Genomic DNA, 144,179 nt, shown 5'->3' on the forward strand with positions numbered 1-144,179 from the left:
GAAAAAAGTGAGGCTTATATTCAGGTCAATATGGTAAGTGTTCTGTTTTCCGAACATTTTTTGGAAGCTGAATGTCCGACGCAGCTTCCGATTGAGTGCAGGAAGCTCCTGCAGCCAATCAAAGCTGCGCCTTGGTTTTCGAACGTTTCAGAAGTCGAACGGACTTCTGGAACAGATTACGTTTGAGAACCAAGACACGACTGTGATTGTACAACTCTTTTTGCTCTTTAGGGGCCTGAGCCAATAGTCTTAAGTTCTTGGATCACTAGCTTAGAGATAGGGACTCTCAGGCCTGGAGGCCAAATGTGGTTGCTGACTCTCAGGGTTCTCCTCAGCCACAACCTCTTTCCCAAGGCCAGATTCCTCACCAGCCCCTTCAACTCTGATAATGAAGATGGGTGTGAGAGCATGTGCAGAAACTAGCCTAATGGACAGATTTCTGGCTTTGCCCACTTTTGGCTTTGATCTCACCAATCACAGGCCGGTGGCCCCCAGGAGGTTACTTGGAAGGGAAAGTGGCCCCCCGGGCTGAAAAAGCTCCTCCTATAGGTGGACAACTCAGTCAGCAGAGCATGAGACTCTTAATCTCAGGATTGTGGGTTCAAGTCCTCCATTGGGCAAAATATTTCTGCATTGCAGGGGGTCGGAATAGATGACCCTCGTGGTCTCTTCCAACTCTATGATTCTGCGAACAGCACATGATTCCACAAGACAAGCACAGAGTGCATTAAATAAATATAAATTTTATTAAAAACACCCATATTTCAGCATTATCAGGAATGATATAATAAAACAGCTTTTCAAATAACCTGCATTCATTACATTACAATACTTACAGTATTTATAACCATTCTCAGATTTTAATGGACAAAAAAAAAAGCCCCTTTGAAAAATGAGGGAAAGTTTCTTTAAAAATAAAAACAAAAACAACTCAAACAGTAGAACATAAGCTTAGAAAATGCACGTTTTTTTTAAAAAAGGTCATTATCTTAGTGTCAAACTGTTAAAGTTTCCTACACAAAAGTTAACCACTAGCTTTAAAAGTGAACTTTTAACGCCACTGTGCGTCAATCAAGATGAAGGGAACAAATCATTCAAGTAAAGTTGACACCACTCAGAAGTATCTTCAAGTATGGCTATAGTCAACCTGATAATCCTATACAAGCAATGTTATGTCTGCTCCCCCCTCCCCCCAGTTCACTGAGGCAGGGTTCTGTACATCAAAATTACAACTTTTATTTACAATACATATTTCTCCTCCCAGCCCCACTCCCCCTTCCCAAATTCCCAAACTAAGTTTTCTTCTGCCTGCAAGCAATTTGGCAAATGACGGGGGTTGGATACAAGCCCCCCCTTCGGCATGTGGATGGGGTTTTCCACTCACAGAAGGGTTGCCTGACACTTTGTGTCTGAAGTACCACAAGAGAAAACGGGAACTGAGCAATGTTCCTGCAACATCTTGCAGAATTAGCAGCACCCTAGCTGATCTAGAACCGAGCATGGCGCAGTGTTGAACTCTCCTGCATAAACATGTGCAGAACAGCTCTACCCAAAATGTGCATGTTGCTCATGGTTCTTTGGCAGGGCCGGATTTAGGTTTGATGAGGCCCTAAGCTATTGAAGGTAATGGGGCCCTTTATATGTCCAGCTGTCCTTTGTCAATAACAAATTGTCGCTGTTTTTTGTGTTGATATATGGTAATTTATGGACCCAATAGTTATCTAAAGCCATTTGCACATAACAAAATACGTATTTTATCAAAGTAATTGATATAGAAATGAGCAAACCAGTGATATTTTAGGGAGCAGGCTAGCAGGCGGGGCCCATTACGTACATCATAGGAGCCTACACAACACAAAACACTGTTGCTGTATGTAGGTTTTATTTTATTTGTTTTTTTACCTTATATTTTGGAAATGTACATCCAGTTTTTTTCTTTTACATTTTTTGGGGCCCCCCAAGAGAGTGGGGCCCTAAGCTATAGCTTGTTTAGCTTATACATAAATCCGACACTGTTCTTTGGAATCCAACCTAAAACCTGTTTTTAAATCGGCACTTCTCACCTTAAGTCAGCAAAGAAATGGTAAATGGAAAAACATGATATTACTGGAAGATGGTTTGATTAAGTGGAATCAGCAGCTCCCATGTGGAGCTCCACACAAGCAGAGGCTGTTTGGTTTGGGTTCAATGCAATGTTGAGAATCATCACTGACGAGGTTTTTCTCAACATGCAGCAAAGCAGAGCAGCCTTGGCTTGTACTGAGGTCTCCGAGATTCACCCAGCTTTGGGTGATTGCAAAGATGCTCATTAATTAAAGTTGCAAAGGTTAAATATTTGTTTCCAAGTTAAATATTCAAAGGACTTGTATTTACAGTGTGGTGTTGGCAGTAGAATGAGGAGTGGATGTCTCTAACTGCAGTTCTCCAACATCCAACGGTGATTATAATGCCGCTTTTAAAAGGCCAAATTCAGGCACTGGTCCTGTAATGGTCAATATTTACGTTGCCCAATTACACACAGTGCTATTGGTGGGACAATTCAATGTATAGAGCGAAGCAGCAACTTGTTTCATGGGTCAGGGTCTTTGCCTCATAATATATTCCCCAGCCAAACACTGAGGCATTAGGTCTGCATTTTTAAAAAGCAAGAAGTCCTAAGAAGAACATTGCTTGATCAGACCAACATTAGCCAATCGGATGCCTCTGGGAATCCTAAAAACAGGACATGACTGCAAAAGCCCTTTCTGCCTGGAGGCAGCATAGAGTCACCTTGACTAGAAGTAGCCGCTTATTCTTCATAAAATTGTCTAATCTCCCTACTCGCAGCTCCTGCTCCCGCCAATTAACTTTTAATCTCCTTGGAAACACACAACCCTCCAGCAAATGGTCAGTTGCCAAATCCTTGACTTCACAACAGGAACGAGGAGTCTGTGGCCAGCTCCTATCTTCCTTAGCCCACATGGGAGTTGTAGTCCTGCGACAGGTGGGGAACCAAGTTCCCCCCTTCCCCTGCTTTACAGTTTCCCTTTTGACCGCTCAGTGCATTCTACTTTCCATTTTGTGACTGGACCATACAACCCCTCCCAGAAGAAAACAGAGTTTAAAACGTTAAAACACTCTCATCACTGTATAAAGGAGCGGATGAATTTACACAAAATATAGCTTTAATCGCCATCAGTACATTTACAAGTATTAGAGAAAGAGAAAGATTGAATCCTCAAACAATAGAATAGAATAGAATAAAAACCCTCAAGGATAATATTTTGATCAACATTCACAACACATTCACACACCCTCGCACAATATTCTCTCTCTTGCACAGACCCTCTCTCACACACTCACTCTCACCCCTACTCTCTCACACACTTGGATGATATGTTGGCTTACAAAGGAGATCATGAGCTGATATATCCCTGAATTTTTAGAACAAAAACATTAAAAAGTTGAAGTTCAAGTTATACTTGCTATAATATCAAGTAGCGAGTGTGAGAGAAAAAATATCTTATTTTTCAAAGAATCAGGGGGGAAGAGAGGGAGGGGAAGGTGATATAACAACGTTATAAGCTTCCGCTCCCAATTTAACATCCTATTGCCAACTAGTGTTGAGGTATATGACAAGTAGGAACATCATTCAAACATTTTAATGTATTTTTAGATCACATTATATTTTAATAGCAGGCTGAGTAGCACCGTGATGTGAATTCAGCTCCAAACCCATATATATATATATATCTATGTATATATATATATCTAGATATATAATAGATTTATATTTATATATTTGTACAGTATTAAAATACTAAAGCATTAAAAAAAATTGTTTACAAGTTAAGTTACTTACTATACATCTCTTTTGCTTGCATTTTGTTTAATACAAATCACCAGTTTAAAAAACCGCCACAGCAAGCCAGCTGCCTGTTCTGTATCCTTTTTCCCGCCACCGACAGAATCGCACAGAATAACCCTGTATCTCGTGTCTTCATTCTACTCAAACCTTCCTAGCGAAGATGGGCACCTTACACTGAGCAGTGTGACGTATACTGTAACATAAATAATCCATGGAACACCTCAGTCTGCCCAGCTATTTGGAGAACTTTTATGGATCCTTAAAAGGAAAAAAAAAGTAGACTAAACTACACAATTATCAAGTCTAACCCATGCTGTTAATTATCTGAAGCTAATATTAAACAAAAACAAAATGTATATACGGTTTGAGGGATAACACGCGTCATCGTAATGGTAAAGAAAAACATGTTCACAGTACAGCTGTGTAAGATGAGCACCAAGGAATTGGAAGATTGGGGGGGGGCAGAGTGTGTTGTAAAGGCAATGCCTTGCATCCATTCAACCCAAGTGGGATTCTGCCTTTAAAAGCGGATGTTCCTCTTGTACACCAGTAGATGTTTAAGTAAGAGGCTTATCTACATAGTCTCAACCCCCTATTTTTAGTGGGGTGGGGGAGAGGAAAAGGATGCTGCAGGGAAAGGGATAACCACTCTCCTCTGCTACTTCTCAAGACTGAAATTGCCCCTCCCATTTTTAGTTTTGAAAAAGCATAGTATCGGGGCTCTTTTACATGGATTTGCCCCAAAGATAAAATAAGCTTCTAACATGTTTTAGTACCCCAGTGTTGTTTGCCAATGCTTCAGGCAGACAAAGTACTTTTCAAGCACCATTAAATAAAACAAAACAACCCCACACATTTCTGTTATTTTTTCTCCTTAATCAGGCCTTGACTTGATGGATGCATTCAAATGAGATCCAACAGAGCTTATATGGGCATGCAGCCTAAGGGCTTTCGGGCTGAGGGGTCTTTCTAGATGACCCAAACCCTTGATTTTTGCCTTTATCACTCAATTTAGCAGTATGCTATTCTGTCTCTGCACAATAGATTGTAAGGCTCCTTGCTGAAGCATGGAGCCACCAAGAAAATATTTTTAAAACCCAATATTTCCAGCAGAAATATAGCAAGCCAGAGGAAGGGATGGGATAGGAATTAAAAGTAAGAACTAAGAACACAGAAACATAAGAAGAGACTGTTAAATCAAGCCAATGGGCCATATTTTTCAGCATCCTATTCTCATGGTGTCTGAGGGAGCAACATGGCATGTTCCAGCGCTGTGGTAGTGCATTGATAACATAACCCTACCCATATAGCATCTAACCTAGCCTTAGTGAATTGCTCACAATGACTTTTTCTAGGGAAACGCTCGCCAGGGAGGGAGATAGTGGCACCTCAGTGAGCATTTCAATTTCAAATATTCTGATTCTTTCTACTTTGAGTTAAGTATTATTTACAGTCATACCTTGGTTGTGAAACGCCTTGGTACTCAGACATTTTGGCTCCCAAACGCCGCAAACCCGGAAGCGAGTGTTGCAGTTTGTGAACGTTTTTTGGAAGCCAAACGTCCGAAGGGCTTCCACAGCTTCCGGTTGAGTGCAGGAAGCTCCTTCAGCTGATCGGAAGCCACACCTTGGTTTCTGAACCATTCTGGGAGTCAAAGGGACTCCCAGAACAGATTAAGTTTGACAACCAAGGTACCACTGTACTTGACTTGGGGTGGGTGGGTGGGCAGGGGCTCCACTGGTTACACCCATGGAGAAGAGCATGCAAACCCAAGGCTTGATTCTGCTCATTCATGTACAGTAAACAATGTCTTAGTGTTATGTCCCAAAGAGGCTGCTGTCTGGATGCTGTCTTTGAACAGCAGTCTGCCTTTTCAGCAATGGAAGTTTCAGCTTAAAATGTTGCTTTTGCTTCTCTGCCCATGCAACCAACTATAACGAAAAGCTCCAGAGAGCTTCACACAATGTCACACTACTGCTCATATATAAGCTTTGCTGGATCTTGGTCCTGCCTGACCACAATTCCCATATTTTAAAAACTGGGTGTTATTTTCTTTTAAGCACCAGATTACAAACAAATACAATTTGGATACAAACACAAAAATTAAAAAGGTCCTGTTTGCCGTTTAAGGAGAGCACAGCATACTTTTTAACGTTTTCATGGTTATAAAAGGCATTAAAACTGTTCAGCTGCTGCATTAGACACCATTCTTATACATAGCACCATGTTTTAGAATAGCCAAACAAATTCAGTGTTTTGCTTCGTATTCTTTATGTAATATATGTCGCTATCCTGATTAATAAAAATCAAGTCAAGATTAAGATTACAGCAACAAACAAACCCCTGCATGTTAAAAAGCTGCATTTCCAGTATTTCAGCACATCATAGATTCAGCACCAGTTGGTAATTTAAAATTTTTGCTACTGAAATACTACAGTATTTTTACTTTAAAAACAAACTTCTCTTAATTAACTTGCTTTCATTTAAATGGTCACAGATGTAAAAATTTTAAAGGTTATGCATACAGATTCTCTGTCTTCCAGTAAGTAGTCAAGCCAGTATTTCAACGTTAAATTTGCATAGGGTGCTTTGGTTTTTAGTTGTTAACGTGTTACCTGTGACCAGTTACCAAATGAATGTGGTGGCAATGTTACCTCTTTTGCTGGTACAAGGAGGTTTTCCCATTGACAAGCTAAAAAGAAAAGGAAAAAAAAATACTGTCTCTTGCCCTTTTCCCTTGTCTCCAGCCTAAAAAGAACGACTACCTACCAACATAAAAAACAAACAAAAAACAGATGAGGTAATGAATGAAGCTCTGATGTTTATATATATCTGTTGTAAGGCCCTGTAACCCGTGTAAAGGCATATGGAGATGTGGTAACCGTGGAGTTTGTGGTGAGAGACATGGTCCTTTGTGCAAGAGACCTGATGAAACGCATGTAGGTTGGCTCCAAATTCTCATTCAGTTCAGCCGGCTCCCGCTTCACTTTTTTGCCATGCACTTTCTGAGGCACATAATCCGGACCGTACTTTTCGCAGTCCTCCTCTTTCTCCCTCGCCTTCTCCGCCATCTTTGCCTCCCACAAAGCTAGGCCGTGCTTTGGCTCGTTCATGCTTTTGTGCTGGTAGAAGACGAGCGATATCCTTGTGGGGTGGTTCCTGTTTGGGTTCTTCAGCGGGGTTGTCGCGTGGAGCTCACGTTTCGCGCACTCTATGAGAATTGACCCGTGCGAGGGGGCGACCGCCACGCCACCTATATCTGGATCCAGAAAGCTCTGCTCATTGTCTGACCAGACGTCATCGGGATCTTCTGGCGGGAGCACCTCAGTTTTATTTGCGCCTTCTTGGGAAGCAGTCTGATTGTGGTTAAGACCTGGAAGCATGTTTGACAACCCATTTTGGTTATTCTTGTTCTGGAGGTGGAGTGGATGAGCAGGGCCACTGAACACGCCTGCGGCAGGGTGGTAGTCATGTGTTAAGTGCGGAGGGGGGTAGAGATGGTCACCATTTTTATTCATGTAGTCCACACTTGGATTATTTAGATTTGATTTCAGTCTAGAGGCGATGTCCATAAAAGGACCATCAGCCTCATGTGTGGGGTAAGGAGGGAAGGAACCTGCATGCTGAATATTTGGTCTAATTGTGCAACTGTTGAGCGCATCTACCTGCACATTTTGGTTTCCATAGTTCAAGTACCTGGGCCCATAGTTCTGGTTGTTTCCAAACCTATGCTGATATAATGTATGAATTGGAGGTAGACTTAGCTTAGATAGAGAGTCTTGGCTCTGATACCTAAACAAGTCCATATGCTGAGGCTGAGACGAATAGGAGTTGTAGTAGGAGGAACAGTTCTCCAGAGGCAAGTTTCCGTTGCATTGATAATGGGGATATTGGTTATTTTGACCCAAGTGTACAGAATAGGGATTCATGAGACCAGGAGAATTCAAATAGGCTCCTGCAGGTTGCGAAGACGTTGGGTAGATATTCATGGGGCTGGACCCACCATAAGGATCTGAGGCATGTGAAGAGTTTGGATATGGGTTGGCTGGATTTGGCAAACCCATGTAGAGGTTTGTGGGACCTGAAGCAGTGTATGAGTTGATGTGGTTTGACTGAGGTTTAGTAGGGAGGGCATGATGTGGATGTTGGTAGAGCTTCTGCTGTGACATGGCTGGTCCTGAAAGACGTAACAGATCTGTGGAAGGGGAAAGAGAGAGAGGAAGAAATAGCTTTAAGAGGTAAGAACACCAATTATCACAGGTGCAGGAATCATTTTCTGGCTTCTTGTGTATTAGGAGAGGCACTGCTACTCCAACCCCTCAAAGATGTTGGTGCAGCTCAGCACAGGAGAGTTCTCCCCTACTATTAAGAACATAAATAATACCACCACGGGTCAGTCCAAAGGCCCATCTGCTCCAATATTTTGTTCTCACGGTGGCCAATGAGATGCCCGTGGAAATCCCACAAGCAGAATAAGGAGACAATAGCATTCTCCTACTTGTGCTCTTCGGTGACTGTTATTCAAGAGGCGCATGCTGTCTTGGATACTGGAGATAACATTTCACCATCGTGACCAGGAGCAACTGATAGCCTTATCAGTGTATCTAAGGCTGTGCACGCATTGCCAGCTAGGCTGCTCTCGCTCTCTCTTTTTAAAAAAACAATTTTCATTAAAGATTTTCTTCGTTTACAAAAGTGTGTGCATTGTCTCTTTTCAGGTTGTGTTTTCTACATTTCAATTATATTTGTTGTGAGACATTGGTGTTATATGCAGTATAAAGTTGGGGAAGAAAAGGGGGAGGGGAGAAAAAGATGACCTTTTTCTCAATTATGATCGAAGCTGATTTAGAGAGAATGCATGAATATGCAGAATTTCATAACAAACAGCAGGATAGCTATGGATTATGGCTAATGTCATGCACATACCGCTTCCCAAATCAGCAATGAGAGCACACTGGTTATAAAGAGCAGTAGAGCAGTGTGTACACAGCCTAATTCCCCCTTTTAAACCTGCTGGTGATTGCAATCACCAAATCTTACAGTCGTTAATTCCATAACTCAAGCCATATGCTATGTCAGTGGTTCCCAATTAACTAAGTAGTGTGGACCCCTTGTTTTTCAAAAGCCAAACCGTGGACCTCCTACTTTTGAGATCTTCAAAGATATTTTGAGATATCTATGGCAGTTTTTGATATGTGAATGGTGCCATTGACCCCCTAAGTGGGTTCTGTGGACCCCCTGGGGTCTGTGGACCACCAATTGGGAACCATTGTGCTATGTGAATAAGTACATTCTTTTGTTTGTTTTGAAGATCCCAACATTCAGCCTCTGGATTCTAGCATTATGAGAGTGGAAGAAGATCTCCCTAGTCATTCTCTCCACACCACTTATAATCTTGACTTTCTTTCCTTGCTTTCTTTCTAAGCCCAAACTTCCCCCAAATGAGCAACCTTTTCTCATAGGTGTTCCAGACCCTTGATAATTTTGGCTGCCCCTTTCTGTGCCTTTTCCATCTATTGAAGAGAAAGCAGGGATGCTGCCTCTTCCCAGCACAGCCCTAAGAATGTATCATAAGATCACCCCTTGCCAGGTCACACCATCTATCCCAGGGGTCAGCAACCTTTTTCAGCCGTGGGCCGGTCCACCATCTCTCAGACCATGTGGTGGGCCAGACTATATTGGGGGGGGGGATGAACGAATTCCTATGTCCCACAAATAACCCAGAGATGCATTTTAAATAAAAGCACACATTCTACACATGTAAAAACACCAGGCAGGCCCCACAAATAACCCAGAGATGCATTTTAATTAAAAGGACACATTCTACTCATGTAAAAACAAGCTGATTCCTGGACCGTCTGCCGGCTGGATTGAGAAGACGATTGGGCTGCATCCGGCGCACGGGCCTTAGGTTGCCTGCCCCTGATCTATGCCAACATCCTGTTCCCACAATGGCCAACAGGATGCTTATATAAAGCCTGCAGGTAGTCCATCTCCCAGTTCTCAGAGGTGGTTTTCAAGGACTCAAGGAGGCTGCAGGAGAGAAAGAAAGCCCCACTGCTTGCTTTTCTCTGGAATGAACTGTCTGTGACCTCCACAACGTAAGTGCAACACAACCACCCCAAACCCTTCTGCCTAGCAAGTTGTTAAGTACGGTTTGTCTTGTGAGAGTAAGAAAGTAAGCAAGGAAAAGTTAAAGAAGAGGAACCCCACTGTTTGTATTTCTCCGTGCTTGACATGGCTAGGGAAAGAACATCCTTAGGAGATTGTATACACACAGCTTTTTGCAGCTTATGTCTTGTTTGCCCACAGAAAAAAAATAGGAACCCTGAAGGCTGTAAGGGCATTTCTGCGCACTAAGAGGTTGTTCAGTCTTCATACTTATTCAAGAGGCCCATTCGGATAGAAACCTAAGGGCCAAAATGTATATGTTAAATGCATTATTGCTATTCTCCCCCAGGGTAGCTGTAATAGGTGGGGAAGGACAACATAAACCTTAAAAGCTCCCCTCTCAAATGACGCTACTTACACTGGAATGAAAGCTCCCACTAGATGCATTTTTAAATATATATATATATGTTTAAGATCACAGTAAGATTGGCCCTAAATAACCTCTTGAATTATTTACTTCTAACATACTTTTCACATGCTTTATCAAGGAAAAGGCAATGGAATTGCTGGGTGGCCCATCGGCTGCCTCCATCTGCACATCAGGTGAATGCTTCAGGAAAGCTGCTGCCAGTCAAAATAGGCGTTATTAGGCGATGGAGAAGAACACATTTCCTGAATTGGTATAAGCAAGTATGTTTAAACAACTATGGGTTGAGGTCTATAGCTTGAATCAAACACCACTTTGGTGTAAGGAAAGGCAGTATACGAATACCTTAAATAACTGAAACGTCGTCTACATATATTTTGAGGTTGTTCACTGAACTATAGAAGACACTAAAAGCTGAACACATGCACTGCCTGCCACCTAACCTGCCTCACCCTTATCTTGAGTGTAAATAATACAAGCGGCACAGGAAATAGAACCATGAACCATGGTGCGTACTCATTACAAACCATACCTGCTAACTGCTTTGCATGACCCGATGCTTCTGAGATGGCCTGCTTTTGGCGTGCTGCGGTTGACTTCTCTCTCTCGTGTTTGCTTGACCCATTATCCATAGCAGCAAGCTTCTCAGTGGCTGCTTTCTTAGCTTCCAACTTTTTTTGCCGGCAAGTCTTAACTGGCTCAGAAAGCATCCTTACTTTTCTCCGGAAGGAGCTAAGGACCTGGATGCTGCCGTTCCGTTTTTTCTCTTCCTGACCTTCTGCACTTCCGAACTCGTCCACGTTGGAGATTTTGTACAAAGGGAGCACATGCAATTGCTCATCTTCGGGCGTCTGGCCAATTTCACGATTGTCTTCTCTGGTGAGCGTACAGACCTGTTAAAAGAAGGAATGTCCTCTTAGCATGACAAGAACACAAAGGTCTGTCGTATGGTATGTGCTTCTAATGGGCTTATTTGCTTTATTATCCCATCTTTTCTGCAACAAGGGCAAGGTGGCATTCTCTCAACAGCTCTGTGAAGCAGGTTAGACTGAGAGAGTGGGGGCCACAACAGCAGTGGTGAAATATGACCGATCTTCAGGTGAGTCAGAAAGCAAAGTGATGTCCAAGAAAGGGGAGGAGCTCACATCCAGTCAAGGGTGACATATCTGCCTCTTCAAATGACTGAAGCATAGCAACACCCACCTAGTGCCATTCCGGCGCCCACTCGAGAACTATTGATGGATTTATTTACTACATTTATATCCCACCTTTCCTCCAAGGAGCTGAAGATGGCATTCATGGTTCTCCCCCTCTTCATTTTAAGCTCACAACAACCCTGTGAGGTAGGACAGGCTGAAAATTTGTGACTGGCCCAAAGTCACCCAGTGGGGATTTGAACCCTGGTCTCTTGGGTCTTAGTCCAACACTCTAACCATTACACCACCCTGGCTGTCTTTAGAAGGTTTACTGAGGACCCGTAGTGATAAAGGGAGAGAAGGGACACTGGATTAGTTGGCATACCCAAAACATGCTGTTGGGAGTTGAAGCACACGACTTTCTGAGAAAGTCCTTTGGTTTTCTCAGCTTTAAAGGAATGTGCTTCCCTCTGCCTCCAGCTGGGAACTTTAAGAGTCTCAGGATTCAAATGAAGATGTCAGATTCTGCACTTTTTGCAAGTTAAACGTCCCATTCAGGAGCTGATTATAACCACATAGCTCTTGAGCTTTCCTAGTCTTATATTGTTTCACTGTGTATAATAAAAGCAAGGCTAGGAGCAAGGATTTTAAGAATGAACCCTGGGAATCTCCATCATCTTTTAATTAAAAGTCTGGAGGGCTTCACATTCCTCTTCATATAAGCATTTTGTCGTTCTCTCTCCCTATCCCCACCCCCCCAACAGCCATCATGTGCCAATTTAATAGAAATACAGATTATGAAAAAATAATGAACTTAATAGAGGAAATTAGTTCTGCATGAGTACGGCTGCATGCACCACTGACTTACCAGTGTGCTGCCATTCTGCATATTATGCAAGTCCCTGTGAGCATGAGCACAGAAATCCAGGCAGGCAGTGACCCCTGAGAACGGACGGCCTTCTTTTAAACCCAGACGGCACTCGGGTGCTCTGTGTTCATATTCAATCTGAAACAAAACAAGCGCACACACGCATTACTGAAACAGTCTAATTTATCTGCTGTATTATCCCAGAGGAAATCATAGTCTCAGCTGTGTTGAATTTTTTTTGACCTAGCTGGATTATTTTGATTTGTCATGTGGAGTGCAGGGGCCAAGTAAGCTCTCTGGGGGTATATCCATTACAGCGTTGAAGTCAAAACCTTGTAGGGCAAAGACAGTGACGGAAGACCACCAGACTCCCTGAAGTCAGCACTGCTAATGAACTACCAAGTATAAGACCTCAGGGATGGCCCAATGAGGAGGCAGAATGAGACAATGATGTCAGGCATATGGAAGTGGCAAACTGGCTCCCTTAGACCTCCTCCTTAACTCATTACTGGTCAGGTAGGCTTGGCAATGCATTCTGGGTAAGGTGACCTGGAGAATGCCAGTGGCACTGCTTTCTGTAGCAGCTAGGAAGCCTGCTTAAACTTTTTTTTAAAAAAGGTGCTTGTTGCAGCTTACAAGAAACTGTAATTTTGTTAGTGGGCTTTCTACATGCCATGTCAAGCCTGAGGAATCTTTCCCTCCCCTCCCGGTGGTTCAAGAAGCCAGGAGAAAACAAGAAAGTATGATTTATTTGGTCACTGCAGTAACAGATGAAGAATTCCCCGTTCGCATCCCGAACGGAATGCAAGACACGACGGCGCATCCGCGGGTTGCGTTTTGCCACTACCGCACATGTGCGTAACGTCATTTTGAGCGTCTGCGCATGCACAAGTGGCAAAACCCAGAAGTAATGCGCTCCGGTACTTCCGGGTTGCTCCGGAGTGCAACTCGAACGTGCTCAACCTGAAGCGCATTCAACTCGAGGTATGACTATACAGGAGGAAAGAATCAGCAGCATTAAAGAACCCCAGTCTTTGGGTTCCCACATTGCAGGGGTGCCAACTTGAATAAAATATTGAGGGGCCCAGGTAAGCCCTGCCTCACATAATTGAACACAGGATGTGGTGCATGCACACCACTTGAATGGCAATGCACATCAACTCTGGGGCAGGGGCCTCGGGCCCTTCAAATATTTTAGGGAGGGACGAAGGGACCTCGGCCCCTAGGAAGTGGCTCCTATGCCACTTTTGTGCAGAATTTGATGGATTTTAAAAAATATCTATTTAATAGAGATTATGGGATAGTATTAGATGTGTGTTGTAATCAATGTATTGGGGCAGTTCAAAGTATATAAGGAGCATCTCATGGAGTGACGTACGGTGTGAAATGAAAAAATCCCAACCTAAGTTTACTAGCAGAGTTAATTTTTTGGACCACTGCAATCAGTGCCATGAAGAACACGCAAGGCAAACTGCTGCCAGAAGCTGAGGAATTCTGGTGTGGGAAAGATCTGAACCTTGGGAAGTCCTGGGGAAGTCTTTCTTGGGGATTTGGCCATTACTTTCAATACAAGATCAGAAGAGGTCCCAAATAACTCCTTAAGATGTTTCATCCATTGTTCGGCTTCACATAATTAGAAGTAATTTTTATCCCACTTTCCTCCATTATCATAAGTACATTTACAACAATTCTAATTTGCATTAGTCACAGCACACAGTGATCTTAGGAGTAGTAGCTATTTCTAACTAATTACTCTAAAATAAGAAGCATGGGGTGTTTAAATGCACTCTAAAGATGTCTTTCAAGCTTTTTTTAAACTTCAGATTCCCAAGGTCTCTGCCAAAGACTTATTATTATAATGAAACTTAATGTGATTGCAAAATAAATCAGGTTGTTTTAGTGTTGATAACTAGCACCCCATCCATTTTTTAGCCTACCTGGTTGTTATACGCATCAGGTGCCAGTTTCTTGTAAGTGGGTGCCATCAGAGTCGAGAGAGTTTGCAAATTGGACTCCAGCTTTTCTTCCTGTTTTTCAGTAAAGGAGAGATTTTGCGTGTTAACATTCAACTGTATTAAGTTTACATTGTAGTCCTAATTATCCATTACAAGCCAAAAAAAGGGGAGATGGAACAGAGATATTGCAATAAAGTTATTGCAGATACAATACAGTGGTGCCCCGCAAGACGAATGCCCCACAAGACGAAAAACTCGCTAGACGAAAGTGTTTTGCGGTTTTTGAGCTGCTTCGCAAGACGAATTTCCCTATGGGCTTGCTTCGCAAGACGAAAACGTCTTGCGTTTTTTGCAAGTTTGTTTCCTTTTTCTTAACACCGTTAATACAGTTGCGACTTGACTTCGAGGAGCAACTCATAGAACGTGGTGTGGTAGCCTTTTTTGAGGTTTTTGGTGATTTTTGAAGCTTTTCCAAAACTTTTCCAACACTGTGCTTCGCAAGACGAAAAATTCGCTAGACGAAAAAACTCGTGGAACGAATTAATTTCGTCTTGCGAGGCACCACTGTATTCAATGCTAGTAAATTGGGGAAACACAGAGGAAAGTTAAGGTTATAAAACAGAGGAATTTTGAATTTGCAAATGAACCAGGGAAACTGCTGGCTTGGCAGCTTAAAAAATGAATGAAGGGGGAATGGAGAAAAGATGAAAAGTGTGTTTCTGTGCATGAGAAGGGGAAGGAGGGAGGGAAAGGGTATTCCGCTCACTTCTGACTTTGAGTCCACCCATTAGCTGCATTCAGGCCCTGACCACTTCCCCCTAAAGGAACGCAGCCCCTGACTTCAGAAAGGTTCCTCGCCTTCCTGCGTCAGACAGAAGAGGTAGATGGAAACACTTAGAAATAAATGCCATTCTAGGGTGGAATGTTGTACTTAAGACCATCATCTGACACTGTGAGTCATTTTAAAAAATTGAGTCTCATCTTATCATTCATTCATTCATTCCCAACCCTTTTTCCTGACAAAGACTCAAGGCAGCTTACTGATAAAAACAAAAACAGCTAAAATCATAGGGGGGGGGACCAATAATTTAAAAACAATTAAACATGGATAGGATTAACATAATAGATAGATAATTTAAGGATCTTTACAATTTTATAATATGCAGAGAATAATACATGTTGAAATACCAGAGAGAGGAGCTGAGGGAAGTCTGGGGGGGGGGTGGTTTTATCTTGGGGAGGGAAAAATGGGGGGGGGATGAAGATGATATGTTTTTGATAATTTGTTATGTTGAAATTCCTAATAAAAACTATAAAAAACTCTATATAATCTATTGAAACCATGCAAAGGATTACAATAAGAAAGCACCAGCCTTTATATTCAAAGCAGTCAGTTCCAACAAGAACACCTGCACCTGCTGGCAGAAGGACAACAACGAGGGAGCCCGTCTTAACACCTCTAGGGTGGGGGTTCTAAAGTCTGGGAGCAGCTACCTCAACTAGAATAGAAATGCTTGAGAGAGTGCCACACATGCCACCTATTTAGTCCCTACCTCTCTTGGATCATCCCCCAATAGTTTAAACTTCCTTGGGATCTTGCTTCTGGCAAACTTGCACCCATTGTAGTACATACTCCACGAGCAGCCGAAGGAAAACGATGCGCCACAACTCTCGGGGTCCAGGCCTTGGCATGCGCAAGTTCGCCTAAGAAAGGAAAGAACTGCATTTGTAGCAACCTAAAAGCATAGTGTGGACACCTGCAAAGAAGCCCTGCCTGGAATTTTTTTTGCACATCATAATGTTTTTGCAGCTATATGCACTAAGCCCAACTTCTGCACTCCCTGAAGAAAGAACCCTTCAACAGGCCTTTAATAAAAGTTTGTAGGAAAGGAGAGCCGCCCTTTGTCCATGTGTCTAAGGAAGTCTTGGCCATGATATTGTTGCAACCAGAGCTAACAGCAGCCAACTGATCACCTTCTATGAAAAGCCTTTAGTAATACCAAGAGTGGCTGTAAGTGAAGTCAATTGCTTGTGTTCTACCTTCATCTATAGATATTTGATACAGAAGCAAAACAACAACCTTCTACGTGTGTGTGTGTGTGTGTGTGTGTGTGTGTGTGTGTGAAAGTGGTTTTCTTACAAGCTTCTGAAAACCAGCAGTTCACATTAAGGTTGCAATTCCATACATACTGTGAAGAAGTACCGCTCAACTCAATGGGACTTGTTTCTGTGTATTCATACATAGTATTGCACTGTAAACAATTACTTTATTAAAAAATGGAAACCAAAGGAAGGCACCTTAGCTCTGAATTATATTGAATAGGTCCAGAGATCCCATGAGTGGTGGGACACTCATGAAATGCTTCAGCTGATAGAAGGAGGTAAGGTGATCACGGACGCGGACTTATAAAAAATATTGGGGGGGGCCTGGGAAAGCTCATGAATAATAAATAAGCTCATGAATATGCAAATAAAGTGGCGCCGCCTCCTCGTGAGCGAATAGGGGAGAGCGTGCTGCGCCTATTAATCAGCTCCGGAGCGGAAATTGGGTGGAGCTTTTGCTCGGGAGGGAGGGCAGGAGGCATGCAGCCCGATCCTGTGCATTTTGGGCTGGGGGAGGGGCGGCGATGGCGCTCTGCTGGAGGGGCGCCGGAGATTATTGGGGGGCAGAGCCCCCCCAAACGAATTTTTGAGGGGGCTCGGGCCCCCTCAAGCCCCATGGAGTCGGCACCTATGAAGGTGATGTCTACTGACTCTCTTCCTGCAACACCTCCACTTCCCAAATTTTATCCCAGTGGTTTTGCGAGACACCCAGAACATTATGGGCACAAGCCTGCTGGGGGGCTGCAGAGGGAAAGGAGAATGGTCCCAAATCACCTCCATCTCTTTCCATCTGTAGGAGGACCTGCAGATCAAAAAACCCTTCTGCAAACAGAAGGACCTCACCTGTTTGTGGAAAGGCCATGCTGGAGCCAATCCTACATATTCACAAAATTCTAATACAACTGGGCCAGTCGTGCAAACCCAGTACACCATTTTTACCATGCCTTGGAAAGAGGTACCTTGCTGTAGGGTATTCTTATTGGTCTTCTATGGTCCTGTCTTTGTTGGTATTGCAATGGGTCTTGTTAAAAGCCACCAAAGCACATGGCCAGTTGAGCCATACAACAATCCCACCTGTCTCACTAAAACTGTGTAGCTATTCAGGGCACTGAAGATGTATAATAAACACATAGTAAGGGCTAATTTGGAAAGACAGTTTATGTCTTAGGGAAGCTTTTAATGTTTAATAGATTATTGTATTTTAATATTATGTTGGAAGCCGCCCAGAGTGGCTGGGGAAACCCAGCCAGATGGGTGGGGTATAAATAATAAATTATTATTATTATGTCTATTGGAATACATTTCCATGAAACCATATGAGTTCCTTAGGAAAAGTGGGAGGGGAACACCCAACAGGAAGTTGTCTTCATAATATGACTGGGGCTGCTAAAAATACATTCTCCTCCCACTAAGAATCCTGGGAAGTGTAGTCTACCCTTCCCAGAGCTGCAGTTCCCAGCACCCCAACAAACTTCCCAATATCCTTTTTTGTGTAGAGGGGGAAATGTGTTTTAAATGTATGGCAGGTATGCAGACTGGGTAACTTCATTGAGCTAGGCACCACAAATGAAGCTTGCTCCCTATATGGTACTCTGTGTACTGGGCAGAATTTGTTGCAAGAACTTTGCTGCAGCAAGGAACATTAAAAGAATCATGGTAGACATGGAACTAGACTCCAACCACTCATGCATATTGTCATGGCATAGTCCCAAAAGGGGTGTGCTACAGAACTGAACGTGATGGGAACTGTGGCAATGATAGAAGGGAGGTGAAATGGGCTCTCTTTTAAACAAAGACAACTTTCTTGGTTACTGACAACATAAGGACAATAACCTCAGTGAGACCAATGACTGATGTCAGCTAAAAAAATGAAAAGAAGAACATAGGATGCATGACTTTAGTCGGAATTATTGTTCCTTAAATCTAGGCATTCAAGTTATAGCAAGATCACATTTTGAGAGAAACAAGTACATACTTCACTTACTCTTCATTTAGAGCACAGCGACGGTTTGTTAGCGTGCCATACTTCCTTAAAGTTTCGGAGAGTTCGGAATACAGCTTGTCTGCTAGGCTTCGAGAAATTCCTTCCCACACCAAGATAAGCACTACTATCACTGCCGTTTCACAGCTGTGGCCTGCACGTTCCCGTACCAAACAAAGGAGTTTTTCTTCAGTGCTACTTCTACGAATCACCTGCAAATACACCCCCCAAAGAAGTTTTCTGGTTTTTAGTGAGATGCAAAATATGATAGAATGTCTGTTTAAGGAAAACATTTATGCTCATATCCAGTCTGCCTGTAGCACAGTTTACTGCAGTGTTGTGCGCAGAAGGTTTTAGGTTCAATCCCTGTGATCTCAAAGTACGGCTGGGAAAGACCCCTGCCTGAGATATTAGATAGATGTCAATCAGAACAGACAAGACTGGGTTAGATGGATCAGCACCCTAAATAAATACAAGGCATTTCCCAACTTTGGGAGGCCTTTAATTGGAGGTACATTTTCAAAATACTAGACTTTCCTTAGCTCAGTCCAGTACTATTACTAGGTTACATTTCATCTTTGTATACATTTTGTTTTGCAAATTTTGCAGTCTGTGTTTGGTATTTTTTTATATATATAAACTCATTTCAAAGTTATAATACCTCTTTTGACATCTATCCTAGGTCAGAGGCTTAAAAAAATATCAAAATGGTAATATTCTCTTTTAAAATGATCTGCATATTTACAGCAAACAAATACTAGTATTCTTTCTTAAACTTAAAAAATATATTTTATATGATCAAGTGGGGAAAAGGCTTACCCATTTAGCTATAGGACATCCTTGGGCACTTTTGCCTTCTTTCCCCGTATAGACAATCCTCTCTATCCTTATGGCTTTGCCTTTCTGTCCATACCTTTAAAAATCCAGACAAATGAATTAAAGTAAGTATTAACATTTGATCTGAGCAACAGAGATTCACATGCAGTGTGTGTGTATATATATAGAGAGAGAGACAGAGAGTCGAGTCAGTCTTGTGCCATTATTTGTCCATTCTACATCTGATAATCTAGTGTTTTATCATATCCAACGTATATGGAAATGTAAGTATGCAGAGGAAAAGGAGGCAACGTCTTGAAAAAAGGTGGACTATGCTTTAAATTTGCCGCTAGGTGAACAAAGGCCTTCTTAAATTGGTGTTGAAGAGAAACAAGACCTAGAGTCCAGAATTTAGCTAATTTCAATTATATGTGTCTTACATATAATGAAATATCATCCGCATATAGCATTTGTTTGGCTGCCACTTGATTCTAACAACACAGAACAGGGGGGAAAACTCACCCCGGCATAAAAAAGGGTACTATGCTGTAGAAATAATGACCAAGTTTCCAAGCCAAAGCTGGTCATTTATTCCTTTATTGCAGGCATCTCCAACCTTTGGCCCTCCAGATGTTTTGGACTACAATTCCCATCATCCCTGACCACAGGTCCTGTTAGCTAGGGATCATGGGAGTTGTAGGCCAAAACATCTGGAGGGCCGCAGGTTGGGGATCCCTGCTTTATGGAATTCAATGGATGGTACTAGATTCCTTAGTGTAAATAAGCAGAAGGAAGATGAACTCTTAATTGTGTTGTGGTTTTTGTTTTGTTTTGGTGGAGTAGCCTGCTTGAGGTTTTCTTTCCTTGAGCTGCATATGCCTTTTGCCATCTCCCCTATGTACCTTGGCATGTGTAGTGGCCCGACTGGGAATGCTAGGTCCTTTCCTGCTTTTACAGTCAATGCCAATTCGCTAATTTGGCAGGCTGGCCCTGTTGCTGGCATCTGCCTCAGAGCAGGAAGATCAGGACAGCAAGCCAGCCGAACTGTCAAATGTTGTCGTCCTCCAGTGAATAGCACAGTGCCCTGTGTTGGCAAAGCAGGAATAGCCAGCCTACCAAATAATTACTTGGGAGTCTGCAATTGTGGTCTTCTTTGTGTGCAAAGACCGAGGGTGTGTGTGTGTGTGTGTGTGTGTGTGTGTGTGTGTGTGTGAGAGAGAGAGAGAGAGAGAGAGAGAGAGAGAGAGAGTGTAAATCCTGACATGCACAATAGATAAATTTTAATCTGCCGTGTGCCTTAGCAAATTCATTACCGTTCTTCCATTATTTCTCTAATAGCAGCCACATTAGGGCCGGCTCCTAGATGGGTGTAGAAAGGGCCTTCGTCTTTTTCGATAATCTGTTCTGTTTAAAAACAAACAAACAAACAAAAAGGTTAACGCTGTATGCTTTTGAAGATGTCTTTAAAAGATATTACATAGTAAAGCATAGGTTCACCTTATACACATATTTTGCTCACTTCAGGAAAAAATTCTAAATGAAATCTGTAACAAGACCTGTTTGCACTACACATATGAGTAACACCAACCCCAAAGACTCTTGGCAGGTCATCTGTGCACCAGATCATTCATGGACTGATAGTAGGGCTAGGGGAAGAGTTACTATTTTCACTTGGGAATCGTTTTTTTTAAAAAAAACTTTAAAAATGCAAATAGGGAATTATTGTACCAAACAAGAGAGTGAGCAATATTTGGGGCAGTTCTAATGCATAATGCCAGATGAATGATTATATATATATATATATATATATATATATATATATATATATATATATATGCAGGTTTTGGTGTCTTCGGGTGTCTTCCCGTGTAAGAGTTGGGGTGTCTAGGCGACGTTTCGACGAGGTCTCACTCGTCATCTTCAGGCTGGTGCTTTCGGCTTCTTGTTACTGGAACAGAGCAGGATCTCAGTGTTTGAGTTCCTATAAATACTGTTGAGGGGGTGTGGTGTATAGCCTCCAACGTTCTGGGCAGAGAGGAAGTTTCCAGGTTAGTGTGCCTTTTCTTCTTTTGTTCATTAATTACTTGAGGGATATCTTGAGTGATTTCTTGAGTGATATTCTGAGTACCACTTAGGAGGGTCATTAGGTGTGGATTAGTTGCTAAAGCTTTCGTGTCTTGACCTCTTGAGCTTGTGAAGAGTTTTTTCTGAGAAGATGGCTGTACTGCACTTAGTTGTGCTCTGGCTTGGCTTCGTGTATAGGGGCGAGCTGTGGTTTTGTGCCCTGTGCCAGCCAGATCTGTGTAGGGATTGCAGGGGGGTGCAGCATCCGGAGGTGCCACTATGGTTTGGCTACTGGATGGTGTCTGTAATTTATCTGTGGAGAGGGTCTGGGTTTGGGTCTGGTGTGGTTGATTGGAGATGGCGTTCTGTGTGCCTCTGGTTCTGGTGTCGGTTTTTGTGGGGAGGGCTAATTTCCAGATGTCTGGCAGGCGGGACGTGTCGTCACGCTTGTTCATGTTGTGAGGGTGTTTCTCTATCTCGATGGCTTCCATGATTATTCTCTTGTGGTGATGTTCCATGTTAAAGAGCAATTTGGAATCTGCAAAATTAATTTCGTGTCCTGTTTCTTTCATGTGTTGGTAAAGAGAGGAAGTTTTTTCTTCTTTTTTGACGGCATTCTTGTGTTCTGCGATACGTGCATTTATTCGTCTGTTTGTTTGTCCAATGTATGTGGCTGGGCAGACTTTGCAGGGTATTTCATAGACCCCTTGGTTTTCTAATTGGATTTTATCTTTGGGGTTTCTGAGGATATTGGCTATTTTTTGGTTGGTGCAAAAGGCTGTTTTGATATTGTGTTTATGGAGGATTTTGCTAATTTTATCTGTAGTGCCCTTGATATAAGGAAGGAGGGCCATGCCATTGTTTTCTTCTGTGTCTTGGTTTTTGGGGGGTGTTTCTTTTTGGATTAGCTTCGTAACCCTGTTTTGCTGGTATCCGTTGGCGATTAACACATTTGAGAGATTCTGTAACTCAGTTGTCAAGTGGTCTTTGTCAGCCAGGCGTTTGGTTCTGGAGATGAGAGTCTTGGCTACGGAGTTTATTTGTGCAGGGTGGTGGTGTGATTGTGCATGTAAGTAGCGGTTGGTGTGTGTTTTTTTCCGGTAGATAGTGTCTTCCTCTCTTTACCAACACATGAAAGAAACAGGACACGAAATTAATTTTGCAGATTCCAAATTGCTCTTTAACATGGAACATCACCACAAGAGAATAATCATGGAAGCCATCGAGATAGAGAAACACCCTCACAACATGAACAAGCGTGACGACACGTCCCGCCTGCCAGACATCTGGAAATTAGCCCTCCCCACAAAAACCGACACCAGAACCAGAGGCACACAGAACGCCATCTCCAATCAACCACACCAGACCCAAACCCAGACCCTCTCCACAGATAAATTACAGACACCATCCAGTAGCCAAACCATAGTGGCACCTCCGGATGCTGCACCCCCCTGCAATCCCTACACAGATCTGGCTGGCACAGGGCACAAAACCACAGCTCGCCCCTATACACGAAGCCAAGCCAGAGCACAACTAAGTGCAGTACAGCCATCTTCTCAGAAAAAACTCTTCACAAGCTCAAGAGGTCAAGACACGAAAGCTTTAGCAACTAATCCACACCTAATGACCCTCCTAAGTGGTACTCAGAATATCACTCAAGAAATCACTCAAGATATCCCTCAAGTAATTAATGAACAAAAGAAGAAAAGGCACACTAACCTGGAAACTTCCTCTCTGCCCAGAACGTTGGAGGCTATACACCACACCCCCTCAACAGTATTTATAGGAACTCAAACACTGAGATCCTGCTCTGTTCCAGTAACAAGAAGCCGAAAGCACCAGCCTGAAGATGACGAGTGAGACCTCGTCGAAACGTCGCCTAGACACCCCAACTCTTACACGGGAAGACACCCGAAGACACCAAAACCTGCATTCCTGTACCCGTGAAAATCTACGAAAGCAAATATATATATATATATATATATGGCATGGTTAATACAGTTACTGTAATAGGGGTCAATTAGGATTTTCTCTGTTCCCGTTACCATCAGGAATCAATAAAAGTTATTGCTGTGGAATAGCTAATGGAAGAAAATCAGATAGGGCATCTTCTCGACTTTTGATATGTCAGCACCTCTGCTTATTGCTTTTTTGGTGCATAAATATTGGAAGGTAAAATCCCTTTATTACATAGGCAAGAAACCTATGACCCTCCATATGTTGCTGTACTACAAGTCCCATTTTCCCTGATCACTGGCCACACCGCCTCGGGCTAATGGGAGCTCAAGTCCAAGAAGAACATCTGGAGAGCCACAAGTTCCCCATTCCTGCTTTATTACATCTGGTTCGACCATAAATAAAGGTTGGAAATGAGTCTAGATTTTCATTGATAGTATTAGCCTTTTAGCTTTGCAGCAGTTCCTGCTATCTATATATGCACCCCAAGGCTCAGTTATTAAATTTTTTAAAAAGGTAAATTGGGGTTCAGATAAATTCCTTTAAAACCATCTGTTGAAAATGCAAATGCCTCAGTGTGACCGGTTCTATAAAGGCATAGCAAAGTTTAGTACTATGCGTTGAAAGATTCTCATGCATCTGTGTCCATTATTCTCATTGTGGTGCATACATGGAGGACGACTGTTCAGGCCCAAATTGCATGCATCTTGAAATGTTTCAAATAAAATGGGGCATGGGGATATACCAAAGGGGTGTACAGTAGAAGAGGATGCTAAATGTCCTGCTGCTCTTCTCTACTCCATAGCCAGATGCCAATACAGAGAGAGAGAGAGCCCACCTTGAGAAAAGGGCAGCGGCTGTAGAGGGAAGGACCACAAATGGAGGATTCAGAACCCTCAGACCATACATTAAATCACACCTCTATTCCTTTGTGGCGCTAGGCCAAAGGTCTTTTATGAAGACGTTATCTTTATTATGTGCAATTTGGTCTTAAGTCATTCTGCAACAACACTTTTCCAGTGTCCTAATTCACCATGACAAAACTAGATGCAATTTCCTCATTTTACTTGCACGGGTTATTTCAAAGAGACAGTTTTCCATTCTGTTTGCCTAGGAAATCATCTTGCATTTCTGGCCTTGCTCAGGCGATACCTTCAGAGGAGAAATCATACCTGCAAGAATCTCAACTCCACATTTGCCTTCACCTTGTCCAATCACACCCATATAATGTGCTCAGAATGTAACAAACCAGCCATCTTTTTATGCCCATATTTGATTGTGGGGAAATCTAGACACCATAAACCACTCCCAAAGCAAAGTGGAGAGTGGAGTCAGGATAAATCCATAGCCAATTCAACTCACAGTATTTTCCATGAAGGAAACTGAAGGACAGAGTGGCTGGAACTGCAAGAGCCTGAGATACTTATAATTTTATGGATAAGAAATTCCAGCCTGCGAACTGAGAAATGCAGTTTGGGACATTTATTTGAGAAGACAAGGGAAGTCTTCCCTATAGGAGAAAGGGGAGGAGGGTGACGTGAGGAAGGGAGGTGGCTGGGCTTGGAAAATTATAGTAGAATGGTATTATTGTATTCATTTAAAAACAAACTCTGAAACATCAAACTCAACTCACCAACGCAGCTACAAGATGGGAAATCGTACTGAGTTTTGACAGGTGTGTCCAGTAGGTTTTTCACAGGAGTATCTAATAACTTGGAAGGTGACTCTAAAAAATGATTGAGAGCTGTTCCAGCAGCCGTTCTTTTGGTTGGTGTTTTTTCAATGGAATGAATGGGCTGTTGATCTAAAGAGGCTGCGTGGCTGTTGAAATCTGCAGCGGCGGAATTCCTTGACAGAATAGTGATGGGTCCCACAGTTTCAACTTTCACATGTTTCGGTGATTTGATAGTAAGGGACTTGTGATCAAAGGGTGTTCTGACCTGAAACTGTTTCAGCTGCTGCTCCATGGTTTCGATTATACTCTTTTGTTGCATGTTCTCACAACCAAAGTGCTGACTCTCTTGTTTAATTGTTTTTTCCCACGCTTTGTTCTCCATCTGCCCAGCTGATGGAGGGGTGCAGACATTCAACTTGGAGCCAGCTTCCGCTTTAATAGGCTTGTGTCCCACACCGTGACAGGTGTCAGATTTGTTTTGTTGTTCTTGCCTGTTTAAGATGTGACACCTGAGAGCAGCATGCTTCTGAAAATCCCTTTGAGGTTGAGTTGGAAGATGGCAGCCTCTCTGATCAACTCCTGCATGGGACGCCGATTGCTGACTGTAGGGTACGTACCTTTGCTGAATCTGGGCAGGTTGTGGGCTACACATGTTGCTGGTCAAATTAGAATATCCCTGTGTTTGCTGGAAGGGTAGTTGTCCAGCTGAAGTTGGTGGAGACTGGGAAGCTTCTTCCTGAAAGCGATGGGGCACATCTTGTTTGGGGGCCATACTATGTGTGTAATATTGCATATGCTGTAAGTCATGAGTTACATTTTCTGCAAAGAGCTCAGTGTTCATAGGGTTTTCTTTTTTCTCAGAGACTAAGTGCATGTTGTTCAAGTAGGAATGCTGCATAACAGTATTTGCTTTGAAAGCATGATTGTAAAGGGAATCTTTACTGTTCATATCGGACACCGGTCCTGGCCTGACCTGGGAGTTTTGCATTGGGAAGTCAGTTGATTTGAAGTAATTGTTTGCAGTTTCAAAACATTCTTCCAATTTAAGCTGACTGAAAGATGCCCCCTCTAGCTGCTGCTCTTGTCTGCTTTGGGAATGAGGAAAGGTCTGAGGAAGTTCTCTGCTCTTCATGTGCAATGATTGCTGCTGGGAGCCCATGGTTAGCTGTGGACTGTGTGGCAACTGTGTTGGCTGGGTCTGGAGCATCTGTTGCAATATATGTGAACGGAGGAACTGCTCATTTTCCAATGGTGGAAGATTTAAGTGCTGTGGCTTCATCTGTGACTCCAGGGACTGTTCATTGTGGTATTCAGCTTGCGGCTGAAAGTGGAAGTGCTTTGCATTTTGCTGCTGTTCGTGGGATTTGAGCATAGTATCCATCTTTGTAGGCTGTGGTGAGTGCTTTTGGAATTGCTTTTGCTTCTCAGCTGTAAGATGAGGTGGCAGCTGTGTTGCCTCACCCTTGTACAGTGCTGGTATCTGCTCACATTGTGTGATGTTCTGGAAGCAAGTTTGCCCTGTAACCTCCTTTGATGCATTGGGGCTCCCAGGATATTGTTTTGGATGGGCCTGATCGGCTGAATTTGACTGAAGCTGAAGCATTGTCCTTAAGAGCACCTCATTTGATTTTTGGGGAGACTCACTGGGGCGAAAGTGAGGGGAAGATATTCCTGTCCAAGATGTCTGCAAGTGAGGGTGTGACTGATGAACCTGATTTTTCACCAAGTCTTTTTCATTGCTAGTTATGCTCTCCTGGTTAATTTGGCCCATGAGATGTTGATAATGTTGTTGCAACTCTTTACTGCTTCCTACTATTTCTGTGTCTTGAACCTGTGGCTCTAGTTTTGACTGCAGTTCATCAGGATATTGTTGCCTGATGCCTGATGCCATTGCAGAAAGCATCAGATCTCTTGTTTCGTTGCCAGTCTGTTGTGAAACCTGAACCTCTTGTTGAAGACCCTGTTGAGAACTAAGTGCTTGCTGGCAAAGGCCAGGAATTTGTGCTGCAAGCTCCCCCTGCTGCTGCTGCTGCTGCTCTCCATTCTTCTCTTTCTTCAAATGAGTCTCTTGACTTTGGGTCTCATAATGGTTATGCACTTCTGAAACACTCATGGAAAGAATGCTGTTTATTTCTGGAAGAGGAGAAGAAGCTGCAACAGGAGGTGGGCTGAAATAACTCTTCTTGAACATGGGGTCTTGTTGGAACAAAGCACCATTTTCCTCTGCTGGCTCTGCTGGTCTCTCTGAGCTATTGTTATGAGCTTTCATATTGCTGTTGGGATTTAGTGAGAAATCTTGACTGGGCAGTGAGAAATCTTGACTGGGAACCTGCCCCATGTTTCCTGGAACATCAGTATTCTCTGTAGGGGACTGGCATGCATTTTCGGATTTTTGCTGCTCCAATTGCAGTTCTGGTTTCTGAAAAGTGTAGCAGGCTGGCAATGTGGATATCTTACTGCCGTCTTCTGTGCTGTGGACTTCAGTGGCCACAGAATCTAGCACCTGAGGCAGCTCAGAGTTTGAGGTTTGTGGGGAGTTGATCTGCCCTGAGGTATGGGATGAATGTGGTGTGCCACAAGTCGATTCATTAGTAGCCTGTGTGTTTATGGCATTTGTAAGAGATGTGGTTTTCTGCATTGCAATGGACACATGATCTGGATTATACTGAGACAGCGTTTTCTCAAGGAGTTCACCATGCATGTTTTCCATAGAAGAGGCAGAAACTATAGCACCATTAGGCATTGACACCGCCTTGCTCTTGTAGAGCAAGGCAATGTCCCTGTTGTGGCAATTCATGTTTTCGCTCTCCTGTTCATTCTGAACCTGGGGAGCAGGAGGAGTTTCTGAAGCACCACGATTGTTTTTGGAGGACTGTATGAGAACTGAAGCTGCATCTTCTTCCATTCTAAAACCCACCAAGTCCTCCTCGCTGCATGAATTGGGAACACTCGGTTGATCACTGCCATCCAAAGAGGTTTCTTTCCCTCCTTTTTCTTCTTCATCTTGTCTAAGCTTTTTGTTCTGGTGAAGCCCGTACAGAGAAGGCTCGCTGAAAGTGCGTTTTATCCCACCATTTTGCATATACCTGCCACAGTCTCTCTTTTCTTGCAGAAGGTCTGGGCTTATTCTGTTATTTGCATTTCCTCTGACAGTGTGCTTCATTCCATAGTTGGCCTTGAAATGCAGCCACGTGTGGTCGCCATTGACTTCAACCTGGCCCTTCTCTGCTGGTGGGCTCCCATTCTGTAGCTTCACTGACAAAGGCTCTCCCTGGCAAACATGAGAAGGATGTGGTATTAGAAATGGGCTCAAACTACTGCCTTCAACATGGCTGGTTCTATCCTGTTCCATCTGGCCTACTCTGGGGCCATCCACAAGGCTGCCCTCCTATTGTATCTGAAAGAGAGAATGGGGAAGGGGGGAAAATCCATGTTTATTTGATGCACGCTACACAAACCCAGATGGCAATTAAGCACTTCATCTAATGCACTTTCCTTCCTAGATCAAGAGCCTCATGGAAATTGTGACAGTCTAAAAGTGCTGGGATATACTGTATTTTTCGCGTCATAAGACACACCCGACCATAAGACGCACCTAGTTTTTAGAGGAGGAAAACAAGAAAAAAAATATTCTGAACAAAACAGTGGATGTGTGATTTTTGTGGTGCAGGCTATGTGATTTGATGGTGAATTTGGGATGACCCAATGCAAAAATCCTGAGGATCCATGTGGATCCATGCTTTGTAACCACATTTTTGCGCCATTGAGGCCCACCAAAACAGTGGATGTGTGATTTTTTGGTGCAGGCTATAGCCATGGACATGCTATGCGATCTGATGGTGAATTTGGGGTGACCCAATGCAAAAATCCAGGGCCCACGCATTTGCTCCATAAGACGCACAGACATTTCCCATTACTTTTTAGGAAGAAAAAGGTGTGCATATACAGCTGTGCATCTTTCTTGGAGAATAGCAACTTGTATGGGAAGACTCTAGAAGCGGTCTAAGAATCGCAAGCTCTCTTTCCAAAAGAGATATATTACAATCAATGCTATAATGGAACTCAGCAGCTCTGAGACTGAACAGATGATTTATTTTTTAAAAAAAATACATATACACTCTCAAAAGCAATGAACACAGCTGGACAGATGTTCACTCTTTCATCAGGGGAGAAGACAGCACTAAACAGCTTTGAGCATTCTGAGGTTCCAACATCAAAGCTTACAAGAGCACCCACAGAGAATTCAAAGTCCCAAGTATGTCTCTGAATACAAGTTGATGAATCACAGCTGATGTTGAGGTGGAGCACTGCTACACTCAGGTCCTGTGTGTGGGCTTCCCATAGGCATTGGACTGGCCACTGTGAGAACAGGATCCTGGACTAGTGAACCTTTGGCCTGATCCAAGAGAGCTCTTCTTCTATTTGGAGGTCTGTGAGCTCCATCCTGGGACAAGCCGAGTTTCAAATCATGTGAAGTTTGTCATTAAAAACACTGCTGCTAGTGAAATGGGATGTGAACGCTTCAGTATGATTAATTAACACCTGCTTGAATTATTAAAACAGGATATTTGCATGCAATGATTGCAGCAGCAAAGCCACTCTTTGAAAATGTCACCTATTACACAGACTGCAGCAGTAGAACAAGATTGCTTGCTCCCTTTTCTGTGTGATGTTTGAATGCTGTGCTCCACTTTCCATGGTTATTTCTGACTTGTAATGTAAAAAGTAGAAGAAAACAGAAATTCAAATTTTTTGCAGTTATCTAAAATGACCACATGTGAAGAAAAAACCAAAACGTCTTAGAAAGTCCTCTGTATTAGATCTCTGCATTTAATAAGTGAGCTGGGGTGAGACATTCCACACCCCCAAAAAAATCCCATTAATTTTTTCCACTTGTGCCCTTTATCTAATATTGGGCCATAAAGACAAACCATAGGTGGAGGTGGAACTGTAAATATCGAAGTATGTCCCTCTGCAAGTGCAAGCTTTCATTCCAACAATTCCCACACAAGCTCAAAATTCTGAATTGCATTCATACAGTGCACATCTGTATGGTATGGTAAGCATGGCGATACAAAATAATCCTAAATAGATCCCCACTTTACTGTCCTTCATGGGACAAGAAAGCAGCTGGAGGAAGAGAAGTGGGCAGAGGCCAGAGAAAGAACAGAGTGGAGGGATGTTATTTTCGCATCCTTGGGACCCTGTGGGAAACTCACTAGACCTGCAGGACCCAGGTATGGAAAGTGTTATGTACTGAAGTTCTCACCCAGAGCAAGCAGGGGGATGCTGTAGATAGTTATGCAAAGGAAGGATCAAAAGTGACGTTAAGTGATTGGATAGTTTGTATGCAAATGAAGGATCGAAAGTGACGTTCGGTGATTGGCTAGTTACAGAAAATGGTTACTGTTGCATTCTAGTGGAGCTCTATATAAGCAGGCTGACTGAGCTCCTCAGTTTAGTTCTGTTCCAGCTTACAAATAAAGAGCTGCTTTGGAAGAATTGCTGTGTCATCTGATATGTTCGCCCACAACTTAACAGAAAGTGTAGCTGACTGCTGAATAGGACACAGCTGTATAGGAAGCCCCATCCACCCCAAACACCAAGGCTAGAGTTAGAGACTAGGGGCGATGTTAACAGTTTCCAGGCACCCTTTGTGAGATTTTTGTGGGTGAACTATGGGTTTGTTTGGGCCCTGGGTGGGTGGGTAGAAACCAGGCGGCCGAGAAGGGTGTAAAATTGATTTTGGTTCATATTTATTAATACTTTAATATTTTTATTAATGCAACTGTATTTTTGTAGTATTTAAGTTGTCTCATGTTTTTGTTGTCTATAAACTACTTATAGTGCATGCATATGCGTGTCTGTGTGTGTGTGTGTGTTTACACACATGCGTGCATGTGCACACACACAAGTAAATAATAAATAAAATTCAGGGGTTGAGAAGGGGAAGGATTGTGCCAGTTCTATATCAGCATCTGCCCACCATTCATGGTAGAACAACTGAGAGAGAAATTAGCCAATGTGAAAGTCAATTCGCTTATTCAACTGAGTTTGGGACATGGATAATATGTCCTTTAGTAAGGAAGAAATCCCAGCCAACTTGAAGGTCATCTAGGGATTTCTGCTGGAGTTGGGTCACTACCAATATATTGAGCAGTTGGGTCATTGCTCAATATATTTATTTTCTTTCCAAAATGGGGAATTAGCAATCCGCAAATAGCTGGACAAATCCCTTCCCCCTTTTGTATGAAGTAAATTGTACCTCTTCCAAAGCAGAGTCTTTCCCCAAGTATAGAAATTTGTATTTCCTGCCCCCTTCAGTTACTGAACTCCAGCCAATATACTTATCAGCTTTACTTACACACACACACACACACACACACACACACACACACACACACACACGGCCAGCCATAGTTTATTAGAAATTCATGGCACATCAGTAGCATCTGCGAAACAATGATTACATCTAGGACCAATTCTGCTGTCTAATCCATCATAATTATGACTGGCCTCTTTGAAGATGTCACGATGCATGACTTAGAACAGCACATTAGCGTGCAAAAGGGATAGGGATCGTATTTGTCCAATATGAATTTTAAATAATTCCACCCACACCAATTGATACTTTGTGAAACATGGAAATGTTGATATATTACTTTTCTCATATGGGGCATAAACTATTGCCAATTTAGACGAATGCTGCTACTGTTGCTTTTTAAAAGATGCCCAACATCTCTTTTCATGTGCCTTCAAGTGCACCACATTGAGAAAAATGCCAGACACTACTTTTCAAGGAGGGGGCCGGGACCCCTCAAAACTATGTGGTGGCTGTGTGCACATGCCATGTGATGTGCTCACCTCACTCACACACTTGCTAAATCACGGGAGCAAGCTGGCACGCTTGCCCAAGACAGACAGATGTAAACAACCCTGACATTTTACTTCTATGCATCTACCACAATTCTCAGTCCAGCTGCTCATCTAATGAAGTAGGCTGTTGCCTGTCAAAGTGTATAGAATGGTGTGTCATGAAGTTGCTATGGTGACAGGGGCCCTTTTGGTTTTCCTACTGTTACAGACTAGTGTGTCTATTTGTCTGGAGTGTCTTACACATTATTCGTTTTCTATATTTATATATTGCCATTCAACAGATGGTTTTACAAGAGGACTGCATAGCAAAATTGGTCCATACCCTAGAACATCTTAACTGTAAGATCCTTCACTACATTTCCCCCCCTCTCTTTTTTAAAAAAACTGGATATTCCTTACACCATGTAGGTGCAGTTGGGAAGGTGGTATCGGTGGGTTTTGGTAAAGTGGTTACCTGAAGGCCTGCAATGGCCACAGGGAGAAAAAGGTCTCCCTGGAAATATACTGAACTCTCTTCTCCTCAGGAACATTCCAGAAAGGTTGGCGAAACCAAGACAGCATTGAATGGCATAAGCTGCTTGCTCAAAACACACTTGGGAATACATATCGGAGGGAACAGGTGCCTAATCTTTTTATGGAAACATTGTCACAGCAGCATACCAAGCATGGCTTCCGCAGATAGAGAAACCATTCAAAAGTGTGATCTTAAATCTAAGTCCAGCAACAGATGCACAGAGCTGCATAGAAACTCAACACTGTACTAAAGAAGCAATGAACCGGAATACCATAGCCAGTTGATGTTCTAGTCCGTCTCCCCTTTCCTTCCAAAAGGCCTGTATCTGCAAATGCATACACTTTCAGTGCTTATCACAGTGGTGATGATGATGATGATGATAATAATAACAACAACAATAATAATAATAATAATAATAATAATAATAATAATAATAATAATAGTATTTTTTAAAAAAATATTTATACCCCACCCTCCCCAGCCAAGACCGGGCTCAGGGCGGCTAACACCAGGTATAAAACCAATTGATTAAAATATTATACTTTCCATTTTATTCATCCACTCTCTTTAAGGTCTCATTATATTAAAATGGTATGGGGGGCAGGGAACCCTCCCTACATCTGTACATGGGCATCCATGTGAATTTTTTGGTGGGAGTGGGTAAAGCACTGAAAAGGATGGAAAAGGCTAGATTCCTTCACACACACACACACACACACACACACACAAATGAGAAGAACAGTACCTGTACATTTTGACTCCTATCTCACATTCAACATATGCTAGAAACTTTTTCTTTAAAGAAATGAAAGCTGGGAATTATTATTCATCCGGGGTGGGAGCATCCCCCCCCACCCCGATACGCATTCATCTGAAATAAATCAATCACCCACATTTCACTGCTGGTTAGTTCTAGTCTTCACCAGCTAAGGCTTGGAACTACAATTCCAAGCAGTTCCACAGGGGCCTTTTGTACCCCTCTCCCTCACTTTCCTTTTAAAATGTTTTCAAAGCTTTGAGAATGGCACGTTTGACTTTGTTCTGGCAGTTTGCCATCTACTGCCAATTCAGTTTCAGCTCCTAATCTTCCAAAGTACCTAGAAACCCAATTAGATTCAGTATAATTTTAGATGGCTGAAGGAGTACTGAGTTACTTCCTATATTTTCAGATATTAAGGGAGACATACGAAAGGTTAATGAAAAAATGACCCTCTGTCGATTTTTCCACAGAGTTCCCCTTCATAGTCTGCCAAAAGCCAGTCACAAGATGTTATTTCACAGATTGGTAATTGTTTCCCCAAAGCATGGATGTAACCATTGGTTCACAAAAGCATCAGTGTGGCTAAAATGGATTATTTCTAAAACAGGAGGGTTTTCCTGACTTCGGTTTGGGTGCTGAATGAAGCTTTTATGGTCTATCCTGATAGCAATGCTCCTCCCCACCATTTTTTAGCAGGTCACCAAGGAGCTTCATAAAGGATGTTAGGATGAATAGAAGCATTAATCTTATACCTTTGCTCAACCATGGGAGTGAGGAAAAGATGTTGCTTCTCTGAAAGCAGTGAAATACTCTCGATGCTTTGAGACCCTGCAGATAAATGCCTGAATTATAAGGGGTCAGGCCTCTATGGTGACACATTTATAGAATATTGGTAGATAGGCTATGATTTGGCTAAAAACTAAGGGGAGTCAGGAGGTAGAGTTCATCAAGGAACTCTGTACCTTTCACCCAATAATCTGAACGCTGCTTTGGGATACTTCCAGTTTATAGTTCACAACCAACAGGCATTTCTAGGAATAGCACTTTGCAAGCATACCATTTACTTAACCTGGGGTAAGGTAAAGGTAAAGGGACCCCTGACCATTAGGTCCAGTCGTGGCTGACTCTGGGGTTGCGGCGCTCATCTTGCTTTACTGGCCGAGGGAGCCGGCGTACAGCTTCCAGATCATGTGGCCAGCATGACTAAGCCGCTTCTGGCGAACCAGAGCAGCGCACGGAAACACCGTTTACCTTCCCGCCGGAGCGGTACCTATTTATCTACTTTGCACTTTGACGTGCTTTTGAACTGCTAGGTTGGCAGAAGCTGGGACCGAACAAAGGGAGCTCACCCCGTCACGGGGATTCGAACCGCCGACCTTTTGATCAGCAAGTCCTAGGGTCTGTGGTTTAACCCACAGCACCACCCGTGTCCCTGACCTAGGGTAGGGTTAGGCAAATAAGTCTACCTTGGTTTCTCATGTTTCCAATCCTGTTTTCAGCGCATCCCATTTCCACATACACCTACAATTCTTTTTCAAATGTCTACATGAATATTTGAATGCACTTTCATGCAATCTCTTCCAATAGACACATTTTTGTATGCAGTGTTGCCTAGTATATGCATTTGTGCAGGCAAGTTACCCATAACAGAACGTATTTTAGCATGCACTTTACGCTAACATACACGTTTTTGAGTGCATTTTTTGGCTGGGAAAAAAACCCCTGTATTGCAAAATTCAGAGAAACGTGAATATGTCTCCTAATATCAAAAGCAAACAAATGGCTGCTTCACCCCTCCTCTGGAGTACTTGCATGAAATGCTACCATAGATTGTGGTGGTAGCTATGGCCTAAGAATGTACCAGTGTGGGATTTCATGAGTCTGATGAAGCCGAGGAAATATGTCAAGATTAAGAAATCTTGGTCAAGTTCCACAGGTATATGTTCAGTTTGAAATCTTTTAAGGCTGCAGTCCTGAAAGAAATGTAGCAGCAGCTGTTACAAAATAAATAAATAAATAAATGGATGCTGCATTTGGTAGCAAAGAGCCTTTGGAAAAATGAACAGCTGTGGATGGAAAAACATGAGATAGCCACAGAGACCAATTATTAATCAAATCTAAAAAGCCACTCCTTTAAATTGAAATGCATTGCTTTCAAAAGCATGTAGGGATTTGAAGCTGGGTTTCCTAAGGCCCAACTCATTACAGCAGTGTTCACAAATAATTTTTTTTTTTTTTAGGTGGGGGAGGAAGAGAAAAGAAACACCATTAGTACACATTATAAAGCAGACTTACAAAGTGAATGGTATTTTTTTTTTAAAAAGGTTACTAAAACATCTTGTAGTGCCTCCTGTGTCCTTCCACCAATTGGCCCCTGCACCCCAACATTTCCCATTATTTCCTTCTTAATGTCTGATTTCTCTTTCAAAGGGAATTTCCATGCTCCCATTTTGTGCGTTGGTCCAACTGGTGTCCCTCAGTTCCCCTATGAAGCAGTTCCCCTATGAGGAAACATTGGGGGCTTCCTTAGTTTGGGAAATGGTGAATAAAGGAGAACATGTTAGAGGTGTATGTTATGTATCTCATAATACTATACAGTGGTACCTCTGGTTGCGAACGGGATCCGTTCCGGAGCCCTGTTCGCAACCTGAATGGAACACAACCCGCGTCTGTGCATGTGCGGGTCGTGATTCGCTGCTTCTGCACATGTGCATGGCATCATTTTGCACATCTGTGCATGCGCGAGCTGCGAAACCTGGAAGTAACCCTTTCTGGTACTTCCGGGTTGCCGCAGGACGCAACCTGAAAAGACATAACCTGTAGTGTTTGCAGCATGAGGTATGACTGTACCTCAGTGTCATCTTGTAGAAGGTTCAGAAAAGACAAAATATTTCTCCACAGTGTATAGTAAAACGATGGAATTTGCTCCCAAAGGATGGGTGCTAGCTTGGATGGGTTTAAAAGAAGATTAGACTGTTTCATGAAGGATAAAGTCATCAGCAGCAACTAGCCACAATAGCTATGCTTTGGCCCTTCCGTTGGAGGAAGTATGTCTCTGAATATAAGTGGCTGGGAATCACAACTGGAGAGAACTGTTACACCCATATCCTGGTTGTGGACTTCTCGTTGGCATTTGGTTGGCCACTGTGAGAACAGGATGCTGATACTTTAGACTGATCCACCAGGGCTCTTATTATTTTGTTATAGAAGCGTATAAGAACCCTTCCCCTGCCACACTACAAAATGCTCAGAGATTCATTGCTTTGTGTTGTTCAACTCAATTATTAAGTTCTCCCAATTTACTTTAAACTGCCCACTGCATGAAGATGTATGTGCCTTCAAAACAGCGGTGTTCTTATGATGAGAAACACCCACAGAGGCTATCTTCATTTCTAAATTAATGCTTTAAAGTGCAGTAATTCAACCATGCCGCAGGCACTGGAAGCTGCTGTACGGAGCAGGTATTTGGACAAAACATTAAATGAGACTGATCACATCCAGGCTGCATTAGGAAAGCACAAAGTAGAAGTAAACACATCATAATGATAAAGGGCTTCAGTTATAATCAATCTATTGGAATTATGGGCAAAGAGAGAGAGAGAGAGATATCTATCCCTGGAATATGACCAACTCTTTTCTGCTAGAGGTGTTAAGCAGAGGTTGCTGTGAGCAGTGGTACAGACATGCAGAGCAGGTTTGTATCATAAGTAAGGCACTCAGATTTTAACTCTGGCCCTAGTTTTTAACGTTCTACGTTATGCTGCAGATGAACTCAGCAATAAAACAAACATTTGTGAGGGCTCATGACTGAGCCTACCTGGTGACAGTGAAGGCACCATAGAAGGCACACTATGCTGCCTCCATTGTCTGGTCCAAAGGAGGTGGTAGAACCAACAGTAGCTCACTGTGACTTGTTTGCAAAGCACTCCCTCTGAAGGCACAGGTACATAGCTTACAGGTACTTCTGGATACTTTGCTGTCACTTGAGGTACAGAGTGCCTTCCATCAGCCTTGGTTGTTGGCCCAGCTGCACCCCTATCTGGACAGCGGTAGCCTAACTATTGTTCTCTATTCTCTGGTAACCTCTAGGTTAGATTACTGCAACCTATTATACATAGGACTGCCTCTGAAGATGGTTTGGAAACTTCAGCTTGTGCAGAATTTGGTGGCCAAGTTGCTCACCAGGGCAAGACTGTTTGAGCACATTACACCGATTCTGGCCTGACTGCACTGGCTGCCAATTAGTTTCTGGGCCCAATGCAAAGTGCTATGTTTGGACCTATAAAGCCTTAAGTAGCTCAGGACTGCAATGCCTCAAGGACTACCTCTCGCCATATGAACCAACCTGGATGCTGCAATAATCATCTGAGGCTCTTCTTCGTGGGCCTCTTCTATGAGAGGTCCATATGAGAATGGGCCTTTTCTGTGGTGGCTCCCCATTTGTGAAATACTCTCCCCAAGGAGGCTTGCCTGGTGCCTTCGTTACATGTATTTAGGCACCAGGTGAAAACGTTTCTCATTAGCCAGGCCTTTGGCTGATTAACATCCTATGGCTTTTAAAATGTGTGTGTGTCAGGGGGAGTTATTGGTTTGTGTTTGTGTTATTGTATATTTTGTACTGTAATTTTGTATTTTTCTGTTGTGAACCACACTGAGATCATCGGATGAAAGGCAGCATACAAATGATTATTAATAATGATACTAAAACTTGCCATGAAACCCAGACCAACATGTGACAAGCACACTGTCTGCTTACCACATGTCAGTGGACGACAGAAAATTGTACAACTCTGAAGAGGTTATACTGTGGCCATAAACAAGTATGCTGCTGTAGTGTTTTTTTAGCAGACAAAGAGTATCATTTAGCTGTAGAAGAAAAGGAAATTTATCAAGAAAGGAGATGGCACTTTCCAATATAATAATGCCCACTTCAGAGCTCATAACCCACCTACTCTCAGCAGCCAGAAACATCTTAGCCAGACACTGGAAAGACCTTTCAGGAGTAAGCATGGACCAATGGTATCAAACAGTATGGAAAACAGCCTTATTAGAAAAACTAACCAATAAACTGTAACTGACATGGGGACAAATAGAAGAAGACGCCTTCACCCCGGTATGGCTCCCCTTTATCACATACACAGCCCAACAAGACAACGACAAGAATCCACTAACAGCATATGAATCAATCTGGCTAACTTGATAAAAAAAAACCCCCACTCACACATGAAAACAAAGTTCACCACAGCTAATCACAAACAAACAACCATACCCTAGGCCAGCGGTTCTCAACTTGTGGGTTCCCAGATGTTGTTGGACTACAACTCCCATCATCCCTGAGCTCTGGCCTTGCTAGCTGGGGGTGATGGGAGTTGTAGTTCAACAACATCTGGGGACCCACAGGTTGAGAAAGGCTGAACTAGGCCAACCCCAACCTGTCTCGTCACCAAAGGAATACAAGAGAATAGTAAAGAGAACCCGCACAAGCGATGCAGACACAAAACCCCACACATACATTACAGTGGTGCCCCGCAAGACGAATGCCTCACAAGACGGAAAACCCGCTAGATGAAAGGGTTTTCCGTTTTGGAGGTGCTTCGCAAAATGAATCTCCTATGGGCTTGCTTCGCAAGACGACAATGTCTTGCGAGTTCCTGCTGTTTTTTCCCCCCTTTCCCCCCTTTTTCTAAGCCGCTAAGCCGCTTATCAGCTGATCCGATCAGCAGATAAGCCGCTAAAAGCCGCTAATAGCGCTAATAGCGCTAATCTGCTAATCCGTCAATAGGCTTGCTTCGCAAGACGAAAAAACCGCTAGACGAAGAGAATCACAGAACGGATTCTTTTCGTCTTGCGAGGCACCACTGTAAGTAGAACAGAAGCATTGCCACCCCACCCTACCCCCACTCACCATGGCCCCCTCCACCTCTCCCCCTTTTCTTCCTAATTGTAACACTAATGTCTCAACAAATGAAACTGATTTATAGAAAATGTAACTTGAAAAAAGCACATACTTTTGTAAACCAAGAAATCTTTAATAAAAAATGTTGAAAAAAGAAAAAAGATGATACTTATCAATATTCTGATGAAATAAATAAATAAATAAATAAAATAAGGACGTATTTCAGATACAACAACAACTGCTGTACTTTAGGCTGCAAACACACTAATCAAGTTATAACACAAAAATACAGTTTTCCCCCAATCTGGAATAATTCATGCTCATCGACAGCCTGCTGCTTTCAATCTAGTTTCCAGCACCTGCTACCGAGAAGGGTGGGTGCAGTTGCAAAATATGCATTTGACAACCTTCCCCTTGATTAGGTCATGCATGTTTTCTGCTCTCTGTTCATGCCCTGTACATGAAGAAGGAAGAGAAGTTTGTGATGCTAGTAGCTGAGACCACCTACATCTATTTTCAAATGGACACACTGAAGTAATCAATCTACAACACATTTTAATTTCTGTAATGAAACCAGTCTCTTAAGCACGTTTCAGGGGCAAAAAAATATGCAATAGATATAGTTTGTGTGTGGACTACATAGAAAGTCTCCATTTTACACAACCTTACTATTAGTATTAGAGCTGACTGCATAACATTGCACCTGTTTGCTTATCGGCTACCAAATGGGTTACCTACTGAGATGAAGTCACCTGGAACTGGACCAAAATGCCCTTGCAGAAAGAGACCACTATGGGGTAAAAATCTGCTATTTTGGAAGAAGTGGGCAAAGTCTGGCTGAATGTGCAGTGTGCACAGCAAGGTTTGGGCATAATTATTTATGTTTGGAAAGATGAATTTTCACATAACAAGCAGGCAGATAGCGGGACCTGTGTGTATCATGAATGGGTACATTACGAGGAATCAGATTTGGGTTGCGTGAACAGATCCTACTTTTCTGCAACCTGTAAATGATGTGTTGGGTCTGTTCACACAACCAGCTATGGGACCACATCAAGGGCAAGGCAAACCTCTCTCCTCAACACATTCATTGTACCTAGATTGCATTTATGAACTGGGCTATTGCTGTCTACACTGGAGGGGGGATATTCAGGATTTTATTTTATATATATTCTCACACACACACACACACACACACACACACACACACACACACATCCACACATGAGAGCCAGTGTGGTATAGTGGTAAAGAGCGATAGACTTGCAATCTGGTGAACCAGGTTCGCGTCTCCGCTCCTCCACATGCAGCTGCTGGGTGACCTTGGGCTAGTCACACTTGCCTGAAGTCTCTCAGCCCCACTCACCTCACAGAGTGTTTGTTGTGGGGGAGGAGGGGAAAGGAGAGTGTTAGCCGCTTTGAGACTCCTTCGGGTGGTGATAAAACGGGATATCAAATCCAAACACATATACGCCACTGTACCACAAAAAAGATATCGAAAGTGGCTTACGACAATTGGAACATAAAATCAATCAGTAAAGACATAAAAAGGTGAAAAACAAGTTAAAAACAAAAATCAGAATGAGGGCATTTGGTTTTGGATGGGATCACCCTAGGAAGCAGTCCTTAACAAACAAACAAACAAACAAACAAACCCACAGACACAGCAGTGAGAATAGTGACCGAAAGCACCCAAAAGCACCATTTCCCCACCCTTTGAACATGTTAATGGATGAACAGTTAGTGCAGCTCTAATTTACAGATAGCTTTTTCCAAAAATGAAGAGGGGAGGGATGACTTTCAGTATTTTTATTATGCCTCCAGGCTGACCTAGTGAACCTAATATTTTTCAGTTGCTCAACAGTTTCATAAAATCAGGCAGGTGGTACCCCTTACAAGAGGGCTGATGTGAAACTCAAGCACTGCCCGTAATGAAGACAGAAACGAGAAAGTGTGCACTCATAGACCAGGAAAAGAACAAAGATGCAGATTGTTTCATTGGTCTCTTCTCATTTTAATTAGGGTCTTCTTGGTGGGGAAGATTGAGATTTTTCCAAGGAAGTCCCTGTTTTTTTACACATTCTCAGTCGCTCCCCACAGAATGAATAATCACCCTCCTGCTTTTTTGCTCCATGCTTTTTTTTTTTGACAGAAGACACCCACAAAAATCTAAATTCTGCATTGTTTTGCAATTAACATGCTGAGTAAATGCAGCTGCATCCCCAAAGGATTTTGAGCGATGCAAAATGTCCTTTCACTGTGAGATACAAAAGCTGAAGCTTGTTAATGTTAAAGAAACCTGTGCTCTTTGAAGTCTGGAAACACTGAATCTGTTTTCAGTGACGGACTATTCTTCCCAAGGCTCTCTTGTTAAAGGAACAAAAGGAGAGAAAAGCGCTTCCCCCTTCCTCAATGCGCTTCGGAGAATCTATTAGCTTTTGTGCAGAAGCATCAGCGACTGGCAGAAATCGCCTGCCATTTTGATTGGGCTGCATTAAGATACATTAATTGGTTGCCCACCGTCTCAAACCTCCCCTGTTTTGCTCCCTTTTCCAATCATCCTCTCACTCCCGTAACTCAGCTGTCAGAGATGCTTCCAGCACTTCTGCTGTTGTTGCATCTCGCAGACAGACCCCCATGCCTAGAAGAAAATAAATCCTTGTACATAATACACCAGAGATGTGAACCGGATATGGAAGACATTAAAATGGAGGGTATTGTTGTCCAGGCTGCGCTGAACTCAAATTTTAAGAAGAAAAACGATGGCCCTGAGTCAGCTTTATGGCTTTCGTGAAAAGGAAATAGCTTACACTTCCTCTGGTTTGTTTGCTTGTTCTTTCACCACTCAGGAAAGGGAGTGGGGAATCGAAGAATCATCGCATTGTAGAGTTGGAAGGGCCCTTGAGGGCTATTTAGTCCAACCCCCTGCAATGCAGGAATCTAAGCTAGATAATATATGACAGATGGCCATCCAATCTCTGCTTATAAACCTCCAAGGAAGTAGAGTCTACCACCTCTCTTGGGAGTCTTCCAATGTCAAACAGCTCTCACTGGGTGGACTGCGTGGACCCCACCCATTTACCTCTCAAAGCTTTCACTCTCTCTTGAACTCTCTCTTCAAAGTCCCTTTCAACTTTCCCTTGTGGTACCTGATGACTATCAGTCTTGCGAAGGAGTTAAAAGAAACTCTCATGTTTGGGGAAATGAAACATTTATTTCACCCGCCTGTAAGTGTTTGCCAGCCAACCCTTATGATGAAGACCTATGAATCAGGAAACTTAAAAAAGCAGCTAACTCTGAATAGTCTACTATCGGTTCCGATAGGTGGTAACTGTACAATTTCCATCCCTTGTGCAATAGACTTTCTTCACAGAGCGACTGTTGCATTGGAGAAATGGCCCTATCCCAACCCCTTAACTACAAGGCCTGCTACTGCGGCTTCTTAGAAAACTTTATCCTCCCTTCTCCTGTTCTCCTGCTGTCGCTGTGGAAATTCCAGCTGCCTTCCTGCTTGAGCCCTGGCTACCATCATTGCTCCAGGTGCAGGAGAATATGGGATTTTTTCTCTCTCCCAAAGGGCAGATATATTAGACAGAAGCAGGGCACATTTTTGCAAAGTGAAACCGAGAAGACTTTCCCCCACCATTACTGCAGCAAGTCCAGCTGCTTGTCGAAGGGGGGGGGGATGAGGTGAAATTGACAAATGGTTTCTCTCCATGAATCCATAGAACAGAATAGCTGTGTGAAAGGCTGCCCACACCTGGGGAAATGGTACAGCTGTTAAATTTCACTAAAAAGTTAGATTATCTGAGGATGTGGGTGAAGGAAGCTGAACATGGGAAATCTGCAAGGTGTGTGACATCAGCCAAGCACCCCTTAAAGGTGAGCGAATAGTGTCAATATGCAGATAAATCCCAGATCTATTTCTCCATGTCACCTGAGACAGGTGAGAGCATGCAGGCCCCCAGAGGAGTGTCTGGATGCAGTGATGGACTGGTTGTTAGGCAATATTGAAACCAAATGACAACAAGATGTAAGTCCTTTGGGATGGTGTTCCCAGGTCTGAGAATTAGGTAATTTTCAGTCAGCACCTTTTAGCAACACATATTCCCCCCTGCCTGGCAATCTGTTAATTAGTGCCAACACTTAGCCCACTTCTTAAAGAAGTTATTGTAATCATGGAGCATGGCCTAAATAAAAAGTGCTTTACCACAAATTAGAAAATGCTCTAGGAGAAATTGTACACACACACACACATACAGTGGTACCTCTGGTTGCGAATGGGATCCGTTCCGGAGGCCCGTTCGCAACATGAAAAGAACTCAACCTGCAGCGGTGCGTCTATGCGCACACTGGTTGTGATTCGCCACTTCTGCGCATGCACATGATGTCATTTTGCATGTCTGCGCATGCACGAGCAGCAAAACCCGGAAGTAACCCTTTCCGGTACTTCCGGGTCGCCGCGGGACGTAACCTGAAAGAATGTAACATGAAGCGGACGTAACATGAGGTATGACTGTATATATATAAACTGACTGGAGGAAAATAGATGAAAGCAATGGAATATTCAGGTGAAGTGTCCCTTCCCAGACTGCATGGCCATACCATAACTGCTTATATGGACAGGAGACAGAGGGATATACAAACTGAGAAGATCCCCAAAGAGCGAAGAGTCAGTTGCAATTCCACACACAGCAACAGCACCATAGAAATTATTAGCATTGCTAGGAACTGCCAGTGTGAAAGCTATCGTGTGCCCAAGTACTTGAGAGAAGCAACATGATAGAAGCGCGTGCAGTTATTCAGGACTTAGAAAAAGTGCACAGAGAAAAGTTTTCCTCCTCCCTCATAACTCTAGGACTCGTGGAGGTGCAATGAAGTAGAATGTTGAGGGATTCAGGAAAGACAAAAACACCTCCTCGGGACATAGTTAAAATTATGGAGCAGTGATGGGCACCAATTTGGATTAGAAGTAGATTAGACAAATTCATGGAGGTAAAGGCTATGAATGGCTACTAAACATGACCACAGTGCTCTGGCTCCATGCCTGAGGCAGTATGCTTACGAATTCCAGGTGTTGGGAATCTCAAGAGGGACATGTGCTGCTGTGCCCACGTCCTCCTTTGGGGCTTCCACAGGTTGGCCACTGTGAGAACAGGATGCTGGACTAGATGTGCCATTGGCCTGATCCTGCAGGCTCTTCTTATATTCTTATAAATTTGACAGTAATCCCTACTGAATAACCAATGGGATTAAGAGTAAATATCCCTAGGATTGTTACTTAGGACCACCTACAACTGGATACATTACTGTGAAAGATAAGGCATAAACGTACTGCAGTTTGCATGTGCAAGTGAAATGTGTTCTTGAAAAAGTTTGTGTATACATGCTGCGCATTTATGTGCCCACTATTATCAGATCAAGTCGTTTCTGAACTTTATTTTTTTTTAATGCAGAAATCGCCAGATAACAATTGCTGGTTTAAAAGCAGCCTGTAAGTATTATCTTAAAGGTAAAGGTAAAGGGACCCCTGACCATTAGGTCCAGTCGTGGTTGACTCTGGGGTTGCGGCGCTCATCTCGCTTTATTGGCCGAGGGAGCCGGCGTACAGCTTCCATTATCTTACTCGGCACCAAACCCTGTGTTCTTGATCGCAGAGTAAATGAACCAGACAGTTGAAACTGGAGGGGGAATTCAGCCATAATATTGTGGGGGTGGGAGTAAAGAAACAGTGTTTTGTTTGACTCACGTCTGTGTGATCATCTTCCTTCTCTGAGCTAACTTTCAACCAACTGCATGACAAAGTGAGAATGTGGTTTTGCATTTCCTGTGGTTTGCTTTCTGAGCAAGATCTAAATCAAGAGGCAATGGATGCTGTGGTCGTTAATGCTCTAAAAAGCATGTGGATACAGCAAGGAGGCTGGAAAATAAATATCATAAGGATGGCTTGCCCATCACTTCTTGTGTCACCTGCCCCTTTCACCGCCATTCGATACAAATGGCTGCTTTCCCTCTCTGTCCGCTCACAGTGTGTGCTCATCTGACAGTCAAATACGGGAGAGCTCTGTGGCTACCTCAGTTCTGGCACTTTCATTTTTCTCTCTCACTGTTGAAGACAGAAATGGGAAGGGCGGGGAGGCAGACCACAGAGGCAGCAGCTGTAACACATTGCTGTGTTTCTCCCAGGCAAAGAATTCTCCAAAGCGTGGTTTGGCTAAACTTAGGTGGAATCTAGACACATATGGAAGTGAGAGCTGGACCATAAAGAAGGCTGATCACCGAAGAATTGGTGCTTTTGAATTACGGTGCTGGAGGAGACTCTTGAGAGTCCCATGGACTGCAAGAAGATCAAACCGATCCATTCTGAAGGAAATCAGCCCTGAGTGCTCACTGGAAGCACAGATCCTGAAGCTGAAGCTCCAATACTTTGGCCACCTCATGAGAAGAGAAGACTCCCTGGAAAAGACCCTGATGCTGGGAAAGAGGAAGGCACAAGGAGAAGGGGATGACAGAGGGTGAGATGGTTGGACAGTGTTCTCGAAGCTACCAGCATGAGTTTGACCAAACTGCGGGAGGCAGTGGAAGACAGAAGTGCCTGGCATTCTCTGGTCCATGGGGTCACGAAGAGTTGGACAGGACTAAATTACTAAATAACAACAAACACATATAAAAACCACTCTGAAAATACATTGAATTTTCCATAAGGCTCATCACCGCCATCTAGTGTCACATTGCATATTGCACTTAAAACACACTTTAAACATTTTATTTGCAGCTGCATAGCTGAGTCCTTAGACTCAGTGTTCTCTGCATACAGAAACCAACAGAGGTGCCATCCTATCCTCAGCCGTCTGGATCTGCCCTGCCTCTGGTTAGCTTAGCATGGGTCTTTTTCTCTGCTTTTCGTTATTTAAAAAAAAAAAAAAGTGGACTAGCACAGCTTCACCTGCACAAGCAGAATCTGAATGTGGTGTCATTTCTAAAAGGTCATCTAGGAGACAAACCTGGGATTATCAAGGGAGGCTCTTCTGTCAATGCCACCCTCACAGGCACATTTGGTGGGGATGCGGGAAACGGCTGTCTTGGGAGCTGCTCCCAGGTTCTGGAACTCTCTCCCTGGAGAAGCTAGATTGGCTTCTTCTTTGTTGTCCTGGTGAAGACGTTCTTGCTGTGACAGGCTTAGGGGAACTGACTGCTTTCAATGAAAGGACTGGTGCCATGCTGGTGCCATTTTTATTTAATTACAGTGGCCCCTCGGGTAATGTAACTTTTGGGTTGTGAACGCAGCAAACCCAGAAGTGTATTCTTTTGGGTTTTGCTGCGCGCGCATGCGCAGAAATGCTCTATCATGTCACGGACGTGCACAGAAGCGGCACCTCTACTTGCTGAATTTTCGGGGTATGTACGGTCCCCTGGAATGAATGACATTTGTATCCAGAGGGTCCACTGTATTTGTATATTTTAAACAAGATTTTATATATGCATATAGTTTTAATTATATCAATGTTTAATGGTTTTTAATTGTTTCTTCTGTGTTTTTAGCCATTCTTGTTTTTATATGTAAGCTACTTTGAGTTCCGCAGGGGAAAAAGCAGAGTATAAATAAATGTATCATCATCATCAAATTTATCCAATAGAATAATTATAACTCCCCACTTCTGCCACCAGGACTCTGTAAAGCAGCTGAGCTACTGATGCATTCACTGCCCGGCTACTTGTGAAGGAGGACTTTCACACAGACTTTTTAAAATATAAAATCTCAAAGTAATGTGGAAATGTGGAGATGTGGAGAACTGAACTTCCAGTTTGGAAAAATGAAAAATCAAGGGAAACTGAAATCAACAGATTCGCCCAACCCTACTCATATAGTTTGGCAATATTGGGGTATCTGAAAATAGATGCTTGCTCTTTTGTCTTGATGTACAGGATACGCAGAAGTGTGTGTTTGTGTGTGTTTTTAATAAAGGACAGAACACAGAATATAAATGTTTGGGATGATTAATTTGGTGTCCTGCAAGTACTGTTGGACTACTATGGACTGATGAGAGTTCAGTAACAACCGTTGGAGGTTAGTTGCCTTCAAGGTAAATGGTAATATTCACAGGTTCCCCCTCCCCCCCAAAAACCCCCAAAGTAATTCTGATCATAGAAGATCTTTTGGCAGTTGCTTTAGTAAAAACGTGGATAATAATTCATTACCTTGAGAGGAATGTTGGCCAATGTAACCACCCTAAGAACGCTCAATTGGAAGTGCATCAGGAACAGATCTAGATTTGCATGACTTGGACCAGCCGTTGAAACACAATTCCGTTTGTAATTGATGCACAAGTTTCTTCAAAATCAGATAAGCCTGACTGCAGGCTAATTCATTAAACAGTGGCTTGGACAAAGAAGCCTGCCAGGTTCAAGTAAGGACAGAGAAAAGTATGTGTCGTGACTAAAATGATAAATGAGGTCATGTGTTATCAAGAGGGAGGTCAGCAGTTGCATAAATCAATCCTTGGAAGCATCGACTCATGAAGTATCTTTTTTGTTGCAAGTCTCCCAATTCCTGCAAAAGGAAACGCACGCGTTCCAAGCTGCCCGAAAGCAGGTCAGTTTATCTGCCCGTCTAGCCCAGTATTTATTGTTGTGACTGGCAGCAGCCCTCTGAGCAGAGGCTCGTGTTTTCCCATCACCTGCTACCTTCAGCTGAAGATGTCACAAGTGACCATGACAAGCACAAAAAGCATCTGCCTTACCACTGAGCTATGGCTCCTTGCCCTAAAACATAATTGGGAAACTATTAGTCTCTTGCACATTTACAATAAAACCAGGGGTGGCTCAACATGTTTTTGCCCAAACAGTACACTATATGAAGTTTATATTGAAATCAAAAGTTAAGATTAATGCTCTCATTTCAGTATCCATTCAGTGATGCCACCAGAGTGCTGTTTGGGGAAGAGGTCCAGGGCCCCGCAGCAGAACTGGCTTACCATAATTTGAAGTAAGAGAAATAAAATACACCGCCACCCTCCCTTCCACACACAGGCAGAAGAGGAGGGTTTATTTTCTTAAACTCTGCAGTTTCACACTGGCATTTCCAATGCTTGTTTTTGTCCTCCAATAGGCTTTAAAACTTGTAGCTGTCTTAAAGGTAAAGGGACCCCTGCCTATTAGGTCCAGTCGTGACCGACTCTGGGGTTGCAGCGCTCATCTCGCTTTATTGGCCAAGGGAGCCGGCGTACAGCTTCCGGGTCATGTGGCCAGCATGACTAAGCCGCTTCTGGTGAACCAGAGCAGTGCACGGAAACGCCGTTTACCTTCCCGCTGGAGTGGTACCTATTTATCTACTTGCACTTTGATGTGCTTTCGAACTGCTGGGTTGGCAGGAGCTGGGACAGAGCAACGGGAGTTCACCCCGTCGTGGGGATTCGAACCGCCGACCTTCTGATCGGCAAATCCTAGGCTCTGTGGTTTAACCCACAGCGCCACCCACGCCCCCCTATTCCCCTTACAGAGCTATAATTCTCAGAGTAGTTTAACTGTCGATTTGCTATTCGCACTGAACTCTGGGAATTCTGTCTTAAATGTTGCCTATGAAGTTGTGATGAGTACTGTTGTTGTTGTTATTGTTTTGTTGTTGTTTTGTTGTTGTTGTTGTTGTTGCTGCTGCTGTTGTTGTTGTTGTAAAGCAGAGCATCATAGGATTAAAAATAAAATAATAATAATGAAACTTTTAACTTTTAAAAAAAAACAACCACATGATAATGTTTTTTAACAACAAGAATTAGAATGCTTCAGTGCTCTGGGGGCAACATTTTTTTGAAATTCTCACTTTTTGCAAAGCTCAGGGACCTAGAGAAACATAGGGAAAACATAGAGCTATTAAGTTCATAAAAACACGATGCTTTGCGGACCCCCGATCTACATAGCTGTCAATGTTTTCCCTTTTAAAAGGGAAATTCCCTTATTCCGAATAGGATTCCTCGCAAGAAGAGGGAAAAGTTGACAGCTAACCGATCGAACTGGTGGAGTTAACATCACAAGTCAGCCTGGAAGTGTGGGAAAGACTCTTCAGTCACAATTCACTTGATTATTGAGCCCCCATACAGAGCTCAGTAAAGGAGAGTCTTACTAATCTCTGAGTACAATTTTAACAGATTCAGCTGTGCTTTCAGTGGTTTGGATATTTCCTTTAAAGTTGCTTTAATTGAATAGTTCTGCTTTTCTAAGCAGCACATCACAAATATTAATGTGATTTTTCTTTTCATTCCAAAAGGTGGACATTTTACTCTTTTTAATTGGTAATTGAGATTCATGAGCCAACTTTCCATTGAGGACAAAATTGGTATTCTTAGGATATCTGTGAATATTCTTGCCTCATATTAGTTGTTCCCTGAAGTGATAAGTGATGCAAAAGGAGTCAGAAAAGCTTTTTAACTGTGACTTACGAACAAACTTCTAGATAGGACACTCGCATCATGTAAGTTGTTTTATTATCTCATGAAAAAAACACTGCCAGAATACGAGTGCAGGAAATATTAAGAGTCCCAAATAATACTCCATCAGATTCCTCATCTGTTGCAGTGAAAACAACAACCACAACTACCTTTTTTGAATTTGTCCCAAATAATTTAGATTCTGGCATTTAGCTCAAGTCATCTGTAAAAAATCTTCACTGGCCTTAAGCAATAAGAACATACCCCCCCCTCTCTCTCTGTGTGTGTTGTTGATATTCTTTCTTCAAGCATGACTTGAAACTAACAAGACATTCCCACTGAAACTAGGTGTTCTTGCCTTTCTGCACCCAGTGGATTTTGGATTAAGCTATCTTGTGCAACAACAACTGTGTTTCTAACAATGAGCAGGACTATATAATATCAAAGCAATTCAGAAAGCTAGATAAAGTCATTAAGGTGGAGCCACGATTATCAAGTAATTCAGTGAACCTGACTGGAAGAAGGTTTATAGCAAATAAAAGGGAACGTTTCTTAACGCAATTCACACTTCTAGCATTCATTGCCACAAAATACGTTGATTATCACTATCTTCAATGGCTTTTTAAGAGAACAAGACCAAATCTGTGACATCTTAAAATAAAAATACTAATAAATAATAAAAACAGTTATGATTTGTATCAGTGTATAATTCAATGTACCAGTGTAAAAAGGTGCAAGAAAATTCAAATCCATATGCTTCATTGGAAATTATATTATTATTAATTATTATTATTATTAAAATTTCTACACCGTCCTCCTGGAGTTCTAGAAATAGAGTAGATTCTGCAAACCTGTCCCTTTGGACATGAAATTCCTACAGTAAATGCTCCAATTCTAACGTGTGAACATCCAGACTAAGTTTCCCTGCTAGCTGCAGTTAAATCAGGTTGGGAGGCAGCACATGTGTGACATCATGCAGGCACAACACCCCCCCCCCAATGTTGGGAGCAACTCAGCGCATCTGCCAACAGGCCCAAGAGCTCTCCTTCCACCTTCCCAAATGGGGAGGAGGCAAGAGGGCTCTAGCATCCTGTCAGAGCCCAGGCACCTCCTTCCCAAAGCTCAGGAAGCTTCTGTCTGACTTAGGAAGGGAGATGTGATGCATACACATGCAACATCAAGATGTCGCGAGTACAACATCATCCTGCCCCCCATTCACCCTTGCAAGCTGGTGCCTGTGGCCCTAACTGTTCTCCTGCTAAAACATTTCACCGCATGCCACTGCTCTCAATCCATCTAACATTGATGCTTCTGCAATACAGTTGTGAACTTGACCACAGTTCAGCCTTGATTGCAGCATTGAGGCCTTGAGGTTAAGGTGGGGTAAATTGGTGGTTAGCACAGAATCTAGGGGTGGGGAAGCCTCCTATTCTTCTGACAAGATGGAGTCGGTCAAAAGCAGGGCTGGTGATTGATGTGGCCTGAAGCTCCAAGCACAGCCAGAAAGCCACAAGTATATAGACGTGAGAAAGCCACCTTAGCCAAGGAACTCTTTATACGCACCATCTACACTGCATGTCCCTGTGGTCACAAGGGGTGCTATTGTTAGCCTACTCTCCCCACCACAGTCTCTCACTGGTGCAGATAAGCACGGATCCAGTTCACAAGTGGTCTCTTGCAAACCCCGGACATGTCTTCCAAGCCACGTTAGTGACACCAAATGAAACAAACAAGCCACAACTGATTTTCTGAAGTCTCAGAGTCGGAAACTGCTTTCAAACATGTGGTGCCTAGCCCAATATAATCAGCTTCATTCATCAAGATCACAGCAAGCAAGTTTTAAGGTAATCTCCAGGAAAGCACAAACTGTTCATGAAGCCGTTTGCCCCTGGTGCAGTTGTGCCAGACAGTTGTGCCAGACAGCATCCTGTAGATATACAATGAGTGTAATGATTTCTTTGGTGCTGGCACTAAAATGGCATAGTCTTTTTTTTAAAAAAAAAAACCCAAAACCCCAATATGTGCAGCACTGCATGGGCTTTGTTTAATTACCTGCTTTCCCACTTCGTTCACACCCTGTGTCGCCTAAAGAGAATTGTGCCAATGAAAATATACAAGGCCTGGGAGCAAGCATGTAAATTCTTAAGTGAAAGGCAAACCTCCTTTTGCTCAGTCTTCATTCAAAGATGTGCTGTGGCGTTGTAAAGTCATGAGAGCTGTGAATTAGATCTATACTGCTTCTTCCAGTACATGTGTAAGAATGACTGGTGTCTTAAAAAGCAATGATTATTATCCCTTCCTCCAGTTTCTCAGGATTTCATTGTTGTTGTTTAGTCATTTAGTCATGTCCGACTCTTCGTGACCCCATGGACCAGAGCACGCCAGGCACTCCTGTCTTCCACTGCCTCCCGCAGTTTGGTCAAATTCATGCTGGTAGCTTCGAGAACACTGTCCAACCATCTCGTCCTCTGTCGTCTCCTTCTGCTTGTGCCCTCCATCTTTCCCAACATCAGGGTCTTTTCCAGGGAGTCTTCTCTTCTCATGAGGTGGCCAAATTATTGGAGCCTCAGCTTCACAATCTGTCCTTCCAGTGAGCACTCAGGACTGATTTCCTTAAGAATGGATAGGTTTGATCTTCTTGCAGTCCATGGGACTCTCAAAAGTCTCCTCCAGCACCAGCAAGTACAGTAGTTTCTCTCTTTCCCCAGAAAACAGTAGCCATGGTCAACTGCAGTATCTACATTGCCAATGTTCTCCTGCCCCTACTGAAGGTTCAGTTATACAGCCCATAATACATACCATATAATAGTTAGAAGTTTCTTCATACTAAGAGCCATGGATTTCCCACACAGGAACAACATATGAGCCGTATCATACACACCTATCTCAGTACCTCCAGTGATCTCAGTCTGCAGAACAGCAATTAATTCTGCAAATGTGTGCATCTTGATCATGGATCTGAAGTAAGCTGGTGTCTGTCAGCAAATACAAGGCTGCAGACAGAGTAATCAGGTCAAACTGAATCCAACAGTCAGAGTAGTAGCAAGGAACAGCAGAGGCAGTGGCGTAGCGTGGGTTGTCAGCACCCGGGGCAAGGCAAGTAATTTGTGCCCCCTAACCCATGGATTTGTGCCCCCTAACCCTAACCCCCAGATGTTGCACCCGGTGCGGCTGGCCCCCTCTGCACCCCCCACGCTACGCCACTGAGCAGAGGCAAGTCAGCAATCCCTGTCCCTTCCCTACCATAGTAATAATTTGCACCCGTGCTATAGTAAGTTTCTGTGCAGAAGTCAGTGTTCCATAACCCTCCAAAAAAGTATAAGATGTCAAATGCCCCCCACTTCATGTTAGCCCTGTCTAGGTGTCCAGTTCACTTGGGTGAAGACTATCACATGAAGGACAGTGGGGACATGCTGGCCTCCAGGTTCTAAGGACTTAGCTATAGAGCTGCAAATATAACATTTTAACTACGTTTTAGGTGCATTATACAAATGTGACACTAGATGGTGATGGTGAATGAATGACACACACACACACACATTTTAAAAAAAATGTATTTTCACAGCATTTTTCATATATATGTAGATTCCACCTAAATCACTTGGGGAACCTCCAAAAGTACAGAAATCTCCTTGCTTCAGAAAGCTGCCCTGCAACTCACAGAAGGCTGTCAAGGACTAAAAAAATAAATAAATGCTCTGAATATACTCTGCAAAAACCATTGTAAAGCTCACAATTGGAAATATCACTGAGTTGCGATTTCATCTCTACAGCACCATTTGGTGCCACAGTGTTATAACACATTTATAATGCTATATTTTGACTAATGTAGCTGAGTTGAAGGAGAAAAACACAAACTGGAGGAGACAGGAATTGTCAGCATGCTGCTTCGTGTGATTGTCTTCATGTAAAATATGAACTGAACACCCAAACAGGACTACTGTGTACAAGATTAAATGGAATACAGTTATTGGATGTGCTGCTTGACATACTTAAACATGGGGAGTTATGGGTGCACATAAACTAAACCTGAACACTCATATTTACTGTAAGGATTGCCAACATTATTTGTGGCCCATTAATAGGCAGTACTGCTTGCTACGGAAGTGCCCCCACATCTTCTAACATAATCCTTAGAACCCAGAGAGTATATATACACCAGCACTGAATTGTTTGACTTGCAGTCCTAAGGTTTCCTGGAGAGGTTTTTCCTAGTCTTGGCATTTGAGCAGCGAGAGGAGCCAAGGATTAAACCGGAGATCTTCTGCATGCAAAACATATGTTCTTCCAGCCAGCCCCTTTGCTGTGTTTGTAGGGCACGACAACAACAGGAAGAATGGATGTACTGCTCTTTGCTTCATCCCTCGGAATGAGGGATGTGTATGCATGTGAAGAATTTGTCCAGCTATTATACAGTAATGCATCAGTAGCAGAACAGAGCTTTCTTTAGAATATCAATCTTACCTCCACGCATACTCCATGTAGCTTCAAGGAAATCCTTAGCAAACCACAGAAAAATCAACTGTCCAGCTCAAGCAGAATGCACTTAAAATAAAAGCTTCCATTCAGGTGGGCATGTTATCTTTTTATTCTCTCTTATACCACTTCTCTGAGCATCTGCTTCAAGAGCCTTTCAGCTGTTTAGTAAGGAGACCACACATTACACAAACCACAGCATTCACAGCACAGTTTCCATAGTAACCATCTTATTAAAGCAGCCATCTGCTTTAAATATTAAACTTCATAAGACCATCATGGCTTTAAAACAATATCACATGTTCATGAAATATTAAAACGGGGAACAAAGGGCTGCAAAGAAGAACTACTGATTTTTTTTTTAAAGTCTGATGCGTTATCCTGGAGTTTGTTCTGACTCTTTAGAAACATAAATGTGTAAATGTGTAAGAAATCCATAAATATACCTACTGCAAAAGCAGTGTGTGTGTCTCTCTCTCTGTGTGACTATTATTTTTGCATATTCACAGAGCAAGCAAACAAAAACTACATAAGTAGGGACTTTCCAAGGTTTTTTTTTTAAAAGCAAATTTAAACACATTTCATTTTAATAATCATTCGTTCTTTATCACTTTTTAAGTACCAAATCTCATGAGCATTGCAAAAGAAGTGTTTGAGACAATGGGGAACAAGATAGGTGCCCCTCTCCTGCACTGTTACATAATGAATAATTTTAAAGGTCTCATATTGTGCACAATAAATTTACTAGGAGATCATCTGTGATGGATAGAATTACAACACAATGTCAAGTCTTCTTTCCAAATAAAGTATGAGGTCTGGAACCATTAAATACTTTATCAGCAGCAATTCGAATTCAAATAGCAACCTGCTTTACTTAATGGTGACTTCAAGTTTAGATTTTATTATTATTTATTGAATTTATATACCGTCCTATACTCGGAGGTTTCAGGATGGTTCACAGAAATGATCAACATAAAAACCACAATATATATAATCAAAATAAAAACAACCCAGTAACACCCCCTGAAAAAGAGCCACATTTTAAAAGGGCATAGGATGTCAATCAGATCAACCAAAGGTCTGGTTAAAAAGGTGTATAATGAAGTCGCCAGGTGAACTTCCCTGGGGAGAGCATTCCACAGATGGGGAGCCACCGCAGAGAAGGCCCGTTCTCCTGTTGCCACCCTCCTGACCTCTTCAGGAGGAGGTACATGAAGAAGGGCCTCAGAAGATGATCTCAGGGTCTGGGTAGGTTCATATGGGAAGAGGCGCTCCTTGAGGTATTGCAGACCTGAGCAGTTTTATTTCACTGTGTTTTGTCTTCTCTATTTAAATGCAGTCATTTTGTTCGCTGACATTTCATACTGTTTGGTTATTGGAGGAGTACTATCAAGTTTTGTTTTGTTTTTTAAATACCCATAGAAGCAACAAAGGTCCGTATAGTAAAAGCTATGGTTTCCCCAGTAGTGATGTATGGAAGTGAGAGCTGGACCATAAAGAAGGCTGATCGCCGAAGAATTGATGCTTTTGAATTATGGTGCTGGAGGAGACTCTTGAGAGTCCCAGGGACTGCAAGAAGATCAAACCGATCCATTCTTACAGCCCTGTGTGCTCACTGGAAGGACAGATCCTGAAGCTGAGACTCCAGTACTTTGGCCACCTCATGAGAAGAGAAGACTCCCTGAAAAAGACCCTGATGTTGGGAAAGATGGAGGGCACAAGGAGAAGGGGACGACAGAGGATGAGATGGTTGGACAGTGTTCTCGAAGCTACCAGCATGAGTTTGACCAAACTGCGGGAGGCAGCGGAAGACAGGAGTGCCTGGCGTGCTCTTGTCCATGGGGTCACGAAAAGTCGGACATGACTAAATGACTAAACAACAACAGCAAGAAGCAGTGAGCGATTTCTACCCTAGCCCTCAGGAAGCAATGGCATATGCAACGGGTCCTGCTCTACACAGTGTTTATCAAAGTCCAACAAAAGGGTTCCTTTTTCAGTTTTCCTTCTTTTCTGCTCCATTGCTGTTCTCTTCCTTTTTTCTTTTAAAGTAAGGTTATCTAAGGCAATACATTCTTTTCAGATAGTCAGATGCACCACTTCTTGAGGACTACTCCCGAGTCATTCGGCAGTGAAGAACTTCAGAAAGAAGAGGTTTACAACTCAAGACTGCTGTATTCCAAAAAGGAATCCTCTCTTCCTCTTGAACTCAATCTCTGTTTGAAGCACAGGAACTTTTGCTCGCATCAGTCAAGCAACTCCGAGGCCTATGGGCCACTGCTGTGTCCTGCCATGCCTTGATGCGCTTTCAAGCAACATTCTCCTACAGATACAAAATTACAAAGTAGTCTCTCAGTTCTGCCCTCAAATACCTAAGATCCACTTCTTCAAAAGCAAAGGAGGAAGAATAATTCAGCTCTTAGGTGCGGCTTCTGCTAAACCAGCTATTCAGGATTTCTCTTTCTTCTACTGTTTAGATGACAAACCCATGACAGCGTCTGTATTTATTCTGAGATATTAATCTAAACTGACACATAGTGCTTGCCTTCCGGCAGAAACCTCTTTCCCAATGTCCTGCACATCTATCAATCCTTTTCTCTAAAAATTAAGCTCTGCAGAATCCCCAACAATCTCTAAAGCACTCTGGCAGCTAAGTGCAAAGGGCAAAGTCCTCATGAGCATGCATTTATTTATTTATTTATTTATTTTTTATTATTATTATTATTATTATTATTATTATTATTATTATTATAGCTGCCTCACATTGTTAATCAGGCTTTACAATAATGATAATAGGTAAAGGTAAAGGGACGCCTGACCATTAGGTCCAGTCATGACCGACTCTGGGGTTGCGGCGCTCATCTCGCTTTATTGGCTGAGGGAGCCGGCGTACAGCTTCCAGGTCATGTGGCCAGCATGACTAAGCTGCTTCTGGCGAACCAGAGCAGCGCACGGAAACACCGTTTACCTTCCCGCCAGAGTGGTACCTATTTATCTACTTGCACTTTGACGTGCTTTCGAACTGCTGGGTTGGCAGGAGCAGGGACTGAGCAACGGGAGCTCACCCCGTCGTGGGGATTCGAACTGCCGACCTTCTGATCGGCAAGTCCTAGGCTCTGTAGTTTAATCCACAGCACCACCCGCATCTCTAGAATAATGATAATACTGGTGAAATAATAACAAGTGGTCTGTAACACTTCAAGCAAGGACTCCCATGATTCCTTGATTCTCTGTTCTAAAACACCGCACAGAGAAAACAAGTTGCCACACCTATCCTTCTCCCTGACACGCTACTCTTCTACATGTAGGGAATATTCTTCCCTATGCAGAAACAGCCATCCATTCAACCTGCAGATTGTATCTTGAGTCACAACACACAGACATATTTACTCACAGAAATATGTTTACTGTCTCATCTCAAAACAGCATGCATTTCTTTTGTAGTACTTTTGCGATAAGAACTGTCAGGAACGATATCTTGTTAACCACAGTGTTTCCCAATTGGCAAACTATTGTAGACTTCTTGTTTTTTCAAAAGCCAAGCCATGGACCCCCTACTTTTGAAAATGTTGATATCTCAGTGGCAGTTTTGGTTATGTGAATGCTGCATGTCCCAGCACACAACTGGGTTGTGTGTCTTCCAGAGCCATGAGAGCCATGTGAGAGCACAGTGGTCCCTAAACACATATTTTTGGGCACCATGATCTCCCATGAGATGTGTGTCTCACACATTTCTGGGCACTGTGCTCTCACCTGAGAGCATGCCCTCTGAAAAATGGGATGTGACAGACAGTTGATGGGTATGTGTCACGGACTCTCAGGCTGGGTTACATAAACCTCCTGGGGTCCACAGACCCACGATTGGGGACTGCTGTCTTAGTAGATTCACAGCACAATCCTAACCATTTCTACTCAGGAGTAGGTCCTATTGAATTCAATTAGGTTTACACCCAGTTAAGTGGGGTTAGGACTGCAGCCTTACCATTCCAAAAACTTGTGGAAACCGTTGGGATTCTGGATACCACTGTATTATATGTAATTTTAACATGCAATGTTAACACATGTTTTTGGCAGAATAATGCAATAGTAGGGTTGGAAGGGACACCTGTTGTAAATCCAACCGCCTAAAATGCAGGAATCCTGCCCACAGCTCAAAACACATACCTTCTGGCTAACGGCCAGACCCACTGTCCCACTGCTAAATTGCTTTAAAATTGCTGGTTTCATGTTGTTGTTGTTTTCATGTAACTTGCTTTTAATGTTTGTTTTTATATGGCTTTTGTAAAGTGCTTGGAGTTTTTCTCCCTCAAGTAAGCAGTATATAAATTTAATAAATAAATAATTTTAAATAAAGAAAAAGAAAAGAAAAGAAAAGAATATGGGGCCCCTTCAGGCAATCATGTTCTCTGACCATGGCAGTCAGCACTGTAGTAACTAACATAAGATGGAGGTGGGGTGGGGGGTAGAATGGTAATTGGGTCCATTCATATGTCTTGAACTCAAATCTGTCAATTACATGAAGATGTTTTCAGGTTGTTTGAGTCAAGATTAAAACTAAAGGTTTGGGTATTTGTTTTTGTTTTTTTAAAAGAGAGATTCATACCCTGGGAGAAGTACTTCAGGAGTTTCTTCACACACTTGACTGGATTACAGAGGTACCTTGGGTTACAGACACTTTAGATTACAGACGCTTCAGGTTATAGACCCCGCTAACCTGGAAGTAGTACCTCAGGTTAAGAACTTTGCTTCAGGATGAGAACAAAAATTGTGCAGCGACAGTGGGAGGCCCCATTAGCTAAAGTGGTACCTCAGGTTAAGAACAGTTTCAGGTTAAGAACGGACCTCCGGAGCGAATTAAGTTCTTAACCCGAGGTACCACTCTACATGAAAAACACTTTGAGAAGGATACCATTGTTTCACAGAACTGAATTCTGTATGCCAGTTAATGCCAAAATGTAAAGCTGTATGTGTCTCCTCAGAAGTAAGATTCATTCAGTTCAATGGAGCTTGCTCTCAGTTAAGTGGGCAGGGAACTGCAGCCATGGAATTTCAATTCTGTGCAATGGCTTGTTGCTTGTTTTAATTCCTCCAGTCTCTTTCTTAAGAAAACTTCAAAAACAGCGTATTTTTTATAAGGGTTTGGCTGTGGTTTTAGTCACAGTGTCTTTTTAAAAGGAGTGTAGTGAGCAGAGTACGGCATTTAAAATTAGCTAAATGCCATGGGGTGGCAATAATTAAACTGCCACTGGTTATCTGATATCTATGAAACAAGAACTGAAACACATTAGCAGCCAACTCAGTTTCAGGAGGTGAACTAAAAAGATGCAGCACAGATTTGACTGGCAGTTCCAAAGCTTGTATAAATCTAGAGAATCTGAACAAAACAAATCTGGAAAAAAGAAAAGATAGGTAATGAGAAGCAATTTCTGGCAACAGAGCCACAGTTGTTCCCAAATTTTTAAAAAATCATGTTTTGCTTACATCCCAGAGTCTTACTTTTATGGCTTGTTAAGAGTAAAGACTGTCAAGATGTGGTATAATTACCGTATTTTTTTGCCCTATAGGGTGCACTGGCCCGTAGGGCACACCTTGTTTTTTGGGGGGGAAATAAATAAATAAAAATTTATTCCCCCCCCCCAGCCGCGGGGCTGGGGCCAGGGGAAGCCCAAGCTTCCCCCGACCCCAGCCCCCAGAACAGGCTTGCGGACATCTGCGCAAAGCACGGGGCGCCCTCTGGAGGGCGCCCCGTGCTTCGGGCTGTAGGCTGCTGCCCGCAAGCCTTGGGAGCCCGGCGGGCACTCCCGCCAGGCTCCCAAGGCTTGCGGATAGCTTCCTGAAGCCTGGAGAACGAGAGGGGTCGGTGCGCACCGATGCCTCTCGCTCTCCAAGCTTCAGCGAAAGCCTGCATTCGCCCCATAGGACGCACACACATTTCCCCTTCATTTTTGGAGGGGAAAAGGTGCATCCTATAGGGCGAAAAATACGCTAATAATTGCCCACTCTCAAGAGTGTTTCTGGGAATGTCTTGCACTGGACATGCAACCTTCTGGTGATTCATGTAATCACCCAATGGGAAGCCTCCCAGCCTCCCTTGTGCTCAGTGAGTGATCATCATTGATGAAATGAGGAGGGGGAGAATTATGTAGGCCACCTTGAGCTCCCTAGAGAAAAAAAGTGGGGTACAAATGTAGCAGATAACAAAGCAAGAAAATCCATTCATTCATCAAGGGACATGAGAAGTTCGATCATGGGCACCATCAATTTAAGGATTCTATATGCATCACATTCTTAACAGAGCTGCAAAGTAAAATTCTGCACTCACTTCAGGGTGGGAATCCAAACAAAATGTGGTCTCATGAATAGCTCAGCACACACTCTTCATTGTCATCCTACATGCACTGAGAAAGCTCAATAACTACTGTTTGTCTAATTAAGGACCCATTTTGGCCAACAGTTTCATCATTATCTTACAGGCAGCAGCCCTGATGCCCCCACTGTTTGTTTTTAGGCCCAGCAAAACCACTTCTATTTACCCAGGCTTTTGGTCCTTAATTGGGAGGGTAACTGGCTAAGTCTGCGTCCTTTTTTTTTTACTCATCCCTTTAAGTGGGGTGGTAGGGTTTGTCCCCCTCCCCCTACGCACACCACTTCCTTTTCTAAGATATTCATGGCACATTTACAAACTTAATGTATGGCATACTGAGTGGTTGATTAGCCTGAGCAGATCCCACAGTCTTCATAATTAAAAATGGAAGTGTGCAAAACCCTGATATCCACAACTGATATTGCACGAAGATAATTACACGGCTCCATGCATACAAAGTCTTCTGCATATGAAATCCGTATGTGGAACTGTGGAATGAATGTCTTTTTTTTTATTTTCCACCAATACCCATTCTTTCCAAAATGGAATTGTAAAAGTGGCAAACAGATTCTAATAAAGAATCTGAGACAAGTCCTTTCAGAAGAATATGTCAAAACACGAGCGCCTTTTGTACTTTTATAAAATGTTCCAAGTCACTACACACTCGAAGAAATGAAAGCTTACGACGATGAAGAAAGCGCCATCAAATTTATTCTGAATTGCCTGAAACGCTTATTCAGGCTAGTTAGCGGCTGCCTGAGTAAAGTTACGTGCTCACATACCCAACGTGCATTTTCCTAGCATGTCTGTTTCCCCACCTCCCGCTCAACTGCTCTGTTGAGTCTACGCCAACATCCGTGATCCAGGTCATTTTAGTGAGCCTGATACAGCACTTGCTAGCTGTTACATAACTGCCCTCAGGAATTCTGGGATCGTGTTTGTAAACACTACAGCCATGTGCGCGAAGCCACGTTGCGAGACATCAGAATGACCTGGAACGCCTGCTTTCGAGGTAAACCCTGACACTACAATGTTTGTACATCCGAGCTGCGCTGCAAGGCGAAGACCAGCGTGTTCCAGTCTATTTTGCCCTAGCAAGTTTCATCACCGGTGCCCACAAATGGCCCACAAATGTCAATCAATTCATGCTGCCAGGCATTTTTCTCCCAAAGAGAACATCAAGGCAAGGTCTCGTCAATTCAGGGACCAAGAGCTGTGCTTTCTACTTCCAGCATTGGTTGATTTGATATATACAATAGGCAAAGAAATGATATGAGCACCACAAGGATACACAGCCATTTAACAGTATAAATGCAGAAGCACAGAACCAGGCTTTCAGTGTTTAAAGGAGGAGACATTTAACTATTTCCACTCATTACAGTTGTATGGAAAACACAAACAAAGCTCTATCACTTCCCCTCTTTTTAAAAGAAGCTTTTCTTTTGAAAAACAGCTGAAGGGGGTTCACCGAAAATGTTATTCATAATCATGTACATTAAATGTTCTGCTAATGTATCCAGGCAAATGGAAAAAGGGGGGGGGGGGAGTGAATAGATTTGCCTCTGCCAAGCTATTTTAAATGCAGCTGCGAATCCCATTTGCTTTTGACCTTTACTGCAAGAGGAGAGAAAAGGATGGAGTTAAAACGTTGCTAAGCCCTGCTGAGTTTGCATTTCTTCAGACCGTTTAAGCCAGGAATAAGAAGGAAAATAGGCGAGGCCCGCCCCAAACTAAAACAAAGGGAGAACCTTAGAAAAGACAACAATATTTTTTTTTCTGCTGCAGTAAGGTAACATGTCATTTGGAAAATCGAAAAGAAAAGAGTTCTAGAACTCTCAACAATCAAGAAAGTAAGTTTCAATAGAAGAGATATAAGAAGTGTGGGGTTTAACCATAATGTGACACAACCTCAGCGTACACTTACCTGGAAGCAAAACCCATTGAATAAGGGTGTTCTAATTAATTAATTAATTAATTAATTAATTTGTTAGTTGCTTTATCTTGTACAAGGCAATCCAAAGTGAATTACAACCAACCAGCCAACCAGACAAAAACAACCCCCCACACATAGATGCATCAAAACCAGCGGAAGGAAGCAGGTTTTTAAAAACCCCACTCACTTCAAAATTATAACTCTCATTTGCCCAGAAATTCTTGGAGACTCTAGGAAAGTGAAAGCAGGGGGTGCCAAGAGGAGGATGGCAAACAACAACAACAATCCAACAACAACAAACCACCTTTGGTAACAGTATTTCTTTCTACTGCAAGCATTTATCCAAGAATTGCTTGGATCCTATGAGTGAGCCTATGTCTCCAGCATTCAAAGTTGCTTCCATCCTTGAGAAATATGGATCACTCATGAGATCCAAGCAGTTATCGGAGAAAAGGAGAATCACCTTCCCAAACAGTACTGGGTATTGCTTCATGTGAACATTCCCACAGACCTCCAAGAAATTAAAGAGAACTGCAGCCACCACATCTTTCTTCTGAGTAAGCATGCTTAGGATAGCTGCATGATAGTCTTTGCACTTGTGAAAAGCATTTGCTAGTGGCTGGCTAAAATGAATATGTTCTGAGATGGGTGCATGAAATGGGTGTTTGAAAGTTGGTGCCACCATATGTGACACACTGTTTGAATCTGTGACAGCATACCCTACTCAAACAACAATGAATGTGTAGCAGCCTGCTCACCTTAAAAAAAAAAGGTAAAGGACCCCTGACAGTTAAGTCCAGTTGCAAATGGGGTTGCAGCGCTCATCTCGCTTTACTGGCTGAGGGAGCTGACGTTTGTCTGCAGACAGTTTTTCCAGGTCATGTGGCTAGCATGACTAAGTCACTTCTGGCGAAACCAGAGCAGTGCATGGAAACGCCATTTACCTTCCCGCCGGAGCGGTACCTATTTATCTACTTGCACTGGTGTGCTTTTGAACTGCTAGGTTGGCAGGAGCTGGGACTGAGCAACGGGAGCTCACCCTGTTGCGGGGATTCGAACCGCCGACCTTCTTATCGGCAAACTCAGTGGTTTAGACCAGTGTTCCCCAACCTTGGGCCTCCAGCTGTTTTTGGACTACAATTCCCATCATCCTTGACCACTGGTCTTGCTAGCGAGGGATGATGGGAGTTGTAGTCCAAAAACAGCTGGAGGCCCAAGGTTGGGGAACACTGGTTTAGACCACAACACCACCCGCATCCCACCTTACCACCCCTCAAACCTGTAAAGCACTTTAAAACCCCATGCTTACTTTCAACCGTAACAAGAAAATCACTGCAGTAGCAAAACGTTTGCCTGCTTTTTTGGTTGGAAGAGTTAAAATGTTTAGACTAGAATTCTGGACAGCTAATCTGCTACAGCATGCTCTTCTGTGAGATTTATGCAGCCCTACTGTGTGTGTGTGCATGACTGCAGCCTGGGTTAAAGACTGCTGATTGGAGTGTTTAGCATTTCCCCCCATAGATCCAAGTAGCAAGGACGCACCCAGCATTACTTTCGTATGTTTGCAGTTGTCTGCAGACTATTAGTCCTTTCGGAAAGCAGAAACTACGTCTACTCCCCATGGCACACAAGGTTTGCACTGGCCGGTTCCAGTTCTTTGTCAAGCGGTGAAGCCTCTATTTTTGGCTCACCGCAGATGACCTTGCTGTAAGCTACAGAGCTGAATGTCGCCAAAACAAAAGGAGATTATTAAGGGGGGGGGGAAGCAGGGAGGGAAAAGAACCCTGAGTATTGTGGAATACTCCAACCAGCCTATAACAAGGTTATGATGGCTGTGGGCGATAGTAAAAATGGAGGGGAAAGTAGACCATTGCGGGTGAACGCTGCCGACTCGTGAACCGTTGCACCCGCCAGACTGTTACGCAACAGTTCTTGGGAATTCTGGGAGGGTGTTTGTAAACAGTCAGACATGTGCGCAAAGTCCACGTGGTGCTGACTGAGGCTGGATCGGAAGAAACTCTGAATGGAAAGAGCAGCATTAAAGGGAAAGCAAGTTGGAGCCATGCATCTCGGGGCCTTCCTGGAGAGCAAAATGTTGCAAAAAAGTGTGCACCCCATCACAGTGGCAGACATTTCCTAGAACAGTTAGCTGCTTTCTCCAAAGCAAGACAAAAACGTGTGCCAACTATCGAGGAAAGAAATCAGAAGGAACTGTATGAGGAGTGAACAAGCTACGATGTAACTTTCTGTAACTCAAGTACAGGCAAAGGAACGTTAGCAATAAATTTAAAACAAGTATCCTCATGAAAATAAAGAACTGATATACTGATTGCTGTAATGAAGATACTGAAATTTATTTTCAAAGTTTCAGCTTTCACACAAAAGACACTGTTCAGTGGTTTCCAATAGGATACCTGGTCCTTTCTGCATTAATTTCCAATGAAGTCCCTTGTGGGTTCATGAGTATTTACTTCCACATATATAGACTTGATGGTTGCAGCATTTGGGCACAGTGAGTATGAAGCTCTGCTTGAATATATTTTGTTTCTCTATCCACTATACCCAGACACCTGGAAGATTGCAATCTCAAACTACAAACTTGAAAGTAACTTCAGTCCAACAGGGCAATACTTGTCAACATGGTTTGAACAATGCAAGAAGTCATTCTGTCTTTGAACTCGTCCTATCTTTGAACTGGTAAGCAACCTACAGATGCTAAGTCTGAACTAATTAATGGCGTCATTGCATGTGGTAGGTGATGTATACAAGTCAAAGAGCATACAGGTTTAATAAAAGAAACCAGAGCCCCTTGTTTATTGAAGTGGCAGGCCACAACCCTATCCCCTAACTGCTACTTTTAATTGTGGTTATTACTTCATAGTACAATTATTTTTGACAGAAGCATGCACTTCAAGAAAAAGACAGGTTGGACTGAGGGCCCCCCCCCCCAATCTGTTTGGTATTCTTTTGGCTTCAAGTCTTGCATTCATTCATCTGCCATTAAAAAGCCATGGCCTGAGGCAGCCTTCCCACTGAAATAAGTTAAATATTTGGGATTATTCACTGAACTATAACAGACACAAATGAAAATTAAAGCTGTAGTGCAAGAACTAAAAGGGAAATCTAATTTCAAGAACTAAGGCCAGTTTACCTGGCATCACAGATTTGGATTTAATGTATGGGTAGGAAGTCACCAGGTAATATTTATTTTCCTGTATAAAGTTATTGGGCTTTCAGTTTCTGCCTCTAAAACAACTTATTTCAGTAAGCACTGAGTGTTAAACTTATTAGAAATCTGCAGTAGAACTATAGATAGATAGATGATAGAGAAAGATAGAGATAGAGATAAGCACAACACATTTTTCAAGCTGAGTTGTGGACATTTCCTTTTTCAGGGAAACCCCTTTACACCTCAGTGGACCAGCTATGGTACTTCCACATGCTAAGTTTTTTACCATGATAGTAGCATTCTGGTGCAAGGCAAGCCAGCACATCATATATCCATAAGCTAGACAAATACTTTGTCAATGCCAGTTAGTCCAAATGTACAGACAAGTTTAGCTCATGGGGACCAGCAGCCTTTGTGCAATGCCAGCAATGGTAGCTCCAAGCCAGCATGGTACCAGGTCTCTCTCCTGTTACCCACTTCCTATTTCACCCAGGCTTCCACCCGTCAACAGTGGGGAAGTGGATAATGAGAGGTGCTCAAAAACTAGAGCTGTTTCCTTCTATTTCAAGTTCAGCACTTTGGAGCAGGCCCTAGCTCCCATGTGCCAACAACAGGGTAAAAATATAACCCAAACAATAATTATTCCCTGTTAGTACTACACTTGAGCCCACATTGCCTTTCATCTTGAGACATCAGCCTCCACAGCTAACTTTCCAGTGGGTCCCTTCAAACACAAAGATTTTGTGGAACAATAAAGCATTGTAAGCCACCCAAAGAACTCTGGTTCTGTGATGGCACAGAGTTGCCATAAATAAATAAACAAATGAGGGATTAATTATAGGAGCAGAAATATGCACAATCTAGCATTGCTATCCAATCTTCTCTAGCACAACTATTACTTTATTGGATTACAACTCTCTCTTTTTATCTCAGCATCTCCATTTACTCTATTCACCACTTCCCATTCTATATACTAGCTTAGTGAAAAGGAAGTGATGTAACAGGAGTGAGTAATCTATATTCCTCCAGATGTTGTTGAAACGCATAATCCCTTACCACTGGCCATGTTAGCTATGGCTGTTGGGTATTGCAGTCTAACAACATCTGGAAAGCCACGGATCCCCCCCTCCCCAGTTGTATAGACCATTAACTATTCTCTCAGTGTGATCAACCCCCCCCCCAAAAAAGTGCATTTAGGCTCATTTTACAAAGCACACTTTCTGCACAAGACTCTAGCAAAAGCCTCAATCAGAAACTCAAGACTAAACGACTAGCTGGCTATATGTGCAGGGTAAAGGAATCATTCCAGAATTTTAGACAAGAGAATTAATTATCTGCAGATTCAGCCAAAATGCCTTTCTCCCATATCCTGCTGCCTGCTTGGTAACTTATTCTCTGTAATACATTGTGCAAGACCTGAACTAAACTGTCATTTGGGGCAATTCCAGCCAAGAGATGTACCGTATTTTTCGCTCTATAACACGCACCCGACCATAACACGCACATAGTTTTTAGAGGAGGAAAATCCGTAGGCATGTCACCCGTAGGCATTCCCTCCATAACACGCACAGACATTTCCCCTTACTTTTTAGGAGGAAAAAAGTGAGTGTTATGGTGCAAAAAATATGGTATATTTGTTGTAGGTTCCTCACCTAGCAAGTCAACAAAGCAATCACCTCACTTTTAATAGACTAATGGCACAGTTCTTTCAGATGAACAAATATCAAGCTCTACACAGAGTTTCTTATGCTAGAGCAGAGAACAGAAAATGTGCAAGTGTACACTATCACAATAATAAATGCATGGGTATCAGTATATCCAGTTAAGTAATAAGCCCTCTCCAGGCCAGTACTCTTCCTCACCCTTCTACATTACAGAGATAATTTCAATAATATGAATTAATTAACCATTTCAAAAAATCACTTTTTTTAAAAAAGGTGAAAAGCTGTTGACCCAACTCCTGCTTTCGTGCTTTAAACCTCTTAAAAGCTCTGCTTCAAGATCTGTGGGAGAACCCCTTCTTGGCATCCCATTACTGGCTGAAATTCACTGTGATGTGGAATAGTGCCTTCTCAATGGTGGCACCAGTTTCACGGAATACCCCCCTCTGTGATAATGGCTGGCCTCTGATGCATTAAGAATCAGCCTATCTCATTTGGATCACATTAATGTAGTGAGGCCAGACACTAATAGGGTCTTGCCTGCTGTAGGATTAGAACTGCATGGGGAATTTTATATAGCATTTCAGGAAATTTTCAATTGTAGTGGTTTTATGATCCTGATCTGCAGTGTATGTTACATACACTGGAATCATTACACATTGAAGAGTGGGGTACAATTTGAAAGAGAAATTAAAACAATACATCGAAACATTTCTAAGGGCAGGTTCATATAGTCAAGGACATCACTTGGTTATGGGATGCCAATGAAAGTATGAACAGACTCCATTTAGAAACACGTATGTACCTGTTATATATATACACATCAGTGGTTGATTCACACATGCCAGTCAGACCACTCCTGAACATGTGAACTAGACCTAAGAGTCCATGTCCATACATCTCCACACTGCATGTCCTCTATTCCACACTTCCTTCTGTGAATAAGCAGTCATAGCTGTCCAGACATTATCACCATTACGGCCATAGGGGAACTCCAAGCAAATCTGTTTCGTTTGCTTGGGGGCAAGAATGGCAGGTGATACACCCTTCTTGACAGAAGAACTACAAGCTATAATTCAAAGTCTCCCGCTCATGTAAGTATTTTTCATGCCTGGCAATGGCAGGTGGTGGAGCTCTGCAAAATGTGTGGAGCTTTGCCTTCCACATTTACATGATGTATACAGTGTGGCTGTTTATGTATACGGGGCTATTGCGTAGGATTGCAGCCACAACCTCCAGTGTTGCATATTATCTGGAGTTTCAGCAAAACTGGATTTCCTTGCAGATCTGCTTCAAGTCCCATTTTCCTTGTGCAGAGGAAAACAATTTCAAATGCCAACAATTAAGAACGAGAACCGTTCTCAACTGTTCTAGAATATATCTACAATATTGGCTGCATTCACACGCCATGGTAAACCATAGGACAGGGGACACGGGAAACATGCTTTGCTTGCTGAAGCTCCATGATTCAATCTCTACCATCTTCAGGTAGGGCTGGGAAAGACTCCTGTTTGAAACCGAGAGTGTTCAGATCAAAGCTCTTCTTGCACTCTATACTGTTGTAATCCTTACGAGAATCCAGAAGACAGGGGAGTAGGAAGAAAGACTTACATCAGTGGTATAGTACATGCTTTGCAGGCAGAAATCCCACGTTCAGTCCCTAGGAATTCTGGGCAGGGCTGGGAAATATTGCCTTAAACTCTGGAGAGCCACCACCAGCCAGTGTTGAATGCTAACCTAGATGGACCAGTGGTCTGACTTGGTTAAGGCAGCTATCCTATGCATTTGGGCTGGGGTTGAGGCCAAGGGAGTAGCTTGTCAGAAGCCAATCCATGACTTTAGGGCGGGGTTTCCCAAATATGAATCTCCAGCTGTTTTTGAACTACAATTCCCATATTCCTGACCACTGATCCTGCTAGCTAGGGATGATCGGAGCTGTAGTCCAAAAACAGCTGGAGACCCAAGTTTGGGAAACCCTGATTTAGGACAGTAACACGGCTAAAGGGGGGGGGTGTTCCTAATTCATAGAACAATATCTTCATCAGTAAACTAGACATGGGTTAAATCAGTCACCAGCCCTTACAGTTTAGGCTTCTTAAATCTTACACTGATTATTAGAATCTTCACAACTACACCTGTATCTGCGAGATGCATTGTATTTCAGTAGCATCTTCAGTTAGTGATTGTTCAAATAAATTTAAAAGACTTCTAAGTTTCCAGAGGTCAACTGAAGTGGATTTGTTGTTACCTGCAGTTCAGATTAAAATTACAACAGAGCTATAATAGGTATGTTCAAATCTCTCTTTAGCTTCTATCCATCTCTGATTCACACTGCAGTCAGTTTTTTATGATTCATAATGCATCCCACTGCGTTTCAGAACCAGATCAAACAAATAGCCTTTCTAGATGATGTCATAACATTAAGAATTGGCAAAATGCCTTCACAGCAGCCAGAGAAAAGAAGACAAATCAATAGTTTATCTTGTTTGGCAAAATAATTTGAGATTGTGTTTTCCAGCATTGTTCAAAAGAACCACCAATTCTTTTTGAAACTTAGCAAGGGCTCAAAAGTGGACAAAGGGGGGAAAGAGTGAGAAAGAAAACAAAGGAGAAAAACAGCACAGATGGAGCTAGCATTGATCTTCTACCAATACTGACCCAGTTGTTGCACTGGTCATTGTTCAAAGGCTATGCTGCAGCAATGGCAGTTGTGAAGAATGCTTTGGAAACTCCAAAATGCCATCACATAGAATTCTTCTGGGTGGTGACAGACACAGTAAATCTAGACTGCCTCTGCCCATAAAGACATACAGTAAGTGCTAACTTTCTGTATTGGATTAAATGTCTATCTAATCTAATCCACTTCTGACTCCTAGAGCTCTCAAGCAGATGCCCTGGGGAAGTTCACAAGCATGGTGTTCTGGGAACAGCCATTAGCCGTTCCTTATAATATCTAGTAGTCAGCGATATTTTACCACTGGGCATGGCACAATATGCATATTTAGTTGTTATGTGCAATAGCTAATGACACATTTACCTTCCATGAATTAATCTAACACCAGGGCCCACCTTGCCACACACAGAGGCTTTCAAAAACACCTCTGGGTGCTTGAATTCCATGGAGAAGCTTTCAAGTTACATATCCAAGCTCAAAAGTGCCCTGGAGAAAACAACCGGGTATAAGTGAAATAAACATGGAGAATCTTCATCCCAGAGCAGCTATGAACCAACCAGGCCTTACAGATTTCCAGTTCCTAGAAGTTTACAGTAAGTTGCAATGGCTCTAGTGTGGTGTAGTGGTTAAGAGTGGTGGACTCGTAATCTGGTGAACCAGGTTTGCGTCCCCGCTCCCCCACATGCAGCTGCTGGGTGACCATGTCACACTTTTCTGAAGTCTCGCAGCCCCACTCACCTCACAGAGTGTTTGTTGTGGGGGAGGAAGGGAAAGGAGATTGTTAGCCGCTTTGAGACGTCTTAGGGTAGTGATAAAGAAGGATATCAAATCCAAACTCCTCTTCTTCTTCTACTTGGTGACATGGCCATAATAATCTCTTTCAAGAAGATTGAAACAGAGTAGCCACTCTGCTTCTCGCATGTAACCAAACAACTTTGTAATCAAAGTGTTCATTACTATAATGCCATTGACAATCCCTTAGGACGTACAGTCGTACCTTGGAAGTCGAACAGAATCCGTTCTGGGAGCCTGTTCAACTTCTGAAACGTTCAGAAACCAAAGTGCGGCTTCCGATTGGCTGCAGGAAGCTCCTGAAGCCAATCAGAAGCCCCGTCAGACATTCGGCTTCTGAAAGAACGTTTGAAAACCAGAAGACTCACTTCCGGGGTTTGATCGTTCAGGAGCTGATTTTTTCAGGAGCCAAGATGTCTAAGATCCAAGGTACGACTGTTCAGTGAATACAACATGCATACAGCCCACATCTACATGGTGGGAAGTCACTAGCAGTATATTACATCCATGCTGCATCATCTGCATGAGGTTCCTATTGATTCCAGGCCCAAGTCAAGGTGACAGTTTTGACCTAGAGTCTCATTTATGGCTCAGGAGAATCATGCCTGCATCTTATCACGATCCTCGACTATAATGGGGAAAACTAAGTTTAGCAACCAAGTTTAGCATCTCACACAGAGAGGAATTTTTAGCAACTGCTTCTCAGAAGTTGCTCAGCAAAGACACAGTTTTTCTTTATCTAGCTGTTGGGGAGTGTGGGAAATATCTGTTTGAGTCTCATATATGTTTACCTGCCCTTAAACAATCGACTAGCCCACAGATCCACTGACAGCAGCATACACACATTCCAATCCAAAAAAATTGAGGCTCTGGTAAATCATAGAATCACAGAATTGTAGAACAAAAAAACTTATTTACATTTGTCCAATGGAACATGAAAAAGATCTCTTTGCTCTCTTCAAAATCAGCAATATTGCCCTGAACAGAAGATTTTGCCAATAGTTAGCTTATCCTTGCAGGGAATTAAAAAGTGAATGTACTCCCCATCACTTTAAGGATTCCATTTCCCCTTTGTGCATTTATTATCAAGAAAGAAATTATTTCTCAATCTTTCATTAGCAATGTGAATACTCTAGAGTTGGCATGGACAGTGAACATCCCATGGACATTGGGGAAAGTTGTCTTGTTTTTTTAAGTAGTCAGTGGGTTTGATCCAGACTAGCAGTGAAGTCCTACATGTGTCTATTCAGGAGTAACCTTTAATTAGTTCAATGAGACTTATTCTCAGGGTAATTGTGTTTAGGAGCACAGTCTTTTAGCTGAACATGAGTTCCACAGTGTGAAAAGTTAGCCATAGTTAAACCTCAGCAAGTTTAATAGAAATAAAGCACAGCTAATTTATGGGTTGGTCCAGCCCATAAGGTTATAACTGCACTGTGCCAATCAAATAGCACCCTAAGTAAAACAGCAATCCCTGCAGAACAAGCACTTAGGCAAGCTGCAACAAAATAGTGCAGTTTGTCACATGTACATTTATGAAACCTTGAGGACAGAAATGCTTTTGAGAAGGGCAACCAGTTTTAGTTGGTCCTGCAGGAATAATGTACTGATTTCGAATGGCAATTTCAGTGCTACACACTATTTTGAAACTCAAGACAATCACCATGACTCTAAACATGTTTGCTTAGAAGCAAGCCCCACTGAGATTAGGATTGCAACCACAGTCACTTCACATTGCCCTTTTGCCATTCAAAATTGAGTAACAATTGAACAACCATAACAATTTATCAGGGCACAACACTTTTGGCATAACAAAGTCTAAGATTAGGAACCTCATTACAAAAATGAGGTTTGTATATGCAGAACAATACAATAAGTGAAAGGTCCCAGAAGTAATAACAGTAACATGCTTTATCTCTAGAAGGGCAACATTCTGATAAAGTTGTTCACTGTTTATTCTGATGATATGCAGTAACCTAGAACTCTTATCACATCCACTAGGATGTTCAACAATGGAACTTTTAAAGAGAAAAAGTCATTAACTCTACAGTATATATTATGTATACATTTTGCTAAGCTAAAGGTTTTATCCTACAAGTTACACAAGTAAAGATTTAAGTACTTCTGAGGCAGGATCTAGATGCCCTTACCCTTACTAAGTACAAGATGCTACAGAATCTGTCACAGAACATTGGTAATATATTTATGGTAAATGTAAAAGACCCCTAGATGGTTAAGTCCAGTCAAAGGCAACTATGGGGTTGCAGCGCTCATCTCGCTTTTAGGCTGAAGGAGCCAGCGTTTGTCCACAGACAGCTTTCCAGGTTGTGTGGCCAACATGGCTAAACTGCTTCTGGCACAATGGAACACCATGACGGAAACCAGAGTGCATGGAAACACTGTTTACCCTCCTGCCACAGCCGTACCTATTTATCTACTTGCACTGGTGTGCTTTTGAACTGCTAGGTTGGCAGGAGCTGGGACAGAGCAATGGGAGCTCACTCCATCGCAGAGATTCGAACCGCCGACCTTCTGATCAGCAGGCCCAAGAGGCTCAGTGGTTTAGACAACAGTGCCACCTGCATCCTTTACCATATTTATGTGATGTGGCAAATGAACTTTATGAACTGTGCTGACTTGTTACCTGCTATCCTAGAAACCAGTGTCATACTGATGCTCAGTGCTCCTAAGCCAAGATACATTTGTGTGCACCAATATGCATGCAGCCCAAGACTGTTATTTGGGATAGAGACCAATTTCACTGACATGCAAAGAGAAGGATGAGCCCACTTCCATATTGTGAATGGAAGCTGTACTGGATCCCCAACCAATCTGTCTGTGGAGTTCCCAGCTGAGAAAGAGAATCTGTGTGCAGAAGCTGCTTTCAAAGGTTAATCCCATCAGCAGTACTTGAGGATTTAATTTTTTTTGTTTAAGCTTTTCAGAATATTGAATATTCTTGACAAAACACCAACGGCTCAGTTCATGATTATGGAAGAAAGTTTTCCCATTGCAGAGAGAGAGGTCTAGTAGGTGGATACTGTTTTGTTTAAAGAAAACAGCTATTTTCCACTGTACTTCATACGTGTGTCACTAACTTAAATAAAACAACAATTATTATCTGGGAACATATCAAGCAGTGCATGAGAACAATGCATACTGCTATTTTTATTATTACTGAAAAATAATAGAACAATGTGAGGAAATATGAACTTCTTAAGCTTATACGAAAAAAATCAACCCTCCGCTGATGTAACCAGAAAAAGTCAACAAAGCACATTAACCTTTGAGGAGTAATGTGGGAGTTGTTGCTAACATCCCTTTTACTTCTCAAAGCAGGCTGCAGCTTGGACACAAGCTAATTGAGTGAATTTGTTAACAGAGATAAGAGTAGCAAGAACTCACAAGGGAGTTTCAACAGGTTTGTGTTGGGGAGGTTTGGTGTTTTTTAGTTTTTGTTTAAGACCAAAGCATGCAATGGGTATGGGGTTGTTTCTGCCTTCTGATCAACCCCCCACCCCAATAACTGAAGCCTGCTCATTATGCTTGACCATTAACACCAATCTGCTGAATTTGTTTTACAAATAAGCTCTGTTCTATTGGCTTTAGTTCTCAACTGAAAGTGCCATCACGGAATACACATGCAATTCCACAAATGACTGTAAGGCTATTGCTATTCCTCCTTTCCACCCCTCTTCCTGGAGTGTCAGCCTGCCATTAAAATGCAAATACAATGGCCTTATTAGCTAGCAAACAACCACCCACTGACCTTCTTCTACAGAGGGAAGGCATCTTTTCCTTCATTGTTTTAAAATGCATTTGTAAATCTATAACAGCCAGACGAGTCCTATTCTACCATTGCTTACCATCTCATGGTATCAGGTTTTGTATTTGCATACTCACCATGGAGGGGAAAAACATATCTCAAAATGAGATCATCAGAGTGAACGTTTCAGTGGAAAGCTGCTAAGATCACATCAGCTCCTTCCATCCCCACCACAATCAGTTTACAAAGGCAAATTTTATATAACGTACACCCAAGTACTGTTGCAGAAAGCCTGCTAAGTGGCAAAAAAGAAACACTTCCAATTCGATTAAAGCTCCCATTACAGATCTAACATATGACCTATGGGAGTGATTGGAATTAGGTTTAATCCTAAATAATAAATACAAGAAGGCACGTTTTGCATTTGACTGGCCCATTCCTGGTAGATTATGGTTTAGTAGCCTTGATCTCGTTAAATGGCAATTATTTTAAAAGGGCATAAGGAAGCTTCCCTCGTCGTCCTCCCACCCCCCGCCCACCACCCACATTGAGTAACTGGCTCTCATCACGGGATCCAGCAATTACGAAGCCAAGATAGCACAGAGAATTGCAAAGGTAGAGAAAAGAAGCCGGGGAGCAAATGTCCTCTCCAGTTCTCCCTTCCCCAGGATGGGGGGCTTCACTTTCCTTCTGCGCCCCTGACCTTGCCGTCCTGAAAAGTCCACAGCCGCCCCTCTCTCTTCCCCCCTCCCGCCCTCTCTCTTGGACTGCGCCTGCCTTTGTGTCTGCTTGTCACTCACCGGTAAACCAAATGAGAGCTGATTCATGAAAAGCACAAAGCCGGGGAAAAAAACACACTTTCACACATTAAAAATCTCGCACGCACGCACGCCTCTCTAACCCGCTGCGTCCAGGCAGAACGTCCCTGCCCTCTAACGCTAGGCACCTCTCAAGAAAGAGTTTGCTTTTGCCCAGAGATCACAAACCCTCTTCCACTTTATTGCTTTTTTTTTTTTAAATAAGGGCATATACTCTTAAAGTTTTGGTCACATAACCCAACCATCGATTATTATTTTTTGTAAAGCGACCCTCCGCAAACTTGCTTTCCCCAAGGCCACTTGAGAGTCTCTTTCCAGAATAAAACCCGGACGCGATTAAGAACTCAGCACGTGTGTAAGCGAGAACACACGTTTAAAGGGCGGCTGCAACTGGGGGGTGGGGGTGTAGCGTGGAAACGAAGAGGAGGAAAAAGAAGGGCAATTTTATAAGACAGAAAAAAGCAAAACTTAAAGCAGATCGACTTCTCTGTCCAACAAACACAAAGGTGGGGGGGGGGACTCACCCACCCCAAACCCAAGTAGCTAAAACAGCAAAGTTCACAAGGCGAAAGCTAGACACGTACAGGGGAAAATAGAAGGGGAAAGGAACCCCCAAAATAGCTTCGAATTTTTCTATTTGTCAGCCATGTTGGTGAAGCTGCTGTAAATTTCTTTTCCATTTGGACCCGCGGAGAGTTGTGTGTGTGTGTGTTTCTTTCCCTAAAAGTCACACCAAGGAGCCCCACGGGCTACTAAAGGAGGTCAGAAAAGGAGAGCGTTTCGGAACGGGGAGAAAGGGAAAGAGAGACAGAGAGAGAGAGAGGGAAGAAGGAGAGAGAGAGAAGCGCGCCTCTGACCTCTTTCCAGCAGTCCCCTCCGCCTCGCCGAATCCAGCCGAAGCAATCTGCTCTCCCTGCTAACCAATCCTAAAGGGCAGCCATCTTGCTTCCTTCTGCTCCTTTACGAAAGCAGCCTAGCCTCCGCATCAATATTCATAAGGCCGTTTTGACGTCTGCTCCCTCCTCGCTCGGCGGAGCCCCAGCGTCGCTCCCAGCGGCGGACGTGACTGCCATCCGAACGAGGGCGGGAGAGGGGGAGGCTGCTGCTGCTGCTGCTTCGCCGTCTTCCCAAGAGCGCCAGGGCGGGCGGGCAGGCGAGCGGGCTCGGGCTACTGGCTACTGGCAGAGACGCCAGCCTCTCCCCCTTTGGGGGTTTTCCCACACAAAGGCGTGGGAGACTTTTTATTGGGATATCTGTATTGGGTTGTTCTAACAGGGGAGCCGGATAGGAAAGAGTGGCGTTGTAACGCGCTTGGGGGTGGGGGTGTTTGGTGGATTTTATTATTATTTTTTATCACCTTTTCGGCTCTAAAACCAGAAGGGCAGGAAATGCCAGAAAGCAGCTGCGTGTTTTTTGTCTGTGTTTGTGTGTTTTCCCAGCCCCCCCCCCATCCGCCCTTTTCCTTGCTGCTGCACTGCAGCCCCGATAATGTGCCACAGTTGCAGACAAAGGACTCAAAACAAGGAGCTGTCATTCTTAACAGATGTTGTTTCCTGGTTAGGGAGGGAGGGAGGGCGAGCGCGTGCTCGCGCGCACGCGCGCATCCCACTCCCGGGCCCTTTAAGCAGCAAGAGGCTGCTTCTCCGACAATGGCTCGCTTGCTTGGCAAGGCGAACTTCGGCTCGGGCGCAGGCCCCGCCCCGCGATTTGCATATTCAGCGCTCGCTCGGGCGCCATTGGCTGGAAGCGCGGGCTCGGCGGTGCTTTTTAAAGGGCTGCTGAGCCCAAGTTCTCCAAAGTCCGCGGGGTTTCTCTCGCCGCCGCCTCCTCCTCCTCCTTCTCCTCCAGTCCCACCTCCTGTTTACGCCGGGCATGTGAGCGCACGGGGAGCAGCACGTGGATGGCACCGATCAAGGTCGGAACTCTTTGGTGGTTTGTGTTTTGCTGCAGACAGAAGAATCCGTTGGCTCAGAGAGAGTCATGAGGGGATCAGCCCAGTCCTGTGGGATCAATGGGTCCGGGCATGTTTAACTGGACTGCATGTTGCAGCATATTCATTGAAAAACCACCCTGCGTTTTGTTTTTAAGAAGTTGTAAAACGAGAACAGACTGCCTTTTGTTGCACGAAAAAGGAAAAAGGAGGAAAGAGAGAAAAGTTAATCCAAACCATTGGATCATTTTTGTAATGTCGTCAATGTGTGGTCACAAATAAAAAGGATGGATATAGAACAATATCTTCCTAAACCATACTCGGAGTAAACCTATTGCAATCCATAGGCTTAAGTTCCACCGAATGGAAATACAGGATAACATGGCAGACGATGTACAATTGAAACATGTATTGCAAAGAAATACCATAAGCATTAGATACAAAAGAGTAACACTGAAGCAGCACATGGAGATAGTTTGTTGCTTTGAAACTTGTTTTGCACATTTGTAGTGATACAGTTTGTGTTGATGAATTGTTTTCGTTTAAAGCATTTGTATTTTCCTGTAGAATATAACAGCAGGCAATAATAATAATATTTTTATTTATACCCCACCCACCTGGCTGGGTTTCCCCAGCCACTCTGGGCAGCTTATAGAATATATAAAAAAACAGCAGGTGGATGGTCATTCTTAACCATATTTCATAACCATACTGAATAGTTTTACATACCCGTATAATAATATGATTTATGATATGTAATAGGATGGTATATATTTTGATAATGGTTATTATTATGAACTAAGAAGAAGAACACACGAGGGTAGATGTTACAAAAGACACTGGGCTTCACCATTTTTCTATTGATTGTATAAACTAAGCTGACTCTAAAGGTGCAATCCTAAATCCACTTACCTGGGAATAAGCACCATTGAACACAATGATACAGTGGTTAAGAACTTAATTCGTTCTGGAGGTCCGTTCTTAAACTGAAACTGTTCTTAACCTGAAGCACCACTTTAGCTAATGGGGCCTCCTGCTGCTGCCGCACCACCGGAGCACGATTTCTGTTCTCATCCTGAAGCAAAGTTCTTAAACCGAGGTAATATTTCTGGGTTAGTGGAGTCTGTAACCTGAAGCGTATGTAACCCGAGGTACCACTGTACAAATTGTGCTCTGGCGGCATGGCAGCAGCGGGAGGCCCCATTAGGTAAAGTGGTGCTTCAGGTTAAGAGCAGTTTCAGGTTAAGAACGGACTTCCGGAATGATTTAAGTACTTAACCCAAGGTACCACTTGATTTCCTTTTGAACAGATGTGTATAGATAGGACTGCACTCTTCAGGGAGCAATCCCACACACCAGAATCTGGTTTAAAGTTGCAACAGATCTAGGACTCATTCAGCAGATGCTGCTGCTGTTCTGCATAAGCCTGGCAGAGGGTAAACAAGCTTTTAAAATAGCAAGTCATACCAGGTTGTCGGGTCATGATGTGAACTGAGGAGAATGGATTTAGGATCCAGCCCGTTTGTGGTCCTGCCTCTGCCACTCCCCCAGAATGCCCCTTTTGGGAATTTATATCAGCCTCAGCCCTGCCACCTTTGGTTCAGCTGGCTGAGTCAGAATAAGCAAATTACACCAGCATAAAGGTAAAAAAGGTAAAGGACCGCTGGATGATTACGTCCAGCCAAAGGCGACTATAGGGTGTGGTACTCCTCTCACTTTCAGGTTGAGGGAGCCGGTGTTTGTCCACAGACATCTTTCTGGGTCATGGGGCCAGTATGACTAAACCGCTACTGGCACACCTGTATTTATTTACAGTGGTGCCCCGCAAGACGAATGCCTCGCAAGACGGAAAACCCGCTAGACGAAAGGGTTTTCCATTTTTTGAGCTGCTTCGCAAGACGAATTTCCCTATGGGCTTGCTTCGCAAGACGAAAAACGAAAAAGTCTTGCAAGTTTGTTTCCTTTTTCTTAACACCGTTAATACAGTTGCGACTTGACTTCGAGGAGCAACTCATAGAACGCGGTGTGGTAGTCAAACTTTTAAAACTTTTTTTGGGGGTTTGGATTTTGGGTTGGGGTGTTTGGAATTCAAGGACTTGGTGTTGGGGAGGGGTTTGCAAGAATCTGGAAGCTTGTGTGTTCCCCCCCCCCTGCATTTTTATGATTTTCTGTGACCATTGGGCCACTCTGCTGTTTTTTTTAAAAAAATATGGATTTGAATTTCTGTGTGGTGGGTGGCTGGGGGAACAGTTGAGGAGGGGGTTCTTCAGCAAGAAGCAAAGAGTGGAAGAGGAACCTTCTTCGAGTTGTCCCCCAGAGTCTTAGAAAATGTACTGTACACTTTGTTGATTTTTAAATGTTTTTCTGTCATGTTTAGAAACTTAATTTATTGTTCCTTCAATTTTTGAAATGCTCTTTACAGTATGTGTGACTTTAAAGAGCACTTAATAAACTCTTGTTGTACCAAATTTGGCTTTGTTTGGACTTTTTTTGACCATAGGAATGCATTAATTGAATTTCAATGCATTCCTATGGGATTTCGTGCTTCGCAAGACAAAAAATTCGCTAGACGAAAAAACTCGCGGAACAAATTAATTTCGTCTTACACTGTACTTGCACTGGCATGCTTTTGAACTGCTAAGCCAGGGTTGAGGTGTTAATGCTGGCTGATCCCAGCTGAGCTTGAAATCCTAAACTGCTCATCCCAGCAGATCTTGCCATAGGATTGCCCTTTGGATGTGTGGACATAGGGAGCAAGTCTTTCTTTCACAGAACCCTCAGAATTCCCTGTTTAAGGAGGCCCATGTGACATTCATTCAGAGCTGTTGCACATAGAGTCTTGTGCATGGCTAAAAGGTGCAGAACCTCCTCCGTTCCTTTCTTTAGAAACTTTCAGAGATGTTGCATGATCACTTCCTCCTTTGGCAATTTATTCCACTGCCTGACTGTTCTTATAGTGTCTTGACAGGATTATCAAGACAATCTAGAACAGGGTGGTCCAATCTGCAGCTTGCAGGCTGCTTTTGGCAGACCTTGGCAACATTCAAGAAAATACATCTTAAAGCCTTAAAAAATTAAGTCTGATTACTTGAAATATCATTTAAATATATTAAATGTGTATTTAATTATGCATATATTTAATTAACTATATTGTGTATATTAAATCATATTAAATATATTGCCAACACTTTAATTTACGCTGTGGAAATATATTCCAGCATGTGGCTCATGGGATCTGTGTCAAAGAACTCCTGCAGTCCACTTGGTATGAAAAGTTGGACCACCCTGATCTAGAGCAACTTGCTTGCAAAAAAAAGTGCCATTTTAACCTGTTTTATCCAAATCTGCAAACTGTTACTGTATCCTCCACCCTTTAATCACTCCTTTCTCTAAACTACATATACATACTAAGTTCTTTCAGCTTTTTAAAAATAGGCCATGTGTGCCAACAGGCCATGATGCTATGCATGTTTGCTTGAAAGTAAACCCCACCGAGATGGGGCAATGGGGCATATGTAGATAGGATAGTACCCACACAGTTGTAATAAGTGCTGGTTATGATGCGGGTGGCACTGTGGGTTAAACCACAGAGCCTAGGACTTGCCAATCACAAGGTCGGCGGTTCGAATCCCCACGACAGGGTGAGCTCCAGTTGCTCGGTCCCTGCTCCTGCCAACCTAGCAGTTCAAAAGCACGTCAAAGTGCAAGTAGATAAATAGGTACCACTCCAGCGGGAAGGTAAACAGCGTTTCCATGCACTGCTCTGGTTTGCCAGAAGCGGCTTAGTCATGCTGGCCACATGACCCAGAAGCTGTACGCCGGCTCCCTCGGCCAATAAAGTGAGATGAGCGCCACAACCCCAGAGTCGGCCATGACTGGACCTAATGGTCAGGGGTCCCTTTACCTTTATGACCCCTAAAACCCTATATGGCTTGGCCACAGGCTACCTGAAAGATTATATCTCCTTATACCAACCTGTCTGGCTGCTAAGATCCTTCGGTGAGCACCTTTTCTTGGTCCCATCAACATCTGAGGCATAATTGGTGGTGACATGAGAGATAGGCATTCTCTCTTACCACAACATACAGGAGGAAGCCTGATCAAAGATTATGGATTGGATCCATACTTATGCTGCAATCCTAACCCCAGTTATTGGGGAGTCAGCCCCATTGAATTCAGCAGAACTTACCTCTGAGTTGACATGGTTAGGATTACACAGTTAGTCATACATATTACTAGGCCATTGAAATAAATGAGGTTTAACCATGACCAACTTAAGCACCATTGTTTTAAATGGATCTCCTATCAGCATGACTAAGTCCTCACCTGGACTATAAACTTAAAGCAGTATGGTACCACCTTAAACAGTCACAACTTCCCCTAAAGAATCCTGGGAACTATAGCTTGTTGTGGGTGCTGTGAGCTGATAGGAGACCGCGTATTCCCCTCACAGTGATACAATTCCCAGAGTTCCCTGGGAAGTGGGCTTGATGGTTAAACCACCCTTACCATCTTACCACGTATATGCTTTGTCTGCAAAACTGACACTGTTACAGGTGCCCTTTTCCTGGGATAAACCAATCTTTTAGTGTGGCAGCACCAACATTTTGGAACTCCTTTCCTATTGGCATCAGGCTGGTGCCTTCCTCATTCTTTTTTCAATATCTACTCAAAGCATTTTTGTTAGGCAAGCCTTGCCATACATGTAAAATGTTGACAAGTATCTTAATCTGGTTTTCAGCTTCTTGTTGGTTTAAACTATTTTTTAGACTGTTGTTTCCGCTGTTGTTGTTTTCTTTAACAATAATTTTGTTGTAAACCACTTTGAAAGGTTTCTTATTTCATGTTACAACCCAACAGTATTTGAATTTTGTGGAATAAATATATAAAATAATGCGTTCACACGAGGTGGCTGCACAGTCCCCCTGCCTTGCTTTTGCCCTTGTGCAACAGCAACACAACTAACACTCTGCTATACTGTTCTTGCAGTGGATGGGCAACAGTGCCATGTTTGAATAGGAAGCAACCTTGGTTTGCCTCCGTGGGGACCGATGGCCACCTTAGTTTACTCAAAACACAGTGCCTATAGATGCATGGAACTAAGTTTCTATATTTACGCACATTATGTTTAGTAAAATGATCCATAAGGTCACCTCCCTTTTTTCATTTCATCTTTTAAGCCTCTCCCTGCCCTGATCTGTGTCCTTCTATGTTATAACAGGTGGTTCTTGTCTGCCTGGAATCTTCTTTGGCTTACGCCCAGCTTGGAAACAAGCCTAGACCCCTTCCTTGCCAATGTTCCCCCTCCTGTGCTATGACATATGTTGCTCTTTTTTTTTTTTTAAAAAAAAGAGAAGTGCTTCTTAGCCTCCACCAAAAGAAGCAGCTGCTGACCTGAGCAGCCTGAAGATCATAAAAAAACATGTTTTCTTAGGAATACTTTGCATGCAGCTTACTTGATACCCCTTTCTCTTGTTATATAGCATAGCAAAAGAGACACACAAGCATGCTTTGTTCTCTGAGCTGCATGTAGTAAATGAGGACATTCTTGAAATGCTTACTTTTCTAGGTGTGGCGTGGCTATTTTTGAGAAGCACTTCAGTATGCCCAACAAGAGATCTTATTTCTTAACAGCCTTGATAAAACCAAGAACAGCAGTTCGAACAAAGCAGTGGGATATCATTTCACCACAGAATGTAACCCTTGGCTACAAAATGTCCGCCTTATGTTTTTCTGAATTATCTTGGTCTCCAGGGCTGCTAATTGACACCACGGCTTTCAATTAACATATTTAAATTTATTTCCCACCCTATCCACAAGGGTTTGGGGGCAGGTTACAGTATTACCTAAGTATTGTCATTGAAGCAACCTAGTAAGGCTGTTACTAGGCCGAGATTCTTTATCCTTCAACCAGAACTTCAGTGATGGGCAAGGATTCCACCCCAAGTTCTTTTGTGACTGTGCAGACTGTATGCATCTTCTTGTGGTGTTGATGTGGGTTTATTGGAGGCTGTAGGCAATTCACAAACTTTAATTACCACAGCCCACCACGCATAGAGGCTGCATGCTGTGGCACAGTGTGAATCGGGTCAAAATCATTTATAAGTTCAAATTTTGATCTTCCTTTTTCAAACCATTTCGAAATGCTGAGGGAGTGAATGAAAATGTCCTTCCTGAAATGTATTTTAAGCACTTGAAATTTATGCTGAAAATGCTAAACCAGTAAAACTTCGTGCACCTGCTCTCTGCCTGTCCATGACTGCCAAGGTGGTCTTTGCTAGGCAATGAAAAACATTGCCCAGCAGTGCAGTCTGGTGCATGTCTACTCATAAGCCCATCCCATTGAGCTCAATGGGATTTACTTCAAGATAAGTACATATAGAATTGCAGCTTAAAATAAGAGACCAGACCAGTTTGCACACAAAACTTAATTGGCAAAGTGTAAGTGGGCAAGATTTTAGAGGAAAACTTGTGGCTACCTTGCTCCTCATTTGGTCCTGCTGCAGCTGTCTTACCCAGAGCTAAGCTATGGTTTGTTTAGCATTGCGCCCAAATCTGGGCTCATGGTTTGTTGTGAACTTTAGCATAGGCTTGTTCTTAGCTTACCACGTGGTTTGTTTGAGGAATATAAACCATACATTTGGACAGAACGCTAAGCTAAATAATGGCTTAGCCCTGGCTAGTGCAGTAGCAGGAAGAATAAAGTACAGAGGATTTTCCTCAGAGTAACCAACCACAGTCTCACTCATTTGCACTTAGCCGTGGCTTGAGTTATGTCCAACCCTGCCACTGGGTTTTTTAGGTTAAACAAATTGACCATTTCTCACATGATCCCTGTCGACTTCTGAGCCACTTGCCTCACGGAGACCAACTCTTTGCTACGTCTTAAGCTCTCCTTAGAACCCAATAAATAATACTGCCAATTGTTTTGTTTCAGTAATTCTTGCTTGCTGCTACATGGTTTTTAGTTTAATGATTGCTTTTATATCTCATATAATGTGCATTTTGTGTATGTTAAATCTATGGTATATTTCAAGATAAATAAATAGAAAATACTTGTAACTATGTCATCAATGTTTCAGCATTAAATATCCATGCCCCCTCCTCAAAACAGAAATGTAAATTAAAAATTCAGGTTTGACACCATTTTTTATAATCATATCATCAGGGAGCTTGTGTGTGTGTGTGTGTGTGTGTGTGTGTGAGAGAGAGAGAGAGAGAGAGAGAGAGAGAGAGAGAGAGAGAGAGAGAAAGAAAAACATAGACATAGACATAGTATGAAGGAGCAACCTGAAAGTTAGAAACACATTTGTGTTTGATTTGTCATGCTTGAATTAAATTTCTTATTATGGGTTGCTGCAGACCACAAACCACCAAGGACAAACTTAGCTGATCAGCTATCTGGCTGTCTGTAGCAGCTACACATGCAGTGAAAATTTCACTACAGCTACACCTCTCTAGATTTTTTAAAAGAGCAGGTGACAGTAAAATTCTCATCATCATGTGCATGGATGCTACAAATGAATGTAGTTTTGTCTACAGAGTGGTAAATTTTCCTATCAAGAATTATCATCCTATAAACTGCTTAATTTAAAAACATTATGTGAATTAGGAAAACTACTTCCAGGATCTACTTCTGTTCTGGGAGTTATCTCCAGTTAATTTGCTTATATCTAGTAGCAATGACGTTTTCCCGGTATTACTCACCTAGTATTACTCATCTCTCAGAGCCCCTTTTGAATCAGACTAGAGTGGAAACCTGAAAATTTCCCTTCTAGGTTCCTATTGCTATTTCCTGGCAGTAAAAGCTACCTTGTAAACACAGTGCAAGGTAAAGCACAAAATCTCTGAAATAATTCCAAGAGGGTACAGCTGCTGGGTACAGGGTTGTAATTGTCCACTACTCCACTTTTTTTGCATGGTTGTATTATTAAGTGTGTGGGAGATTTTGCAGTCAAAGCTAAGAATGCATGTCTATGCTAGTTAGTACATGAAGGGGTTAAGGATCATAGAGCTGTAAATTTCTAGATAAGGCACTATTAGGTCACACCCCTTCATCTTCAGGGAGGGAGGAAGTAAGGCTTGTTTCCTGTTTCCTGTTTCTCCTTCTCTCCCTCCCACCCCCCCCACCATGTAACTGGCCAGACACATGAGCCTGGAACTCCCAAGCCCAGACTCCATGTTTGAAGATACTTTTTGTGTTTTGTACTCAAGAATAGGTTTTTACCTGTGTTGTTTGTGCTGCAGCATTAACTGATGAGTGAGTGAGACCTCTGATGATTGTAAGTTAGCATTTAAACTTAAGTTTGTGGTCTATTCACTGTGAGAGAGGGGTAGAGGTGTGGGAAGCACATTGTGATCGATCAGTCGTGGGATATTTAAAGGTCTAACAACCTATATTTCATGTGTTTTGCAAACACTGCATATATTCCAATTTAAAACTCTGCTGGGGGCACTTTTGGCTGGATGGTGAGCGAAGCCCTGAGGTCTTTGAATTCGGGCAGTCAGTCATCTTTTTTTTTACTTTCCCACATATGTGGGACTTCAGGATTAATTGGCATTCCCCAGTTATTTCCTAACAAAGTACCCATTACACAGGGCAGTAGGACTGATTCCAGTTCAAGTTCCTCTGGCACCACATACATTGCGTCTTTTGGCCACATGCCCTCTTCTCCTTCCTAAACAGGAGAGCGACAAGGCAAGCTATCAAGAATACCAGGAACTGATACTGGATTCCTGGAGGCTACTGCAGCTTTAATGTGATGGTTAGCTTGATCCAGAAAAAGACTTCAGTGTGGTGATGTTGCCCCTTCGTGTGTCTCCAGCCCATTTCTTTGGCTACTGCTGACATTGCTGACCCTCTAATATTTATTCTTTGCATTCATTAGTTGCCTGCTAACCTCTAGACAATACACAACACAAATCAAAGTATACAATAAAATATCAAATAAAATAAAATAGTCATAAAACATGTACATAAAAAACATAAAGGACCATAATAGTTCAATTAAATGCTCAAATGCTGAAAAAATGAGACTAAAATAATAATCTGTGCCTCTTTTAATTTATATTAAAAATCTTAAAATGTTAACAAGACTGGATGAACAGAAAGGTCTTCCTGGTGCTCCAAATGTCACTTGTAGACACCTGAAAAGGTTCTCTCTCTCTCTCTCTCTCTCTCTCTCTCTCTCTCTCTCTCTCTCTCTCTCATATTGCCACACTCCATTCTTTAGACTTGTAGAGGGGTCTCAGTTTATTATTTTAGGACACAGTTAAGTCCTCATGAGGAAAGACATCTCTTCAGGCCAGCGGTGGGGAACCACCAGCCTGCAGATCTGATTTGGCTTGTGAGGCTGGCTTCCACAAATCCTGCCCACCTGTCTCACACCTGGCATAATAAGTGATGCCAGGTGTGTGTGTGAGTAGGAGGGAGGAAAGTAAAAGCTGCAAAGGACCAACTGGGAGCATAAAACACACTCTGGATTGTTCTTTGGCAGATGGGGCTCTTTGGCAGCAAGCTCTACACTGGGATCAGCTGCGCCATGGAATTCCCAGTTGAGAACTCTCTTGTGCAGCTAATGGAACTCGTCCCTTTGACACGTTCACCTGCCATTGTAATAGTCACCCGCCTGTCAAAGTTGGCACACAGTGGGGTGGGGGAGGCCTGCCAGCTGGATCCAATTCTCCACTTCTGTTTTAGGTACTGAGATCCCAAGCTGTGTAGGGCTCTGCAGGTCAAAACTAGTTGTTTGAACAGAGACCAGAAATGAATCGAAAGCCAGTGAAGGAGTGAAAAGGCTATTGAACACAGGAACATAGGAGGCTATTGATTCAGAATATTGGTCTACCTTTCTCAGTATTGTCTGCACTGCTTGGCAGTGGCTTTCCAGGGTTCCAGACAGGGGACCTTTCTAGCCCCTCCTGGAGATGCTGGAAACTGAACCTCTCACATGCACCTCATATGCCCAACCACTCAACTAATGTCCTTTCCTTGCCGCCATATTCTGCACCAGCTAAAATTTCACTTGATCACATCTGAGGAATATTGAGTAGCCTGTGAAGAAATGGCTGATTCTTAAGAGTCAGTCAAGAGATAAACGAGGGCATTGAGGAGGAGATTGTGTGTAGGATCTCTGAGCTCCTACTGGTGTGGAAGGGTAGCATCAGGACTGGCACGATGACAGAAAGCAGCTTACAGTCAGCTTCCATGGGGTCTTTCTACCCACACAGTATACATCTGTTTCAGTTCATCTTACCTCACAGGCTCCTGCTAGCAGCCGCCTAATGAGAAGAGCTCACAGACAAATTTTATGTTGGAGGAATTCCATGGACTCAAAGCCACGATTATAGAAAAGATGACCTCATTGCACACAACCTGTTTCCATCTATAAAACTGGAAAATGCCATCAGAAATGCCATTTACGCACAATCACACCTTTCAACTTAATTGAACGTGGAATAGCTGTCGTCCCACTGGCTCCAAACTCAAACATACATTTGCACACTGAAAACTAGTGCTCCAGCTGCACCCAATCTGGGATTGGTCATGGTGATGTATGTCTTAGTTACATCCCAGTTGGATTGCTGTAACTTGGTGTGTGGGGCTGCCTTTGGAAAGCGTTAGGAAACTTCAGCAAGTTTAAGATGCTGCGGCCAGATTGCTGACAGGAGCTGGCTAAAGGGGGAACAGAAACTTCTTGTTACAACAGTGCCACTGGTTACCCATCCATTTCTGGGCAGAATTCAAAGTGCTGGTTATGACTTCCGATGCCCTATATGGCTTGAGTCCAGGTTATCTGAAAGACCATACCCCCATAGGAGCCTGCCTGGGGGTTTTGAGATCTTCTGGGGAAACCTTTCTCTCTGTCCCATCATCTTCATAGGCACCTTTAGTGAACCCACAAGTTTTTCCAGTGCTGTTTTAAATAGGGTAACTTATTGAATTTTTAAATATTTATATTGATTGTATATTTTATACTACAGGTACTACAGTGGTACCTCGGGTTAAGAACTTAATTCATTCTGAAGGTCCGTTCTTAACCTGAAACTGTTCTTAACCTGAAGCACCACTTTAGCTAATGGGGCCTCCCACCACTCCGCACAATATCTGTTCTCATCCTGAACCAAAGTTCTTAACTCGAGGTACTATTTCTGGGTTAGCAGAGTCTGTAACCTGAAGCGTCTTTAACCCGAGGTACCACTGTATTTGTTTTAATTCATGCTCTGAGCCACTATGGGTCCTATACTGAGAGAAAGTCAGGACCTTTATATAATAAAAATAAATAAATAAATAAATAAATAGAAGTTGTCATTGCAAATTAAAATCTCTTTTCCACCCATAAGAACAGAGTGAAAAGCTGGGCTGGGGCAGACTATGAAAGGCAGAGAGGATCAAACTCACACTTTTCTGAATGCAATACTATATCTGCCAATAAGCACCAATGAACTAAATAGGACTTCTTTATGAGTAGACATGTGCAGATGGCACTATTGGTGCTCCAAGTGAAATACTAAGATGCCAAATGGTTTTTCTCTGTCTATTGCAGTCTTCCTTAGTCTTCCTTCTGTCCAGGTCTTCTGTGCATAGGCTCGGCACTTAGGTTCAAATTATATGCGACATCGATCACATAAATTGGCCTTGAGCTGTAGCTCAGTGCTAGAGCATCTGCTTTACATAGGGAAGATCCTAGGTTCAGTCCTCAGCATCTCGAGGTAGAGCTGGAAGAGCATCCCTTGCCTGAAACCCTGGAGAACCAGTCAGGGTAGACAATACTGAGCTAAGTGGACCAATGGTCCGAATCTGTATAAGGCAGCTTCTTGTGTTCCTAGTTTTCCAGCAGCTCAGAATTGGTATTTTTCTCAGCGTTGCTTTGATAATCAGCAGTTCTCTCTGGCGTCATGTGGTGTGCACATGGTGTGCCTTTTTCCTCTATCAGATGTGTTTGTGAAGTCTAGCAGAGGGTTGTGTCATCTTTAGTTTTTTTGTGGTTGCTCTCTTTGATTTATTTGCCACTCCCCAGCTCCCACAAGAGAAGGGCCTCGCACACATATCGGATGATCCGTAAGGCTGTCAAACTCAGCAAAACCAAAAAAAGGAACCGACAACTGACAGGGGAAATCCTAGATGGGAGGGTCTCTGTGACCTAGATCCTCCACCCGCCTTTAAATTGCAATGTATTTTTGAGATCAGATTGTTTCCATCAGAATTGTTTTCATTTGCAATGGTTCAACTTAGATAGAATCCCTGTGTCTGATGCCAAATTTGTCTTATGTAAAAAAAATGGTTGAACTCGAACCGCAGGCTTCATTCACCAAAAAAATCAGGTTTTTCGTTCTATGACTATTTTCAGAGGGGCAGCCATATTAGCCTTTTGCAGAAAAAAGCAACAGGCATTGGAAGCTGCCTTATACTGAATTAGACCATTGGTCTATTTATCTCAATATTGTTTACTGATTGGCAGTAGCTCTCATGGGTTTGAGGCAGCAGGACATTCCTAGCCCTTTCTGGAGATACCAAGGATTGAATCTCAGAGCTCAGACATTCTACATGCAAAGCAGAAGCACTACCAGTAAACTATGGCCATTCCATTAGCTTCCTGGATGAAGAGTCTTGTGGAACCTTAAAGTGAACATACTGTCCTAGTCTGCAATGGATTCAAATAAACAGGGCACAGTGTATCACTGGAATTAGTGGATAGATGTGTTGCATATTTGCAGAGTTCTATTGACTGTTGATCTAACAGAAAGCTAATACAGCACAAGGAAGAGAGATGTCCATAATGCAATGCCCCCATCTTTAGGTTTAAGGCTATAATTAGTTTTAAGTTGACTTTCAGACATCAAAGTTCCAAATGAGAGTATGATACCCATTTTAGCGTGGGTAGCCAACCTATTTGAGCCGATGGGGAGCAAGGGAAGGACTCCATGGGCACACTTGTGCCCATTGCACAATGTTGGTGGCCCCTGTAAAATATCACACCAAAACAAACCTGGATAAAGACCCAGCATTGTGTAGCGGTTACAGTGTCGAAATTAACACTGGGGAGCTCCAGCTTCAAATCATCCCTCAGCCATGAAGCTCACTGAGTGTCATTGGTCCACACACATGCATTTGCAGCCTTGCTTACCTGACGGGGTTATTCAGGAATAAAATGAAATTGGGAAAATTATGTGTACCATAACTGAGCTGCTTGCAGGAAAGGCAAGAGATAAATGTCATAAATAAACAAGAAACTGTGGAGAGCACAACAAAAAGTGGTGTACCATACTCATACTTGGGCCAGATCTACATCCAGTGATGTGACTGGTTGTTTCAGGACAAAGACAAAGACTTCTCCCATCACTGTGATTCCAAAGCAATGTACACCTTTCCACTATGCTCTGATGCCTCCCCTCTGGCTCTCTGGTTGTCTCCTGGATCATCTTTCTGGCTCCAGTGGTACCTCTTTTATCTCCAAGTGATTGGCTGTATTGCTCTGATGAAATATTACATAGCAAGCTGCCTTATTTCAAGTCAGGACATTGGCCACTCTTGATCCATATTGTCTACTTTGACTGACAGCAGCTGTCCAGGGTTTCAGTCAGGGGACTTTACCAGCCCAACCTATAAATGCTGGGGATTCAACTTGGTTTGTTTCTGCATGCAAAGAAAGTGCTCTAGCACTGAGCCAACTCATCAATCATTAGAACCTTTTTTGCTATGTAAAAGCTCTTATTGCAGTAGAAAAGAGATTTTGCTAAAAATGCCTCAGTGCTTCAGGTTGGTAAGCATTATAACCCATCATTTGCTCCATAGGTTACAACTGGCAACCTGCCTCCTTCCTCTCCCCTCCCCCCAAATAATGAAGAAGTTAAGAAGAAATGTTCTGTGAAGAACAAACAGAAATATCATTAAAACAGATGATTTCCACACCCCACAACAAGCCCATTTTGTCTGGCTAGCATCCTGCCAAAGCTGGAGTGTGTGAGAGGAAAGACTAAAAAAGTAGGACACTCCTTTGTCATGCATTTTAAAGAGGGGTTTTTAAAGCCAGACTTAAGAAAAGAGGGACCGTGATTATTCTATAAAAGAGACCTTTAAAAAAAAATCCACACTTTATTACCATTTTCATTCCGTTTTTCCATTTGCCTCTTTATTGCATAGTTCCCAGGTTATAAAGCATTCTTTGCATACCCTTAGGGGAAATTTTGAATCATTCTTAACACTAGCTGTGCTGGCAACAGAGAGAGACACAGACAGAAGGAAAACCACACAGTGTTATTCAATTATGTTCTGCATTTCAACCTGTAAGGTAGCAGTGACTCTGTTATAGTCATTTATGCATAGATTCAAGAAGTTAGGAACTACCCAAGGTCAAACCCAATACAGCAGACATGTATTGGGTTCTATGGGACTTATTTCTAGCTGAAGTGAGTTTAGGATTGTTTGATGCCCAATGCAATGGGACATTTATTCCAGCTTAGGCCAAAGATGTAATTATAGACACAAATTTATCAGTCCTTCATTATGCCTCTGAGTACCAGTTGCTGGGAATAACAGGTGGGCAGAGTGCTCTTCTGTTCAGGTCCTGCTTGAGAATTTCCCACAGTTGTCTGGTCCGCCGCCGTTGGTCTGATCAGCAGGTGTGCCTTATGATCTTAGTCACCAAAGACCTGCTATTGACTTGACTCAGTCATCATGGTAATCCAAACTGTTTCCCTTCCCACCTTCTGTTGCCTCTCCCTCCTCTAACTCTCTATTACTTTCTGGACCTTTCTTTCCATCTCCCTCTCCACGGATTGTTGTTGTCTTGTCTTTTCACCTCATCCATACCTCCTCAGTCAGATCCAACCTTCTATTCATCCTTCTTCTGCAGTGGAGTATTTGATCCTGCGCATTTTACTCAAATTGTCACATTGTCAACAAAAACAGAGACTGCACGACAGGATTTAGCAGATGTGCATTTAGCTGTCTGGCTAGGAACGCAGTCTAATGTGATGGACTACATGGAATTGGCGGAAATGACTGGCAGAATCCGAGACCAGGGAGAAGAGTCGGTGGAAGAAGATTGGAAAAAAATTAAAGTATATTTACAGAAATATTGCAAAATTAACGAATGTTAGAAGGATGCTGGAACGAAGTTACATGGCTTTAGCAGAAATGTGATAAAGAATTAAGTAAAAATAGATTGTTAATGGACCAAAGTGGAAAATTTAAGGTTAGACTGTATTAAGATAAATTTTAGAACGAAAATTGAGAAAGATGGAAAGGACTTGCTGAAATAGCTAATTGAACTAGAATACAAAAAAGGGAGGTGTGAGGAGGTCGATGAAACAAGTATATGAGAGGTAAAGACATGGAAAAGTTGGATGTGTTTTTAAATGTTTTTGGTCCCCCCCCCCGTTGTTTTACTGTATTGTTTTTTGTTTTGTTTTTTGTTTTTTGATGTATTGTAAGGTCTTGTTTTGTTTAATTTTCTATTGTTCTTTTTAATTTTTCTGTAACTTTCAAACCCCTAATAAATATCATTTTTTTTTTTAAAAAAGGAATGCAGTCTAATGCATGATCAGGTCAGAACACGCACCCCCCCAAACACACACACACACACACACACACACACACACACACACACACGAACTGAGTGTGATCAGTAGTCATAGAACGTTGAATGTCAGTTGCGCCCCCTGATACCATACCTTTAAAACACTGTGATACCACATTAAACAGCCATGACTTCCCCCAAAGGATAATGGGGGCTGTAGTTTATTAAGAATGTTGAGCATTTTTGGAGAACCCCCTTCTCCAGGGGTAGGCAATCTAAGGCCCGGGGGCCAGATTCGGCCCAAATTGCCTTCTCAATCCGGCCCGCGGACGGTCTGGGAATCTGCATGTTTTTACATGAGTAGCATGTGTGCTTTTATTTAAAATGCATCTCTGGGTTATTTGTGGGGCCTGCTTGGTGTTTTTACATGAATAGCATGTGTGCTTTTATTTAAAACACATCTCTGGGTTATTTGTGGGGCATAGGAGTTCGTTCATCCCCCCCCCCCCAAAAAAAAATAGTCCGGCCCACCACATGGTCTGAGGGACGGTGGACTGGCCCATGGCTGACAAAGGTTGCTGACCTGTACCCTACTCGCTTCACAGAGCTCCAATTCCCAGAGTTCCCTGTGAAGAGGGATTGATTGTTAAGCCACTCTGGGAACTGTACCTAGGCAACTAGGGGTTCTCCTTACAGCTCTCAGTGCCCTAAACAAGCTTCAGCTCCCAGACTTCTTTGAAGAAGTTGTGGCTGTTTAGAGTAGTCTGATACTGCTTTAAATGTATGGTGTGCATGTGGCCTTGAAAGAGAAAAATGGAAGGGTGGCATTTAAAGTTAATTTCCAGGAGGCTGGCTGGCTGGCAGGAACCCAGAGCAGGTTCACTCTTGTGTGGAGGTGAGGTTGCACAGCAATGTCCCCCACCCTGTCCGGTCCTGTCTCACTTGTTGGTTCTGTACTCTGGCAAGCTCTGGAAGTCTGAATCAAAAGTAAGTGGCAAGTCTCTTCTGCATCAAATGTTAGTGCTGGGACTGTGAAACACTCATATGCCTTTTAAAAAATAACAACATACTGTTTGTAATCCATGTTGAGTCCTAAAAAAGTAACCGAACATCATACAACACTGATCAAAAGATGCCATTACTCAGACTCTAGTAAACATTAGAAGATAATCTGTTGATTCTAAAATTGTTTAAGGCTGCAGCTCTAACCCCATTTACCTGGGAGCAAGTCCCATTGCATTTAATAGGTTTTACTTCTGTGTAGGCGAGGCTAAGATAGAACTGTTACAGCAAAATACCATAACTTCTGTTAGTACTCCTATATCTAAAAGCACACTTATAATGCAATTCAACACATGTCTATTCAGAAGTAAGTCTTACTGGGTTCAATGGGGTTATTCCCAGGTAAGTGGTTTGTCTTACTCATCTCTCATACTAAAGTCCCAAGATAGATAAGCTGTCAACTGTGACAGATGTATTACTTTCTGCAAGGTTTCGGTGCTATGTTTCTCAGACACTAAGTTATTGATTAGATTGGCTTTTCAGGTTTGAAATGGCACAATTGGTTGGTATGGGGGTTGTCCCCGAAGAGATGCAAAATCTAAATTAAAAATAAACCTTCCTTTCTGAATGAATCTGAAGCAAGGATTGGTGCTTTTCCTGCTGTTAGCAAACATGTGATGGCAGCTGATCTTTCCTTGTTTACCTTGTAATTGCTTACAAACAACAGAAAGAATGCACAAGTGCACAGAGTAGGTTGAAATGACCAAAAAAAAAGAATGTTGCCTTCACGTGATTCCCATTCTTTTGTAATGAAGTTTGCATTTGAGGGGTTGCATGTAAACTTTGCTTCTCAGCATTTAGGTGAGACCACAAGTGTAGCTTGGGCTGATGAATCTGTTGGGTGCAATTAGTGAGTTGGTGGAAATAGAGAACTCTTGGCATACTTATTCATTTTTTTCCAGTTCAGCTGTCCAGTTTTCTGACTTTTTTTGTATGTGTCTTCAGCTGCATGTACCGCATCTCAGCATACTGTGTGGTGTGGAATTATCTTAATGTTATAAGGCCCCAGTAGTCAGTGCTATTTCAAACATGGAAAAATAGCATGTGATACAGTCCTGCTACTGGAAGGAATTTTTTTATTTAGTCCTTCCTGGGTCATCTCAGAGTGTAGGCAGATAATGCCATGTTTGAATTCTCCTCCATGTTTCTGCAAGGGGAAAAATAGAGCAGAGAGGAATTTATGAGATGCTTTTTTGCCTGACACCCTAGTTTTGCATGTGCAGAAGGCGGCACATTCACACATGCAATTCCCCATCCACAGATAGTAGTGCATTTGAATTAACCTTTACAGAGAAAGACCCAAGTAGTGTGTGTGTGTGTGTGTGTGTGTGTGTGTGCATGCATGCATGCACAATATATAAAATATCACATTTCGATGACAACCCTTCCTCTAGTATTCAATAGAAAGAGTTTCTCTCTGCATATCATGCCAGCACAAATAATTGTTAAGTCATTAGCAAAGACTGTGAATGCCAGTTATCCTAATATTAAGCCTTCTGCTGCTCTCCCTGGAATTGTTTGACTTGATTGCATCCCCGTTGCACTGACAATCTGTTTTCTGTTATCAGCAGATAGGCTGACAGCCATTTAAATTCTCATTTAGAAAAATCCAAGAGCACTTGCTTCTTTGCTCCCAGAAGGATGAATCACTGAAACCAATGATTTACACAGAACAGTATAAAATAGGGGGAAAGGGGGAGGGGGCAGTAGTGAGTCTTGTCAGCTGAGCAGAAGCCATATTACTGCAAAACTGGGCTATTCGCTGGATGCAGGGAGCTGGAATTCCTACCCTGGAAGTTTGTTTCCACACATGCTGTTTCCACACGCTGAAGTTTGCTTAGAACTTCTCGCCAGTTTTGACAGCAACCACTCACATGATTCCACGCAGAAAAGCAGCATTTTTGTAGTTTGGAGTCTTCCTTCCCAATGGGTTTGGTCTTTTTAGGGACCGAGGCATTCTGATTATTCATTCAGACAGTCAGACATCCACCTGGTAGAGAGGAATGCCCAGATTCCACTCAGACCTTTTTAGCAGGGCTAACCAGAGCCATGACTGTCCTCCAGTCTTTTCCTGGAGTTGCTTTTCCACAGACGCTTCCCCACCACCCACCGAAGTCCTGAACATGTCAGAAACTCACAGCTGAAATACACAATGTTCTGCCTGTTTGAGCAGAAGCAAGCCCTTAATGGAGGTATTTAATCAGAGACTGAACAACCATCTGCTAGGAATACTGCCATTGCACCCTGTGTTTTAGATCCTGAACTGGTGTTAGGAAAGATTACCTCCAGGGACCATTCCAACTCCATGATTAGGCAAGCAGTCCATCGATAACCTGCAGTTTCCACCTGGGATGTCTATTCCATGCTTTGCAAAATCTTCTCTGTAATTTACAGCAGTGGCCATGCCCATGCAGAAAAACCACACCAGCCCATCTCCTTGAAGAGCACTTTCACTATGTTTTGCAACAGATGGGAAAAGTTCATTTATTGCAATCACATGAGTCATTATGCATATGCTGCCATGGTGTGATTTTCTAATAGGAAATGATGCACAATTGATTACTTCCACTTAACCCATACAGTACAGCACCACCTTCACAGTGCTACTGCAATATAGCAGCAGGGCTTCAGCCTCAGCGCAGACCAACACCTTGATGGGTTTGCATATGTGGGAAAGTATGGGAAAGGAGTGATCTCATATATGGGAAGGGATGTGGAGAAGAGAAGCTCAGAATCCTAAGCAGCAACACAGTGATGCAGGGAATGAGCTTCTCTGGCTTAGGGTACCGTTCTCCACAAAACACAAGAAATCAACTGCAGCCTGTGGGATGGCATGTATTGTAGTTTCCAGCAGTGGTGGTGGTGGTGAAGGATTTACAAAGAATAATTTACAAACAAATAGCAATTTCCTCCTTTATTTAAAAGTATTTATATTTAACCTTTCCTCACCTGAGCTCAAAGTTGTTAATAACAATAAAACAGCCATTATAGTATAATGGTTAAACACTTACTCACTCATTCACTCACACAAAACAAAATAGTAGGAGAATAAAAAGGAACTCCTAAAACCAATTTCACCAAAATAGTTTCCAGCAAGTTAAACAAATAATCAAAAGTGTTTAAAACATTAATGACCCAGGAGCATTCCTAAAAAGGCAGGTTTTAACAATTCAGTGGAGAGCCACTGAAAGTTAGGATGCCAGTAACTATTCTATATATTCTTTTAAATTTTTTTTAATGGCAAATAGAACAGAAGAAAGTAACTTTGACAGTTCTGCAATGGGATCATTAGATTTCAGCTTTTCCCCAGGCAATCAAGACAGGCCTGCGGTTTAAAAATAAGGTCAGCAGAACAGACAACCCAAATAAAAGACGCTGTAGCTCTTTCCAAAACACTTCTCTGTCTGCCCAGGTACATTCTATTCAAACAAAAGAACTACGTGTGAGAATTACTGTGTAGTGGGCAGTATCCAGGCCTGAAAAAAATATGCCTTATCTCCCTTGGCTGGTTTGTAGTTTTTTAACTGGTTGGGAACCAAGGCGACATTCAGTAAAGCAAACAAGGGCACTGGAAAAGGGACTGCCATGCAATTCAGTAGAGAGATGGGCCTGTCATACATCAACAACAGATGGCACTCAGGTCAACAACAGAAAAAGATAGGATTCGGTGTGTACAGAATGGGAAGGCCTGAGGTTGCATCGAAACAAGATACTTGCCAACTCCTACCACTTTCGCTTGCAATTGTCTGTCCCTGATGAAAATTTAACTGCTCAGTATCCAAGCATATGGTGAGCCGATGAGCTGAGCTGTCAAAAGCAGAAATTAATAGAAGCACTTCTCAACTGCATCGTGGAAACCAGGGCTGGCTCAAGACATTTTCCCACCTGATGGTTGCCCTGTTCAACTTGGAGGAAGAGTGTAATTAAAACAAAAACCTTACTAATAGTGAGATCCAAAAGCAGCCAGATTGATCTGTGGAATGCACAGGTTTCCCTGTGAGTGATGCAGGCAAGTCCCACTTCACAGGCTGCAGCAAAGAGCGGAAAAACCGAAGCAGCAGCAGTCTGGTCTTTCTTTCCCTGCTTCACACGTGAAGGGGCTCTTACACTGTGCTTGGTAGAATGTACTGTAAGCCTAAGTGTTGGCACATGGTTGGTCTTGCTCATTGTAATCACTTATCTGAATTAGAAGCAGGTGTGGCGGATTATTTCCAGAATCATTATGACTTCCATTCTCAGATGCTCAGGTTACAAGTGTTAGCATTTCCCCCGCTGTAGATGAGTCATCTGAGTAAGCTGACATTTGTAACAGAGACAGTCTCAGAGTCGTTGTCTACTGTGGCCCTTTCTGCCGACTCCTACTCAAATGTCAGAAGAATAGCTGTGTTAGTCTGTGAAGCAAAATTAAAGGGGTCTGGTCACACCTTAAAGGCCAAGCAGCTTAGCGTGGCATGAGCCCAGTTCATCAAATGCATGAAGTGGGTTGGAAACTTAATGGATATAGCCCCGAGAAGCTGACCAAAAGATAGGTGGGATGATACCATCATCATCATCATCATCATCATCTCAGCTTCAGATCATCTGCACATGTAGCCTCTATGTTGTCTTCTTCTTTGGCGATCACTCGTAGCCAAGTAAGATTGTCTTCCATAAACACGGTTTTAACAATGAGTCCGTAAGTGACTGTGGAGGCCAATTCTGGATCCACACATCCTTCCACAGTGGGGACATTGGTTTCCGGGCGGGAATTGATCACGGTGTGAATTTGCCAAGCGTGCCTTCCTCTTAGCACGTTTCTCCCTTGTGTCCTGAGTTTGAGTGTCTTCAAAGCCCATGACACCTTTGGTAAAGGCTGTTCTCCAACTGGAGCGCTCGCAGGCCAGTGTTTCCCAGTTGTCAGTGTTTAAACTACATTTTTAAAGATTTGCCTTGAGACAGTCTTTAAACCTCTTTTGTTGACCACCAACATTACGCTTTCCATTTTTAAGTTTGGAATAGAGTAGTTGCTTTGGAAGACGATCATCAGGCATCTGCACAACATGACCAGTCCAACGAAGTTAAAGTTGAAGAATCATTGCCCTATGTTGTAGGGCAGGGGTGTCCAAACTTTTTTCAAAGAGCGCCAGATTTGATGAAGTGAACATGCTGACCAAAGGGACGACCAAAGTTGCTGAACTTTTTTTAGGATTGCAATTGTTGAGCTTTTTATTGGATTGAAGTTGTTGAGCTTTGAGCTTTTTTAGGATTTTACCCCAGGAAATAAACAGGGGCCGGATTAAAACAACCGCTGGGCTGGATTAGGCCCCTGAAACAGACTTTGGACATGTGCCTGTTGTAGGGTAAGGTGACCACCTGCACTTTCTTGCAGTGTAAAATTGCATAACCTCCAACATTTCTCTGATGAAAATAGGGATGTCCTATTCTGGTTCACCAGAAGCGGCTTAGTCATGCTGGCCACATGACCCGGAAGCTGTACACCGGCTCCCTCGGCCAATAAAGCGAGATGAGCCGCCGCAACCCCAGAGTCGGTCACGACTGGACCTAATGGTCAGGGGTCCCTTTACCTTTATTCCATAATAATATTCAAAATAATTTTACTATTTATACCCTGTCCTGCTGATTGGGTTGCCCTAGCCACTCTGGGTGGCTTCTAACATATATAAAAGCATAATAAAACATTAAACATTTTTTAAAAATACTTCCCTTTACAGGGCTGTTCTTGGGTCAGTTAACTCCATACCATCCAACATTCCTCTGATGAAAATAGGGACATCTTAAGGAAAAGTGAGACATTGCAGGATCAAATAAGAAACCAGGACAGCTTCTGTAAATTTGGGACTGTCCCTGGAAAATAGGGACACTTGGAGGGTCTGAAATTGTCAGTCAAAAAGAGGACAAAGGTTTGCATGAAACTGGCATGTGCCAATTTATATGCACATTTATAAATCATTGCTAACGTTTAAATACAAACAACACATCTTCACATAGTGGAGACCAGAAGTGCTGTGATCAGTATAGCTTTTAAAATATTTGGATGGCCCTAACGTAGCAATCTTTGCACCGTGTCTAATCTGTGAGTTAATCTATGTAGGAGGGGGTCCATTTTTACCTCACCCAGCTCTTAGAGCAGCTTGGAGTCACTTAAGGTGTAATTGTAAGAAATATATGAAGATTTCCCTTCCTCTTTCACTCCCCAGAGTATGTGAGCCAATGATGTGAAAAATGGAAAGCAATAATCCATCAGTAGCAGAGGACAGTAATAAATTATTTGCACGCTCTGTAACATATCAGCATTGAGCAAATCAGGAGGTCTCATCTCAATATATCTGTATCTGTCTCTATTTTAAACTGTAATGCTTTCCAATCCTGCCCAATTAGGCAAGGCATTAATACAACAAACTGTTTACTGGTTCGAAAGCAAAAAGGAGATTGTGGCAAGAGTGGATTGTTCTACTAGCCACAGCTACTTCTACCACACACTTGAAGGTTCTGAAAACCTTCCTCCAATCTAGAACTTTGTTATAATACATTTGTCTAAGAAAAGGTTCTGATCTTTCTATTTTTACACACACAGAGAAAGAGAGAGAGCAAAAGAAAAAAAAGAAAAAAAAGAAGTCCCCTTTTCTAGAGGTGTGCACAGACCTCATGATTCCTTTTGTATTGTTATGTTTTTAAAAATTCCAATCTGTTCCTGAGTCACTCTGTGCTTTCTGTCGTGAACTGTAATTCAGGTTCTGACCTGCTCTGCATAAGATCTAGCTCTGATTTCCACATTCTCTATAATGGGGAATCTAAATATGTCTATAACCTTTTCAGTTTTTGGCCAAAGCGGATGAAATTTACGGGCACAAAATCTCCTCTAGACTGGATTAAGCCTGCCAAATTGCAAACAAATACACTGAGGGGCTTTTGTGTGTGTGGGGTGTGTGTGTGTGTGTGTGTGTAAATATGCTTTAATATGCTCTATAATCCATTATGAAGAGGGAGGGGGTTGTCTCTTGCTCTTTCTTACTTTAACATATTTAAGACGTAGCCAACTGGTGTACATTTTTGCATGGGCATTTTTAAAAGAAACTTTTCAGCTTCACACTTGTCTTTCCTTTCTGGTGCTTGTTTGGGTTCTATGATAGACCTCCGGTAGGTCTTGCAGCACAAAACTATCCAAAATGTTGCCTGCAGAGTTCCAAAGAACCAATACTTTAAACTGAATGCAGAAAATTTGGAAACTAGTGTCATTTTTCCCTTTACAGAAATCTAAGCCCTATTCAGACAACGGTATCCATGAATATGTATATGAATGTTGCAGCAAGGATGTATGTGGGTGCTTGCCATAGTACATCTGTCTTGTAATGTTTATCTAAGTTGGTTTCAGTTACCAGGCCAAATTAACTCCACCATATAGGACTAGAATATCAATGGTTAAGCACTGCATTTCTTCTGCTTTAAAGGTAAAGGTAAAAGGACCCCTGACCATTAGGTCGAGTCGTGACCGACTCTGGGGTTGCAGCGCTCATCTCGCTTTATTGGCTGAGGGAGCCAGCGTACAGCTTCCGGGTCATGTGGCCAGCATGACTAAGCCGCTTCTGGCAAACCAGAGCAGCACACGGAAATGCCGTTTACCTTCCTGCTGGAGTGGTACCTATTTATCTGCTTGCACTTCAATGTGCTTTTGAACTGCTAGGTTGGCAGGAGCTGGGACAGGGCAACTGGAGCTCACCCTGCCACGGGGATTCGAACTGCCGACCTTTTGATCGGCAAGTCCTAGGCTCTGTTGTTTAACCCACAGCGCCACCCGCGTCCCTATCAATGGTTAGTAGCCAAGATCAATAAGGTCACTTCCAGATAACCTATTGCTAGTGTTCTTTTCAGCCAGAACTTCAGCAGTCTTTTCTTAGGTTCTTAGTGATTCTTCACTTTTGGTGGCATCAGTTGTCTTCAGCCTCCTAAGGCCCCCATCAGTTAATGAGCCGGTGAGTGTAGGATTTCACCCAGGGTTTATTTATTACGTTTATTAGTCACTCCATAATTCAATTTTCTTTGGGCAACGGCCCAATTTAAGATCACAAAAAATCAGAGCAGACAATGGCACACTACAAAATGCAGCCACAGAGCAGAGAGATGAATACAGATTCAGCCATAATAATAAAATAAAAAATGAGGAGTGCCACAGTTTGGGGATAACACTCAGGCATACCATGACCCTGCAGCACACGTGAAGCTTAAATTGTTAAAACTTTGACCCAATCTGCAAACAGATTTTAAATGTTTATTTGGATTTTATACCTTGGTTCTAAAAGACGCAAATAGCACCACTGTACTGGTGGCAGGGGATGATAATGATTTGTATCACAGACTACATGGAGGGGGGATTTAACCCCTTCCTCCCTCACTGGAGCCCATTAGCACCAGCGGTGGATTTCCCCCCAAAGCAAACTTCAGCTTCAAAGGAGGGGCTTTCCTCCGGAAAGCAGCAAGGGAGGAAAGCATAACACTTTCACATCCACGCCTGTTGTAATCCCCATAATTATTTTTTAAAAACCCCCACTGAACTAATGTGATTTGCATAAGAAACCAAGCCAAACTCTGACCTCTTAAATATAAGGCTGCATTTAACACCCCCTCTATTTTAACCATAAGATGTACTAATTTAAATAAAAGTATGTATGAGTGGCTTCATGGGACATGATTATAATACAAGGTACATAACAAATGGAGAGGTCTAAAACAATCTATTGGTATACAATTTCCCCCTCAGTGATTCTGGCAGGGTAGAGGAAACATTGCATTCTCCTTTCAGTCAGCCATAGACAGGTTCCCTCACTAATTTTTTCAAGCCTCACTAACTTTAATTTAGTTTTTCTACATCTCTTAATTTAGAAGAAAGAGGGTTGCATATTTTTTTAAAAAGCAACACACTTTGTTTCTTAAAACCCATTTGACTTTGCCTCAAAACAGACGGACAGTTAAGAAAGCATTATAACACTTCATTACTCAAAATATCTTTCCCAACAGATGTGCTCTTCCACTAGATACTGTTTCTTAGTTTGCGGGTGCCTTTCCTTTCCCCATCTAAAAATAAGACCACCAGAAAAGCCAGCTTCCTCCCTCCCCCCGCTTTCCTAATTGAATGTGTCTGCAGAGTGTGAAGGTGCAATCTATTGTAATTAATGCTAATTAATTATTACATGGTCAAATGAGCAAGTAATGCACAGCCAGATTCTGAAAAGTTAATTGTATGAAAATTGGATAAGCAATTGCACGTTTGAATGCACGCGTACACAGGCGATCCGTGGCTTGGCATGGCACTTCGTCTTGTGTTTTTCCCTTTAAAGATCAGTGGAGGCTTTTTTTTTTGTTTTCTGTTTTTAAAAATAAATACATGAAAGCAAACCATTTCCCTAAAACTCTCCTGACTGTATGGGAGAAAAACAAAAGGGAAAGCAAGCAAAAGCTGAAAAGGAAAAACAGCAGCCGCCAATTTCAATAGCCCATGCCTTCAAAGAAAGAATATTTTATATTCAGTGCTGTGTACAGGCGGCGTCGTTGTCACCATCATCATCAAATGGATGTAAAAGTTGTGAATTTGGTACCTGAATATTACGACTTGCTCAATTCTGGCACCATACTTCAATGTTCTTTATAACAAAGACAGCACATAGTTAAATCTATGGAACTTACTATGATAAGATGTAGTTATGGTCACCAACGGGGATGGCTTTCAAAGAGGATTAGAGAAATTCATGGTGGATAAGACTGTCAAGGACTATCAGTACTCTTCCTCCACTGTCAGAGGCAATATGTCTCTGAATACCAGTTTCTGGGAATTGCAGGTGGGCAGAGTGAGTTTTCGGTGGGCATGCTGGACCAGATGGGCTTTTGGCCTGAACCAGCAAAGCTCTTCTTATATCCTTAGTAGTTTGAGCTTGTTTTGTTCCTCTTGAGTTCTTTCGCTGTACATGTCTAGTGCAGGGGTGGGGAAACTGTTGCCCTCTAGACGGTGCTGGACTCTAATACCCATCTTTCTTAGTTAGCACAGTCAATGGTCAGGGAGGATGGGAGTTCAAGTTCAGCAAGTCCTGGAGGGCCAGAGATATCCCCATTCCTGCTATAGAATTAGAACCAGCCAGTGTGGTCAAGGATAGTGAGAACTGAAGTCCAGGGACACCTGGTGAACCGAAGGCTCCCCACCTTTGCTACAAATATTTGGGAAGAGTATTACCTTCTTACACGTTTAACTTTCACTAAACAGTCTTCTCTCTTGCCATACTAGAACTGATATACATTTAATTTCTGATTGCAATTACAGATTTCAGTGGGGGAAACTAGATTGATGACAGGGACATGAAAGGCGAATTGAAAGGGAATATGCAATGTGTATTTTAAAAATTACCGGTAAACCCTGCAAACTAATGGTAATTACCAGTAACAGACAGGGCTGGTCCACCCATGGGGCAAGGTTAGGTGACTGCTTCAGGTAGCACGATCCACAGGGGCAGCAGATCCAGCCTCCAAGGGATGCATCACCTGCTGCTGTTATGGCAACAACAGCTGCAATGTGCTCCTTGGATGGGCTGCCTCCCCAATGCTGCCTTTATAGTATCCTCTTGGTGAAGAGGAGGTATTGCCATCTTTGTTTCTGATGTAGATCTTCACTCACCCCCTTCTTCCCTGGTGAGCAGGAGGCACCATTTTGTGATTCATCTCAGGTGCCAAAAGGTCTTGGGCCAGACAAAGTCAGGGCTCATTTCAGCAGGAACTCACAGGAACTGAGTTCCGGCACCACTCAGGTGGGGCCATTGCCATTGTAAGAGAACAAGGGAGGTGTTCATGGTGAGTTCTGGCACCTCTTTTTTTAGAAAATAGTACAGTGGTACCTCGGGTTACATACGCTTCAGGTTACAGACTTCGCTAACCCAGAAATATTACCTTGGGTTGAGAACTTTGCTTCAGGATGAGAACAGAAATCGTGCAGCAGCGGCATGGCAGCAGCAGGAGGCCCCATTAGCTAAAGTGGTGCTTCAGGTTAAGAACAGTTTCAGGTTAAGAATGGACCTCCGGAACAAATTAAGTACTTAACCCAAGGTACCACTGTACTGGATAAAGCTAATAATTCCTGAAGCAATTATGCATGCTGGTAAATAATGGGTTAATCATATAAATAGTGTCAGGAGCAGCTTTAACTAACACATTTGGATAATTTGCTTTTCTGCAAATTATGTCTTCCTAGGTTGCACCTGCCCTATCTAGAACCAATATCTTATAGTTTGGGGTCAGCCTACTACATCTCATGATGAAATCTTTGGGGTGGCATTCAACTAAGTTTTACTCTGAGTAGACCTGTTGAAATTAATGAACATGGATATCATGGCTTCTGCTGCTCAGGCTCAATTCCCGTGCGAATGTTAAGATATCCTTGTATGTTATACAGACATAAATGTTATGGGATTTATTTCACATTTGCTCTGCATCCAAACTGCTCAAAGGTTTCTAGGGTCTTAGGAGGTGAGTAAAACACAACTGCCTTCTGCAAAGTGGGCTGGTGGGTGAGTAATTAAATACACAAAATTGGGTTTTCTCCCTCTTCCATAACACTAGAACTTGGAGTCATCCAGTGATGCTGAACTTTGGATGATTCAGGACAGACAAAAGGAAACACTTCTCCACACAGCACATGGTTACAAAGTGGTTACTTCCCACAGGAAGTAGTGATATCACCAATGTTGGTGGCTTTAAAAGAGGATTAGACCAGTGTTTCCCAACCTTTTTTGGGCAAAGGCACACTTGTTTCATGAAAAAAATCTCGAGGCACACCACCATTACAGCCCCGTGACGTCAGTGCGCAGCGTCACGCCGGGAGGGACATGAATTGCTAGCAAATTACAGAATCACCTCCTTGAGGGCTGGCTCATCTTCTCCGAAGGCAGAACCCCATTAATTAACAGCACAGACTCACACCATAGCCAAGACGAGGGGGGAAAACCTCAGTCATGCACAGTCATGCACATGTGGGGGCTAAATGAGGACGAAGACTGGGCAGAGAGCAGGGTTCAAATCACCCCACCTGGCCAGGACAATCCCTGGGTGCTCCCTTGGGCCACTCGCCTGACCCACCTCGCAGGGCTGTTGTTGCGAGGATAACACGGGGAGAACCACGCGCGCCCCCGGGAGCTCCTTGGAGGAGAAAGCGGGCGATGAATGCAATGCCCGAAATATATGAGAGGCGACGAGGTTTTGCAGGTGAGGGGCCCCCGCCAGCCTCCGCTTCCAACACCCAGCGCAACGACGCCGAAGTTTCCCCCCGGGCTCGGCTCGGGGAGCAGCGCTGCTCCCCCCCGGCTCCCCTTCGCCCTCCCGGCTCTCTCTGCCGCCCACTGGGGACCCCCCTCACCTGCCAAGTCCGGAGCGCCGGTGGAAGTTGCATGCATGCATGCAGGGCGCCGCGTTGCCATTGCATTGCACTGCACTCCATGCAACGCCTGCACGCATGCATTGCCTTGCACGCCCGCCAAGGGGTCTCCCCGCGGTCCGATGCGTCCCCTCCGGCGCGGATGCAGCATTGCAAAAATAAAAACCCCCGGACGCAGCCCTACCTGGGGGGCAGCCTCCGCCGCCGCCGCTCCGCCTCCGCGGGGATCCCCGGGCTCCATCCTGCCGCCCGATCTCCGCAGGGGCGCAGGCAGGCTGCGCGGGGTCTGCGTGGAAGAGCCCCTGCCCGCCTGGCCGCCGCCGCTGCGCTCATTCCATGGCCGGGAGAAGAGCGCTTCAAACAAAACGCCCGGCCCGCCAGGCCACGCAGGGAAACGTAGTTTGCGCACCCCGCGCGGGCGCAGAGCCCAAGGGCGAGGGGACTACGGATCCCGGCAGCCCCCGCGCCGGGGACGGAGGGGGAGAGGCCGGGTGCAGGGATGGAGGGACGGGTGGGCGAGCGAGTGAGTGAGTGGCAGCCGCCAAGCCTTGGCCGAGAGCCAGGAAGGGCCTCCCCGGAGGAGGAGGAGGAGGAGGAGGGAGGCGCAGAGCGGGAGGGAGGGAGGGAACCCCAGGGGTCATCTAGTGATGGCGCCCCAATCGAAAATTTGACTTAAAAAAAAATCTTTCAAATTTTTTAATTTTTCCCGCGGCACACCAGGCAACATCTCGCGGCACACTAGTGTGCCGCGGAACAGTGGTTGGGAAGCACTGGATTAGACAGATTCCTGGATGATAAGGCTATCAGTGCCTAGTAGACTTGCTGGCTACACTCTCTTCCCACTCTTGGAAACTCTTGGGTGCAGTTCATCTTCTAAGGACTTTGTGTCTGATACCAGTTCAGAGCTAGGCATGTCATACACATAGGCAGAGGTGGTCCTTCAGATATTGTAGTCCCAAGTAGCCACTGAAGATTATAAGAAACTGGAGTCATGGGATTGTATGTTATATACATTCCCATAAGACTGTTTTAGCTGAGCAAAGCATCCTACCTTTTCTTCATCTGCTATAGATGCTTGTTGCCTGTTCTGGAGAATAAGAGATCTAAAATAGGCCATTTTTTGTAGGACCACCATCTGACCAAAGATAGAAGTACACAGAATCTTTCCAGAGAAAACAAGAAACCAAAACTGAGATGAGCCACTGGCCGTTGGGGAAGAGAGCAACAGGCTACACCTTCTTTCCCTGGCTCCTTGTAATTATCCTTCTGCTTCTTTTTGATCTCTGCCAATTCAGCATTATAGTAATATTCATTTGTTGCGTTGGCAATACCCCACTCAAGCCCAGCAACATAAAAAATCATTTTGCGAATGCATACAACTTGTGAAGATTCCTTATTAATCAAGTTGAACATGCACAAAACAGCATGGGACAGAAATGCCCGGGGATTCCCATGAGCCTTTCCAACATTTTCAGATATTAATGACTCCAGTTGTGAACAACAATTACTTTTAATTAAAAGGAACTCTTCATGCCTTACCCCTTCGATTCCTTCATCTTGGTTGCCAGAATCTTTGCTCATTCATTATTATTCCAGTTGAGAAATAGCAAGACACTGTGGCACCTGTATTAGCAGTTCAAAAGCACGCCAGTGCAAGTAGATAAATAGGTACTGCTGTGACGGGAAGGTAAATGGTGTTTCTGTGCACTGTGGTTTCTGTCATGGTGTTCTGTTGTGCCAGAAGCAGTTTAGTCATGCTGGCCACATGACCCAGAAAACTGTCTGTGGACAAATGCCAGCTCCTTCGGCCTGAAAGCGAGATGAGCACCTCAACCCCATAGTTGCCTTTGACTGGACTTAGCCATCCAGGGGTCCTTTACCCTTTACCTTTTTACCTCAGTAATCCTTCCAACTGACATGTAAGATAGGCTGGTATTATTATCTCCATGCTGAAGAACGGGGTGGAGGAACTTTGAGAGAATCACAGCTAGTGCAACAAGTTTCTAGGTCCTAGCACTAGAACATCCTATTGCTGCTATGCTACACTAGATTTCATGGGACCCCAACACACTGTCCAGCACCAGTGTAGTTTTGTCTAGGTGTTGCCAGTAGTGTGTCAGCTAGATGAACAGGGAATGAATTACTAATAAGCATTTGACATCAGTTATCAGTTCTGGGAGATTAAATAACAAGACATACATGAACTCACTTAATAATTAGCTACCACTATAGCAGCTTGATAAAGGAAGGCTATTACGTATGCCTGACATGGCACTAAATAGAACCTTTTAATATTTAATTATTTTTAACCTGGAAGATTAAGATAAAGCAACTGCCAAGGATTATCCTGTAACACCTTCTCAAAGACTTTGAAGTACAGAAGTGAATTTGTGTGCTGTGGGGGTGGGGGAGGCAAAGTCAGAGGCTAATTGGAAGTGGTTAACGCTGACTCCAGGTCTATCAGGACGTATTTGACAAAAGTGTGAATGGATTCGCACATCCCTGGGAAAGGAATGAAGAAGTGGGGATGGTAATGGCAGAATGGGAATGGTAACCTACCCTCCGCAACTGAGAAGGATCAGCTGAGAAGGGTTTTTTTTTTGCTTGTGTGTCCCGTGTGAGAGTGTGCACAATTCTCAGAGAGAGTCGACTAATGGTGAATGTGACCAAACAAACTTAGCCACCCCTGGTTTATTGGATCAGCTGTCTAAACTATTGTGGAAAGGGGGTGAATTGACAGTGGAAAGAATTAATCAAAGGAGTGAGAGCCTGATGGTAAGTCTTAATTGTTATTAATTCAACATTTCACAGATTATGAAATTAGTATTGACCCAAAACATTAAAATAGCAAATTACTTATAGGGCAGGCAAGACTACAATAGGGATGATTAAATTAGTTAATAAATCAAAATTAAATGATGGCTGGGCTAATTATATTCATGAGTGCAACTGTACTCTTTACAGATTTCTAAAGCAAAGTCCATAAGAATGAGTAGGGACATTTTCCCTCTAGCATTCTTATTCAAAAGGGGAAATATCCCAATTTTCTTCAATAGGAGATTTAAACAAGTATTAGTGAAACTCTTTCAATATGTTGCAGTACCACCACACTTTATGTCTGCTTCTAGATCACGTCTCAAGCTGTTGAGGCAGTTGTCTCCTACAGCTTGATTAAAACGAAAAGAAGAATGAAGAACCAATGAAGAATGTTGCAGTTCTGAGACTTGTTCATTCTCAGAGGCAATGTGCCATTGGGTGCCACAGGAGTTGCCAAGCTTTGTGAGGCACCTATGGAATTTTTAGAAAGTATCTTGGGTGCCAGTCACAAAATGGCTACCATGGAGTGTGTGGCATAACACAAAATGGCAGCAGAAAAAGGGACTGGGCTGGAAAATAGTGTGGACACGTGTCCCATCACCTGCCAACCATTTGTTGTGTGTGTATCCGCACACAGGATCTTGGGAACAAGGCTAAGGGCTCAAGTGGTCACACACAAGAGTACTCTCCAAGGAAAGCCACAAAGGAGAGTGATGTCTTTGCTCTGATTATATGAGTAATCCAAAGGCACAGCATCTTCTGGGGTGACCTTCTGCTGCCCAGATCCTTCTACTCTACTCTGCCTTTTTGGTTGGACAATGACCCTGCTGTAGCCGAACACCTTCTTTTGGACTTGTTCTTGCTGCTGTTGCAATGGCTTGGTTGGAACAGAACGCTCTGGCACTTTGGCGCATTGATACTAAAGGTATAATCACAATTTATACGGCTTCAGAAAGCCTTTGGAACTGTATTGGAGCTTTCAAAAGCAACAGTTAGTGAAGGAAAAATGTTTGCACATGTAGCAACACCTAAAGGCTAAGCAACATCCATTCACCATCAAGGAATTCTGTCAGCCTATTGTGGAAATCCCTGGTCAAAGAAGAAATAATAATAATTTTATTATTTGTATCCTGCCCATCTGGCTAAGTTGCACCAACCACTCCGGGAGGCTTCCAGCATATACAAAAACATAATAAAAAATTAAACATTTAAAACTTAACTGTGCAGGGGCTGCCTTCAGATGTCTTCTAAAGGTTGTATAGATACTTCTTGACATCTGATTGGAGGACATTGCAAAGGGTGCTTGGAAGTCCTCCTTGTGAACTACTACACAGGTTTGTAGAGGTAGTTGCTGGAGTATTGTTGTGCTGAAGGATTCTCCGAAAGTGGAAGAGGATGCCTACCCAAGCCTGTTTAAATCCAGGTATATTTCTGAATACATCCAAACATAATGAAGAACTTGGGTGTAGGAATTAGGAATTATGATGCTTTGCCCTTTGATCCCCCTCATTGTAGCCACACCATAACTAGACCTTGCAGGGTACACTTGGTGGTGGCTGCTGAAAACAGCAGTTCTGTGTCTTTCCTTCCTCCTCCTCTTTCCCTTGGTAATGCACGTTGGTTCAGGGGGTGGGGCTGAAGGGACCTCGGCCTTTAGGAGTTGGCTCCCATGCTGGTGGGAATTATGGTCTGAAACATCTGGAGAGCACCAGATTGAGGAAACCTAGTCTGGTGCTACAGTATGACACTTCATCACAAGCAACATTTGATCACCCTAACCTTAGTTCTTAGCTCAGGGGTCAGCAAACCTTTTCAGAAGGGGGTCGGTCCACTGTCCCTCAGACCTTGTGGGGGGCTGGACTATATTTTAGGGGGGAAATCAACGCATTCTTATGCCCCACAAATAACCCAGAGATGCATTTTAAATAAAAGCACACATTCTACTCATGTAAAAACACCAGGCAGGCCCCACAAATAACCCAGAGATGCAGTTTAAATAAAAGGACACATTGTAGTCATGTAAAAACACGCTGATTCCCGGGCCGTCTGTGGGCCGGATTTAGAAGGCAATTGGGCCAGATCCGGCCCCCGGGGCCTTGGTTTGCCTACCCATGTCTTAGCTCATGAAGCATAGTGGTTAGAATGTTGGACTAATGCCTGGGAAATGGGGATTGCAGTCTCCATTCAGCTATGAACCTCACTGGGTGACCTTGGACTGGCCATTCTTGCTATGCCCTCCTCACAAGGTTGTTGTGAGGATAAAATAGGGAGAGGGAGAACCATGTACGCCACCATGATCTCCTTGGAGAAAAGTTGGAATATAAATGTAATAAATAAATAGTTCTTGGGGAGAAGCACAGACATCCTAATGCAGTAAGGAAGAAATGGAGACTTGGGGGTTTTGCTTTGTATGTGCAGAAGCAGAGATTTATAATGTTGCTGAACCCAATCTAATCAAACTGGCCTAATGCTGGAGGGCAGTAACAGATAAGGAAAGAAATAAGTCTCAGAGTAATGGTAATTAAAGACAGCTGGATGATGTCAGCCTGCCTTCAAGGCTGAATCATAAACGGCTCAGAACCATTCTTGAAATACTCATATTAAACGGATAGGCTCACATTTTATACTGCCATATGCATGTTTATTGTTTATATGCGGGCAGGAATGCTTGCAGAGTATTCAGCATCTCATGCTGTTTTTGAGATAGGAAAAGCCTCTCATAAGGACATTATTATCATTACTTGAAAAAAGAGTGACCAGGCCACGCCACGCAGACAACCACCAATAGATTAATAATTTGAGTAGGGGGCACAATTAGAACAGAATAATTTGGCTGTTCTGATTTTCTTCATTTAATTACTTAATTGCACTGGTAATTGCCTCCATTCCTTTGAACTTGGGGGGGGGGGGTCTCAGTCTTTGTGGGATAACCTATTTTTTGTTCTGCTGTCAGACAATATAGGAAAAGCTGAGTGTGGGGTTTTTTTGGGTTAGTTTTTCTTTTCTTGATGCCAAAAGTGTTCAGCTTTGTATATGTTTGGGCCAAAACAGATGCCACAGGCTGGAATTAGGGATGGGATGGAAGTATCTGCCAATTTTGGTTCTTTCATTTTTTTATTTCATGAAACTCACTAGTAGTAATAACAAGCTTATGCATGGCATTTTGATGTAGATTTTTTTGCAAGCAATTTACCCTCATAGAGTGCATTTTTGTGTGCTATTTTCACTAATGACTTCATTTTTAGGCACACTTTCCCCTAAAATATATGTTTTTCTGAGCAATGATTGGTTCAAGTACTGCACTGCAAACTTGGGAGGATTTTGAAGAATGGCTTTGTTTTAGTTCCGATATTGTTTTGCAAAGTGTGAATTTGATAGATAGTTTACATGCAGACTTTCTTATTTTTAAGTGTTTTATTGCATTTGTATCCCACCCTTGGGACGTGGGTGGTGCTGTGGTCTAAACCACAGAGCCTCTTGGGCTTGCAGATTGGAAGGTCGGCAGTATGAATCCCCATGACGGGGTGAGCTCCCGTTGCTCAGTCCCTGCTCCTGCCAACTTAGCAGTTCGAAATCACATCAAGTGCAAGTAGATAAATAGGTACCACCCCAGTGGGAAGGTAAACAGCGTTTCCGTGTACTGCTCTGGTTCGCCAGAAGCAGCTTAGTCATGCTGGCCACATGACCCGGAACCTGTCTGCAGACAAACGCTGGCTCCCTTGGCCTATAGAGCGAGATGAGCGTGCAACCCCAGAGTTGTCCGCAACTGGACCTAAGGGTCAGGGGTACCTTTACCTTTACCTACCCCACCCTTTTCTTCAAGGTCTTCATGGGTCTTCCCCTCCTCAGTTAAACCCCACCACAACCCTGTGGGGTATGTTAGGCTGAGAGGCAGTGACTGGCTCAGTGAACTCTGTGGCTAAGTCAGTGGTGTACTGGGGGCTGGGGGGCACAGAGGCGTTTGCCCTGGGTGCAAATTTGTTAGGCGTGCACAATTTCAATGCCCAGTGCTGCATCAGTACAAATGTGTGTTTCTGCTGCTGGGCTCTGTTGAAAACAGCTTCTCAGTGCGAATTAGGAAGTGACATCTCCAGACAATGAAATGACCCTACTTTTCTTATATCTGCAGTTGCGATCTCCTGGGTGACATGGATGCTGTTAGGCAGTTGAAGGCACATGTGTACTCCATCTGTTTTCCTACCTCCCCCACTCTCTACATCGCCCTGGGCACTGACAATCCACAATATGCGACTGGACTTAGTGGGGAATTGAACTCTGATCTTCCTGGTCTTGGTCAGACACTCTAACCACTATACTGGCTCTCAAACTGAATTGAGAATTTCCTCCACATCCTTAGCTGGAATGAAACATCCATTTAAATATGGGATAAACATTATTTATTTATTAAGGAGGTTTGGCAATCTTTCAGAACATCTAACCCGATGCCTAATGATATGCATAGCTCAGTTCCTACAAAATCCAGATAAGCTTGCATTTTGCCCTTGTTTACTCATTTGCATTGATGTTTATGGATGAACCCTTATTTCAGGGGCTACGTGGCTCTCTGATTGGCCTCATTAAGTGAGTGCTTGCCTTTTATTTGGAAGCAATTGTTTCCTAATTTCTGGTTGATAGAGCCAGGCACACTGTTCTTCTGCTGAGAGAGAAAGTGAGCAGAGAGCAGGGGCATTAATATCCTTAATGGCTCATGGGGTTTTAATAGTTGTACATGTAATTGCTAGATAATTGTGATTTTTCTTTTTACCCTATGTGATGTGATGTGACTTATGTCGCCACTGTCAAGAGTTAAGTTTAACATCATCTTGTTTAATGATCTCTGTGAAGAACCCCATTCTCATTATCATTAATGTGCGACTGTCAAATAAAGCAACGCTCACTTTCCTTTTAATATGGCTGCCTTCTAACTTTGTTAAATTTGATATGGGGAATAGATGCTCTTTAAAAAAAAATTAATAGAAAGCTGTTGTGGGAAAGGGATGTATTAAAAGGAATTAGCATCATCTTTAATTTGCAGTAAGTTGTTATCTGCGTGTCCTAATGGGAGCAACGATGCCTACAGAGCTATGATTGTTCTAAAATTATCCCATTTGCACACACTTGATATGGGGCTGTTGTGATATTATACACACATTGTTCTGCTGCCCCCTTCTGATGGGTGTCTCTTAACTCTTGCAAAGCCCTTTTCAAATCTATATTAGCGATTATTAATATGATCTTCCTCCACGCATGTAGGATACTTGCGCTCCACTACGGTGCAAAAATGAAGCCATTTCTGAGGAGGAGGAAAACAATGGGAGTAATGAGGATATCATTGAATGCTACCTGAAACCAGCAGAAGTCTTTTGACTTTCATGAGATATGGGGATAAATTCTAGGCGAAGCTGTACTGTTCAAATGCAAATATCCAAATCTCCCTCCCTTCCTGTAGCTGGATTTCAAACACTGTACTAAGTCTATTGGCTTAGTATATATCTTGTTATATACTGGCCCTTCTGGCAGTGGTTCTCCATAGGTCTCCTAGCCGTACCTGGATCCATGTCTTCCTCAGTTCACACACTCCGACATGTCCCCAAACCACCCCAGGCACACATCCTTTTTGACCCAGAGGTCCAATGTCAGTAGGCAAGGGCCATGGAAGTTTTCATAGCATAGTGGGGAGGGAAAATCCAACACTGAATCTCTGTCTCTAAGCTTGCGGCCTTTTCTCCCAGGTATCAGGGAAAAAACTATTAGGAGGAAAATTGCTGTTGGCATCCATCTGTCTCAGAAGACAGTGGGACATGTTTGGGGGGTGGCACCAAACCGTTGGAGAGTTATAGCACTTGCTGTGATGGTAGAGACCGATACGGGAGAGACATGCTTTGTTGCAGCTGGGACAGATGAAGGCGACCGGTTGTGCTGATGCAAGTGTACCATGGCATTTAAATTTTAAGCATGGTTCCTGTTTAGAAGGTGTGCAAATATTTCTTGAATGGCTCACAGCCATGCCAAAATGTTAAAAGGCAGGCTTTCTTCTAGACTAGGGGTTTTCTAACACCTGCAGGAATTCATGGTTTTAAACAGTAAGAGTTTAATTTCCCCCTTCTCCCTTGCATTTATAATGACAGCAGTGAAAGGAACTTGTATGACTGTGAGATATCTGCCTATAATTCCACAACCAAAACACCTATAGAAGCCAATTAAGAGGGAAAGGTTAAACATGCAAACCTGTTACACCATGCAAATGACAAGTGCGTTGCTATAACTAACACCGGTACATCACATTGCTATAACTGCTAGACCACGGGTAGGCAACCTAAGGCCCAGGGGCCAGATGCAGCCCAATTGCCTTCTCAATCTGGCCCGCGGACGGTCCGGGAATCAGCATGTTTTTACATGAGTAGAATGTGTCCTTTTATTTAAAATGCATCTCTGGGTTATTTGTGGGGCATGGGAATTCATTCATATGTTTTTTTCAAAATATAGTCCGCCCCCCACATGGTCTGAGGGACAGTGAACCGGCCCACAGCTGATAAAGGTTGCTGACCCCTGTGCTAGACTCTATACCTCTATAGGGAACACCTTCCAGTTTTGGCAGATAAATGCAATAGACCTCCCAAGTCTGTTCAATATCTATCTATCTATCATCTATCTATCTATCTATCTATCTATCTATCTATCTATCTATCTATCATCTATCTATCTATCTATCTATCTATCTATCTATCATCTATCTATCTCTATCTATCTATCTATCTCTATCTATCTATCATCTATCTATCTATCTATCTATCTATCTATCTATCTATCTATCTATGCCATTGCTGATCTTCCTTCACTGCAACTATGAGGTGATGTAGATTATAGCAGAGGTAGACTGTTGATGAAGCTCTGGAGGCTATCCCAACTTTCTGGGGACTATTTGTGTGGCACAGGAGATGGTATATGGAGAGAAGAGGAAGGTGAAATTTGACTCTGCAGGCGGGAGTCTGTTCCACTTGCACATGGACACATGTGGACAATAATATTTGTTAAGCTAGAAATGTTCCAGAATTTTCGCAAGAGCTTTGCTGCTTATTACCATCAAAACAAATACCAGAGTTGCTTAATAACTGAACCTATGTGCAGAGCATGGGCTGGGAGCCTGTAGCCCTCTATATGTTGTTGGACTCCTAACTCTCATCATTCTTGAGTGTTGGCCATGCCGGTTGAGGCTGAAAGAAGCTGGAGTCCAACAATATGTGGACAGCCGCAGGTTCCCCTATCCCTGATTTGGAGTATAAACTGAAAAATATGAAAAGGGTTCTGAGAGAATCACATCTCACCTTTCTTCGGTTCAGTCACCGACAATGAAAGCCCTGAAATAGCCACTTATCTCAATTCCAAGAGACACACCCATTGTTACAGGTCATTAAACTGTTAGGCATGTATAGACGTGCTGCATCTCTGCCTGTGCGATGTCTCCAGTTCTTCTGCAGCAATGCTCTGAACAATAAAAAAAAAGCTAAGCTGTCATTTGTAAATTGTGGCAGTGGTGATTGAGCTTTGGCTAAGCTTCAGAATCATGTTTGATAAAGCACTGGCTAGATCATCTAGGAGCATAAGAAGTTGCCTTATACTCAGCCAGACCACTGGGCCATCTAGTTCAGTGCAGGGATTGGCCGCAGCTCCCCTGGAATTCAAGACAGGGGACATTCACAATGCTACCTGGGACCTTCTGCATGGGAAGCAGGTGCTCCTCACTGAGCTATCGCCCTACCCCACTCTAGGAATGCCAAAGAGAAGAAGGCTATCTATGGCTTCCAGCCACAATGGCTATGCTCTATCCTGACTGTTGGACACAGCAATCTCTGAGTGCTAGTTGCTGGGAGTCACAAGCAGAGGGAGTGCTGTTGAAATGAGGTCCTGATTTCAGTACAGTGGTAGCTTGGTTTTAGAACAGCTTGGTTTATGAACAACTTGGAAATAGAATGCTGCAAACCCGGAAGTAGGTGTTCCAGTTTGTGAACTTTGCCTTGGAAGCTGAACATGTTCTGCTTCCTGTTGTGTGTAAATTGAGTCCCCCGCTGCTAATCAGAGGCTTCCTGTTGAGTCTGTTAGCTGTTGAGTCCCTAGCACCCACGCAACACAGAGGTGATATTTGGAGCTTTAGTTTTTGCTATTTTTTGCATTTTTGTTTGTGTGGCTTTTTCCTTTTTGTGACTATGACTTATTCTTCGTTTTATGGGACTGACTTGTGACTGTGGCTTGTGACTTTGTTTTTGTGACTTGCTTTTGTGACTGTGTGGAACCCAGTTCAGCTACTAATTGATTGATTGTGTGACTGCAGAAATGGATAAAAGCCCCCCATCCAAACAATGACTATCATCAGTGCATGTAAGAAAAAATAAAAAAATATTTTTTTATCATCTACAATACTGTCTTATTTATTTTATAGTACAGTACATTGATTATTGCTTTCATTTTATGGATCCATGGTCTCATCAGATAGTAAAATTCATGTTAAATTACAGTTTTAGGGGTTCTTTTTAAAAGTCTGGAACTGATTAATCCATTTTGCATTACTTTCTACGGGAAAGCACGCCTTGGTTTTAGAATGCTTTGGTTTTGGAACAGATTTCTGGAACGGATTAAGTTTGGGAACCAAGGTACCACTGTATTCCAATAAGTGTCTGCCTGGCCACTGTGAGAACAGGATGCTGGAAGAGATGCGCTGGGGTGGTTCTTATAAGAATATCACAAAGAGAGAGAGGGAAGGGGGTGCCCTGTCCACTTTGGCCCCACCCACCACTGGCTTTGCTCCACCCACTGCCAGCATGTGGACACTGACAAGTTCACAATAAGGAAATGCAACCCTCAACAAACAAACAACAAGCCCCCCCTTTTATAGGGGAGTTTGCCTGTAGAGGAATTCTTCATGGTGTAAGACACACAAGACTCAATTGTGTGCTATTTTCAACCTTATTATTTGAGAATCTGCCATTCTTGGAAATTTCAGAAATATTTCAGCACAGGCAAGATGTATGGGAATAAACAAAATGTGGGGAAACAAATCTATTTATTTATTTTTAAATGACATGAGTGTTGACTCTTTTGTATTCGGGGATGTCTTTTTGAAATTGACTTGTTATGAGCGTTAAATTCTTTTTCTACTCCCGAGTGTGATAGATAAGAGATTTAATTTCATATGAACTTGCTGAGCTTTGGCAGAAAGATGTGATTGGCCAGGCACTTGGCATGGTACTCCCCTTGCTCCGTGATTGGATGATAGTGTCTCAACCCATTACTACTTAATCACCTGTTTAGCCTTAAGGTTTCTAGCAGTTGCATTGATTTAAATTCCATATTCGCATAGTCACTCACTGAGCTAATGAGGAAGGGTGTGAAAAAGCACCTCTGGCAATGAAACTCTTTAAGGCTGAATCTGTGGATAAACAGGACTAGAAGTTGTTGGGTTTGTTTTAAAGAGACACAGAGAAAGAGTCAGGTCACCTTAACCTTCCCCAAGCTTTTCTCTTGAAAAGAAATATAATCAGATTCGTCATCGGGACCTAGAAGCTCAATTGACCTTCATTCTGCCATTCTGACAGGGTAATTATATACATTTGCAGTTCTAACTTAAAAGCCTACAGTATTCTTTTTTAATGTAATATATTCTCCATTCCAACTGAGAAGCTAGAATTTCAATTGCAGGTAGCTGCCTGTATGCTGATACTCAAGTAAGAGGTTGGAGGAGGCTGAGCCTTTGTTTCTGTCAACCAATCCCTCATCCTAAGTATTCCCAGTACAAGGTCAAGTTCCTGCGTGTGCATTTCCAAATATACCTCATGCAACTAATGCAGCACAACAAATCTTTTCTATAGTTGCTTTTGGGGACAGATCTTTCTCCATAAATAAGGATGGGAGGAGAGATTCTATTCAGGGTGCATTTAAAGCCAAATCTATCAAATCTGTACTTTCTGAATTAATAGTAGCACATATCTGAATATTGCAATTCAGTTCTGCAACCAAACAATGTTTGCAAAAATGCATATTTTAAGGAAAAGTATGCACAAAAATGAAGAAATTAGCGAGAGCTGCAAACAGAAATGCATTATGTTAAGGGAAATTGCTTACAAAAATGTATACATCAGTCAAAACTGCATATAAAAATGTGTTTATTAGGAGAAATCTGCACTTAAATGCTGGCAAATTTTCATAAGTATTAAAAAACAACAACACAGATTGCTGTGAGAGAATTGAATTTGAAATGGGAAAAATGACAAACTTGAAATACAGTGGTACCTCGGGTTACATACACTTCAGGTTACATACGCTTCAGGTTACAGACTCCACTAACCCAGGAATAGTACCTTGGGTTAAGAACTTTGCTTCAGGTTGAGAACAGAAATCGTGCTCCAGCGGCGCGGCGTCAGCAGGAGGCCCCCATTAGCTAAAGTGGTGCTTCAGGTTAAGAACAGTTTCAGGTTAAGTACAGACCTCCGGAACGAATTAAGTACTTAACCCGAGGTACTACTGTAGACAGATCCTTGCAATCTAAGGAGAGGAGCTCCGCATACTTTGTAAGCAGAAGCTCCCAGGGTCAGACCTGGCGTCTCCAGCTAGAAGGATTAGATAGCAATTGATGTGAAAGACCTCAGCTTGAGATCTTGGAGGTCCACTGCCAGTCAAAGCCAGATGAAGCCAGATGAAGAAATGGCCTTCATCTTGTGAATTATCTTGTGTTCTGCTTAAGGATAATAACAAGACAAAGCTGGTGTTGGTTCCCAAGACAGACTTTTTAAAACTACTCCAGATCCACATAATGGAATGACACAGTCCTTATGCATGGTCTGTACCACCTCAAGTTTTATACATTTGATTCATTTGATTGTCAAATGAAAATGCCTTCCCTTTGGGAGGAGGCAGGAGGACTCTAGGATGCTGTCAGGTCCCTCACACCTCCTTCCCAAAACTAGCACTTACTAGGCTCTGGGAAGGAGGCAGGAAGGTGCCCTCTTGGCTCGGTGCCCTATGTAAGGGAATTGGTCGTGCTGCCCTGATCTTAGATGTGCAAAAACAGAATGGCTGACAAATGGCAATTATGATTGTTTTTTGGGTAACTAATATGTGATGATCTTATGCCATCATTTTACCCTGTCCTTCATCTCAGGGTAAAGTGCATTGTTCTTCCCCTTCCCCCAAGTTATCTGCCCAACAACACAATGAGGTAGTTTAGGCTGAATAATGGCTATTAATCCAAGATCACCGGCTTACATTTTATGGCAGAATGAAGACTTGAATATACTCATATTATCTTCTGTCATTAGGAAAGGAATCAAAAATAAAACTGCCAATAGCACAATGCCATTATAAAATCTATGGTGAGACCCCACTTGGAATACTGTGTACAGTTCTGCTTGCCTCACCTCAAATAGGTCATTGTAGAGCGGGAAAGGTTTCAGAAGTAGGGCGGCCACAATGATCAGGGGGGTTGGAACAAGTCTGCTTTGAGGAGAGATTACAACTTTGGGGGCCTTCTAGTTTGGTGAAAAGGTGAAAAATGAGGAACATGTTAGAGGTATATAAGATAATGTATGTTATGGAGAATGTGAACGGGGATAAATTTTTCTCCCTTTCTTATAACACTAGGACTCAGAGACATCCCATAAAGCTGAATGATGGAAGATTCAGGACAAGGGAAAGTACTTCTTCACATAAACACCGAGAATATGTTGCAGTTTCCCTACATGCCTATGATATTAGGAAATGTTCAGTTAGCCAACACAGAAGCCGAGTTGTGTAATGTTCTGCATTTCTGCAGTTCAGCATACTTGGATATGGCCTCTGGTGATGTTCCATGATTTCTTTTTAAGGAACAGCCCGGAACATTGAGCAACTATATAACCACAAATATACTCTGCATGAAATTGAGGAGCTGGCAGATTGGAAGCACAGCAACTGGCAAGTCAGGTAGGCCAAGGCTGGTCTTCGCTGAGGTAGGTGTGCTGGGCAGGTAAAGCAAGACATGCACTGAGCAGGCAGATAGACTGGTGAGCTTACAAGCAGTGAAGCAAATAAGCAAAGAAGCTCCTTCAAGAACAATTGTGTTGCTTCATTTCTATTTGGATGCTAATGCCTCCGATGCTCAACAACATGAACCACCCCCACACAAAACATGAACATCTATAGGAAGGGGTCCTTCACTAGTGGTGGCTGGTGCCCATTGGGACTTGTAGGGTGGAAGGCAGGGAGGCCAACAGTAGGTGGAGCCAGAGTCAATGACAGGAGGTGCCAACTAATTCTACTTGTGTCCCCATCTTCCTCCATGCTGAGTTCTACAAGGGCAAGTCTGAGAATAAAGAAACTGACAGGCAGTGCCACCACTTGGACTGATTATAAATAGAAAGGCAGGTGGATGGGGTGGGGGAACCAAGAACAGACTGGTGGGCCTGTGCTTGTTTGGCCCTAATGAACCAGCCTCCACTAGCCTTCATGTCTATAGTTGTATGGAGAGACTCTCCTGAGATCTAAAACCCCAGTCATTCTGAATTCCATATTCTGGGGAAGGCTTCACGAGTACAACTATTTGCAGAAAGTTCTCCTTCCAAGTTTCTACCAACGTTTGGGCTGTGCATGTCAACATCAGGGAAGGAGTCTTTGTTGTTCTGGTGTCAGAAGCAGAACTATTTGGCATGACCCTGCTCTTTGCTCCCATTTTTACAGGAGCTATAAACAGCCAGATGGGGTTTTAGATGCCATGTTTTAGATCCTGATGTTAATGCTAGTGTGGGAGTGGGCATTTGGTGGAGCAAATGCCAAGAATGAAAGGGAAGAGAGCTTAGCTCTTTCCTCATTGGTAAATATACCGCACCAAAACATTTCAAGTCCCCCTTTCTCCATTCAGACTCCAGGAATGACTACCCAACTGATCACTGCACTCTGCGAGAGAGAGAGCATCCTGCAGATACTATTTTATAAGGAGGATCATTCTGCACAGAGTAGGAATCAGGCCTTTAGTATGGCAGCACATGTCTTTGGAACTCCTTCCCTTTAGAATGTAGCAGACAAATGCCATCACTATTATATCTGAGGTGGCTATTGGAGACCTCTCTCTTCCAACAAGTCTTCTAAGTGGAGGTCTTTTATTTTATCCCAGTTGGTATTTGAAACTGTTTTTATATATGAACTTGTTTTATATATGTTTTGTTGCGTTTGTTACTGTCCTTATTCTTTATTGTTAAATCACTTTGAGGAGCTTTATAGGAATCAGTTCATAGATGACACAAAATAAATACTGAAAGACTGGTAGCAAATATCTCTGTGTGAGAGAGACCTTGAGGGGAAAATAGTTGTTGTTGTTTAGTGGTTTAGTCGTGTTCGACTCTTCGTGACCCCATGGACCAGAGCACGCCAGGCACTCCTGTCTTCCACTGCCTCCCACAGTTTGGTCAAACTCATGTTTGTAGCTTCGAGAACACTGTCCAACCATCTCGTCCTCTGTCGTCCCCTTCTCCTTGTGCCCTCCATCTTTCCCAACATCAGGGTCTTTTCCAGGGAGTCTTCTCTTCTCACGAGGTGGCCAAAGTACTGGAGCCTCAGCTTCACAATCTGTCCTTCCAGTGAGCACTCAGGGCTGATTTCCTTAAGAATGGATAGGTTTGATCTTCTAGCAGTCCATGGGACTCTCAAGAGTCTCCTCCAGCACCATAATTCAAAAGCATCAATTCTTCGGCGATCAGCCTTCTTTATGGTCCAGCTCTCACTTCCATGCATCACTACTGGGAAAACCATGGCTTTAACTATACGGACCTTTGTTGGCAAGGTGATGTCTCTGCTTTTTAAGATGCTGTCTAGGTTTGCCATAGCCTTTCTCCCAAGGAGCAGGCGTCTTTTAATTTCGTGACTGCTGTCACCATCTGCAGTGATCATGGAGCCCAAGAAAGTAAATCTCTCACTGAGGGGAAAATAGGTTGGTGTACAAAAGATTTAAGCATCCTTTGTCATCTACCAATTCTCTCTCACAACATTTCTCCCTACTGCTCCTGCATAGGATTGTAAAATGCAGGTTCGGCATGCACGTTTGACAAAGGGACATAGGTTTTATAGGCTCAGGAGAAAGCCCATTGGCCCCTTCAGTCATATGACATTGGTTGCGTTAGTAAACTGTAGTAATCTCTTTTCGACCAGCAGCTCCTTCTGCTGGCAAGCCATCAGAGTGCATGCAGAAGAGAAAGCAAATTGTTTATGGCTTGCTGTCACAGTCATTGCTTCAAGAGTCTGCCTGCCTTAAACATCACCACTGACAGGGTAAGAGAGATGCACTGTTTGGGTAGGAGAAACAGAAAGGAATCAAAGGGGCATTGAACATGCAGGGCCAGCTGTACCATTAGGCAGAATGAATCACAGAATAATAGAATCATAGAACTGTAGAGCTTGGAGACAGGTGCTTCAAGGGGCCGGCGCAAAGGCGTGTGGAGTGGACAGAGCTCTGTGCACCACCTGCTCTACCCTGCACCTCTTCAGCTACCTTCTGCCATCAGTGCAGTGGAGGGCACTGTCTGATCACCAGTACTGAGCTAAGTTTCACACGCTAGTCTGGATGGCTTCTGTATGAGGGGTTGAATTTTGTTCTTTGCCTCAGGCAGCAAGATGTCTTGGGCGGGCCCTGTTAACACAAATGGCCTATCAAACTCATCTGGCTGGGCAGCGAGCCATATGGGGAGAATGGGTATTTCTAGGAAAACAAAGACCTGCTGCAGGTGTGGGTCTGGACTATAGGGAATCATGGTGGTTGGCTGCCAGGGGACAGGAAGGGGATATCTGGATAGGATGCTGCTAGATGGAATTGATAGGAACTCCAAAGTTAACTTTTTCCTCTCTACATGCTTGGTATTCATCTGCAGAGGATAACAGTTAGGGGTGGGTACATTTCCTGCATTCTATTTTTTGGTCCTGTTGGGTCATTCCATCCTAAGGTCCAAGGGTGCACCCCAGGTGCCATGTCTGGGTGTGTGTGTGACAAGAAGTCACCCCGTGGGGTGCTTGCCTCGCCGCCCCTGGGCGTGGCGGCATGAGCAGCCATTGGCATTTTTTCATCTCCGCCAAGCTAAGCAGTTGGCCCCTTATCTCTCTCGTCCTGACCTAGCCACTGTGATCCATGCAACGGTCACCTCCAGACTGGATTATTGTAACTCGCTCTACGTGGGGCTGCCCTTGAGACTGACCCAGAAACTCCAGCGGGTGCAGAATGCCACAGCGAGACTCCTTATGGGGTCTTCGCTGCGAGATCACATTCATCCGGTACTATACCAGCTGCACTGGCTCCCGGTGGAGTACAGGATCAGGTTTAAGGTGCTGGTTTTAACCTTTAAAGCCCTATACGACCTAGGACCCTCGTACCTACGGGACCGCCTCTCCTGGTATGCCCCACAGAGAAACCTACGGTCTGCAAATAATAACATCCTCAAGGTCCCAGGCCTCAGAGAGGTTAGGCTGGCCTCAACTAGAGCCAGGGCTTTCTCGGCTGCGGCTCCAATCTGGTGGAACGCTCTGTCACAAGAGACTAGGGCCCTGTGGGACCTGACATCTTTCTGCAGGGCCTGCAAGACAGAGCTGTTCCACCAGGCCTTTGGTCAGAGCGCAGCCTGACCCCCTCCTCTGGCAATCTGCACAGAATTTTGCTTAATTGGTTGCCACCAATTTGATTTAATTAATTTTTATAATGAAATATTTTTTAGATTGTATGACTATTTTACTGTTTGATTATTTGATTGTTGTTAGCCACCCTGAGCCAGGCTTCAGCTGGGGAGGGCGGGATATAAATAAAAATTTTATTATTATTATTATTATTATTATTATTATTATTATTATTATTATTATTATTACGCCACCGCCGCAGCATGTGTGCCACCATCCTCATGCACTATACGTAGCAACGCCACACATGCGCTGTACATAGAGATTTGCCACCAGCGCTGCCCGAACGCTGTACGGACGGTGGTGAGATCCCTCCATTGCCGCTACAGCTGCAAGCAGACAATCCCACCACCATCCATAAGGTGCTTGGGTGGCACTGGCGGCAAACTGCTACGTACAACGCATGCACGGTGTTGCATGCATGCGCTGTACGTAATGACGCCACACATGCTCTCTATGTAGCAATGCCACACATGTGTCGTATGTAGTGACACCACACATGTGTAATATGTAGCGGCGCAATGCGTGCGCAGCTGGCGGTTTCCCTGCCCCGGGTGTCCTTTAGCCTTTGTTCACCCCTGCTAAGGTCCACTTCTTTTGAATTCCAGTTTAACTAGGAGAATTTCTGAAATTCACCCTATAATTTGAACTTGCAGCTTTTAGTTTGTTCACAACGTGCGCACAAGTTCATTAATAAAACACTGCTTGGAAGACACAAGATTTACCCACTCTGGAAGAATGGCAGATGAAGGTGATAGACTACATGGAATTGGCAGAAATGACTGGCAGAATCCGAGACCAGGGAGAAGAGTTGGTGAAAGAAGACTGGAAGAAATTTAAAGATTATTTACAGAAATATTGTAAAATTAATGAATGTTAGAAGGATGTTGGATAGAAACTAAGGGGTTTCCAACTGTAATGCTTTAGGAGATACGAAAAAAAAAAGGTTTATAAATGGGTAAAAGCTTAATGGTAAGGATTTGCTGAACTAACAAATTGAAGTGGAATACAAAGAAGGAAGGTATGAGGAGGTCTGGGGAAATAAGCGTAAGGAAGATATGTTATGGAAAATTATTTGTTTTTTAACTGTTTTTATGTTGTATTTTGTTTCTTTTTATTTTTTATTTTTTTCATTGTTATATTTTAAAAAACTTTAATAAATATCTTTTGAAAAAATAAAATAAAACACTGCCAAAGGGGGGGGGGAGTCATCTGAAACGAACTGGAAGATGAGCTATGTGCACACAGATCTCTGCACAAAATTTGTAATTTAAACATCAATAGCAGGATCAGGAAAGGCAGCTGGTTCATTGGTTCCACTTCAGAAACAAGTCCAGGTTAATTATGAGATCTTTTTTTTTTTTTGTTTTTGTTTTTTGTTTCATATATTTCTTTATTTAGAAAAAGATATACTCCTTACATCATTATTCAAATATATACACGTACAAAAATTTCCGTCATAAGAAGAAACAGGAAAAGAAGAAAAAAAGACAAAGAAAAAGGGAATAAAAAGAACAGAGAGAAAAGAAAGAAGAAACAAATAACAACCAATATTACAAATACAAAACTTCCGTCCGTCTGGTTTTGGAAATTCATAATCTTACATTAATTCGCAGTATTACTAAAACACTATACGTCGATGCTTTTAATTATCGTCGATTGATAAATTATTTAATCCCTGGCTGCTTTCGAAATAAATTAAAAATTTGTTCCATTCGTCTTTAAATTTAACTGTGTTATTTTGTCTTATTTTTTGGGTTAGTCTTGCTAGTTCAATATATTGATATAACCTCAATTGCCACTCTCCGACCGTGGGCATATCAGAAGATTTCCATTTTTGTGCAATTAGAATTCTTGCCGCTGCCATAGCATATTGAACAAGGGTTTGATCTATTTTCTTTATTTCTTTACCAATCATTCCTAAAAGAAATAACTCAGGGGTTTTAAGAAAATTATATCTCAAAATTTTTTTCAATTCGTCATGTATTTGCTTCCAGAATTCCTTCACCACCTCACAGGTCCACCAAAGATGGAAAAAGGTCCCGACCCTGTCCCTACACCTCCAACAGGTGTTATCAACATTATTATACATTTTTCTTAACTTTACTGGGGTCAGATACCAGCGGTATACCATTTTCTCTAAGTTTTCACGTAATGCTACGCATGCTGTGAATTTTACACCTTTTGTCCACAGTATCTGCCAGTTTTTAAACTCTATATTATGTCCCAGGTCTTTTTCCCATTTTACCAACGCTCCCTTCATCAGGTCCTCCTTAGTGTCCCACTCCAAAAGGTGTTTGTACATTTTGGAGAGAAGTTTTTCATTACTCTCCAAAATTTCCACCTGAAACCTTGATTTTTTTCCACTAATACCCACTCTCTTGTGCTCAGCCCATAAAGCATTAATCTGATGGTAGAGCAGCCACTCTTTTATTCTATCTTTCAACTGCTCATAGGGCTTCATCTTCCATCCTGCATCTGTCTTCACTAAAAGATCTTCATATGTGCATCTTTCATCAATCATGTTTATTCTCTTACTTCTAATAATATCAGTTAGTGACAGCCACCCTGGAATACCTTCTTCGATCACTTTTTTATACCTTTTCCACACCTCTAGTAATGGGCCTCTAATTACATGGTTGGAGAAGCCTCTATGAGCTTCTCCTTTCTCTTGCCAAAGGTAGGCGTGCCACCCAAATCTTATATTAAAGCCCTCCAGGTCTAATAAATCTGTATTTTGGAGGGTGGCCCACTCCTTTATCCAGCATAAGCAGGATGCTTCATAATATAACCTAATATTCGGGGCTGCAAAACCGCATCTCTCTCTTGAATCTGTCAAGTATTTAAACTTTATTCTGGCTCTCTTTCCCTGCCAGATGTACTTGGTCAGAGTTTTTTGCCAGTTCTTAAAGAAGGAGGTACCTTTAATGATCGGAATATTTTGGAATAGGAATAGTAGTCTCGGAAGGATGCACATCTTAATTGCAGACATTCTCCCTGTCCATGATAGTTTCAATCTGTGCCAGGTGTCCATGTCTTTTTTGATATCCTGCCAGGCCTTGCTATAATTGTCCTCAACCAAGTTTATGTTTTTTGGTGAGAGCCAAATTCCCAAATATTTGACTTTATTCACGATTTTAATACCACTTTTTTCTTCTAATTGGATTTTATCCTGTTCTGTCATATTCTTAGTTAGAATTTTCGTTTTTTTCCTATTTAATTTAAAGCCCGACAGTCTACCAAATTCCTCTAGGAGTTCTATTACCCTACTTGTACTGTCCACTGGGTTCTCCATGGACAGGACCAAGTCATCGGCGTAGGCTTTAAGCTTAAATTCCTTCTTTCCAATTTTTATCCCCCTCACATTTACTTCCTCTCTTATTCTATTTGCAATTACTTCTAATATCATTATAAATAACAAGGGGGACAAAGGGCAGCCTTGCCTTGTGCCTTTCTTAATCTTGAAGGGTTTAGTCAAATTTTCATTTATAATCAGCCTGGCCTGCTGCTCTGAATATATTGCCCTTATACCATTCATGTAGGGACCTTCAATCCCTGCCTTCTCCAGACATTGTAATAAGAATTCCCATGAGACATTATCAAAAGCCTTTTCGGCATCTATAAAGATCAGTGCTGCGGGGACGTCTATTCTCATATCCAAATATTCAATGATATCTACTATATGGCGAACGTTTTCCTTCTGGTGTCTGTTAGGAAGAAATCCTGCTTGATCTTTGTGTATGTACTTTATTAGGAGCTTCTTAAGTCTTCCGGCCATAATATCAGCATAGATCTTATAATCGTTATTAAGCAAAGAGATTGGTCTATAATTTTTTACATCTGTTTTTTCTTTCTCTGATTTTGGGATCAAAGTTATATAAGCCGTTTTCCACGACTCCGGGATCTTCCCTCCCTGGAGAATATTATTGATCACATCTTTAAGCACTGGGGCTAGGTACTCCCCTAATGTTTTATAATATTTTGCAGATAAGCCATCTGGGCCCGGGGCCTTCCCCATCTTCATCCTGCCAATGGCTTCCTTTATCTCATTTACTGTGATCTCCTTGTTCAGATGTATCCTATCCTCCTCAGTTATATAACTCCTCTCAATATGATCCAAATAGTTCTTAATTTCAACCCTATTTTCTCTTCCTCCTTCATACAACTTTTCAAAAAATTGGGTAAACCTATTTTCTATCTCCTCTGGGTCTTCTATGATGTTATCCTCTATTATTATTTTATTTATCACATTTTGTTTCTTTCTTTTTCTTAACTGCCAAGCCAATAGCTTCCCCATTTTATTTGCCGATTCGAAATATCTTTGCTTTGCGAATTTAATTTTCCACTCTATCTCTTGATTTAATATTGCCGAATATTGGGATTGAAGCACCCTAGAGGCTCGAATGGCATCATCATCTGTTGGGTTTATAACCAATTTTCTCTCATAATTTCTCAATTGAGAGAGAATGTCCTCTTTCTTACGATCCCTTACTTTTTTTCTATAACTGTTTTGCTGTATTAGGCAGCCCCTCAGCACCGCCTTGCTGGCGTCCCAGACCACGTCTATAGGGGTTTCTTTCTATGAGATCTAAGGAGAATTGCAGCTTCTTGAAACATTGCCCTGATGACAAGGCGCTTCAAGCTTTTCGGGTGGTGACATGCAAGACCTTGCTTCTGCCTTAATTCTGCATCCTCTGTGTCCTGTAAAGTTAGGATAAAGCTTCCCTTCACTGCGCTGTGCAGTTTTGAGTGTCTGAGTGCTACTCCCAGCCTTGCCGCTGCACTCGCAAGAATATAACTGCTTCTGCTGAAGAGGCTCCCTTGACCGCGCTGATGTCAAACCAGTTTTATCTGTCGGCCAGCAGCTTAGCTTCCTTTCATCTGATAGATACAGGACAACAGAACCAGTGATGAGTCACTCAATGGAATGCTCCATGCTGGAGCCCCCTCCCTCTGTTTTGGTCCACAGAACAAAGATACACTAACGTGTTGAAAGGGTAATGAGATATTGGGGGAGGGAGGGATACCGCTGTTAACAAGCTTATTATGAATGCGACTGTTTAAAATTGTTTGCGGAGAGTGCATTTACATAAACCAATAAATTAGGACCGAATAAACACATCTGAAAGAAGTGAAACAACTGCTTTTTCAGTGATTAGCTGTGAAAGCAATTTGCATACAGAAAATGATATCTGATTTTTTCAGTTACTGATGGCAACTTGCTCTCCACGGAACACAGGGTTCTGTTCTGCAGGGTGCCCCTTCAGTGGCAAAGCCCAGAACACGTGAAGAGTGTCAGCATAGAACTCAATGTTGCCTCATCTGCAATGCCTCTTCAGGTCCACATCTTCTCTGAAGACCAGTGGTGTAGCGTGGGTTGTCAGCACCCGGGGCAAGGCAAGTAATTTGCGCCACCTAACCCGTGGATTTGCGCCCTTTAACCCGTGGATTTGCGCCCCCTAACCCTAACCCCCAGATGTTGCGCCCGGTGTGGCCGGCCCCCCCTGCACCCCCCACGCTACGCCACTGCTGAAGACACTGGCTCAAAATTATTTGACTCTTGAAAAGAATGTTGTTATCGGTTTAGAGGGTCAGCCTTGATGAATCCTGTAGGTCCCTTCCAAAGTTGTGATCCTGTGTGTGTGAAGTTAGACTTTCTTAGAGCAAACCTGCTGAACCAGTCAGATTAGTGTCTTTGCAAGATAATGGCCTGAGCTAGCCAGTTAAGTACTGCCATTTACATGTCTCAAGAGGTTGCTGTGTTGCCATAGAGACAAATGGGAGGGCCTTTTCCCACCTCATCTGGCTGGATGCCACATCATCCCAGGATGCAGAACAATAGTGTGTGTGTGTGTGTGTGTGTGTGTGAGAGAGAGAGAGAGAGAGAGAGAGAGAGAGAGAGAGAGAGAGAGAGAGAGAGTTAGTTGTTGGCTGCTGCTGGAAGCTGGAGACCTTACCATCTTGAGAAACCACCTTATCCCTTATACAGTGGTACCTTGGTTTACAAACTTAATCCATTCCGGAAGTCTGTTTTTTTGACTTCCATCAGTCCTGTCTGAAAATTTTCCAGTCTAATCACTTAGTTTGCATTTCTTATTTTCCCTATTACATTTCAAACTCATAACCAATATCTCTGTCTTTTTTTACTTTGTAACACTTCGTATATTTTTCCTTAATTTTTTATTGGTTGTATTCGAAGCAGCACCAACAGAGATCTGCGGGCACAGCAGCACTTTTCTTTCCTCTTCCCCCCCCCATGTGCCCCCAAATCTTCTCCAGAGAGTTCCCCAAACTTCCAGAGCTGATTTTGAGGGGAAGCAGGGCCTTCAGGGAAGAGAGGAGGGGGGAAAGTTCATCTCTGCTAGCGCAAGTCTCTTACACTAGTGGAATGGGAGCTCAGGATACCATCAGATGGTTGTAACTGCTTTATTTGTTTTATAATTGCATGTTCTATTATTGTAACCAGTCCTGGAGTCCTGGACCCTTGTGGAAAAGGGTGGGTGAGAAATCTGATAAAATAAATATATACAATGGAAAAAGAGCCCAATAACTTTGGTTTTAATTTGCAAACTAAGGATCCTTTGTTGCAAAGAGACAATGAATACTAATACAGCTATTTTCCTTCTGGGCACTAGAATACCTGTGTTTCTGCCTCTTGAAAGTTTTGGAATTCCAAGGGAACGTTTCTGATTTCACGAGAAACTCATTTCCAATGTGATCTAACCAGTGCAGAAGACTCCTAACCAGACTACGTACAGGCAACAGATGGTATCTGCATCATAAATACAAAATTGTGGTGTTTTTTTTGGGGGGGGAGGGTTATGTCTTATGTGAACCCAATGTACTTGTGGCTGCAATCCAAGACACACAGGCAGAGCAATCCAAAGTGACATGGGTAGGGAGAGAATTGGAGACAAATAAACCACCACATTCAAAGCCCTGACAGACCCACACAGATGGGAAGGAACATAAGGAGTGCTTCCTCCCCAGTTTCACCCTCTTTTTGAAGTCCCCGTCTCCATGATTGGTCCTCCTTTTAATCCTAATGGAAGGAGTATAAGACACCAACTCCATAGCTAAAGGCCTGATTCCCACATTATGCAGAAGGGGTGTTCTGGTAAGCTAGTATCTGCAGAAGGACCTCAGTTGCAGAGTCCAGTGACTGATTGGGTATATAAGGGGTGAAACCTTTCAGATATCCTGGTCCCAAGCTGTATACAGTCGTACCTTGGAAGCTGAATGGAATCCGTTCCGGAAGTCTTTTCGACTTCCAAAACATTCAAATTTCAAGGCGCCACTTTCAATTGGCTGCAGGAACTTCCTGAAGCCAATCAGAAGCCATGGAAGCCCCGCTGGACATTTGGCTTCCAAAAGAACATTCAAAAACTGGAACACTCACTTCTGGTTTTCAGTTGTTCAGGAGTTGGAACGTTCAACTCCCAAGGTGTTCAAGAGCCAAGGCACGACCCAAATCAGCACCTAGGACTTCAGCATAAGTGTCCAAAGTAGAAGTAGAATGATTTCTTTGCCCCAGAAATTTCTGCTTTGCAGATTTTGATGGTGACTATTTTCTGAATGTTCTGCTTGCAGACATAACTACCCAAAAGTTTTAGGCATAGATTTCTCAGTAGCAACTTATATTTGATACTGTCTGTCAGCTAGCTAGGACTAGCAGCCCTACATCTGATGGTATCTGACATGTAGCAGTTTGTATTTGACAATATTTGCCAGGTGACACAAAGCAGTAGTCAGGATTTGACAGCACTTGACAGCTGGCCTGCAGTAGCATTCTGTATGTGACAGCTTACTTGAAATAGAACTTAGTAAATTTTGTATTAACTTCACCCAGCCCAACAGGCATTTTGTTATTTTTTAAAAAATGTATTAAATTTTAATTTCAAAATTCAGTTGTTTAATCTTGATGTATAACTTTGGAATGCAGTGTATTGGTTAAACAAAAGGGGGGTCATCATTTAAAACAGCTAAGTGTTAAAATGGTATGACCCAGGTGACATCCAGTTTTAACCAAAATGAAGGTGTGCATGCAAAAAATAGATAAATGGAAGCAATACTAGGCTACTGCTCTACCTCTCTTTCAAATCAGAAACTGTGAATGCGGTGAAGGTCCTGTGTGAGTGTCTGGTGGCGGTTGGAGGATGGATGGCAGCTAAGAGATTGAGGTTGAATCCTGACAAGACAGAAGTACTGTTTTTGGGGAACAGGAGGCGGGCAGTTGCGAAGGATGCTCTAGTCCTGAATGGGGTAACTGTGCCCCTGAAGGACTAGGTGCGCAGCCTGGGAGTCATTTTGGACTCACAGCTGTCCATTGAGGAACAGGTTAATTCTGTGTCCCGGGCAGCTGTTTATCAGCTCCATCTGGTACGCAGGCTGAGACCTTACTTGCCTGCCGACTGTCTCACCAGAGTGGTGCATACTCTAGTTATCTTTCACTTGGACTACTGCAATGTGCTCTATGTGGGGCTACCTTTGAAGGTGATCCAGAAGCCTAAACTAATCCAGAATGCGGCAGCTAGACTGGTGACTGGGAGCGGCCGCCAAGACCACATAACACCGGTCTTGAAAAGCCTACATTGGCTCCCAGTACATTTCTGGGCACAATTCACAGTGTTGGTGCTGACCTTTAAAGCCCTACATGGCCTCAGTCCAGTATACCTGAAGTAGCATCTCCACTCTCATCGTTTTGCCTGGACACTTAGGTCCAGCACCGAGGGCCTTCTGGCGGTTCCCTCACTGTGAGAAGTAAGGTTACAGGAAACCAGGCAGAGGGCCTTCTCAGTAGTGGCACCCGCCCTGTGGAACGCCCTCCCATCAGATGTCAAAGAGAACAACAGCTACCAGACTTTTAGAAGTTTAGGGAAGCTTTTAATGTTTAATAGACTATTGTATTTTAATATTCTGTTGGAAGCTGCCCAGAGTGGCTGGGGAAACCCAGCCAGATGGGCGGGGTATTAATAATAATAATAATAATAATAATAATAATAATAATAATAATAATAATTATTATTATTTATTATGAAGCATAATAATAATTTATTATGAAGCATAATAATAATTTATTATGAAGCAAGAAGTAGGTAGCTTGCTTGTGGGAACCCCTAAGTTAGCAGAAGTACAATGGAAAATACCTAAAGAGGCTATCCTCTTCCACTGAGGACTGAGCATGACCAGTAGCCACCAAATCTGGAGTGTCAGCTGTGGAAAAAAAATAAGAAAATTGGGAGAAGAAGAAGTGAAAATCTCTGCTTGAGCTCCTTATTGGCTGGCAGGAACTCAGAAAAGAAGCATTCCTGCTAGGAGTAAAGGCAACAATGCAGTGTTTTGTTGTAGATTCCAGTTGTAAAACCTAACCTCAACCATCAAACCGGCAAACAACAACTTGATCCCCCATGAATTCCTGCTAAGTTTCTGGGCTCGGACAACAAAGCTGTCAATAACAAAAAAAAAATTGTTTCACAATCAGAAAGTAAAAACACAATCTTTTCAGGGTCGTCAACACCGTCGATATCAGAACCTAAATCAGAGTTTCCCGAACTGCAGAGCTCATTGACCCCTTGATGAGCTTATAAAGTTTTCAGTGACTCCAGACCAAATTCCTAGGAATGTGAATGAAATCAACTGAAGAAATAGCAATGCATAATCAACATTTATTAATGAGTCACTATTACTAGGAATCAAAAAATGTATATATAAAAAAGAAAATAAAAGAAGTGAAAAGAATGATAGGATACTTTTTATCTTCTGAAATGAGAAATGGGCCAGGCACTCTGCACATGCCTATGCCCCTTTCCCCCTGAGGTGCTTTTCAACTTCAACCAGAGGTCTCTATTCACCCCACTTGCACAGTCCCACTGTCCCACTGATCCCAGTGGGCTCAATATGGACCACTTTACAAAACCTTGATATAAGTTCTTGAAATATAGACATTCCAAATTTGAAAAATTGATGGATTTTGAAATTAGCAGCATTTCATTTCAGCCCTATTTGGAACCTGATTTCACTGCTAGAGCTTTGCTCTGGAGTTAAGGCTCTGTTCAGATGTTACCTACTACCAGAAAATCACAGCAAGAGCTGGTACAGTCCATACTGCATCCTATTATCTCTTGCGGTTTGTGCTGTGTTTCCTGTTGTTTGTGCAAAATCTGTGCACCTCAAATAGGGATAGGGAAAAATTCTGCTCAGTTTGCACGAGGAAGTAATTTTTTATCTGTCCTGAATCTTTCAACGTTCAGGTTCATTGGAGGTCCACAAGTTCACTGGTGTTTTGGTGGCATAGGGGTATTTCTAGAACTTACAGTAATACCTGATCACTTTCCTCTGTTTTCTTTCCTTATAGTGCAGAAATATAGGAAATTGCCTTCTAATGAGTCAAACCACTGGTCCAACAAGCTCAGTGTCATCTGTACTTACTGGCAGTAGCTCTCCAGGGTTTTCAGATAGATGTCAGGCTTCAGGGAATCAGCTTTCTCCCCCTGTGCCAGTAGATAAGCAGAACAAAAGAAGAAGAAGAAGAGAAGAGTTTGGATTTGATATCCCGCTTTATCACTACCAGAAGGAGTCTCAAAGTGGCTAACAATCTCCTTTCCCTTCCTGCCCCACAACACTCTGTGAGGTGAGTGGGGCTGAGTGGAGGTGAGTTGGGCCAGTCACACTTCAAAGAAGGAGCGGAGGAGCGGAGACGCAAACCTGATTCACCAGATTACTAGTCTACCGCTCTTACACCACACTGGCTCTCAAAAGAGTCTTCTTACTAGTTAGAAACTTTAATAACCATAGTGAGAGAACAAAGAATCCATTTCCTAGAAATGGTGCTGCTCCCAGTTAAGGATTCCACCCCCTTATGTCCCTATTAATCTACATCACTTCTCCGTTTTGTAATCTGAGCTTGTATCCTCTGTGCTTTGTGTGCTTTCTGTTCTGCCACTTTCTGAGCTCCTTGGGCTGAGCGGAGGAATGCTTTCCAGAGAAGGTGGATCTGTTAACCCTCTCTCTTCCAGTGTTTCTTCTCCTAGCTACAGATAGGTAGCCGTGTTGGTCTGCCATAGTCAAAATAAAAAAAATTCCTTCCAGTAGCACCTTAAAGACCAACTAAGTTAGTTCTTAAGGGACGCGGGTGGCGCTGTGGGCTAAAGCCTCAGCGCCTAGGGCTTGCCGATCGAAAGGTCGGCGGTTCGAATCCCCGCGGCGGGGTGCGCTCCCGCTGCTCGGTCCCAGCGCCTGCCAACCTAGCAGTTCGAAAGCACCCCCGGGTGCAAGTAGATAAATAGGTACCGCTTACCAGCGGGAAGGTAAACGGCGTTCCGTGTGCTGCGCTGGCTCGCCAGTTGCAGCTTTGTCACGCTGGCCACGTGACCCGGAAGTGTCTCCGGACAGCGCTGGCCCCCGGCCAATAGATGTGAGATGGGCGCACAAACCCCAGAGTCTGTCAAGACTGGCCCGTTCGGGCAGGGGTACCTTTACCTTTACCTTTAAGTTAGTTCTTGGTATGAGCTTTCGTGTGCGTAGCACACTTCTTCAGATACCTATCTGAGGAAGTATCTGAAGAAGTGTGCATGCACACGAAAGCTCATACCAAGAACTAACTTAGTTGGTCTTTAAGGTGATACTGGAAGGAATTTTTTTATTTTTTCTCCTAGCTGTTACCCATCCAGTATTTCCCAGCTTCTGCCTTCTCAACTAGGTCCCTCTGCAAACCACTGTTCCAAATCTGTACTATCCTCCTGCTCCTAGGAAGATTCAGGATCCGGAGCAGGAGCAGGGGGAGGGGAAGGCTCCCACCATTCCTCTTCAGTGCAGCCCTCCTCAGCACACTCCCTGACAATAGGTGACATTACCTGGAAATGGAACCTGGGACCTTTTCTATGACAGGCAGATGCTCTACCTCTGAGCTATGGTCCTTTAACTAACCTAGGGTTGCCATATTTCAAAAAGTAAAAACCAGGACACCCTGAAAGTTGTTGATATTTTTTTTTCAGGAAATCCTCCCAAATGGTGAGCTTTTTTTAAAGGAAACCCCTAAACTAAGCCCTTAAGCCTTTAAAAGCCGTGCCAAGGTTTGACTGTATGCTCGACAGCCCCGCCCCACTGCTGCACACTTTGAACTTGAGAGTATAGGTGCCCCTCTTAATGAGGCTATGTGACAATGTTGCATCCTTCAAAGGGATACTGGGTGGGTGGAGAGATGGTTTTCCATGGGTCTGACCCAACAAAGTAACTTGTAACTCATTCTTCTCACTTCTCGTCCTTCAAACCTCATAAAATATACCAGATTAGATGTTGAAGAGATGTGAAAAGTGCAGAAACATAAATCATTAGGTGGTTGAAGACCCTTACAAAGAAAGGCTAAAGCATGAGTAAAATGGGGGCAAGAAATCCACTGTGTGGAAACATTATGCATGCAGTGGGAAAAGTACAGGGTTGGCCAAGGTATTTTGCTGCCCGAGGCATAGTACCTGAGGCAAATTAAGTTAATTTTGCATCTGACGCACTCCATGCCGCAAGAGCCTCTCACTGTCTTCCACTAATGGAAGATGATGTTGCATAGAGCATTAGTTTGGATTTTTGCAGCATTTCCTGATTTGATTATTAGCCAAGAGCTCTGTTCATTCTTATTTCTGTAGAAATGCGTGTTTGTATGTGGAGGGGAGCAGGCCAGCTGGGGCAGTGCCTAGTGACTCTGCTCCCCAATTCTGTGTTAACAGGATCCATATGAGCATAGCCAAAATGGTGTTATGCTTATGGATGTGGATGGCGCTGTGGTCTAAAGTCTCTTGGACCTGCTGATCAGAAGGTTGGCGATTCGAGTCCCCATGATGGAGTGAGCTCCCGTTGCTCTGTCCCAGCTCCTGCCAACCTAGCAGTTCAAAAGCACGCCAGTGCAAGTAGATCAATAAGTAACACTGTGGCAGGAAGGTAAACGACGTTTCTATGTGCTCTGGTTTCCGTCACAGTGTTTCGTTGTGCCAGAAGCAGTTTAGTTATGCTGGCCCCATGACCCAGAAAGCTGTCTGTGGAGAAATGCTGGCTCCCTCAGCCTGAAAGTGAAATAAGCGCTGCAACCCCATAGTCTCCTTTGACTGGACTTAACTGTTCAGGGGTCCTTTACTTTTACCTTTCTTACCTATGCTTAGAGTATTGGGCTAGGACTGGTGAGACCCTGCTTTAAATCCCCACTTAGCTTTCAAGCTCCCTGGGTGACTAAGATGATTACTATCTCTCTGTTTAGATACTGGATTGGAGTGTTGGGGGCATTACCTTTGGATCCTTGGAATAAATTTGAGAGATGAATACAATTAATAATCATCCTACACACCCATTTACTCAAGGTATGGATTGCACCTTGGGGAACTTACATGCATTTGGGTAGACAGGGACCAAATACATTGATGTTCCTCAGGTGGTTGACCCTGGCAAGCATTTTCTTTCATAAATGGTCAAGGCCGGGCTCTGATCGAGATGGGGACTTGACGTAGTGGGTGAGTGACTTTAACTCTTTGCCTCACACTGCACTTGCAATTTGCATTGGGAAAAAGAGCTCCCATTTGCTCCAGTAAATATGTAGGGGCCCTGATCCAGACTAGAACCATGGGGGGAGGGAGGTGAAAGAAAAAGCTAGAAGTGTAGGAAGCTGACTTTGAACAGCTTGGAATTGTAGATTTGTAAGGGACCCTGAGGGTCCTCTAGTCCAATTCCTGCAGTGCAGGAATCTCAACTAAAGCATCAAGGACAGATGTCCATCCAACCTCCGCTTAAAAACCACAAATGAAGGGAGTCCATTCCACTGTCAAATAGCTCTTACCATCAGAAAGTTCTTCCTCATTTTTAGCTGAAATCTCCTTTCTTGTAACTTGAATCCATTGGTTCGGGTCCTAGCCTCCAGAGCAGGAGAAAACAAGCTTGCTCCTCTTCCACATATCTCCTTTCACTCTCCTTTTTCTGGGTTAAACATACCCAACTCCCTCAACCATTTCTCATAAGGCTTCGTTTCTAGACCCTTGATCATCTTGGTCACCCTCCTCTGCACATGTTCCAGCTTTTCAACATCTTTCTTAAATTGTGGGGCTCAGGACTGGACACAGTATCCAGGTGTGGTCTGACTAAGGCAGAGTACAGCAGAATGATGACTTTCCCTGATCTGGATACTATACTTCTATTGATGCAGCCTAGAATTGCATTCACTTTTTTGTTGTTGCAGCTGCTGCATTACACTTGGTCCATCTTGCTCAGTATTGTCTACACTGACTGCCAGTGGCTCTCCAGGGTTTCAAGGAAGGGTTGCTCTCCCAGCCCTACCTGGAGATGCTGGGGATTGAACCTGGGACCTTCTGCATGTAAAGCAGATGCTCTAACACTGAGCTACAACCCTTCCCTCAATACCAAAGTATGTGATTTATGTCACATATTATTTGATCCTGAGTGAAGATGCTGTGCGCAGAGGACCCAGGCAACAAGAAGTTTCTCTCTAGATTGCCACAGAACAATTTCTCATCTTCATTACTGGTTGTAACTTAATTGATTCCATATGCTTGCCAGGATCCAACTTCAGGCACACTGAAAAGATGAGTGTGTTGACTTTTAGAAAAACAACAACTGGTAAGCAGCTCCTTTCACTGAATAGTAAGCTGCTTTTACTCCTGTCACTGAATAGTAAACTGCTTCAGGTATCGGTAGAAGTTTGCATGCACACAAAAACTTAGTTGGTCTCTAAGGTGCTACGGAAAGGAATTTTTAAATTTTGTTTCAACTACAGCAGACCAAAACGGCTACCTACCTGCTTTTAAAAGATTCCCCAGAGCTTCATGGGTTGCAGAAAGGCCCTCCTTTGATAGATGTCAGGGAACTGCCATCAGAGCCAGAGGGAGAGGGAGGGCTCCAGAGGGATTTCAGAGAGCGTCCCGGGAGGGAGAGAAGCAGCACCTCTTCTGGGGAAGGAAATCAGCGTAACGCCAGTGGAGAAGGGGGGCAGATGGGGGAATCGGCGAGGTGGCTCCAAGACTCCTCGCCAGGAACCAGTGGGGAGAGCACGGGTCTTCCGATGCCCACACCCTCCCTGCGCAGAAGGCTTCCGCGCAGGGAAAGTAGGCGGGGACTAGGCGTCAAAGAGCTTCTTTGCTGGAAGAAGTTCAAGAAATGCCCACTAACGGATTCTGCCAGTGATTGAGACAGCCACGGGCGCGTGGCTGTCCAGACAGAAAGGGTTCATTCAGGCAACCAGCCAAGGGTGGCATTGATTTACACACAAGCAACCCCTAGAATCATTACAATAGAGATGATGGGACTAGTTCTGGTGGTCTCAGTCAATCATTTTCAGAGATCTGATGGTCCATTTGAGCTCTGGGCTGGTGTGAATTCGTTCATCCGCCCAAGCTGTTTAGGGGCAGCTCTCTGCTAATGCCAATTCAGATGCATACATGAAGCCAGGAAGGCTTCTCTTCAAGTAATGTTACTGAGATGTAGCACAAAAAAGAGTCCTGCTGGACCAACTTTGATGGCTGGTGCCCATTGAGATTGGAAGTAGAGTTTCCCAGCAGAAGGTAGACAAGTCAGCCATAGAAAGGGCCAGAGCTGGCAGCAAGAATATTATTGGCACAAGAATGGAAGCAAGAAGAACTACCAATGAAAGAAGAATGGAGTATGAAATTGATGGACTATGCAGAATTAGATAAATTAACAGGAAGGATTTGAAACTTGCGGGACCAGAGATTCTTAGAAGACTGGAGTAAATATACGAACTATTTGAAAAGTAATAGTAATGAACAGACTACGCTAGTAGGATTGTAAGAAGTTTCGTAAGGAGGACTATTTGAAATATTACAAGTGAGGAGAATTATTAGCTAATGATAATTAAAAGTAATAGAGAAATTAAGAAATGCAGAATAAGTGATAAAGAATGGAAAATCATCAGAGGTGTTGACGGAAGTCAAAAATATTGTATAAGATAAGAAGTTGTGTTATATGTTGGAAATGATATGTTAAAACACACACACACACACACACACACACACACACACACACACACACATACGAATGAAAGGGCCAAAGCCAATGACAGACAAAGCCTATCTTCCTCTTTACAAGGGCAACACTGAGATTCAGGAGGAAGAATTGCCTCCTTTGCACTGAATGTAAGAGAGAAGGCAGGCAGGCAGGATGTGGCTGAGATGGACAGAATGAGGTTGGAAGGACTAACCTATGGGACCATTCTCCATTAAGGCCAAAGGCTCATGTAGTCTAGTATCCAGTTCTCACAGTGGCCAATGAGATGCCTGAGGGAAGCAGGACCTACTCCACACCAGTTGTGATTCCCAACAAGTGGTCTTCAGAGGCACCCACTTTCTGACAGCGGAAGCTTAGCATAGCCACCGTGACTGGTAGCCACTGACAGCCTTATTCCCCCACAGAGTATGCAGAACCGCAGGCTATGCTACATTGATTTATGCAATATCATTACATGATAGGGAGAGACTGTAAAAGCAAAGGCTTATGCAGCATTTATAGCCAGCTTCTTCTTTTTTTTAAAGGAAGTGATCACTGAAGCCTGTGCATAAAGGAAGACAAGGCACAATTATAAGCGAGAAGTAATTTTAAATGCAAATGCGCCAGCGAAAGCATAAAAGCTAATTGTCATTTCCACCCCACCCCCCTTCCGCCAGCCATTTCAACGCCCTGTGTGTGCTACCTTCCTCCCTTAGGGAGTGTCGGCCTGCAGCTGTACTGCCACACTATGACCTTTCCTGTGAAATACAGATGACCTGGATTTCTTTCTGTGAAGATTGAGATGCTAACCCTGTGAGGGAGCACCATAAAACCCCGCAATCTATTTAATTTTCACCAAAGGTGGGGCTGCAACGATATGCAGAAGCAGGAACAGCACACTAGGATGGAGGTTTCAATGGCTGTGATTATAATATTTTGTTATTTCATATATTTATTGCATTGTATAGTGTTCTTCCTCCTGGACATTCAGGAGGGCAAATACTGAGACATCTCAGGATCAGACTATATGTTACATTGGAAATCTGTCAGTGGGGTATTATTTGTTCACCAAAAAGCAGCTGTAGGAGTGTGTGTGAGAGAGAGATAGAGGTCCAACAAGAACTGTTATTACCTATACAGAGGTCCCCATATATTTTCCCTACTCTGCTTAAGGGCAGCATTTTGGGGGGTGGGGTGGAATCGGCCAGGAAATCAGCAGTGGTGTCTGGTCCATTAGGGCAAATGGGACACTGCCTCACCAACCTCACTGTGCCTTCAGCCACCCCACACCTGCCTGCCTGCCACTGGTGGAGGAAGAGAGTGGGGGGGGGAGTGCACCGCCCCCGGCAGCGCGATCCCTGCAGGGTGCCATCGCAGCTGCCCCCTTCCCGCGTTGGGTGCCCCACCCCCACAAGCAGTGTGCCACACCCCCAGGATGCGCCCCACGCCCCCAAGACACACGCCAGCTCCACCCCGCCTGCTCTTCGCCCCCCGGTGCTGGAGCATGAGGCTCCGCCACTGCTGCCTGCCTAGATGTAAGTATCTAGTCAGAGAGGTGGCCCTGACTCTCAGCTTTCACCTCCTTAGTCTCAGTGCTGCAACTGAAGAACTCAGCAAGGAGAAAGCTAGAATTAGTTCATTGCCTCCTTCAAATGTTGGGTCCTCCACCTTCTGTCATGCTAGTCCCAATGGGCAACACGCCAACACCCACCACTGGGAGTCAGCGCGGGGATAAATTCTGGTGTGGCGAGAGTAAAAAATGTAAAATTCAATGAGTAAGCTCCTGCAATCTATTTCTGTTACTGCCTTCTTGCAAAACATTGGGGTAGTGTAAAACGATATACAGTGGTACCTCGGTTTATGAACTTAATCCGTTCCTGAAGTCCATTCTTAAACCGAACCCATTCTTAAACTGAGGCGCGCTTTCCCTAATGAGGCCTCCCACCGCTGGTGCCCTTCCACCATTCAGTTTCCGTTTGTAGACTGAGGTAAAGTTCGAAAACCGGAACACTACTTCCAGTTTTGCGGAGTTTGTAAACTGAATCGTACGTAAACAGGGCTGTTCTTAAACCGAGGTACCACTGTACAAACATAAATGCTAAGCTCCATGACTGGGAATCAGAACTGCCAACATGCATTTCTTGAAATGTGTCCACTTTCCAAGCAATCATGATGGTGTCATCAGCATGCCTGGTTTTTGTTATCTTTCACACCGTGCTAAAGGAGGAGTCTGACTTAAAGCCTCATCAACATATTTTGCTCAGTTTCAAAACCACATGTGTCTCCCGGTATGTTAACTCCTTCCAGGAAGATGGCTTTGAATTTCAACATGATACATTCCAGACATTCCAACAAGCCTCTGAGATTTGAGAGTGAAGAGGGACAGGCAGAAAAGAATGGGCATTTTAATGCCAGCCAATGAGAGCAATCTCTTTCACCAGGTATGCCCATGGGCACAGGCGTGGGCAGACTTCAGGATTTGCCAAAACCCCAAAAGACATACCAACTAGAATTGGGTGCAAAATGCATAGAATTAAAAGCACAAATTGCCCCTGAGCATATTCTGAGCGCCAGGAAATGGTTTACCAGAACTGCACTGAGCTGACAGTCTCAATAGCCCAGTCGACATTAGCTTTCTTATTTATTTTTTATATTTGTATGCCACTCTCCCAAACAATGGGAAAGGGGCTGTACCTCAGTGGTAGAACATCTGTCTTGCATGCAGAAGGTCCTAGGTCCAACCCCTGGTATCTCCAGGTAGGACTGGGAGCCACTGTCTCTCAAACTAACCTACCTCACATTGTTATTGTTAGGATAAAATGGGGAGATGGAGAACCATGTGTGCTACCTTGAGCTCCTAAGAGGAAAAGGTAAAGGTAAAGGGAACCCTGACCATTAGGTCCAGTCGCGGACGACTCTGGGGTTGCAGCGCTCATCCCGCTTTATTGGCTGAGGGAGCCGGCATACAGCTTCCGGGTCATGTGGCCAGCATGACTAAGCCGCTTCTGGCGAACCAGAGCAGCACACGGAAACGCCGTTTACCTTCCCGCCAGAGCGGTACCTATTTATCTACTTGCACTTTGCCGTGCTTTCGAACTGCTAGGTGGGCAGGAGCAGGGACCGAAAGACGGGAGCTCACCCTGCCACGGGGATTCGAACCGCCGACCTTCTGATCAGCAAGTCCTAGGCTCTGTGGTTTAACCCACAGCGCCACCCGCATCTCCCTAAGAGAAAAGGTGAGATATAAATGTAATAAATAACTAATATGGGAGCAGGCCAGGCTGAAGGTTTTTTGGTTTTTGGTCAGTTGGCAATCTTAGTACCCTTCCCAACTTTCTGCCATGTTCACCAACTCCTCCCTTTTGATCCAAGGATTGCTGTGAGTTGAGGTGTTTTTTGTTTTGCTGAGGGAAATCTTGCTTTCAAGATTTGCAGCTCATTTTTGTCCCCAGCCCTACTTCTCCATCGTGTTTGCTGAGGAGAAAGTAGAGCATTCCTCCCAGGGATGAGGTTTTCTGATATGGATAGAAGAAAGCCTGGGAAGCTTACAGAACTTTACAGCGTGTGAGAATGAATCATTTCAGCTGCATGCACTCATTGCTAAATGTTTTCCTTTTTGCTTTCTCTTCTTTTTGAGACAAAAGTAATAATTAACAAATGTTGGGTGGGGGTGAGAGAAGGGGGAAAAAATCCTGAAGCTATTTCCTTGCACACAG

The 144,179-nt window shown here is 43.2% G+C and overlaps 1 protein-coding gene across 2 annotated transcripts; it reads right to left on the minus strand.

The window, feature by feature from the left end:
* Nucleotides 1-723: 723 nt before the first annotated feature.
* Nucleotides 724-76,179, minus strand: TET2 (tet methylcytosine dioxygenase 2). 2 transcript variants are annotated; one of them, XM_081209338.1, is made up of 10 exons: nt 75,914-76,179; nt 24,898-28,210; nt 20,558-20,648; nt 19,248-19,341; nt 18,432-18,640; nt 15,898-16,048; nt 14,327-14,416; nt 12,390-12,527; nt 10,918-11,278; nt 724-8,042 (listed from the first exon to the last, which is right to left on the minus strand). In XM_081209338.1, the coding sequence occupies exons 2-10, from the start codon at nt 28,100-28,102 to the stop codon at nt 6,670-6,672; spliced, it is 5,712 nt and encodes a 1,903-aa protein (XP_081065464.1). In that variant the 5' UTR covers nt 28,103-28,210; nt 75,914-76,179; the 3' UTR covers nt 724-6,669. The 2 variants fall into 2 exon arrangements, with proteins under 2 accessions (XP_081065464.1, XP_081065463.1); XM_081209337.1 differs by having other exon boundaries at nt 24,898-28,336.
* Nucleotides 76,180-144,179: the final 68,000 nt, after the last annotated feature.

The sequence above is a fragment of the Podarcis bocagei genome (assembly GCF_964188305.1).
Source record: "Podarcis bocagei genome assembly, chromosome: 9".
Lineage (NCBI taxonomy): Eukaryota > Metazoa > Chordata > Lepidosauria > Squamata > Lacertidae > Podarcis > Podarcis bocagei.

Coding starts and splice junctions, on each gene's coding strand:
- TET2 (XM_081209337.1), bottom strand. CDS start 28,291: ATGGAACAGGATAGAACCAGCCATGTTGAAGGCAGTAGTTTGAGCCCA. Junction 20,649..24,897: donor CCCATCTTGTAGCTGCGTTG/GTGAGTTGAGTT, acceptor GTTTTTAAACAG/AACAGATTATCGAAAAAGAC. Junction 8,043..10,917: donor TCATGCAAAGCAGTTAGCAG/GTATGGTTTGTA, acceptor CCCCTTCCACAG/ATCTGTTACGTCTTTCAGGA.